Genomic DNA, 144,179 nt, shown 5'->3' with positions numbered 1-144,179 from the left:
GACTTGCTGTACCAGCTTTGCATGGAGACTGCGCACTGAAGTCAAGGATAGAGACCAAAACGGCTTCCTCCATCAGAGTGTAGGTGCCATTAAGTGCATGACTTTGAGTTGCTCTTGTGCAGCTGAAATGTAATTTTCCTGAAAGTGGGAGTGGGGGGCAGGAAAGAGTCCTAAGGACCCACCACTGAGAACAAACTACAGCTCTTATTACCTCTACCCACACAAAGCTGTCCAAGCTGAAGCAGCTCAGCTCTCTGCTGGCAATAGGAGGGAGCAGCAGCCCCTGGCCAGGGCTGGCAGAGGGAGGGCAGAGGGGCTTCTCCAGCAGGCAGGGAAATCCCCTTCTCTTCCTTCCCAGCAAGAGGGCAAGTCATAAATCCTGACTGTTGAAAATTAATAACAAAATTATCTAACCTGACTACTTACACTCTCCCCCTCACTGTCGGGCAAATCATTCTGTAGGACTGCTTGGTGTCAGATCCCCGACATCATGGAGCGATGGGCCCCAGACAATTCCCACAGCCCCAGTTTCAACTTTTCATCGGCCATTGCCCTGATGATAGCAGAGTCTGGCGAGATGAAGATGTACGTTATGTGCCCGACGCACACTAAGATCGTATAAGTCTCAGCTTCAGAATGGTCACAGTAGTTTGGTGCTATGCTTTATAAAAGCCTAATTTCTCAAGAATTTGACCATATCTCTGTAATTGAAAGGCTTTTGCTAATAACATTAAGTATGAAATAGTAGGAGCCAATTGAAGCTCATATCGCTTAACAAAGGTCAAAGAAGCAAATCATTTTAATTGAATACGCAAATTATATGAAGTGTCTAGATGTCAAGAAAGTTGAAAGCAAAGATGCAAGTTGGGTAAGTCATTCTAGAAATCAAATGAGATATGTCTAATTAATTAATTGTAGTTGGAGGGCTCTAAAGCAGCAGAGGGAGCATTCCCACCTGCACTGGGAATTGCAGCCTAACAAACAGGGATATGACATGAAACTATAAATGAACACTTGCAGACTGAGGATTATTTGAGCTCTGAAGGGGCACTGCTGTTTACTACAGATCCAGCCATTTTCAGATAGCTTCAGGCACTGCACTTCTACATTCCAGCTATTTATTTTCTGATTTCACAATCTTTACGGTTTCCTCCATTATCTTTCACAGCACATGCGTAAAAGCCCACAAAAACAAAATCTGACAGACTGTGCTAGGGAACAGTAAAGTTGACTCTACACAATACGTTGTAAAATGCAATGAACTAAACAAATAAAAAAGCAGGTGGTATCATTTCTTAATTTGTTTCATCTACCTTGAGTGTTACTTGGAGCAGCACTAGCTAGGCATTTGCTAGCAAACATGTGAGTTTGCAGCAGATGGTCCTCTATTAAAAGTGTGCTCCCAGACAGAGAGCTCTGGGAAGCCCTTGGAGAACTGAGGAAACTGGCAGGTTGGTATTTATGCCTCTCCCCAGAATTCAGGATATAAAGCCATCCCACGCAAACCATATACCCAAATGTGAAGGATAACCAGTTTTCTCCTATCTCTGCCTTGCCGAGGTACTGATTCTCTGCAGGGCAAGTGTGGTCTGCAGCACTGTTCCTTAAGCAATGATTGCAAAAAGATGGCGAGAAGCAGCAGCAGCAGTAAACCTCAGTGGTAGCTTCTGCATCAGCAAAAGAGTGACCACAAATAAATCAAGCTAATAGACAAATAGGATCTTGACAAAGAGCATAAAATAGCATGTTTCTATTACATTTCAGTGCCCAAAGAACGCTGGACTGTATGATTATGTCTCAGCTCCTAGATTTCCCTATGCCGCACATGGATGAATATTTAAAACCTAATTTTGATGCAGCATCTTTGAACCTCAAATCCACCAGACATGGCAGGGAGTTGGCGGACATCATGTAATTGCAGAAAAGGATATTTTATATTTTAGGACACAGACTACTCCTAACTTGTCTGGAAGAATGAGTGTAGAAAGTGCCTTGTGTAAATCACTAAGTGCAAAAACTAATTTGAAGGCAAGGAAGTGTTCTGCAGGGCCAGTGCTGCAGCGCAACCTCCAGCTCAGCCAGGCTTGCTGAGATGCCAGAGCAGCCTGGGGCTTTTCAGCCTGGGAGAGCCAGCCCTGAGCAGCCATCCCTACTCACACTACCAGCAGCACCTCAGCTCACAACACAGCCTGCCTGCCAGCACAACACATGGAAGCCCAAAAACTCCTCCAAGAGATTGGAATGGGGGGTTATGAATGTTTGTCTAGCTTTCAGCTAATGCACCACCTGTTTTAAGGGCCTGAGCAGGTTAACACACATGCCACACTACTGCACATCAGGAGATGAGGACTTGATACATTTTGGAAGATCTTCCAACCAAAATCAAGGGCAAACCTTCTCCAGGACATCTTCTCTGTCTCCCATCACTGAGGTGCTCAAGGCAAACACACTTATCCCACCTGAAGTGGTGTCACAGGTTGGGGTAGGAAGAGAGAGTCTCTGCTCCTCTGTGCGTGCACTTACGCTGTTTCCTCATATTTAAGATAGAAATAATTCTTTTTATGTCCTGCATGAATAATTTCAAGATCTACTGATAAAAATTCAAAAGCAGTTGACTTCATGAAATAGAGTTACCTCTATGCCATGCGACAGGGAAGACTTGTTCTACCCAGACAACGCAGCTCCCCTTAGAACACTGTGCTGCTGCTCCCGTACCAGCACTTTCTTGGGTTGAGAGGAGTGCTGGCCTCAGGTTTCCCTGATGGGAGCATTTCTACAAAACAAAAGGGGGAAAACTTTCACATACCATTCATCTCCAAACATGCTTTGTACACGATAGAGCCTTCTCCTAGCCAAGGGCGCGGAAATCACGCACCCTGTACTCCATCGATCAAATGTAGAGTCCTACTGGAAATCTGGTCACACACAAGATGTCTTCCTTAACAGCAAACAGAAATCACACAAGGGATGATCACAGCCATTGCCTGCAGGCATTTTCTTTCCTTCCTATCTTTGGCTTCCAAACTCCACCCTGAAGATATTATTTCTCTAATAAACACATGCAGCAACAAAACACACGACTGCTGAGAAAATATTTGGCACTCTAGTTGCTTGGTGGTAAGATCCAAATGGCTATAAACACTCATCCATATTTCTTGCTAAGCTATTTACAGTAATTCCTACTGCCAAAAAAATGCAGGTGCGCTTATTTACATGCATTCCTGTGGCTCGTTCCTGAGCTGACACTGACCTTCACAAGAGGATTCCTCAGCTGTGGCAGGCACACAACAAGGCCCACTGCTGCACAGTGAAGAGGGGTCCAGGGCCCCACACAGACCTTGTGCCAGCAGAGATGTGTAGGGATAGGTGGGGATAGGGAGCTGCACGGACTCGGTCACACTGGTGTGAAGGTAACTTCTCATGGTACGGCTCATTGCCCTGCCTGCACTGGTAGAAGTGCACACTTTTATAGCTGCTATCACGCTGGAATGGTTGAATCATTTTAAATATCCTCCCAAAAATAGTACAGCAATATCTTTAGAGAAATAAAGCTGATTCCAAAGTTACATTATGCACAGGAGGTCTGGAAAACTTGTGGCAGCTTAGTAGAAGGCACATCTGGTCTGTAAGTAGTGCAGCATACAGAAAGTTGTTATTGAATTACTGTAACACCCTAACATTCTGCAGCACATAAAATCATCCTTATAGCCTGCACCATGCCCCCTACCCTTATTCTTTTTCTTTTTTTAAAACTGCATATCACCGAGTCATCCAGTACTTTCTGGGCTTACAGCTTTAGGTAATCCAAAATGAATTATAATCAGGCTTCCTCTTACCAGAAGGGTCCATGATGTCCCAGATAACGTGTGCTTTAAGTCAAAATGATCTAATGGTTGAGAACTGACACTTAGAATGTTTGGGGCAAAGATCTTTGCAGCTTGGAAATATTCTCACACCTACCAAATCTTCCCCAGCTTATTCTACCCCATCTGCCCCATCATCACATTTCCCACCTGCAGGCCATCAGGCCCAGCATCACCATACACCTTCTGTCACTGTGTGGAAAAATACTTTTAATCTCAAAAAAACCAACAGCTTACAACAGCAGAACACTGAAAGCAACAGAAGGACCTGAGCACACATTGCTTTATGTTCCTGCCTCAAACCTAGGGTGAGAGCTCTCAGGTGCCCTCTGGTCTCCCAGCCTCAGGAGCTCATTTCAGAAATCCATGGAAACATTTATGTCCTCTCCCTGTTTCCCATACAGAGCTGTGGGGCATATGCAGTGGCTGGCAGCTGTGTGGGCATGCCCTGGCCCTTCTGCTGCTCCATGCCACAGAAACCTCCAAAAGCTAGGGCAGGGCACCCCGCTAGAAGCTCCCCAAACTCCTGCATGGCTCTGCAGAGCCTGGCTCCTTGCAGGGGAGCTGCGGCATCGCTGCTGAAGAGCAGGGCACATCTGAGTCATCGCCGCGCACCTCTTGCAGATAACACGCTTGATATGCTTCATTACTATCAAAGGCTCCAGTGCTGCTGTCTGGCTTCATTTCACAGCCCAAAAATGTAAATACAATTTCCCCATCTAGTGGTCCAGCAGAGTAAAAATGCCACTTTGCTGCTGCAGCTGCTGGAGGACTGCATCTGGCAGGGACACCCCCAGCTGCCTGCTCACACACCCAGGTCAGCAGGTAAGGAACAGGGGAGAGACAGAGACAAACCCCATGGCAGGCTGCACATCTGCTGAAAAGATCTTGAAAAGCTTAAAAACAAACAAACAAAAAAGCAAGCAAAGTTGTTTTGAGTGCTCCAAAGAAAATCATGTATAAAGAAGCATATTCCTTTGGCTGATGCAGGATCAAGCAAGCCCAGTGCATTCTGAAGCAATCAAACTGGTCCCCTGAAAAATCAGAATTACCTTGGAAACTCTGACGAGCTATGAGCTGTGACAGCAACAAAATGGCTTCCTAGAGCCCAAGCTCCCTGATCAAATCCTCCTTCACTGCTCTGGCAGCCAGTGGCAACACACAGAAATAACAAACCAAATCCCTTCAGTGTGGCAGCTTTCGGCTGCAGTAAATTACATTTCCATGGGCTTCATTGCTGTGATTCTCCCCTCTGTGACAAAATTAAAGCAGTGCAGGTGATGGGGCTGCAGCCCCCAGCCCCTCCCTCCTTGCAGCCAGCTAAGCTTCCCAGGGGGTTTCAAGGTGTGAATAGTAAGGCCAGAAGAAAAGCAGCCCCTGCTCCAGGCAGCAAGGGGCAACAGTGTCCAGGCACCTCTCCTTCCTCACCTGCCACAAAGTGGTAGTAATTCCCCTGCTGTGCATCCTCACATGCTTCTTTTGGAGCAGCAAAGGCCTGGAACCAACCTCTGGCACTACCAAAGCAGAAGAAATTCTCCCCTCACAGAGCTGCCTGAAGTCGCTCTCCAGGAACACCTGGAGCCTGGTCCTCATGGTGCTGAGACCAAACCACGCTCCCCAGCTGTGCCATCCCTTTCTAGTCCAACACCAAACCACACTCCACTCCCTTCGTTTTCCACTTAGGATAACCAATCCAAACACCATTTGAAATGGATACTCTGTGACATTCATGATTAAAGGGACTTAGGGCAAAGAGAATTTAATATCACAAGGAACACAATCCAACTGCCTCAATGCAAAACTGAACCAAATAGCCCAAACTCATCTTGACTTGTTCAATTTTCTTTTAGAAAGAGTACTGTCAACGGTTTACGGGCGTTCAGCCCAGTTCCGTGACGAATAGGACGGGGGACCCATGGGCCCACGCTCCGAGAAAAGGGAAAAGGGAAAAAGGGTAAGGAGATGGCCCTGAGAGCAAAGAACAGTGGCAACAATCTGAGGAGAAACAAACTAATTTACTAAATAAGATATCGGAATGCAAAACAACACGCTATAATACAATATATTACAATTTAAGCTGATAAATCCAATACAGAGAGAGAGAACGTCCCAAAATCAAGGTAGGCCTTACTCTACTACCAACGATAAGACGGCCGGAGAGCGAGGTGCTGCCAAGACGAGAGACGGCGGTAAAAAAAGGGACGAGGTCTCGTGATCTGCAAGCTTTTATCTTTTCCCTCTGTCTGGAAAATGGTAACAGAGGAGAAAAGTAGCCTGGGAAATGTGGTAGTCCTTCTCTTCTGAGAACCAGGTACATTCATTACATGATATTATGATGTGGAATACCAATAACCGAAAATCACAAAACCATGACAAGTACCCAGGGAGGTATCTTTGCTGGGCTCTTTGTAATTCAGAAAGTTTGTCCTCCGCTATTTTACATCAGCAAAAAACAGTTTCTTATTTCCCATTTTATTTTATGGATTTTCCGTAGGGAGCTTCCAGCATATGAAAGAATGAGGTACACCCACACTTGTAACATAAAAACATCCACTTCTTTTAAGCATATTGTGACTTATCTGTTCCATACAGTTTATATCTAGTTTGGTCTGTTCACACGCACACACAAAAATATCTTTATAGAGAATGAGGCATTCCCATAAATATCAGATTTCATTTTAAGAGAGAATGTCTTGTTAATCTCACAAGAGAAAAGAGAAAGAAATTGGCAGACCAGACTCTGCATTTCCAGGGCTGTTATTTGGGCCTTTTCTTGATCACTCACATTAATGTGACAGGCAGCATTTTTCCTAACAGCCTTCAGTTCACACTGGCTGGAGCTGGGAAATAGTTTGATATCTCAACTTAAGCCATGCAAAATATTTCACTGGCGACCTGCACAAGGGAAAACCCCCTTGGGGTGATCTGGGCCATGCAGCAGGGTTGAAAATCAGCTTCTGGCCTGTGACTGCAGATGACTTTGAGCTTGGAGAATGTGAAATGTGAATGAAGCACCAGAGGCGGGGAGCAATGGGCATCAAAGGGAAAAATCTCCCTGGCCAGCACATGCTCCCTGAGCCGAGTCTTTTCCCTGAGATCAGCTGTGCTCATTCCTCGCAGGAAGGACTTGGAGAGAAGGAAAGCAAGCCTGCCAGGTACCTAAGGGCAAAGCATAGCTAAATCTAAATCCACTTTTTTGTAGCTGTAACAAGGACAAAACAAGCTTTTTTGGGTTTTATTATTGTTACTGGAAAAAGCAGAGGCTGGGGACTTAGGGAGTGCAAGGATGTGGTGGTGAACTTCAAATACAGGAAACTAATGATGCTGGTTTTTAAAAAAAAAATGGAAAAAGAAGAGTAAATTTAATTGTATAAACACCACATAAGAAAAAAAAAAAAGGTCCATTCATATCCAAGGGGAACAGCCCAGCAGGGTGAGCTGTGAAGCCTGGGAGCAGCACCGAGCCAGGCAGGGACACCAGCCCAGAAGGTGCCTGGAGGGAAGGGAGCTTCCACTGCACCGCGCTCTCGTGGACTCCCAGACAGCGTCTGTACAGCTCCCAGCATGTTCTGTGCTCACTGTCCACCATACCAGAGGGAGGGGAGCCTACAGTGATGCCACCCTGGGTCACACCAGGCGGTCTGCACAGTTTAAGCACAAGGCAGCTGACTTTCTTCCAGCAATTCACTATTTTAGCGCTGACCACCAGATGAAGTTTTGTACAATGCTTTTCTGGAAAGTCAAAGCGCTGTCACAGGGCCATCAGCTTACAATTCTGAAACCACAAGGATCTCATGGCTCTCCCCTCAAAGAGTAGGCTTACTTTCCTCTTTTCCCTCTCCTTCCCCTAAACAGATCAATAATTCTCTCAAAACCATGCCATTGGATTCAAGAGACCCAAACCACTCTTTCCACAGAGCATAAACTACTTGGAGAGCAGCTCTGAAAACTTTCCCACACTGAGGCCATCACCTTCTCCCCTCCCTTTAGGAGGATCACTGAAACCAGGACAGTAATCCAGCTTTCTGGCCCTCTCTCCCCTTTCACTCCTTCATTCAGCGCTAACAACAACATGGCTGTGTGCCAAGGACAGCACAATGTCTGAGGAGAGGACATGCGCGCAAGATGGGTGGAAGCAGGAGATGCAGCCCATTTCCCACAGGCCTTCTCAGAGGACAGCAGTCCCCATGGCCACCGGGCCTGTGTTAAGCCACTGCCACAGAGCAGACAGCTCCCCACGGGGCGTCCCATAGGCTGTGCAGCCTGTGATCTACAGATCAGTGAGCAAAAAGGGAGAAGAGCCCACACAGCACAGACCAACGCGCAGTGTGATGGAGCATTGCCAGCGATGCTGTGCTGGGCTTGTGTGGGTTGACCACCAGGGACTGACCAATGGCACTGGGATCCAGCAGCACTGCCCACCCGAGGTCAGGCACCTGCCGCTCCTGGCTTCTGTCTTGCTTTCCTGCCTGTCCTCCAAGAAGCTGAGCACCCGCTCAGTGCTACGGATCGTGGAGATAACCTTCTCTTAACAATTGAATACTGAGATGTGAAAAAGCCTGGGCTGGAGCCTCTAGCAACAGGAAGGAGATTGTTACAGCAGTAATTTACTGTGGTAGGTTTTGCAGCGTGATTGCAACATATCATTACACCAGTTTTATCCCTTTCCATTTGGCAGACGCTGATTCCTCCCCCCTGTTTCTTACAGAGCACAAGCCAACATGGCAGCGTTTCAAATGGTTTTAAACTCTGCCAATGGCAATGAAAAAATAACTGAAAAGTTCTCACAATTGCATTAGCTTACCCAAAACCAATACATACGCACACACAAGTAAAAAAATACGCAGAGCTCAGCCAACACGCGAGGGTGGTGCCAGAGGAATGGCAGGTTGGGCTGCTCGAGGCAGGCGGAATGAGCAGCCAGTGGGCAAGTGGGAGGCTGGGAGAGGGGCCTGGAGCTCTCCACCAGGTACAGCTCCTCCTTCCCTGAAAGCCTGTCACCCCACACACATTAGGAGCTTCACAGGCCACTCTGCCAGACCCGTGTGCACTGCAAGACATAGATTCTGAATCTCACGGAAACCACAGCTTTCTCACTCCAATCAAGCATTCTCTTAATGAGCTGCAATTCAGGAGCTGGCAGCACACAGCACAGACTGAAGAAGGTGAGGAACACAACAATGTAGGGAAGCGAGTCTTCTCTTCCCCGGCTTTGGCCAACCAAGACTTCACAATGGGGTCAGAGACCGACCACCTACAACAGCTTCTGCTGCTTGTGCAGCATATATGTGGAGAAAGGCATTTTCTTTCCTTGCCACTTTTCATGAAGCCAGCAGGAAACTGAGGCAATACACACACACATCCCAGATGTAAGAAGGTGCCCTGTAAGGCAGGAAAATCTAAGTTCTCCTGCTTGTACCTATTTAAGATGCGATACTTTAATTCCTCCTTGAAAGCAAGGCATTATGCCCAAGAGATGAGGAAAGAGAGAGTGGATATCAGCTCTGAATAGATCTCACTTCTCTCACTCAGTGGAGGATGCTTAGGAGATAAAATAGGACAATATATTACCTGCTTATTTAAAGGAAAATAAATTGCTTTAAAGTATTGAGATTCTCTTTCAGAGGAACTGTTTATAATTCAACTGGACTAATGTGATTCTCAAAAGAATTTACACATTCTGGGAAGGAACTTAATTGTAAAATATACTAAAGCAAATATTTGTGAAAGCTGCAGCCATTTTTCAGCTTAGAACTAAGTAACTGGAGATTATGCATAGTGAGAATTCTATCTTCGTGTTACAGATTTGAAAAACTATTTGAGCTCCAGCCCCACCAAGAAAAACCTGCTTGTAAAATATCTGCCTTCTTATGTACAACTTGCACTCACAGCTCTACCAGTCTTGGTAGTCATGGCAGCAGGGAAGAGAGGAACAGAGAAGAAGCTGCTAAACTTTCTTCCGTTTAAATTCTCGTTTATGATTTCAGTGGTGCAGCATAAGTAACCATAAGCAATGAAATAATTTGTTTTCACGTAAAGAATGTGAAGCTTCAAAAAATATTTTCATTAAGAATGGACTTCAGTGACTTGTCAGAACAATAATACTGCTCTTTTAAAGGTCAGCTATTACACTTTTCACAGGGAAAAAAAAAAGAATAATCTTATTAATCCTAAGTGACTTCTACAAATGAAACAATAAATGACTTATTTCTTTCCATTTTCCCGTGTATATTATCAGCAAAGCATTAATGAAAGGAGACTCCAGTGAAAATCCCTCAGAGAGCTTTTTTTCCAACAAGGATCAGTTTAGTAAAGAATAGCAAACACACGTGGCCAGAGGGAACAGATTTGCAGGAAATAAATCTGCTGAACGAGTACCTCAGCAGTTAGAAGGAAAAGCTCGTACGTTGTACAGTGTTTCTATATGAAATACATTTGAATATGGATGCTTCTATTTGCAGACAGACCTTTCATCCAAGCATGAAGAACTGTTTTTAGAGTTCATTTTTCTGCTAAAGCTTCATAAAGCGAGCAGCCTGCTCCCTGAAGCGCTGTGGGCCCCCCTTCTCGCTCACCTGGCCAGCTGCTTCTGGGCACGAATTCCAAACGCGGTTCCTCAAGGAGATAAATTTCACTCGCCCAGCAGTTTGAGTTAGCAAAACTGAGCTTGAATGGAGGGGGAGTGAATTTCACTGTGTGTAACGAGCCAGAAAAGGAAGATGGAGATTTACCATGTTTTGGTTATTTTCCTACACAATTCCCAAGCCAGTGAATGTAAGAGATTCCTGCAGTAGCTTCTGCTCCCATCAGCAGTTCAAGCAGTTTACATATTCACATCTGTGTAATAGTGGTGCAAAAATTAAAATTTACTTTAAAAAAGAATTACACAGTGAAAGTCACAAGGGAGAGAGGCCTTGTTACCAGAAGGTTATTTCCTCATTATTTAACTGAATTTCATTTTAAACACCATGCAGTCCATCTCTGAATGAAGGCTCATAAAAGACATAATCCTTTAGAAATTAAAGTTTTATGAATTACACTTTACTTTTCTTAGTAAATAACTGTTGCCAGCATAATTCTCAAACCGCACCCAAGCCTACTGATGTCAGGTGAAAACAGAGCAAACAGAAGAAGCTGGGAATATTAACTATAGAGAAGCACTGCCTATAGAGCAGAAAGACAAGTTCTTACAAAAGCCCTCAAAATTACAAACTATCACCTCGACTGTATGAAATCATCACTGCTGCTAGATCTCCACTGCATTAATAAAATCCCTGATACAGAGGAAGGAAAGGGTTTTAAAATTAAAAAAACATCTATGCAAACTGAATAAGAAAATATCAACAAAAGCTTTGGAGAAAATGCAGAGCAAAAACTTTACACTAGACGCTAGGCTGGGGTAAAAACAAGGCTATTGTGTTTTAAAATGGAAATGTACACACACCCCACCCAAATGTCAGTAGGTTAAATTAAGACTGAGAGGGATGGATAATGCACTTTGTTTAACTAACATGATAGCACGAAGAGAATCCATTACTTGAAACAAGAAACCTAGAGAAAATCCTACCTGTTGGTCAGCAGGAAGGAAAATACTCCAAAGAGGGCTCTTCAGTGGCATTGAGCTGACATTTTCCAACAAGTTCTTTTAATGACCTTGGAAACTCCTTCCTAAAAAGCTGATCACTCATTCTGAGCTCTGAGTTTGCGCTGCTGGAGCTACATCCTGCCATTACTGAATGTAAAATTTTATTTCCATCAATACAAAGTCCTGACATTTTCTCATGTAGCTGCTCAGAATCATAAGAGCTGTATTTCTCCACCAAGAGCAATCCTGAATAACCGTCCCAAATGACTTTATATTTCCAACAATCTGTCACTCAGTAGTCACCCATTTCCTCAGAAACTTATGAGTTCATCGAAGAGTGGACAGCTCTGGCTTCTCAATGGAGAAACTTCCTCCAGTGTGAAGACAGGCCATTTGTTCCTCCCTTTTTAGCTTTTACTTACCGATGTCCATTAACCCACTGGAAAAAATATATATATATATTAAAAAAAAATCCTTCTTACTCCCCAGCAGTTCAATATCTATAGGAGCACGTGCTGAAGCACTTAGAGTAACTTTTCCATGCATTTTAGATGCCACAGTAAGTTGTTTTGTTGTTCTTGACACCTTAAAAAGCACAGATGTATAAGTACGACTTCCACTGGTGAGAGCTGTCATGTCTGTATGATTATTTCTTATTACAGTATTCCATTTCTACCAGGATTTTGACATGTTTTTAATACCTATATCTTTAAGTTAGACTTCTTTTCACACACCTTATGTTTAAGATTTGCAGCATTTGCATATAGAATTCATCTACATTTGCTAGTTGTCCTGCCTGTTTTTATGTACTGTAATTATCAGAGGCCATTTACTTGTCATATTGTTATTCCTTCACAAGTTTTATTATATCCTATCATACTCATTTCCAGATTACAGGATTTTTTTGTTCCTGGATTACAAGATTTTCATCATTCTATCTCTTTGTGATCAGTCAACCAGATCTGTGCAGCAAAACACAGCAAAGCATAAACCTTGGTGATGTATGAATGGGGACGGGCTGAGAGAGCTGGGGCTCTTCAGCCTGGAGAAGAGAAGGCTCCAGGGGGACCTTATAGCAGCCTTCCAGTACCTGAAGGGGGCCTGCAGGAAAGCTGGGGAGGGACTTTTTATTAGGGCATGTAGAGACAGGATGAGGGGAAATGACTTTAAACTGGAAGAGGGCAAATTTAGACTAGATATTAGGAAGAAATTCTTTACTGTGAGGATGGTGAGACACTGGAACAGGTTGCCCAGTGAGATTGTGGGTGTCCCTCCCTGGAGGGGTACAGGGCCAGACTGGATGGGGCTTTGAGCAACCTGGTCTACTGGGAGGTGTCCCTGTCTATAGGGGAGGCTGGAACTAGATGATCTTAAAAGTCCCTTCCAACCCAAACCATTCTATGATTCTGCGATAACGCAGCCAGGGCATGGTTGAAGCGAAGCCCATCTTTCTTGCATACACTTGCTCCAGAAGCAAAGAAAATCTTATCCCCACACCCAAGTGCTACCTTTTCGACTCAGCATCCACCTTTGCTGCTTAGCCCTGGCTCTGCAGTCGTCTGCGGGAGCACCCCTGCCACCGCAGTGCAACTGCAAAAACATCCCGGACAGCTGACTCCTTTCTGCCCCCTCCCCCGTGCTCCTGTGCACACCTCCCCTTTCACTTTAGCAGCACAGGTCTCTCAGAACAGCAAAAAGCACACGGACACACCCCTAGTTGGTTTCGTAAGTGTGTGGAGGAAAAAGGAATACATGAATCCTCCCTGAACTACGAAGCTGCTGGCATAGCAACCACAGAGAGGAAAATCAGAGCGGAATATTTTTCTGCTCTGCTAAATCATTATTCTTCAAGAGCCACAGTTAACCCTTCCCTGCTTAGCAGTCTCCTTATCAGAGTGTTGTCTGTGAGGAAGCAGGGAGGAAACTGTGGTTACGTCGCAATTTCAGATTAAACTTTCTGAAGTTGCACATCAAAAGTGAGTTCTCAGCAGATGATATAGCAAGAAAGCATATTCTTCGCTACCCAGTGTGAAATGTTGATTGAAGTGGAGGTCAAGGTGATTTGCATCTCAACGATCAAACAACATATGTCCATTGAAGGAAAATATTGCCAGATTAGCTTGATTGCATTTTTAAAAGAATCTAACAGAGTTAGACTAAGGAAATGAATTAGAGACAACTTTATGTTTATAGATTCTAGTAAAGAATCTGATGTATTACTGCTTGATGTCCTGAGGGAAGCCATTAATTAAATAGGTTTGCTCTGAAATGCAGTTAAATTGATACAAAGCAGGTCACAGAGCTTCAGAAAACATGCAACGCTAATCCAGAGTCCTCACAGTATCTACCAGAGCTGGCAGACTGAGGTTAAGTCCTTTGTGCAGCACCATAAAGGACCCAGATAGCCACGATGGGAAAGGGTTCTGTTTGTGAATGGAGATGGTGCCGCACACCCAGGGAGCCACAGGAATCCAGCCCCACACTGAGATGGCAGAGCTGTTTGTGGCACTACTGACACTGATGTATCAGGAGCAGGGAGCCTCACTGATGTGCTGTCAGTCTTTGGAAACAGCGGCAACAAAAAAATCTGTGAGAGCAGAGAGCAAGTTACAGCCCAGTGCACAGGGTGATGCGATAGCAAAGTAACTCAGGAGCTGGGCAGCTAATGTTGTCTTATCTTAATGATCTGTGCATCCAAGGTCTGCAGCTAATGGTGCTGTATTTTACCAGTTTGTATACGCGTGGTCTAACTCTTTCTCTAGTGCATCCATATCTCTGAAAAATGCATTTATGAGCTCAGCCTGGGTGGCTGCCATCAGCCTCACAGCACTCAGGTTGCCAACATCCAGCTCTCCGAGCACTCTGCAGACCAAAAGGCACATAATTTGAGAACAAATGGGTGAACTTAGTTATTAGTACCAGGCCCACACATCTGGAGACTGATTCTGGGCTGAAGCCAAGACAGTGCCTGAGCTGGATACAGATCAGCAAGTGCATGACAACAGTTTTCCCTAATAGAGTCAAAGAACGTCCTTTCTGGGTCACAGGGGAAGGAGAAGGCAGAAAAAGAGTCCTATGCAGCCCATCCAGTCCTGCATCCAGCGCAGCGCAGCCACCAATCACGGCCGCTGGCTGCCTCCACCTGGGGAACAGCACCTTGTAGACGATGATATTAATTACAAGGCAAATTACACCCACTTCTATGGCCATACTGTATTCAAAGCACAACAGTTTAAAATGTTGTAAACAGTTTTACCTGCCTCTAATGGGATTTCACCAGAATAGAGAAACAACTATTACTGAGACACCTGTAAGCATCTTATCCCTCATCCCATGGATATTGCTTCCTCCTTAGGGCTTGCGGGAATGTGGCATCAAGTCCATGAAAGCTTCCCAATATGTGGAGAAAACTGGATAAGAACCAAATGGACCTGGAATGTTGTTTTTTTTTTTTTCATATGGAAAAGTATGCATAAATAAAAACTAAATGAAAAAATGTGTCAGATTTGCTTAAACACAAAGGCTTGTGCAATTTCAATTATGCAGAATATATAAAAGGAAAGAAAATCCAGTCTAAAATGTTATCCCAACGTCCTGACAAGCACAGCGATACTAAGAATGAGAACAAATCAAAACTGTCCTGGCTGATAACATGGGAATTTGTTCCTTGACAAAGTTTCTGAAAGCACAGCAGGTTTTTGCACCAATACCGACATTTTTTACTGTTATGGTAAACAGAGATCGGTGCTTGGAGCATTACTGCAGCATGTCATTCACAAACAACTCAAGCAAGAAGACATATCAGCCTTCAGAGTTGCTCTGGCTTCCCAGTCACCATCATGTCATAGAATCATTAAGGTTGGAAAAGACTTCTAAGATCATCTACTCCAACCCCAGCCCATCACTGTTAATCATGTCCTGATCCTGCAGCTTCAAACCAACTCACTGGGTCTTCACCAGCCCTACTGCCTATAAAAAAGGTTGCGCAAGGAACAAGAAGCCCATGTTAACCAAGCTGCTATGTACCTAAGTGCCTCAGATCAAAAGGTGAATGCAAATATTTTGATGATATTACTCCTCAGGAAAAAATTGGCCTAGTAAGACCCCTTCCCAGCTTGTCTGTAGAGAGTGCCAGTGGTTTACTGGACTGGACTAGACTGTCCTACCACACTCATGGTACGGTCCGAATTTGATGTCCTCTGAATTCCATCTATTCGAGCCAATGGAAGATGTACTGCATGGGCACTGTTTTCCTACCAACAACGTCATCATAACGGCTGTGAAACAATGGGTCACCTCCACTGGCGCAGATTTTTATGAGTGCAGTATGCAAGCTCTTCTTCCTTGCTGGCAAAAATGCATAGCTACTGGTAGTGACTGTGTTGTGTTCTGTAGCTGAGAATTTGCCCTCCGAAACAGTGTTATTGTACTCTTTGTAGCTGTTGTAGTTTCCATGGAAATAAATAGAAGGCATTACTTTCATGGTGACCTACATACATTTAATTTAATTCTGTTGACCTTTTAAGTCACTTTACAGGGTGATAATGCCATAGAAATGCTCACTAGCATAAGTAAAACCTTTGTCTTATAGCATCTACGTCTGAAAAAGCTAGTTCTTTACTGCATAGACTACATTTTTTTCCTCAGAACTAAGCATCTACAGTGTACAAAAGCTGTCTGGCAAGATTCACACCTACATAGAGAAACTGAGAATACTTTTTTTTTTTTGTCTTTTCTGCTTTATGGGGAGAAAAATCACCCTGCACCTTCATAGCCAAGTAGTCACAGAGTTTGTCTCAGTTATCTCCAGCCAAACCGGCCTTGTAAGAATGCAACCAGGAAGGTGGGGATCACGGTGGGATAAGCTGCATATGAAATATAACTAACCAATCTTCTTTGCTACGGATGTTCTCTGGGACTTGGCGAACAGATTTGCCATTTACTGTATGGGGAACCCAAGTTGTTGTAATAGGAATGCAAGAATGAAGGATGCACACATTTGAAGTTTGTTGGAAGAACATGAATTAATGCTACAATAAATTCTGTTTTTTATCCTCTCTTTAAGGCACAAATACTTGAAGGGGACATCCATGGGATTTAGAGAGCACTGGAGGATATGCCCTGATCTTAGTAGAATTGCAGCCCCAAGCCCTAAGGTGACACCAGGGTACTGAAGCAAAAACTCTGATTTATGCTTTTGCAAAATGCCAGCTACAATGGCACATGGGAAGGGCACAGGGTAAAAGGGAGCAGAGGAGAGCAGAGCATCAAGGAAAGTCTTTTCTTATCCCATTGAGACCTTTATCCTAATGTTATTCACACAAGAACTGTTTGCTAAGGCACAAAAGCTACTGGCAAACTCCTGCATGCGCCTCTGTTACTTACGGTAAGGCAAAGACATCTGGGGGTTCTGGCCCTCTCTACTGCAACGTCCATGAGTCACAGCTTCCATTTACAGCCCCAGGATGCAAGGACACAGCCAGAGCTGAAAATATTCCAGAGAGTTCACAGGACTCCTGGATTTTCTTAATTCCAAGTTAAAATCCTGCATCAATGTAAGCCTTACACGTCCTGATAGGCTGCAAAAATACCCTACAAAACAAAAACACCACCAGAAAAAAACACTAAAACAATCAGCTTCAGATCCGGACCTAGATCAAACTCTTTGCAAGTTGTCTCTGATGCAGATGTGGACAGCTGGAGCACACAGCACTGCAGTCAGAGCATCAGCCCCAATCTGGGCCCATTAGGAATTATTTAAGTGAACAAATACTGTGTGATTACAGCGCAGTAGATCAATATTGTTGGAGTGAATTGAGAAATGGCATAGATTTTCTCAGGTGCTAAGAACTCCAAGTTTTTGCTGCCAGAGCCCAACGCAGCCTCACAGACAAACCCAAGCACACGTCTCCATCAGCCACACAGTGGGGGCTGCCCGTCCCTTCTCATGACAGCCCTTCCCCCCACTTTCCTTGGGGGCTGTGGGTACATGTGCACAGCTCTGCAGCAAAGGACTCAGCTCCCCCCCGCAGATGTGCTGGCCTTACAAACACAGCCCCTCCTACATCCTCGCAATGCCGTCACAAATCAATACCAAGCAATGCTGCACGCGCAACCCTGTGATGGAGAAAAAATAATAGCTAAAAAAAACAACAACAAAAATCAATACTTTAACAGATCCTGGCCATTGCTGGTCTGCTGGAGAACAGGGCAGCGTTTGAGCATAGGAGAGCCGCAAGGCAAAATTACCATTTGTGCAGTGAGCAGCAGGCCGGCTCAGCGAGGGGCCTGGCTTTGAGAAAGGCCAAAACAACAAATCTCAGCATCTACCACCCGGGGAGCTGCCATGGCTCAGCACCACAAAGGAGCAGCACGAGGGAGCATTTTCCCAAAGCAGGAGCAGTCCTGCTGAGCTTGTGGGAACAGAGTCGAGAGCCTGCGCATCTCAGCTGGCTGCAATGATGCCTGCTTTACCAACAAGACTTTAAAGAGGCACCTAAGAGAAATATTAAGACATAAAAATACCTAATAAAATGTTGGCCTAAATTGAATTCGGACTATATTTTGGCTCCTTAACAAAAGCTGAGGCGCGTCGGTACTAGCTTCATTGGTGAGAGGTTAACACCCTAACAATTAAAATTCTTTGCATGCTGATGTTTTCCATTTGTTCCTTAACAGTGGAAATAACCATAGAGATTTCACAGTGATTTTTTCTAGTGTGTAAGAGCAAGAGCTCATGCAACGTCCTTCCTCAGGGGTGTTTCTGCCTGGCAAGGCAGGCAGCCCCAGGGCCTAGCAGAGCAGGACAGCAAGGCCCAGGGGCTCCTCTCCCACCTGGCTGGGAAGCCAAAGCCAGAAAACAGTTTCTCCTCACCTAAAGGTGAGGCAGAGACCTGCTCATCCTGCAGCGAGCATGCACAGTTCTGCTGACAGCAGCAGGTGATGTCTTCCTGAGGAGCTGCTGTATTTTCTCCCACATCCATAGTCATCTGTTTGCTTTGAAATGGTGACAAAGCCTCTACTGCTCTCCAGACAACGCCATTGCCATGTCAGTACAAAACAACCCCCTCCTCTGTCTCTGTCTGGCTGCCACTCCCTGCCTGCGTGCAAAAGGTGGGAGGAGAGCAACATCTTTTTGCTAAATTGTCCCCCTCTGACCTCACCTCATTTGTTTCTGGACAAGCTTCAGATCACATACCTCTCCCAGCCACGTGCTCTGCTGCTTCCCATGCTGCAGCTTCCTATTTTGGTCTGTGAGAGGAACCTCAGGGTACGATGTGCTGCCCCAGGTGCTCAACATCAGCCGTGTTTGGGGGTCAGCAGGAGCCCCGCTGCCACCCCCCCAGCGCGCACAAGAAGGGCCATTCAGAAGGTGAAGGTCAATGAAGTGATGCGCTACATGTTCTTTTTTGTTCCTAACAGCATTCCACAAACTAGGAAACGAAGGTTCACAAGAACAACTTCAGCCCCTAATACTTGCAATGCTGAACTTGGGCATGTTTTACCAAGAGATATCAGTGCCTGAGAAGAACCTGGAAGAAACTGCAAATGAGCAAGCAAAACTACTGCTTAGGGTGTATGGCTTGCTGTTTCTTCTGAATATTTTATCATAGGATAAGCATTGGTCCATTCTCTAAATAAAAGTATGGTATGTGATACATGTAAGAGTGACCAAACCAGAAAAGAAGACCAACAGCTGCAGTGCACGCTTGTTGGCTTGTGGGGTAAGGCAAGCCGAGCCTTTCCAGAGCAAAGCATGAGCTGTCCCAGAGCACAGAGCAGCGCATCAGGCAACAGCACATCCCACAGGCACAGAACACTGTCTGGGATATGCATACTTTTGTTAGGGATGAGAAGTCTTGCACGTGCCAGAGTCCTGAACACTGAGGGGCTGACAGACAGAGGTCCTGGATCTGCATGCAGAGCTCCTCTCGTTTGCACAGTAATCACCAAAGGAACTCACACAATCCTTAACAGAAGATCTTTCACGCTCCTCTCCCCACAGCCGCCCATCTCCTGTTGAAAACACGATTGCCATGCTGCAGGCGTTCCTCCCAGCAGCACCCAGTGAGTTGCAGCCCACAGACAGTAGGGGCAGCCGGGGCTGGGCCTCAGCTGTCTTCCCCAGTGCTGCGCTTGCACCCATCCTCCCCCCCATGATGGCAACAGAAGAGAGGAATTCAACACTAAGAAATGCTACAACTCATCCAAAAACACAAGCCAACAGAGCAGGCGGCCAGCAGAGCTGTGTAAGTATGCGATACGTGACAGTGTGCTGAGTTTCATTAAGCAGAGAGCACCTCGCCACAGAAGAGCCGTCTCCAGAAGGTTCATTTCCCTGCAGTTGATGGGCGGCCCAGCATCCAGGCTCACAGTGCTCCGACCCAGCGTGCGTGGGAGGGCTGCTGGCAGCAGCAGCAGTGATGGGCGCCAGAGCATGATGGTGAAGTGCTCTCTCAGTGCGGTGGAATCAGCGTATTCCTCAGACAAATGCCAGATACTGCCCCCAGTCCCTCGCTCCGGTTCTGGTGCATGGGGCTGGGATGTGGGGAAGTCACCGCCTGTGTGCAGGGCTCTCAGCAGCCCCCTATCTGCACCCATGCCTTCTTCAAAGCCTTCAACATCTGCATTTTTTTAAACACAGAAAGGCTCCTTTCAGATGACAGCATTTTTATTTTGTGATTGTTTTGTGTGTGACTCCACAATCAGGAAGGGGACCGTGCTGTCCCCGTCCCCCGGTGCTGGCCACACAAACGTCTGCTTGCAGGAAGGCCGCACGCAGAGCCATCGCCTTCCCGTAAATCAACAAACAATGTTTAGAAAGGTCTGTGGTGTGGGAGGATTTCTTAACGCAACACAAGGCAGACTTGAAACACATGCCTGCTCTGGTAAAATTAATAAAGCAACAAGGCCGTGCTGTAAAACAGATAGAGGAAAACAAGAACTTTCTCCTGATGACTTCATCCCACAGGGGTCAGCTGCAGATCAAGGCAGCTTTGGTTGGGAACAAGAAGCTCTGGAGAATTCATGGAGAACTTGAGAGGAAACTTGTAGAGTTGAATAACAAAAACAACATTTTTCTTATAGGAAAAGGAAAGATTTCCCAGCACTGTACCACGAGAGCATCACTCGTGGGGCATGTGTTGCAACCTGTCTCCTCAATCAGCGAGCCTGGCATGAGCACCACTGTTTTTTCACTCCTCTCTTAAGATGTGGACAGCACAACAACAGGATCACGTGGCCTCTCCCACGTGCCAAGTTCACCCTTTTACTCACACAGCATTAGGGTAGATTAACACTTCAACATGAGAGGAACACAAACCCTACAACATGCAAGCAGCCAGGCATTTGGCTGAAGCAGCCGTGGCACCACGGAGAACCACCCCTGCCCACAGAGCAGGCAGGAGGGATGTGTACCAGGAACAGCCAGGCTTCGAAAAAAGACAGTTACAGAATTAAATTGTGGACCTTTTCTCCATGCTCTCAATGTAACTATCACATAAAAGCTGAGCCAGTTGTCTGGAAGTCAGTAAGTAATCTTCTAGAGCTCAAGTTCTACTCACAGCTCTCAGCTGGGCAGCGCTGGCCAGGCAGACCTTGCATGGCCCCATGGTGGCTGTTCCCATGTACACCATCTGCTCCCTCCAAAGAAGGCTTCACAAAACAGCCTTCTTTATTTATTTTAAGGTACTTGGCATGCAAACAAAGTGCTTGTGCGGCACACGGCACACTGCAGTTGTAAGAGTTGTACTCCTTTTTCCATTGCTTGGAGCACAATAGACGGTTCTCATGTATCACCAGAAAGGTCGCTGTCTCTGCAACTTCACGCCATCTACAGGCATGCCATCAGCTCATCTGCCAATTTTTAACAAACAAGTAGTTTGTTGTAGAAACGTACATTAAAATCCCACTGTCACATGTACCTGAAAAAAATACTCTTCTGTGGTTTAAGATAAAAAAAAAAAAGGGGGGGGGTTAACTCCTGCAATGAGCTTTAACCAAAACACTTAATCTACCTTAAGCTTTAGTGCAAACAACATGAGATCCACTAAATCTCTTATTTCCAGTCCCATATTCGATTCAATATTAACCACTGAAAACAATAACAATACTCACAAGAACAACATTGCTGCCATCTCACTACGGCTTCTCAAGAAAGAACTTCCCAAAACTATTCAGAATACAGTATGACAATGGTAGACATAAATCAATCATGGGCTCCCTAATCTCAGCTCAAGTTTTTCACCTTCTTTCCTAGAAGCACACAAACCATACAATCAAAGAAAAACATTGAAATAGAAGTTACTGCAATTCCACAGACCGTATAAAATACGGAGTTTTTTGGCACTGAAGTGTCTAACCTACCAAAACGTTTAACTTATTTTCATCAAGTCAATTAAAAAGTAAGAGAGTAATAGACAAAGTACTTCAGCATTGTTGACTATAGAATTCTGAGACAGAAAGAAATTTTAATAAGCAATAGGTCATTTTCTCCAACTTCACTAGCTGTAAGTCCTCTAAGCACGTAACATTTTTATGTAACCCTATAGAACTCTATTTTAAATTCTTTACTCCATGTAGCTTGCTGATCTAACCAAGCCCACCATTTCAGCCAGAACAATGCTGCTCCCCACCGGCTCCCAGGCCCCTACAGACCATGGCTGCTTCACAACTGCTGGCAAGTTCCAACTGTGCCTCCGGAACCTCAGAACTCAGGGGCAGATTTTAAACAACAATTCACTAGTCACTGTCTTCAGACAAAGCTTCAGTGAGATGTAAGCACATTGTGCTAGCAACTCCCCCAGCACAACTTTGATCAACTACAGATTTATGCACAGCAGAGAAAAAATTGTTCACTTAAGATTAATCAATGGCACTCCATGGAATCTTCCTTTCCTTCACAACCTAAACCTGAGCTACAGCTGCCCCTGGTGTTTCTTCAGCACCAGAAGCTCCTTATCCTCCCACATACAGCTCTCACAGCACAACAGATGCACAGTGCTTCTCAGTGCACTGAACACATCAGTTGCGAAGTCCAGCACACAGCTACAATAGGAGATTTAGCCCCACAGCTACCTAAAAGAATGCTTATTTCCACAACTGACAATAAACCCGAGAAGCAAAGAAGAAATTTTTGTTTCAATTTAAACATACTATTCAGCAATGCAATCAAACCCTCACTCATCTTTCAAAACTAATTTATTCAGGAATCTTTTAATTTGTGCTCCTCAGTCATTCACGATATCACAGTAAAGCCCTTGCTAACAAACAGCTGGTAGCCACAAGGCCAAGAAAGTGACATTTCCACACTGACTGAAATGCCTCCATCACAGTTCCAAATATCAGATCTACAGAGATTGCTCAGGAAGTTATGAGAAGATAGTAATTTTCATTATTTTGGACTGCTTAAGTGAATAAATTGCAAAAAAGCAGAAGGACATGGATGACGCACGAGGTAAAGTACAGGCTAACCTAGAAGCTTCTTATCTACCATTTTTTCTCTAAAGGTCATAGCAGAAGAAAAGAGGGCTCTTTTTCCAGCACAATTAGCCATTATTTTAACACTTATGATAGCAAGTGCAGGTGACAGCAATTAGCCAAATGACATGCTCAGATACTTTAGTGTGACTTGTCCCAGAAACATCAGAGCACAGAAAGGTGCTGGAGCTTCTGGATGTTATACAGAGGCTTATGGAACACTGAAATACCTTAGTATATGCACGTGTGGGTTGATGGAAATCCTCAATTCTGATATTTCACTTTGGAAAAAAGAATCATAAAAGGCCAGAAGCCTATCCTGCAAAGAAAACCTCACAACGTCATAGGAGCTCGCTACATTTCTGTGGTGCCTTGGGCATCCCCTTCTCAGCGTTTGCTGCTCTCCCCCAGCCCTGGTGGCTCTGCCCTGCCCAGCACTGCCTCCCGGCCCTGCGGGCAGCAGCCTGCTGCCTGCCAGCTCTCCATCTGCTACCACAGCAGGGCACTGAAAGAGCTCTGCTTACACGTCACGCTGCCTAGCGCTGGAAATTTCTGCCATCTGCTCCTGCTTTTACTCCCATGCTCCACAAAAATATTAGACTCTAAAGGAATTGCTTTTCACTTATCAGATGCTTAAATATATTGTTAATTTGAATTACAGCTACTCACAATTGCTCTTGTATTCAAGCAGACATAACAAACAGGCATAGACTAAGAAATTATGATAGAACATCAAGTTGCATAGATATTCAATATCCAAAAATATGCAAATGCCTACCCTAAATCTACTTTTTACAACAAACCTATTTTATTTGGATGACTCTTAACCAGTGCAAATAAAACCTTTCTCTCCCAAAGCCAAAGCCTCAGGGCATCACACAGCTTATGGCACTGAAGGCAGCATCAAACAACACGGTATCACACACGGTGGCTGCCACCACAAAACTTCAGGGAACCGCTTGCACCCACACCAGGCCTCAATGAGGCTGAAATAGCTCTGGCTATAATACAGCATTTTAAAACAAGTTAAAAGCCAGCTTTACAAGATGTTTGGAAGGACTTACGTTTGCTGCTGCTGCCTCTGCTCCACAAGGCGGGCACACACTGCTCCCCAACACAGCCCACAGCCCCACATCACAGTGCCTGGGGAAGGGCGGGCCCTGGGGCAGCTATCACTCACAATGGGCCCCACCTGGGGCTTGTTCCTCAGCAGTCCCTCCAAGTGCACCTCATCAGCACAAAACCTTTACTCCCACATGGCTCCCCACAGCTGCCAGATCCTTACCTTTCTATGTTACCAAGCACGGCCTCAGCTCCACAGGCTGCAGGGCCTGAGGGCAGGGGTAGCAGCAGGCACCATCTCTGTTTCTTTGAAGAGTACAAAGCAACAGTGTGGCTGGTGCTGGGGGTCCCCTCAGGGTGCCTTCCAGCTGTGCTACAGCTGCTCCCAAACACAGCCTGCAAGAAGCAGGGGGCAGCAGGGCCAAGGAAGGGTTTAGGGCCTGTACAGGATGCCCAGTAAGCGAGCTCTATAAGGGGAGACCAGGGTCTCTGGAAGGTTCCGGAAGGCTCCAGGTGTGCCCCACCCACAGAGTACAGCTGAGCCCCTCAGCAGAATCTGATTGAACAGAAGGCAAAGCCCTCACAGGGCACAGCTAAGCCCCTCAACAGAACCTGATTGAAGAGGGGGCAAAGGCCCCACAGGGCAGCAAAGAAGAGCGGGGAAAGTGTGAAAGATCACATCTTACAATGTAGCATTGGCTTTAGGTCTTCCAAAAGATGCTGCATGCAAGATTGCAGCATGCATAGAGAAAAGGAAGGAGTGCTATAGTGTATTTTGTTTCTGCGCTTAAACACAAAGTGACACTTGCTAGCTTCCAGCGAAGGGAAAAGCTGACCTGGTGAAGAGTTAGAGGTCAAGCAAAAGAGCTTTCAACATCTTTTTGATCTTTCTACAAACCTCTCATGTTGAGGGGCATGAAAACACGCCAGAAGAGTTATGAGAAATTGATTTTCCTTCAGGAGCCATAAAGCAGTTCATGTGCCTCCCAGCGGATTCTGTGAGCTTGGAAAATCTCAATTAGATAAAAAGTGCTTTAAGATGAGGCACTGAACTGTTAGCAGGTGTGGGAAGGGAGGCGGAAGGAACCCAGGTTCTGTAACTCATTGTCACAGCAGGCTGAGTTTTGATGTGTACAGTGTATGTACATAAAGTTATGCTCAAACCCAGGGCACAGTACCTCTCCAGTACTCAATTCCTAGTACAGCCTCAAAAAAAAAAAAAAAAAAAAAAAAAAAAAGAAAGTATTTTCATTAAGTGTATGATTTAATGCCCATTTTATCCTAGATAACGTAATGGTAAAACAAACAAACAAAAAAAACTTGAAAATGATTTGACAAACAGAAGCAGATGTAAAATGTCTTGAAGTTTAGAAAATCATCACAAAATGATCGAGCAGAGAGGAGAGCTGGAAAGGTTGGGGTTCACAGTTTTCAGCAGACCAGCACAGGTGTTTGGTCCAGAGACTGATCTCCAACCTGATTACACAGCAAGAAGAGGCACAGGCACTAGGCACTAGATCATAAGCAGTCCTGGCTCTGGGGTCTTATTTTGTCTGTAGCAGCTCCAGAAAGGGATGACCACATATTAACATGTGAAAAGAAAAGGGACGCGTTGGTCAAAGTAGTAATAGTACAGACAGAAGGGAAGCAAGGAAGAACAGTGCTGTTGTACACTAATAATTAATGGTAACAAAGAAAGGAGTAAAGGTTAAAGTGTCTATGATAAATTATGTATTTGTTATTGGTAACAGGAGTCACTTCACCTAATTTTTTAAACTGTACTAAGAACACCATGCAACAGAACAGATGCTCCTCTTTATTAAGGTATGTAAAAAAGAACCAGACAAGTAAACAAATGTTTCCTTTACTTATTCTTCATTCACAAGCACCTATTTGAAGCAATGCCCTCATCTTTACTGGCCTTGTAATCACAATCTATCATTTTATCATTTATGGTGTGCTTACAGTTTTTGTTTTACTTTGCCTAGTGATGACCACCAGCATCCGTACCTTCACTGCCACAGTTTGTAGACTGCTGAAGTCCATGCAAAGAGCAAAGGAAATACATGTCTGCCTGAAAATTTGAAATGCCTCAGAACTTCCCAAGAGTAGTCCTCTGAAACTTGACTGCTCACCAAAAGAGAGTAGAAACTAGGGCCAAGTGTGGGAGAGCCAAGATCTAGAAGAGGTGAGCAGACAACAGCAGCAGCCAAGAAAGCCATCAGCGCCAGGAGTCTTATTTCCAGTCTAGTCATGACTTTTAAATCCCTTCAAAAAAAATCCTTCTCATTCACACTAGTGGTTCTGGATAGTCTCTATATTAATCACTTGCAGGAAAACAAGTCAACGCTGTGCTTGAGCAGGCAAAAAGCTCATGAAACTGCATGTAAAATTTAAAAGTTGCTCTTCGTAGCATTTGGAGTCCAAATATGATGGAAAGAAAGCACTGGTTCAACAATGGAGCATCTGCAACCACTTTCAGTGAAGATGGAAGATAAGCTGGCGCTAGAGGCATGCTCAGGAGGAGCCTTTGTACATGATAGATGCCTTCATTCCAGCTTCCTGGCTACTGTCATCATTTGGTAGAAGGAGAAACACTGCTGGGACTAAGATATTTTTAATATACTTGCCCAAAAATATTTATTGGCCCACAGAATAGTTAGCTAATTGTCTCCCATCCAGTTTCCAAGCAAGATTCAGATTTTTCAACAGTTTAGGATCACTTACTGTGTTATCTTGGTTTGCACTGAATTCTAGATGCTGGACTACACAAGCATTTTTCAGAATCAGAAGAATCAACATTTTAAATAGTGGTTAGTGGAAAAAAGAAGAGTCCTACTAGATGAAAAGATTGTGACTATTTTGCTGAATCTGAACTTTAAATGTCATTTACTTTGAAATGGATTCATTCTCAGATTCCATCTTCTCTCATAATGTGAATGCACTATGTACAGCACGTTTTAGTGTAATTCATGCTGGTTAACACAGAAGGTTTCTTCTATCATCCATCTAAAATAACTTAAATCTTTTCCACTGCTTTTCTATATGGTCTGTATACAGCTTGAGACTGTATTTTCCTTGGAGAGATATATATATATATTTTTAGGAACCTTATCTTAGTACCATGTCCATTTCAGGCCTCTTCAAATCTTCTGTCCTTACATGAAGAACCGATCTTCTTGTCATAGCAAAATACTGTAACAACATCCATATCAGTTGATGGTCCTTGGGTTTTTATAATAATGGTAACATTCCTTAAAAAATTCATCACACATTGTTAGAAATGACAAATTTTTACTTCATTATATAATTGGTTCTTTTTTTGTGTGTGTGTGTGTATTATGTTTTGCTTTTCCCATCTGTTAAGTTTCCATGAAGTTGCAACATAGTTTTGGCACAAACTAGGTAATTTCCATCACATTGTATTCATCTTATGTTTTGGTCAAACATCTGGAATCGTTCTGCATCTCTCCGTAGACCAAATATTGCCCAAATCTTAATCCATAGAAGAGCAGAGAAACTTGACACTAGGTGACGCTTTGACTCATGTGCTAGGTTCTGCAACTTCATAATCAAGTATGTTAATTTCCCAGCATAATTCAAATCTACTCCAATTAAGTACAGCGTCAAATTAAATGTACAGAACAATTCTAATAATTATAGCCTAAGGTACTCTAGAAAGTAGGAGAATAATGAAACAATACACTGTAAACATATTTATGTGCAATTCCAAGAATTTCAGAGCATTTTTTGGACTTCTTTAAGAAACTGTACACAGCTCAGAGAATCCACCTCTACTCTTGTGTGTATTGCCAAGATTTCTTAGTACGACATCATCTTCAGACAGAAGACCACCAGCTTTGCTTATCTGACTGGTTGAAGAGAGAGGCAAGGAGTATCTCTACAGTGAAGCCTCTGTGCTCAAGGAGCAATACTATTCATTCCCTCTCATGACAGCTACCAGAAACATTGCTCGCACTGCAAGGAAAGCGGCTGTTGAGCTCTCATGCTCCATCACTGCTCCTCCTCTTTCCCATACTATCTTAACCACTCTGCCAAATGAAGCCATATAGTAGTCCCATTACAAGCAATATTTCCAAGTACACAGTCTGCAAAGGAAACTCATTTCAGATCCCTGTAGTTAACTATTGCTCAGGCATCAAAAGTGCAGTGCCATTTGCAGGTCCACCTGCCTGTGCAATTTTCACTTAGTTTATGCCAATGCCTGTTAAATTGTTGATCTCTCCCTGTTCCCACATCATTTCCCTGAATAATTACTAGGAGTAGCAAGATAACAGGTTTCTAAAAGGTCAGTGATCCAGGAAAACTGTAATCTGATTAAGTGGAAAGATGTCTGCACAAAATCCATGAAGAAAACAAACACATACTGGAATAATGAAATGCCTAGATGTACAGTGTCAGTTAAGTAAAACTAAATGCATCTCCCTACATTGCAAGTGAACGGACAAGATTGACTCAAAATAACATAAATATTACCTGAGTGCAAAAGCTATGTCTCTTGCTAGATTTCAGCTGGTTCCATTGACAGCATCCTAAATAAAAGATTCCTTTTGTTTCTCAAAAATTGAGCTCTCTTTTACACTGAATGTGAAACTATAATGGCCTCCACAAGAGAATACATACAACCAAAGTAAAAACTTCTATACAGTACATAAAGTGGGAAGACCAAAAGAAAGAACGAAACCTGTGTAAGCCAAACTGCTAACAGCTGCTCTGAACTGAACCTGAAATAACTTAATTCCTTTTGCATTTTTTTTTTAAACAAGGTATAGCAAAATAGGTATTCTCATTTAAAAGCTAACTGTATATCATGTGATATGGGAAGAACACTCAAATGAAATACTAGCGTGTGAAAGAAACGTTGCAATTATATGAAATACTGCTTTTGATAGTTTATTAACAAGCAAGAACCTCTGGAACTGAGTCTAAATAAAAAATACTTCATCAACCAATCAGAATACAAGGCAGTTATATAAATTTATTTTATGTAACATCGATTAGTTTTGAAAATTCCCATTTTTAATGTTTTAATTTCATCTTTACTTTTTAAAAAATCACTAAAAGGACACAACCCACAAAAATACAATCTGTATCTGCTCTATATTTACAGATAACTGGTCACTATTAAGGCACAGATTTAAAACTAACATTTTAATGTAGCAAGTCAAATATTGTGCATAATATAACACTAACAATACGGTATGCTGTACTGTCATATTCCCTTTGTGGAATTAAAATAAGTGAGAAATTTTCTTTTTCCAGTGTGTTCTTTTTTGTGTGAAGCCCTATTGAAAATAATGTTGTTAATGGGAAATTCTTCACTTTGGTGTAGATGATATAAGCACTGCTCAGGAAAAGACCACATCAACTTAATACTGTAATGAGTTCAGTTTCCAAATATATAGTACTGTCTAGATACATAGCATGTACTTATGAAAGATTAAATTTTAAGAGTGTAAAGGTATTTTTGATGCTTTTAAGTTTAGACAAAGTAAGCAAGAAGGGGTTGCAGAAAATACTGTACAAAGTGTTGCTGAATATGTCATTAAAATATTTCAGAAAAAAAAACCTAACTGAAAACAACTTGATTTTCCAATACTAGTCTTAAAAATGAAAATATTTAAATGAAAGCTCATTGGTAAGCACATAAGTTAGTCCATGTCAGTGGAGCTACCTACATGCTTACAAGCAAGCACAAGTGTAAATACTTCTTAAATTAGGAATTGTGGCTTCCACAAGGGTTTGCATGAAGTTGCTCTCGCCTGTGCAACACACACACATATACCTCAGAGATAAGTGGATATTTACCTACAACATTTGAGCACAGTAATTTCGCTGTGAACAGCTGTGTGCATACAAGATGCAGCTCTATCCATTCCAATCTGAAAAACAATTTTAAACCCAGAGTAAGCTACTGCTACTTGATCTACAGTGGAAGTCACCCAGCTATACACCATTAAGTAGATATGGCTGAAATGAGTACTGAGCAGTTATTTTTTGCTAACCACAAGACTTTGTATTATTGCTTGATCATCTATGCCCTCAAGTAATAATTTCTTTAAGTTCCCTTTGTGTGTGCAAATTTATCTATACATCGCTGTTTTCTCACCTTGAAAGAATTATCCATGGAAAGTGTCAAAACTATTTCTCACCCATTTTTGCATAAAACCAACTACTGTAAATGTTACTCTAATGCCTTCTGTTTAAGAGCACTTGACAGTGGTTTATGTCCATTCTCAAAAGGCTTGTACACTGAACATAAATAATACATTACAGTAGAGGTAATTCACAATATTTCTCATGGGAATGCTTTTCAAAAACATAATGCTTGGAAATGTCATATTGCATTGCAGAAAGAGGCACTTTAGGAAGTCCTTCATCATATGAGAACCCTTCATAAATGTATAACAAGACACTTGTAAAGACAGAGGAATAATATTGCCAAATTATTTGGACTTTCACAGTATATGAATGCAATAGTTAGCTCTAGCCACTTATAACATGGACTCTGTTGAACATAACTTGTTTCAGAAATAGTTCATCTCCAGATTTTTAAACACTTCTGCAGCTGACCATTACAAATCTAAATTGAACAAAACATGCTATTACATCCATTTCAAGTTGGTCACTTAATTGCTGCATGCATATTCACGTAAGTAATATTCGTCATTTATTAAATGGCAACAGTGCTGTCTTGTCAAATTAGATTAGTTCTGTTTAATCAAACTGACAGCCCAGAGCTCTAGTTTGATGAATGCCTTTCATTCTCTACCATAAGTCTGCAGTAGATCAGTACAATCTGTTACATACTGTAGGTGTATAGGATCTAAAAATAAAAGTCTGATATAAATAAGTGTCCTTTAGTGGCAGGATACTAAAAATAGCCCTTTGCTTTGAGACAACCATTAAAAACAGTTTTAGCATAACAGGCAGCAGTTAAATATGACGACTGCAAAGGGTTAATATTGCAAGGTCCATTTCGGTCTTTCATTGCATCTGTTAGTGAGTTTCATTGCAAGCAGCACTACGCTGCTTCACGATAGCATAATAGGACTGGTCCACTAGCACGCGGCTTGATTTTAGAACAATTTCTTCAGGTAGCTACTGGGAGGCAGAGAGAGGGGAAATACGCCTAAGAACCAGCTCCAAGTACCATTATAGTGAGATGTGACTTAATGCAGGAACATCTGAAAAAAATTTGATTAGTGCCAATATAAAAATTGATATGGAAATGAGAGGAATAAATTTCCACAGGACAAGAAATCAGAACATGTAAAGTGCAGAAAGACCTCAATAATTATTTTAAGCAGTACCAGAAAAATCCATCTTGATAAAAAGCAAAATCTATGCTCTGGCATCCCAGCCCTTCATTCTTCCTTCATTCAACAAAGTAAAAATTCAGTGCATACATTATAGTTATAGGTAATAAAATACTAAACAAAGAACCCTATATTATTATTATTGCAAAATCTGTCCAATCTACTTGAGTAAAACGTAACCCACATTTGGTGTTTTGAAAGACAACAGACAAAATGTGTTTTCTCTTATTTTTGGCACAGTATTGTGCAGACAAAATGCTTTGGTCCTTGATACCCAGACTCCCAAAGTGCAGAGGGTGGTGTGCAGTGAAGGCTGTCCACAGGATTGCCATGTCCGTCTTTTACAGTTGACTTTTTGAGCCACAACTTAATGCTACCAGCGACCGCTGACACTAGCAATGTCCGAATGATACTGACGTGGCAGTCTTCCACTTGCTCCACCTTCCAGAAATGAGGCACGTATGTTTGATGGATCAAAGAGTTTTCTTCGGTTTTTATTCAGTTCTACGAAGTTAAGAAAAACAACTCTCATCAGAAATAAAATGTATAATATTTTGACTAAAAACCAAACCAATACTTCTATCTAAATAAAAATATTTCAGACAAAATATTATCAACTAAAAATGTCAGTTTAATAGATCTTCAGGATAGTATGAGAGAGACAAGTACATCTATGTATAATTGTAGCATAATCATGCTATGTAAAATAATGACAGAAAATCTTATTAGCCTCTCAATCACTTTCTGATAAACCAGTTCTTTATGTTATAGATAACATCGAAGTGATTTTTCCTAATAAAAATTCATTTTAAAACAACAGGCGTTCACCTCACATTCAAGTAGGCACACTAAGTTTGTATTAGTAAATACTCAAAGTGTTTTTCCTTTCCCCGCCTTTCTGTTCTTGTGAGCAAACTCTGTAATAGATACAAAACCCTGAAGGATTACATAGATCTTTGTGACTGCTACTGAACTAATAAATACATCGTATTTTCACCTTCTTTATCCCATCACTTCAAATGCATAAAGCGCATTAGAAGAGCCTTATTAGAAGAGATGCAACTGGGAGGAAAATGGGCAATCTGAGAAGTTTCCCATTACAGATTTGCTGCTGCCAAGATAGCGAAGACAGAATTCCCATGTAACAGAACTCCATGTAGCAGCATGTTATTTATTGCAATTAGGAAAAATACCCAGCTAGGCATAACACACTAACTAAAATACATTGTAAGAAGCAATATTTTGTCTTCTTTCTGCACATAGGGTACAAGACATCCTCGTAACTGAAGAGAGCTGAAAAAATTCCAAGTAAGGTGTTTCATTCAGACCTACAAATTCTGTAGAAACAATTGACTTAGAACAAAAAAATAAGCAAAAATACACCAAAGCACTATTTCCAGCTAGGATGAGAGTGAAAGCTCCATTAAAATCTGGTTTTAAGTGCCTCCTGATTAGAGGCGAGTCACTATGACCTCTGTGGACTACATCCTTACTTTTCAATCTTATCAAGATCCTCTGCTTACTATAAACACACAACTCAAATGAGGAGAAAACAAAATAATAAAAATCAACAAATGAAAACCTGTGTGAAGTCATTTCTTTACCTGAGATTGCAAGCAGCATTTTTCTTCTGGCACCAAAAGTGGTAATGCCTAGTTCTTTCAAATCTTGATCAGTAAGAGTAAGGAATGTTTGCAGATCAATCTAGAGTACAAAGAAATAGGAAAATTAGGCAAAATATGTATTTCTCCAAAACTACTAGGCTGTAAGTGAGGTTCAGAATGGTCTCACATTTCCCCCCCCCACCACCACACTTGACAGTTCTTTTAGCAATCTATTCTCTGCATGCAAACAGCAATTGGTGTGTTCTGCATACCTTCTTCAAAGTTTCTCAGCTGGCTATCTTTGACAGAAAGCAGTTTTAGAAAAGTACAGAAGATGCAGTTATCACATTTAACTTTGACTACTGAAATTGAGTATTTGGCAGAATTTCTGCAGTGTAATAGGAAACAGCCAGGTAGGTATGCCTGTAGATACAGTAGGTGTTTCAGACTTCACAAAGTTAGAGGATGATTGCCCAACTACTAGTGATGTAATTGAGTTAATTAAAGCATTGAGCATTTCACAACATAGAAAGTGTGTGCAACCATGGACATTTGTGGTTTGTTGCTCCTCATACAACTCACGGAAATATAGTGGAAAATCGTTCAGTTAGAAATTGCTCTGGCCAAACTGCTTGGCTCATCACACTTAATCAGCAACTTTTGAGATTAAAAAATAAAAATGAAAAACCCATCAGACAAAAGCCATTTTTAGTGTTAAAAACCAACACAGCCTTTTCTCTTTTTCAGGCACAGAGAGTAGCCTCACAATAATAGGAAAGGATTAATGACTGGCTAACATGGGCATTATTAAAACATGCAGGGGAGTACAAAGGAGATAAACCTGCCAAACTGCACACAGAATTAACTGAGGCACAGCTGGATTTGAATTCACTCAGACTGAATACTGACCCTGCCACACAGAGTGGCTACACAAATAAAATCCCCCCACAGCAAAAAGCAGTATGATTAGAGATGAGAAGCACTGGCAGGAAATGCACTAGATCTAGCTGCCCTGGGCTAGAAAGCCAACACATTTCAGTGGACTCATGATGATTCTACCAGTGTATACACACGAGTAACTTAGAGTGCAGGAGAAGGTACAAATTTGATTCATGCCTACCCTTGGAATCTTGCTATATAAACTCAAATGCACCTGCAAAGCAGTTTTCCTCTCACAGAAGGAAACCTGAGCACTGGTATGCCACTTGAGCAACTCAAGTGAATGGAAGGTCCTCCCAGTTTGTTCTTTTGAACACATGTACAGTTCTATTAACAAGGCAATCTGTGCAAATACCCTCTTTGCAAGGTCTATTAAGATAAAAGATGCAGATGCAAACTTGAGACCAGCAACTGGTGCAGACTAGATCACTGCTGATAAAGATGCAAAGCAGACATATGAGTCCAGAGCACAGGAAAAACACTAAATCCACCTGCAGTCCTTCTCCTCTATCATGGGTCAGCAGCACGGACACAACTCACAAAGACATACCCATGCTTTGCTCCCTAGTACATCCAATGCCAGCAGTGCGATATGACATACACAGCTGCCCACATAAGACGACAGTGCTTTCAGGACAAGATCAGGTACTCTGTGTGTAAGCCAGCAGGTCTTGCAGTTAGGCTCACTGTGCTTTTGTGACACAGATAGTCTGTCACCAGATTAAGTAATCTACAGATAACCAAATTGACTCTACCTATATAGCATTCTGTGGCCATGAAATATTAGCACCTGACCTAAGCTGAGATATTGTCTTAGTGGGTGCAGAGGTGGAAGACAGTAGGTCCCATACGTGACTGAGCCAATCTTCCCATTGGGAATGGATCAGAGGAAGTCCATTCAACTGGCACACGCAGGATGAAGCAACAAATGAATGTTCGCACACCCCGGCACTGGCTGAAACAATGTCACTGCTGAATGTAGACTAGATTTCCATAACCTATACAGGAAGTTGACTGGCAACTATTAAATTCTGGTTACCATCCTAGTTTACAAGTAAGAGCCAATGTTTAAACTTCCTTGAATGAAAAAAGATATCAGTTTAGTTTTTAGTATAAATCAAAAGGTGCATGACAAAATAGTACCCATGCTAAGCTGACTGGAAATTCACGAAACATACGGTATCTTTGGTCAAGAAACAGAGCAACTACTGTTATAAAACACAATACCAACACAAAGATGCCTTGCAAAAGAATATTGACCTCTTGCTGCTGAAATACGTCTGTATATTTGCCCAAACCAAGTTTGCTGAACAGCTCAGGCAGATCAGATCCCTTGAAGAGGCTGTTAAGGTTACAGCCATTGCTTCCAGTCAGCGAGGAAATGCAGTCCATGTAATTACTGCTACTGAGATAGTGTTCAGCTGAAAGAAAGAGCAATTTTCAGTCACGCCACAGAAGCGCACAGTTCTCAGTCACAATAACATTGCATTCAATTACACCTTCAATTGCCAACTTTAATTTATTTAATTTAATAACAGAAAGGAAAGGAAAAAGCAAAATACAACTTTAAGTGGTGTGAGAGAACAAACAGATTAAGGTGATTTTTCTTGTTAAGTTCCATATTTATTTTCTATTCAAAGATGTTTGAGTGAATCTTCGAAGCAATAAAATCACATTAAGTAAACAGTCACCTGGATACAACTCAGGACCTCATATAGGGGAAAGAACTGCAACACTCCGTTGCTTTTCCCCCTCCTTCAGCTTTTCTCTGCTTTTCTCCAGTAAGTATTTTGGAAAACATCACTGCTCACAAACACAACCAGCTCTTTTTGATTTGGATGGGGATATCATGCTGGAGCATTCTTGGTAGAGGGACCAGAGTAACTGCATGATTTTGTTATTACTTCAGTACGTCACCGACAATAATAAATGATATAGCTTTATAAAGACTACATCTGGAAACATGCTTCTATATAATTTTAAATTACATTCCCCAAAAGGTATAGTAAAAAAAGAATTCTGAAGTTTTTAAAGAAAACAGATTTTGCTGAGCAATCCCTTCCCTCAGCATTTACATACTAGTAATACACAGTGATACTACACAACCAGACAGTTAATTATTCTTCCTCCTGTTGCACAACAACAAAAAAGATGCTGCCCAAGACTGCACCAGGAATCTGTAAATGCGGCCACTTGTTACAGACACCAGAGTATAGACTGAAAGGATACTTTTCCAGGTGAGTAAAATTCAGATTGTCACAGAGCCTTCCGCTATAGCTTCCACTACTGACTGCCAACAGGAGGCTGTAAAAACACCACTTCTCACAAGTGCTATGCTAGGTTTCTTACTTTCCAGGAACAAACTACTTAGAAAGTCTCCAGACTGTTAATTTGATCCCAAGTGCCTCCACCAACCTTGACTTCATTTTGAAAGAGAATTTTATAAGACAGCGAACTATTCAATGTTCATATGGACATTAGGTTTGACAAATGAAGCAGTTACAACATTGGCATTTTAGACTTTAAAAGGTGATGCCTCAATTTCTTCTGCATCAGAGGAAAATAATACTAAAAATAGCCAAAGAAAAATTAATGATCCTACACTCAGGGCAGATTACACAAGACAGTGTACTAAAAGCAATGAAATATTATGAGTTATTTATTACTGAGGCTATCAGGAAGAATTATCATAAAAACAAAGTAGAAGTTCAACAGCACTACGTGACCATAAAATCTTGCATTGTAGTACTCCCATACACTCTCACAATAAAGTAAACACAAACATTAGTCCCTCCAATTCATAGCCGTTTCTTACATCTCCTCCCCACAAACTCCCTTCTCTGGAAAAGCTTTGACTGCATTCTGAGGATTCCCACACTGCCAATACATTCAAGTTTCTAATTTTCTTCTTATGCATAAGTTAATACATTTTTAATCCTTATTTGATTAACCCAAACTTCCATTTTATTCAATTAACTTGTAAATATTGGCATGATTTCAAATAAATTTTTCATCTCTTCTATACTATGAGTACTTAAAATACTGCATGTAGCCATTCAAACTAATACACTTTTTAGAAATATGAATATATCATATATACACGCATATGAATAATTACAAGTGTACCAACCATGAATATTTACTTTAATTGAAACTATCCATTCTTATGATGTCCAACTTTATTTTTATTATCTGTGTTCTTCACAGTTAGTCTGGGATTTAGGTTTTATTCACCTTTGTAAGAAGAACACAACAAAGAAGTAAAAACAGCCATAATGCAGTCAGACAGTATGCTCCCAGATTCTCGATTCCCTTTTTTTGCTGTCTTTCAGAAAGGCATATATTAAGTTACTGATAAATGAAATGAAGTTTCAAAGCATATGTATAAAGTAAAATTGTGATCTGAAAGTTTTAAACTTTTTTTTTTCTTAACAGAAAGAATGCAAACACTTACAACCTGCATTCAAAGAAATGGGTCTTTAAAACCATGTGCTAGGCCAAGCCAAACACATAACCTTATTTTTATCACGATAAAGAGAATGCTTTAAAATTTACCATCAGCACAGTTTATGGCTGCTTCACCAGCTAGCAGATAGCCCAATAAAAGCCTGGCTATTGCTGCACTGATAACAGCAGAAGAATGGTAGTCTAGAAATAAGCTTTATTAAGGTTGTACACCTTGAAAAAGCCTTCCAAGACAGCAAAGAGCTTTCAGCAAGAATGTCTTGAATTTAAAAAATTTCCTCAAAGGTTTTCCTTTTTGGATCATTACTTGTATATTATGTTACATGTTCTTACATATGCTTTTGCTTTCCAATTTGTAAAACAAAAACAGAAGAAAACCCTGAAGCTTATTAATTTATTTTACAAGCAACAATAATTTGAATCCCTATCGATCTTGTCAGGAAATAGAAATACTAGAATAAATATTTACTGGTATCAGTTGGATTTTAAAATCATAATAATCAGATCTTAGGAAATTATTAACCTGATTTATTTTGTTTCCGCTTGGGGCTAGCAATTGAGGAGACAAATTCATGAGCTGTGGGTCCAAGCCCATTACGATCTCTCCAGTTATCAGATTCACTGCCAGTTCCCAGGTGCTCCCGACTGTTGGATCGTGAGAGAGACATTGATGAACCCTATAAGTCACAGAAAGAAAATTTGGGCAGAAAACAGAAGTTTAATTGTGATTCAAATGTTTTCTTTGAAGCAGTTCAGTTAAAAAAACAGCCTTAATACTTTTAAGCATCTTCTTGGCAGTTGATCAATTGGAAAATAATTGCAAACCAGACGCAAAAACAGCAGGTGTTTAAAACATATGCAGTTTAAGGATTTCAAACAGAAGTTTAGAGACCACACTTCAAAACCAATTTCCCAGTATTTCTAAGTTTGTTTCCAAAGGTTCCATGGTATCACATTCCCACACAAGTTGTAGACGAAGCAGTCTGTCTACTGTGTCCCTTCATGGCGAAGAGGTCACTACAGAACATCTAGTTGGAGAGAAGTGGATCCATTATACACTACTTGACAACTACGTTGTATACAACACAATAGCAGCAATTCCGCAATGGTTAGAGATTTTTTTTTTAAAATAGATTTTCACGTTTCTATGAAGACCTTATTATCAACTCTCATCACCACTGCTAGTCAGTGTTCCCAGTTAAGGTAACATCCCCCGAAAATCTGCAGTTAACTATGGAATTAGAGTGGACATACCCCCAAAACTGGGGTGATACCACACACTTGGATGAACTGAAGAAGAGAGAATTCAATGAACAACTTCATATATTTACATGAAATTCTAACTGAAAAGCACAACTTGAGAGTTAAGCAACTTCAGTACTGCTGAAAAAAACTGCTTACTGTTGAAAAAAGCAAAAGCTCCTTGTCATTGTCAAAATCAGGAAGGTGTGAACTAAGGTTAGTATAACTTGACAAATGGAGAATGGAATGGATTTACTCCAAGTCTTCTAAACGAGCAAGAAGGGACTGGGCCTCTACCACAAATTTGATTACCATGAGGGTTAAAAGTTGTAAAGCAAAAAAAGATGTCAGCCAGTGTTTCTGGAAAATTGAATGTCCATTAAAATATCACAGTGAGTTTTAAATATTCAGTGAGCTTATTTTACAAATTAACTTTCCAGACAGTAGACTATAGTACCAATACTATGTCTGTTCAAAGACTAGGCCGTCAGTATATCCCACACAGTTCACATCAAAAACACACTTGTAGGGGAGGAAGGGTGGCAGTACAGCCTCTGATACTAATGACATGGAAGACTGCTAAGTGGAAGCAAGAAGCAAAGAATCCAAGATTTTTATTTTTCCCAGATGTTTCCACAATAGCTCATAGCAAACAAGGAAAACAGGAATCATAACTTTTCACTGGAATGAGCTACGTCTGTGGTTTGTACATAGGCAGACTCCAAGTGACTAAAACACAGAATGTTCTTAGTTAGTATACCTCTGCTTAGAGACCTTTAGTAGTGCATCATAGCTGGAGGAAAACTGCCAGCCCATCTCCATTAGTATAGAAAATAACTTTAAATGAAATTACAGAGTTTGACTGCAACTTTTTCTCTCATCCAAAGTTACTACTTCAAACTCAATACAAACCTCCAAATCTATTACGTATAGTTGAAAGTCACACAAAGTTCATATCAAGTGGGGAACACGACAGTACCCCTCATACTATGGTGAAATATTTCATTTGAATTAAAAGATAGGTACATCCTACAGAAAAGTTGTCCGAAGTCCCAGGCTGGAAGAAACATGTTGCTTACATTTCATAAAGGCAAGTTAGAAATAAAGAAAAAGTTGTCTGCATGGAAGCTGGGAAATGGGTACAGCAAGGAAATGCACTTAAAAGCTAAAAATTATAACTTTTCTTTTTTAAAGTTACAGACTTTTCCCAAAAGTAGCATCTATCACCATCATTCACTAGAAATACTTTTCCAGTACACAGTGGTTTTTATGTACCTCGTATGTAGTTGTCATAGATGGCTTATATGATACATGATTAGCTCTTCTTAGTTCTTTGATTGTTTCTGCAGGCATAGATTTAGAGAAGCCCAACCCACTCCAGGTATTTGTTGGAGTTCTCACTTCTGTTACAACTGGCTTCTTTAACATAGCTGAAAAACGCAGAGACAAATTAGTAAATCTCAACCTTAATAAAGGTGCTGAGATGATGATCCTGAAGTCATGTATGCTGAGACGTCAACACACCAAACATTACATTTTAACACTTCCATTTGCTACATAGATCGAATTCTACCCTTCCTGAGGGCAATTTACTCTGTTGGAAGTTAAGTAAAAGTGACAGGATTGCAAGGAAGTAAAAAATATATGAAGTATCAAAACAAAGGGATTCCATTTCTCTTCTGGTGCAAGCATATTGGGTTTATTTTTTAAGCAAGGTCAAAAGATTCATATATTTTTATGTCCCTCATGAATTCCATAACTTCATCTATTCCTGAAATAATGGTCAAGCTAGCCAATATGACAACCTTCCTAATATTTAAATTTCATTTAAATGAAGTCAATTGCAGCAATTACAGCTGAGAGGTTTTTGAAAAAACATGGTTAAATTGTATATGATGTACTCACACAGTATCCTACGTGCAAATTCTTTAACACCATGATTATTTCATACTACTTTGGTGTTAAAAAACTTCAGAACATGAAAAATATACACATTTCACTATCAGTTTTAAATCTGATTACAAATGGAGCTAAGTAACCGAACCTTTAGAAAATTATTTCAGCAATGTACTCACAAACTTCTCAGAAGTCACTGTTTATCCACATACCTTTGGTTGCTAGTAGCTTCTTCTGTTCATAGTCAAATGCCTAAAAATTGAACATGCAGAAGAAAGTTTACCTATCATTCTAAAATAGATCTTTTTTAAAAAACAGGTTTCTTTTATTTCACAAAGTACCAGTAACTGAAAGTTTCCCCTATATGTAAAACACTCATCCAAATGTAGGTAAATTTTAAATAATTCTCTCTATTTATGTGAGGCTGTAGCACTATTTAGAAACCGAAGGCAGATTTTTTGTAGAAGTAGTGTTTAACATACATCCATAAGACAGAACTAGTGTAGTTACTTCAGTAAACGTCCCTGCAGATGAACCTGAAGTTATAGAAAATGTTGCATTGACATTGTTTATGAGAACTTGTAAAATGTTTTTTCATATAAATAATCATAAAGTAATAAGATTTTGCACACAAATATTTAAGTGTAGATTAATATAGCCATGCAATTTATTTTGTACTGAAATTATTTTATTTATTCAAGTTCAACAGAAGCATTGTTTTTTCCCTCCCTCTTTGTCTTCCTTGACTTAGAGTTGAAGACCAAACCTTTTTTCTTCTTGTTTCTTTACATTCCAAAGAAAGCGAGAAGATGGATGCATGTTTTACTAAATTAAGTTTTTATAAAACATATGATGGTATTTTACTATTTATTCAAAGGTCTTACTGTACTATGCGAAAAATAACTAGTAATTGGATAGCAGTTTCAGCACAAAAATGACCTTGTTTTCACCCTTCTGTGACATACCATCTCGCTGGAAGTCATTCGGAACTAAGGGAAATATAAAGCTTGCAAGGGAAGCAGTAGATTAAAAGAAACCTCCTATAAATCACACTCATATTCCTGTTATAAGTGATCATATTTCACGTAACCTCACAAGACCAGGTACCTCAGCGTTACTTCAGTATCTGAAATCCAACCAGCCAACACAGATACAACCACATCCACGTACCTTGAAAGAATGAATAATTTCTCTGGGAAATGCTTCTAATGAAGCAGTAATGGCACAACAGCATGCTAGCCAAAAATCTCCTTTGTATTGTGTGGTACATACACTTTGCAATTTACCAAATTTTGCACTAGATTTGGGCTTATCCAGGGAAGCATACCTGAATATTTACATATGATGGCTGAGCTAGACGTGCTCTTTCAGAGTTCTGCTGGGCAGCTGCTGCTCGCTCTGCTGCCCGCTCACTTCCAGGAGCCTTTTTGTCAGCCATAGGACTTTCGGAAGCACTTAACTCTGCATCTGAGAGCAACCTGTCGGTGGTACTGAGGAAAAAAAGCCAGTATTAATTCCAGCCTTCCAACCTTAACAGTGAATACTCAATGCAATTTTCATAACCGTGTTTTACCTTGAGAAGTAGAGCAGCAAAATTCAACAAAAGCCAATGTGCAAACATTTCAACATCTTTTACAATACTTCTGAGTCTCAGCTTTCCTTTACCGTACATACCTGTTATCTCTGTCAGTGAAATAAAACAAATTGTTGCTTTGTATGCTACCAAGTATGAGATTATGAAGTTAAATTTGAGTTTTCAGGGGTCAGAAATCATCACATGCAATCCCTACGTAGTGCAACCTCATGCTATTTATCCTTGCTCAGGCTAGCATCTCAGCAGTTCTGTTTGATTGAAGGCAAGTAGGATAGAGAGACGAGTTATGAAAATTGAGAAAGTTAACATAAGCCCTACGCTTCAATAATTGCAATCCTTTGTGCTAATGAACCTCCTATTGAAATCCTTTATTTGTAAAAAATAAAATACTTAAAAATCAGCTCTACTCTGTGCCTGCTCTATAGTAAATGTAAACTCTTCTTTCCTTACTTCAAAACATGGTGATGTAATCATGTTTTAAATGATTATCCCAGAATAAAACCCTGAACAAATTTTGAGTGCTATAACCACAACAAAAAGAACAAAACATACAAACAACTGAGTTCAAAATTCTTGGATTTCTGAGCTATGAGAGTAGAACTCATGACAAAAATATTATAGCTTTAACAGTGTCAATAAATGAGGTAAGAAAATATGCATCTCAAAAGAGTCATGATAAGCAGTTCCCAAAAGCTACTTAACATTACTTAAAAACATCTCATTAAGAACAGAACCTGTATTGCCAAGACACATGACTCAAAAGGGCCCTTCCCACTGCTAGGTCATTAAAAAAAAACAAACAAGAAGTCACTGAGAACAGTGTTTGAGAACATACTGTTATGCCCTGAATGTAATTTTTCTACCAAGGAAACAGCTTCAGATACAAACAAAAGCAAAACACTTGCAGTTGGGAAATGTTCTCAAAGTAATCAATAAGAAGTACAAAAAAGTATCCTTTAGAAATATCTAATGAAAGATTCTCCAAAAAAAAAAGTGCCCTTTCTTGTGGGATAGAAAAGGCATTTGTCTTTTCTTGCTTTTCTCCTCTCCTCTGTCATGGGTACAAACTAAAGAAAAAAATTCCTAGGATGTACCAAAATTATTCAAAATTTGCGATCAAAAGGCAAACTGGAGGGTATATTACAAAAATCAAGCTCAGTTTAAATCGTCTTTTGGAATATCTGACAACTAAAACACCCATTTTACCTACAAACACTACACATACTACGTATTTTTGCATGGCGAAAATTCCATTTATCTGCATTTGCACTTTTAGCTTACTGTAAATGAGAGTTTTTGGTGCCTTGCAGTAATTCAACTGTTTGCCTCTTTGCACAGGCCTGTTTGGAAGAGCTAATCATCTGCTTCAGATCACTGGTATTTGCTGAATGGGACGGACTTCTTGGCATGCCCACTTCTACAAAAGCATCATTGCAACCTACAAGATCAATAAAGAAAATGATTTAAAAAAACCACAAAACTCTTGTAGTGATCATTGCTTTAGTAAGCACACTAGAATACAAAGCAAAATCTGCTTTCCTTCTTACAGAACTAGCCTAGTCTTTATGATTAACAACTTGGTTTGAGCTAAGTCAGAAATTTAAGTTCAGATGCACCAAAAAAGCCAACAAACCCGTGCAGTGTCAAAAGAGTGTATTTATTATGTCCTGTAATTATTTTTTTTATTTATTCAAGTAAAATCCAAGTAATGTTAATTAATATCAAATTTAAAGACATTAGAAGAGACTAATTATTTCAAACAAATTTGATTTGTTATCCAGTTCTATTAAATCTTGTCAAGTGCTCAGAGAATCCTTGCTGGAATAAAAGCATTCCACTTAACGTTCAAATATCTTGAGAATGTATTTTTGCAAATATTTTTCACCTTGATTGGTTGATGCATCTTTCATTCAGATCAGCATTTCAGATGACTACAAGCATTAAGAGTATCTCCTTTACTGATCAGTATTTGCAAGGGAAGCAGAGACTTCACAGAAATCTACACAAGTTCAAAATGGAATTGACCTTCCCTCCCTCCAAGAACAAGGGAACAGCTCTTTATGCTGCACTTTAGGAGCTGAACTAAGCAACTGAAATGTTATTATAAAACATGCAAATAAATTCTGCTTGCCAGTGTCATCTAGGTATGATCTACACAATTTTGTAGAAGAATAACTGTCAAACGCATGATGCCTTTCCTTCCACTGAAGGGCAAAAATAAAACATAGCTTAAACCAGCAAAGAATCTTTAGCAAAGAAGTTAAGCTGCTATGAGAGAAAACAAAACCCTAAAATTGTTATTTCCCTAAATGCTGGAGAATAAATAAAATGATACAAGTACGTGTATGTTAACTTCAGGTTTTTCCATCATCAGTACAGCTTAGGTAGTCCAACATATTTTCCTTCATCGTGTCTGCACAACCAAAGCACAAGCACTGTACGTTTGCATCACAACCTGCATATGTTGTACATTTTTGTTTCATGAACACACATAGGCTGCACAAACACTAAAAACAATAAAGTGCCAAAATCTTACCTTCTGTACCATTTGACTTGGCAGCTACTTGTTCTGAGGCACCATGAGTGCTTGTTTGTCTTGCTGAATCACTGTGGTTTGCGCTTAACACGTTTTCTCCCAGTGAAGTGGCAGACAGTGCAGCATACTTGATATTTGAAGTCTGAAATAATCGTGAAATCGAAGCAATTGTTACATTTAAAATATTGCAAATTTTGCCTATCTGCACGAGAAAGCAAAAGATTCATCTGTGACTTAGGAGAACAATATGCTTGAATGTCTCATTTGTCAAGAAGGAAGTGGCATATAACACAACATTTTTAAAACACTACTGTTCAATCTGAAAACCTAGTAGCCTTCAGAATCTACTAATGTCACAGCTTTTTCCTTTCAGACTTCCTTAGACAAGGTTAGTTACAAATAGATCTGGTTCTCTAGAGATCATGTTACTTACCTTCACATGACCATTTAAAGAAGCTGACCCTTTTTTACTCTCTGATTGCATGCCATTGACATGGACTTCAACAGGAGTCAAGCCCGGTGGTGGAGATGGAGTGTTCTGACTATAATTCGGTACTCCAGATAGCAAGATACTAGTTAAAGTTGCTTGAGCAGTTGATGGTATCATTAGGTGTGGAATTGCAGAGAAACCTGTGAAAGAAATTTTGGCCATGCTCTAGTTAACGTTTCTCACATAACACAGTGAGTCAAATAAATGCGTATCATTACATAGCTTTGACACACTAAGAAGTTTCCTTTAGAATCACATGCCAAAAACATCATATTTTAACCATCACTTTGTAGGTTAACAATGTTTTCTATTTAAGCCAGATCAAAACATTGTATGTGACAGCATGTTATAAATATACATGAAGTTAAAACCTCAAATTTGGACATTTATTCATCTGTGTGAACATAAAGACCTAGGAATTAAAGCTTTAAAAATGAATGATTCTGGACTTTGCTGCTATTCCTACACTTTACAGTTGAACAGTCAACACAATCATTAATCTGCATTTAACTTCTACCAACCTGTGGCACTCGTGTTAGCAAGAGATGTTGTCCATAATGCAGGGCTAGGTGTGCCTGAACTCGGACTCTGTAGGGGACTCACCGAGCTATTAAGAGCATTCAACAGAGAATTTGGAGTAGTTGAGGTGTTGACGGACAGTGCTGTTGGACCTAAAAGGCCTGCCAAAAAATTACACATGTGAATATTTAGCTAACACTTGATGAAATACATTCTTGCAAGTTTTTAAGTAGCAATTAAAATGAAAACAAGTAACAACTTAAGTAGCTCCAGTATATATCTTATAGAGAGATCTTAACATTAAGCCTGATGTTAATTTGGTGCAAACAGCACATTTAAGCACAAGTATCCTTAAACTGGGAAACATGAGAACTGTAGCATTTTTTTTGTATCCATCCACTGGACTAACTGTTGTAATACCAGTCTGAAATAGCTGCTTTTCAGCCTTGCCATCCTTTGTATCACCTCCATTGCTGCTGTCAGTTTGTTTCACATAAGCATCACTTACAGAATAAGAAAGCAACTGCACTTTGCAACCTTGCTTTCATTTCAAACAACAGCTTTTTTTTCTCAAAACTTCATGAACTGAACCACTACTTCCACAGTAAGAACTTTTTAGGTTTTCTCTGCACTTTCAATACTGATAGCAAATCATCCTCCAAATGCATTTCCTCAAACTAGTTCTCAATCTATGAACATTCATAAGTCAGTTCAGCATTATCAGTAGAGATAAAAGCCAACCCCAAGGGGCAGGCATGACAAGAATAATATGGTAGAAGCCATGTTAAAAACCACAGTCAAATAGCACAAGAATATGCATCTGTGTGATCTCGACAAAAGCATCTGACAGAGTTGCACAGTACTCCTGGATGGCAGGCTGCAGGGTAATTACATGATAACACTGACTTTCAGGGACCAGTGTCATTTAATTTGTCACTAAATTCTTGAAGCGCTGTTCAGTTTTGTACATGTTTGTTAATTGGGTCTTCGCAGAGCTTGAAAAAGAAAAGGTAATTCCAGCCTGGACTAACCATTCCTTCCTTAAAACTATATCAGATAGGAAACTTGGATATTTCAGTCCTATACTTCATATTGGTAAGTAAGGTCAAAATTAATAGCATGTGCTTCCATTATCTAAAGCAAGATACAGTCAGAACCAACATGTGGTGTTAGGTACGTTATCTTTAATGTTACAGTTAGGCATAAATACCTACTCAAATTCAGGGGAACCTGAGACATCACTGTGTAGCCAATAAAAAAATTCATTTGAAAATGATACCTCTGACATTCATAATCACACTGCCCTACTTCACCTGCATTTCCCCTTCTTTCATTTCCAGCTGAGTGTTTTGCAAGCTTCTGGGTGATTTTCAAAAGAGATGAGTTAAACTGCTGATTACAAAAACCTTGGAGGAAGTTTCACACAAATAAGTCCTTGCAAGGCCAGATGCTTTTGGAATTCTCTCACGCTTTCACACAAGAATTTATGTAAAAAACACATCTGCACTTTGCAATTTTTTATATAACTATAGGTGAATTAAGCTTCAAATAAATAACTGTGTGCCTCTATATGTGTATGTGTATATATTTACCTTAAATAGATACATTAATAAAATAAAATACATACCAAGTCCAGTGAGTCCTAGTCCTGCTGAAGACAAGATATCCAAACCAGGACAAGACAGACCAACGGGACATGAGACAGTAGAGGGATTTGATGCTACCGTGACTCCACTGCTTTCAAGTCCCAAAAGACATTTCCGTGCCTCATACATATTTAAGGCATTTCGTTCAACACTTTTTACAATCACAGACTGGAGGACAAGAAAAACACAAAAGCAAAACAAAAGGGAAAAAGAAAAACCAGTAACTAACAGCTGTATAATATGCATCTGCAACACACACAGCTCTTAAATCTCCCCTAACAGTAACAGCAGTATAAGACAGTGTGAAAAAACATCCGCTAGCAATTAAATTCAGTGACCTTAATGGTTAGGTTAAGAATTTTGTGTGCATTTTACAAAGAAAAGTGACTAAAGTATTTCCTATCATTTGTTATCACTGGTTATTTATTATAAAAATGAGTTATTATTGCACCTTGATGGTATTTGGCACACCAAATCTGAAGTGCCCAAAGAACTAGAGAAGCAATCCAATAATTTAAATCTTACATTCTTTTACCAGAGCTCTATATATCAAAGTAGACAAAAGTTTATACAAAAGCTATCAATTTAATAGCTATCCGAAAAAAGTGTAGGTAACACCTGAAAAATTAAGTGACAGAATAATTATTTGTTCTCTGTACATTCTCCTCACTCATACTGTTTCTTTTTTATGGATTTTACATATCCCTACACAGAGATGAAGAGCTAACAAAATAGCTAACACTTAATACTTTGAGTCTTTTGTCTGTTATAACAATATGATCAATGGTATAGATAACCAAGTACCTCCTATTCACATTTGCCTGAGTATTTTAACAACAAATACCAATTCTCAGAAATACTTTGTAATGCTATTCCATGTGTTGCTTTTTTCCTGCCTTCAACTTCCCATGCAGACAGTTAAACTTCCTCAGGACAGATTTTTTTTTTTTTTAATTCTGATTGCTAAAGAACACTGCAATTATGATTTAAGGATCTTCTTTAAAACCAAGAATGGGTCTAATCAGATCTAATATTTGCCTCCTATTTTTTTTTCCAATATTTCTATATAAAACCTAATCTCTGTATCAGCAAATATTTAATGAATAAGTAGAATTGCCATAAAGGAGAACTATTACAACATTTAAATTGATATTTAAAGCAGAAAATATATATACATTTTACAAGTTTATGATCCATTAAGTCAGGAAGGAAGGGCATATGTGCCAACTCATCAGCTCTGAAAAGCTAGCGTGAATGCCTAAAACAAATATATGAGCTTTTCACCAACCTTGCTTGGTTGCTTTGGCTTCGGCTTAATGCTTATGAAGACATCTAACTGCTCCATTAACTGGGTTATAAATTGTGGTTCTACTTCAATTTCTTCCTTCATATCAAACATGAGCACAAGAGGAAGGCAACCCTGAAAAGATAGATGCAAAAAATTAAACAGCTAATGCTTTCCCCACATTTGTTAGCAGTAAACTGAAATACATATTGACTGCACACATACGCATAAGGATGTATTAAGTTCAGAAAAAATAACAAGGATGAAGTAAAGCCACTTTATTGCCAGCAAGAATACAACCATATATTTTTACTCTTGGATTCTGAATTAACAGTTTGGTTGTATAAGGTGGTGAAATAAGGTAAGGAAATTATTTGCTAAGTATTTTGACTTCAAAGTCAGTGCATATATGTCCCATGTTAGCTACCTAGCAAAATTAAGAGTGTCGAGATTATACAAATTCAGAAGCAATTACTACATATCAAATCAGAACAAGGCACTGTCAGAAGCAGCCCACATTAAACTGAGCTTGGGATAAGGGAAAACAATTCTGAAAAATTGTCTCTGCAAGTCACTGTTATCTGATGCTCAATTGCTACTTTTCCTTTTCCCATACTCAGTAGTTACATCAGGATTTTCCAGTGAAAGAAGTGAGAGAAAGAAAACAGACATTTAAGAAAGTGGTCGTATTTAGTTCCCCGCTTCTGCAAGTTACAAATCGGTATATTCTTCACATGACCAGCTCAGTATTTAATTTTTATGTAGGCCTTCTCAACAGTACCACATCTAGCCATAAAGTACTTTCCAAACCTAAATTTATTTTAAATTAAAGCCAGTTAGCGTAACTATTTTGACTTCAGAAAAACTGGTATAACTTCACTAAGTGAACTTGGCTAAAAAGAACAATCATGAATAAAAAAAAAAGACTCAAACCAATAATCCATGTTCCCATTAAAAAGTTACAGAAAGTAATATCACGAGGTTATATCAAATGCCTGCTGAATAAAAATACAACTAGAAGGATAAAAAACAAAAAGGAAAAATGGAAACTGGAATGTCAGGTCTTATAAATGTAAATGGCTGGACTTTTGCACTCAAGTTTTTCTCTCGTGTGTTTAGAGAACCTACATGATAGTATTGAGAGGAATACAACAAAGTAATGTTCTTTAATACAACATGAACAAAAATGATTTGTCAATATCTTCCATAATTACAGTACAGTCCACAATACTATGTGCATAACCAACAAAGTAAGTCTACTTTTTTAGTGATCAGCAAAATACAAATAAAACCAAGGGGTTAGGGATGAGTGGAAGGCATAGAACAAGAATATTTTATCAAGACCGAAACCCCTCTCACCCAGTCTACTAGTTCAATGTCACTACATCTTTTTTCCTTTTACAGTTGGCCTTCATCACTGCTACAAACATTGCCTTAATCATCACATTGAATATCGCTCTGCAAGCAATATGCTGATGATTAGAAACTGAGATTAGCAACACCTATCAGAGATTATCTGATATATGAATTTCAAACATACATAGCCTTATCAATGATATTAGTTACTAGCTAATATTGAAGTTTCCATTCAGACATAACATTAAGCAACTTCTAAAGTAGCACTGCTACACTACATATGTTATAAGCAAATGTATACATTGGAGGCATATTGTCAACTCTGCAAACATTAATGGCATTTCTTTTCTTAGTATAAATGCCTAGATGCTTCTAGTTATAAGATCCCTGCAAAATTAAGACAAAATTACTTGATCTTTAGTTTTATATCACACCCTCCGTTCTATAGGACACTTCTACTGCCTGATGGTTAAAGAGCATCAACTGTTATCCTGGCTGAACCAGAGCAGCTGGAAGGAGCCAGGAACAAACATTACCATGGGAAGAAGGCTAGCATGCAGTTGCATCTTGCAGGAAACTGCTCCAAAACAATGAAATTTGATTCCACTGGACTATGTCAGAGAAGAAACAACCAAGAAAGCTGTACTTTGAATGAAGCTCAGAATGATTGCAGCTATTTATCTTTAGTTATCAGCACAATTGACAAATTTAAATGTTTATGCCCGAGTAAAAGCAGTGTTTTTCAGCTTAAGTTAGGAATTGGGGTTAAGATTTTATCTGGTTAGTTGCTTCTTCCTTCAGCTTTTCAACTGACTAAATAAGACAATTAGAAGAAGACAACGCAGCACACAATAACAACTCCTCTCTATCCTCCTCCCACACCCCCCAAGTCTGCCTTCTACTCAGGAGCACACTGTTACCATAAATACAAATTGCTTATGCTGCATTAATATTGCCACAGCCTTTTTTCAAATCATGCTACCACAGATCACAAGTACTCTGAGCAACTACAAACACTCACAAAACACTGACAAAATTAGAACACTCAGCTGATCTAGCATTTTGCAATATAATAAACCTTCTTCTCTAAAACTGACTTACATTGGACCAATGTGGAAAGGCTACATTTTCCATCATTTAGCATTTTTACAAGCAAGTTTAACTGAAAGTATTTACCATGAGATATTGTCTGGCAAGACAGACAGACTCAATCGTGCCCTGGAGGTAGACAGTGGATTTCTTCTGTGGGTTACTAGGGTCAGGGAAATGGATCTGAGCACCAGTCCTCTGCATGATATGTTTGATGTTGCTGCCATTTCGACCCATCATAAAGAGATGATGCTGTGCTGCAATGTCTAGTTGCGTGCTCACAGGGATTGCAGAAGCCAAGCTCCCAGCTAGGTGTTCTAGAAGCATGGCTGTTCCTTCCTGCAGGAGCAAACACAAGAAGCTGATGATACAGTGCTCAGAGGCAAATGGAACTAAGTTGCATCAGATTGCACTTGGCATTCAAGATAAAGAAAATTCTGTTTTGCTTAAAAACCCAATTGATTCGTAACAAACTTTACTATTTCCATTTTATGACAAAATGGAGAGTTTAATTGTCATCACTGAAGACAAACATTAAGATATCAAACTGCCCAGTCCCAGCAGAACTCCTAGGCCACGTACAGCAGTAAGAAAGTCAATAGAGACTTCATTGGGTAGGTACACTTGCAAAATTTGTCTTTCAGTTTTGGCCTCAGTTATTCTCATGGGCTTGAGATACACCCATATGAGACAACATTAATCTGCCACACTGCCAGTGATTAACAAAAGCTTCTTAACTTTATTAAGAAAAATAGGCTCATCGTAGTTCCTTTACTTGTCTGTTAATTTCACAACTCCCAATCCCAGCTTGGCAAGATAACTTAGACAAATGGCTAAGGCAAATTTCAAAGTTAAATATTTGACTGTATATTGAGAAACTGAAGTATGAAAGACTGTATACTATTGCTTTTAAGATGTGGGTAGGATTAGGACACATTCCAGAAATGCTGCAAACCTAAAGAGGTATACAACAGAAAACAAATTAAAAGCTAAGCACAACAACAAGTTCTAAACTTAAAACTATCCTGTCCACATTTTCACACTTTATCTACACCACTTCAAAAAGAATCAGTACTAAGATTTTAGAAGGGATTTTGCCATCACATGTATGGATGAAGGATAACACGCTAATATAGTACCTAGGTATTTAAGCTACAAATATATGTACAACATGCAGAAACCTCAAGATGACATTACCTTCACAGCACTAGTATTATTTTGTGACCCTCTGACAATGACTGTAGCACCATACATTCGAGAGCGTTGTTTAAAGGACACTGAAATGTTGTACGTCTGAGATATATGCTGAATTGTGTGAGAATTAGGATCTGGGATTGGTTGCAGAATTCCAGCAATAGGCAGTTCAAACATGAGTACCAACGGAAGCAGCTCCTAGAACATTGAACAGAGAATACTGAGAATCTAAGTCATGCTCAGTAAAATTACCACAATTTTATTACTGAATTAAAATGTATTGATCAGTTTCAATTAATGTAAGACATTCACTTGTGAAGATATTATCTTGAGTTAAAAAGGTGTTGCTTTTCCAGGGAAACAAGTTTTGTGTTGTTTTTTGGTTTTAGATGGATTTTTTGTGTGTGTTTGTTCAAAAATAACAGGATCTTATGCAATTATGTAGCAACCATAAAGCCATGTTCATTACCTATATTTATCTATGCTGCTAACTGAAATTATTATCTGTAAACATTCATAGAGAAGCTTCTGTTCTGTCATGGATAATTAGAGCTCTTAAATCAGGTACAAAGCTACATAGCATTGCCTTCATATCTTTGAAGACCTACACTTGTATAAGCGACATACCTGACTACAATTATTGTGGGGGAAAAAAATCAGAATTTATTAGATATGTTATCTATGCTATGATGCACACAAATCAAAACAAGAAAGGGAAGATAGAAGTGCTATGAGTGGAGAATAGAGCCAAATTCCACCATAATTTTAATAATTTTCAAACATATAATAAGAACAACGGCTGGCTTTTATTTAGATTCACACAGGATGCCCGAGCTTCTACAGGTCAACTTTGGAGCATAAATGAAGATGCAATTTTAAGCACAGTATGGGATACTTTACTTCCTGCTTATACTGCAGACTGTGTTCAGTGTTCTCTTAAAGCTAGTTAGTGAAAGTGATTCACATCCTAGCAAAATCTATATAATACCCTCAGTATATTACTCATGGATTCACTTGTTTGTTCTGTATTTCTGCTGTCAGAGAACAGAACCAGAAACCCTAAGGATCTTATATCTACACTGCAGTATTTTCCTTTAAGGTGTTTTCAGAGGGTGTTACACTGAAATAGGCTATTACCCGAATTCTAACTCTTGCAGACTCCACTCCAGCTGGCTGTCCTGCTATTGACACCTGGAAGAGTAAAAACATAGAAAACACTGCATTACATTTTCAAGTGAGGCACTTGAAAATTTATTAAAATATCTGTGATTTCTTTAAGAATCAACATTGAAAGGACATCCAGTAACATTCCAACTGATATCTAAACAGTAGCTGAAACGTAATCTCATTTAAAAAACAGATCTAGCTATGAATATTGCAGCTTCTTAGGTTATGTAGGCTTCAGCAACTAGAAGAAATTTATCAAATGATCAACATAGTTGTTTGGATCAAATAATGGAAAAACTACTTTATGTGCTCCAATGTATGTTTTCCTGAATGTTTCGAAACTACTGTGTTTTGCTGAGAAGCCACCGGGATGTCCAAGAGAGATTCTAAGCACCAAGATGCAAGATTAGAAGGTAAGCATTTCACTAACGGTTGGCATTACAGGAGATGTCCGAAACAGACCCAATGATTTATTCTACTGAAGTTAAACTCTTATAATAGAATGTTTGTGTTTGTTAGCTCTGCATCAACTCTGGTTTTCAAAAACATAATGTAAGTCCGAATTAATAAATTAACCATGATTCAATGAGGAGTTTAAAGAAAAGAAAGGCTTTGCTTTTCACACTGCTACTTTAGCAGAATGCTCACACTAAGTTGTTAACTTCTGTATGCTCAAAGTAATGATCGCTTAAAAAATTGAAGTGATTCATGAAGCATCACAAATTGTTCTGTTTATAAAGCTTTCTTCTTTTAGAAACTCCCGCGCTTTCCACAGTGTAAATAACAAATATCTAATTCTCAGAACTTGAATTCCGCTCCTCCCCAATAAAAAAGTAAATTGAAGTCTAGAACTGTTTCATATTGAGATAAACATTTGTCCAGAGAAGCTGTGGATCTCCCATACACTCCATCCTTGGAAATATTCAAGGCCAGGCTGGATGAGGCTTTGGGCAACCAGATCTAGTGGAAGGTGTCTCCACCGCGACAGGGAAGTTGGAACTGGATGGGCTTTAAGATCTCTTCCAACACAAACCATTCTATGGTTCTATCATATTCTCATGAACGATATTATAAATTAAAATATAATTATACTTACTTGGTTGCTTTTTTCTGCTTGATTATTCCTATTTGAGTCCGGAAAATGGATATGGCATCCTGTTTCCTCCATCACCTTTTTAATATTATTGCCACCTTTACCTATCACATGAGAATGTTCTGTATGCGAAACATCCATCTTTAAGGTTACCCGATTGCTCTGGAAATGAAGCACCCATAAGTAGATACGTTAAGAGCAGAACCTGAGTATTTTGTAGTATTGGAACTACAAGGATGACATTGAAAATGGTTTTTCAAAGTGTTTTTGTAGTGGCTGAGCTTCTACTTAAGTAAGACACTTTAATATGGATCACATTCAGATGTGAAATCATTAACATTTTCTAATACAGAAATAACATGGAAATGAAGTCAGACCTTCAAAAATATCAAAAGCTTTTAAAACTCTCCAGATTTTGTACGAACTGAATTTTGCAATCCACTCTCATTTTTAAATCTGTGGTATTTCAATTGCAGTAATGCATCTGTCTGATCTGAAAGGCTCATATGACAACAACTTTGGCACACCAAAGATCCAAAGGACGTAAGACTTCTTTCCTCTTCAGAAACCATAACAAGATTTTCTGGTATGTCATTTTTTAAAATGCACAAACATTATCTACACTTTTCTTAATAGTTAATTGTTACTGATAATGTTTACAGTTGTTAAAAAACCACTGCTTATCACTGGAGAGAGAGAGAATCAAAAGCTGGCATACAACTAAGCAGAAGCTCCATACATTTACAAGAAAAATTTGCTACTGGATGAGGTGAAAATCTGATAAAAGTATAAAAACTCTTTGCCAAAATCTAGAAATGTTAGAAATTCTGGTGCAAAGGTTTCAGAGTACAAGAACATAGTAATAGCTAAAAGCAGAACTACATAAATGCTCTTAAAATTAACAGATGCACAACTTCAGCTTCAGACAAATCTGTACAGATGCGTTTGAGAGTATGAACTAGTACATCTACCAGCACTACCTTTGAATCTTCAGTACAATAATGCAATTATTATGCCTTTTTGGCACATGACACCCATGGATAAATAGTCGTGTTTTCAGAAGTCAAATAACCATAAAAAGAGAGGAACAGGATATTAAATATTAAAAACTGCATACGTACAGATATTTTATTTCCCAAATGCCAAAGATGTACATAAATAGTTACAATGAAGATTTTCACAGAACTTTATGTTTGCTGAAGTGGCCACAATCTACTGTTTGCAATGAAGTAGTATTTCAGATCTTCAAGGAAAAAAAAAAAACAAACCAACAAAGAAACTAGGCATGGTCATATGGCTGGGAATAATATTTCTAGAGAGTTCAGATACAGAAAAATGCTTTAAGTAAGTATTTTCCTGTTGCATGTATTCATTTTTGTATATACTATATATCTACATCTAGAAGAGCTGTTTTGCTTTTTTTCCAGAGCATCCATACTTTGTTTAAATGAACACATTTAAGAAGATCAATTTCACAACAGGATTAGGGGATTAAGATCTCAAAGTAAATTTATTCTTACTTTTGTGTCCAGGACTGACATGATTTTCTCTTTAGCTTCTTTAACATTTTCCTTTTTTCCAGAGACTTTAATATGAGGATCTATAAAATAAATAAATACCTTTAAGAAAAAATACGATATGTATCAAACTTGTGTCACCGTTTAAATGAAAATAGTCTGAAAACAAAGTATTTTCAAAACATCCAAGATTATTTTTACCCATTTTCTATAGTTCATTGATCATATGATTTAGGATTACAAGATGAATTTATTAAACACTGTAACCCACTTAAAATAAACAGAAGTCACATGCCAGATGTGATTTCTCAGTATTAAAAATAATGTCTGTGATTCAGTTATGCAGCTAAGCAATCACATCTAAAAAAAAAAACATTAAGAGAAGGCAAACAAAAAGCTCTTAGCCAGCCTCAGTCAAGCTTATAACACAGAACTAAGTAGGGAACTGATGACTCCAACCAACCCTCAGCATCACTTCATTATTTCATTTCCGCAAATATCCTCTGCTGTCTTAAACCTAAACAATAAAAATGAAGGTGCCTCCGCCAGAAGCAGCTTTCTAATTAAATGTACCAAATCAAATTTAAATAGTACAATTAAATAATAAATAAATCAAACCTCTGAAGTGTTCAGTACATTCATTCATTATTGAACTAGATACTCAAAACTAACATCATCTGATTGAAGCTTTTGCCCAGTGAGATATAAAATGGTGGTTCTACATACGAATTAACTTGAGTTATATTTTTCAGACCTTTGTCCTTAACAAGTCGACTTTGCATTGTTAAGCTAACAGGTAGAGTATCACTTAAGTATCACACATGCTGAAGTGTGAAAATCACACATTAGATGGTTTAGCAGCACCATCTGGTGTCCAGAAGCATAAAGTACCATAATATACCACAATGTAAAATTACTGCCAAAATTTTAGGCAACCACCACCGCCGTAATTTTTAAGCCCCAGAAACACAGATTTACAGATTTGATCCTGCAGGTGATGCTAGGCACGTTTCTCTATCCCTAATACTGGAATAAAGTTGCACGAAAAAAGCAGCGCTTTTACTCCTGGTATGGGATGAACTGTTCTCCTCAAAAAACCCTACATCATCTTCTGGCTAACTAATGCTAAATTTGTCTAATCCATTATGCTAAACTGATGTGTAAACATAGTTGTTCACAAAGGTAAATGTGTTTTCAGTGGCAGGAGAAAATAGTGTGACACAACACATCTGCCTTTGTCATCATCTCAGCAACTGAAATATTTCACTAGTACACAAATGCCAAATAATACAACTTAAAATTGTCAACCTGTTGTATTCAGTTGAGAAGTGAATATGTTTAAGTCATGCTTGGATACTCTTTTACCAACAATAAAAAACACTAGTGTTTTGCCACTGGGAAGTTTGAACGCATTCAGTTGGGAACACAGAAATGCTGAAGGAACAGATGATTGACTGCCAACTTTCATGAAAGTCAAGAACAATGCTGCATTTTGAGTTCTAAGGAACAGATATATTCTTTTTTTAAAAAAAATGAAAAACTGAAGATGCTAGGACATGGTATGCGCACAGAGCCTAAGAGAGGCTCTGAAAATATGCTGCTTCAGCCCTTTCACAACGAAGCAAAGTAAAAAAAACAAAATAGTCTTAAGGGCATTTTTTCTTTTCTGTTTCAAGTTGACAGTAAGCCATGTGGTTCTAATGTGTTTAAGCTGGGAGTGATATTTGAAGTGGATGTCGCAGGCTGAAATTCCCAGAAGCAGATTCTAGCACACCATGTATACTCCAAGTGTTCATTAGAGGCAACCAGGAAAAAAACACAAAACCAAAGGAAGAACAATTCAGGGTCGATTTTCACATATTTGTAAACATAGTGTTTCAATACACATTTGGTCACAAGTATGAAAAGTATCTGGAATCACAGCTGGCATCCCGTAGCTCTTAGTACCAGTGAGAAGAAGTACTGCTACTCTGTGATGTTTGTTCATGCAGGGGTGAAGATACATTTCAGGACATTTATTTTCTCCTTTTTTCATCTCACTTGGACCCCTTTTTTGATGATACTTGCAGCTTCAGGAAGAAGTAATTCTGTATCACTGCACTTCACTTTGCTTTCAGAGGAAAAAAACTCAATGCCACAGTTTAAGAAACAAAAAGAACCCAGTGTTGTCAGTGACAAATCTAGAATACGCTATGAAATCTTTCAAAATTGGTCTTAAGTACGCTCTCCTTGTTTGACTCCTTCTCAGTGGCACAGTGGTTGGTAATGGATATGAAGCAACTTGTTTTTAAGTTACCAGAATTCCTCCTTTGAGGTTTGCTCACTCCTTCAAGGAAATGCAGTTTAGATATGACATCTCAGACCAAAAAAATTGCATTAAAAAACACACAAACACCACAAAAAAACACACACAAAAACAAAATCAACGAAACAGCTTACGTTCAACCAACAGATACTTAATTCTTTCAATGGGCTTTGCAGGAGCTGAGAGTGCATTGGAAGGATGTACGACTGTCAGGTAAACCAGCAGATATCCACGCAATGCCAAAGCAATGTGCAAAATCAGGTCACCACTTCAGGAATTGATTAAAATTCAGAGAAGTAATTGAATTAGATAGTCTGTTTAAACTTCTTAAATATACCTCTCTAGAGAATCAAATAGTTGCTCTGCAATTCCTTTGTAAAATGTGGCAAAGTGGTAAATTTTCAAGTCTAATGATTCTTCAGATTACACTTCCCAAATCTGTACCTGCCTTGTCATGTTTTTCACTTATATTCAGTGGTTCTTGTACTTTTTTTTTCCTGTCCTGATATTAAAGAACAGTAATTTCTTCCAAGGTTGGTACATTTTTGCAATCAAGCCACTATCATTATATTTTTTTTTTGAGCCAAATCCTAAATCCTGCTCACCTGTCAAATAAGAAAGGAAAACAAGAAGTTGCCTTTTTTTCCCCCTGGCTAAACAGTATATTATCAAAGCAAAGGACTTCCTATTTCAGTTATTAAACACTATAACAGGCTTACCAGAGGCTAACCAAAAGGCAAGTTTCTCCCAAGCTTCTTGCAAGCCTCCTTCTGCAGACCCAGCTGCATTTGTCCTTAAATGATTGTACGCCAACAGAAACAATCTGCCACTAAAGGAATCAGCATTCACCTGCAGTTTCAGTCTGGATTAACCAAAAAGGTATTTCCTGCAAAATCTGACACCAAATCGTAACCAAGAATTGTTTTCAGGGTTTATATCACTGAACAGGATTAAGAGAGCATGTTCTGTTCTTCATGCATCAATACAGGAGAGTAATTAAAACTGTTCATTTGGGTTCCCTAAGTATTTGCTGTATCTGTTCCAACAATAAGGAACAAAGTACCTTAAAAATCCTTGTTCCAAACAAATGATTACTTTTTAGCAGCATAAATTTAAGAGTTGGTCAGCAATTGACTGTGGCAAGCGATGCCCATTGGCTGCTGCACTTACATTAGATAAGGCTGAACAAAGCTTTTCCATGCTACTTATTTTCTGAAGTGCAACTGTTTATCCCATGGTACTTACAGTTACACAGCAATTTTTAAAAATAAATATTACAATCTCACCTCTAATGAAACAGAAGAAATATTTCTTGGGTAAAGCTCTATATTTACTATTTGAGATGCACAGCAATGCATTCTCATCAAAGCGCCAAATAAGATGTATAATACTGTTTCAAATGAGAAGGGAATTGTCTGGCAGAAAGGTCTGGCAGGTGTAATGCACCCATAACACTGACAAGACACACTCCTATCAGTATCTAGACTAACCTCACCTGTCACAGCACCTGCACATGGCCTCAACCTGAAAGATCCCACTTCCTGAGTAAGCTTCCAGCAGAACTGGTTCTGGGCGACTGGGACACAGCAAGGCCATTCTCCTCCAGATGACAATTAGGTCAGATTATTTCCAACCTTGGTGATTCTATGATTTTATGATTAAGATAGCATAAACTATGTTATCCTGAAGAACATTGGTTTTGTACTTATTTTTGCAAAAACAGTCCTCCTACACTTTTTCTTCCCCCCATGGAGGCTTCTGAACACAATCAAGACTTAATTCCATACTTACCAGTTCCCTTGACTGGAAGTGTATTTTAAATGTGTAGTTACAGCAAAAACACAGATGCTTATTATGAAAGAAGAAATAAGACACCAAATCTTCTTGAACTACTCGCTACAAAAAATAAAGGCTTCAGGAAAATCTGCATGCTGAAAGCACATATGGCTGTACACCATCAGAAGCTGGAAAAGACTGTGACTTAACATTTGACATCTTGCAAAAAGTGAAAATTTCTGCTGTACCACCATTTATCTATTTTGAGGTGTAGTATCTTCCCTTAGAATGGGAAAGATGCAGCTTTAACAGTTTGGTTTCCTTTGAGTATAGGGGAATGTTGACATAAAATAGAAAGCTGAAGTTGCACAACAGAAAACGCTGGATGTTTTTCTCAACAGTCCTCATTTTGCCAGACTCCTGCCTTGAAGTGGCCTTTTATTGCTCCTCTCCTCAAATTCCTCACTCCACACTTTGGCAGTGTTTCCACCTCCTCCGTTTTTGTCCACAGCTCTACCAGCAAGCTTCCAGCTTTTTTGCTACTATTGTGTGCAGCATTTCTGTAAACAAAATAAAATTCCTCCAAGCAAAACCACATTTGTGCCACTGCAAATGAATCTACATTAACTTCTGCCAGGCAAGAAGTATTTCAAATAATTAGACCTTTAACTTGCAGGCATCCACTGTAAATCAGATACTACATTTAATGGGCAAGCTCTTCAAACCACAGTTACGCATCTAGCTTGTTTACCCGATGAATAGGCTCGACTTACATTACAGAAACACCACCACTCTAAAATTAGCTAGACAACTGGGCAACACAAGGGCAGATGACAGTCATTCACAATAAGAAGCTGATTAGGATCTGGATAGCCCATGTGTATAACTGAATTTGAGCTACTCAAAGAAAAAGACAAAAGAGACCGAGCATTTTTAAGGGTGAGTTACAAAAGGACAAGTTACGTAACTATCAGCTGAAAAGGTATAGTAAAGACTCAACAAGTTATACGAAAAAGAAAGCAAGTCAAATGAACACACATTCTCAACAGAAAGAACACTATTCACTCTACAGCAACAAGATAAATATGTCTATAAAGCACTGAATTAATCAGAAAAAGTCAATATTAATATTAATGCAGAAAAGAGATAATTACAATGAAAAAATAAATGTTTTTAGATAATCAAAGAAATAGTGTGTACACAGTTGTTAGAGTGGATATATTCAGTGAACAGCCAAGACAGTGGTTTGATGTCAATGCCAAATATAGACTTGAAACAGGCTCAATCTAGTTCCATGGAGAAAAAACATTAAGGCAAGAAGTATGCAGCAAATGCACGTAATTAAGGGCATATGCAAATTAACTCATTGAATTGAGAAAAGAAATTTGTCATTTGGGCACTTCTTGCTGTTGGCTCATCAGTTTAGAAGAATTCTCACCCTTCTCTCCAAAACACCTCAGTGCATTCACTTATCTCCCTGGTATCTAAACTGCAGAAGAAAGAAGCTACTTGTATTGAGGCAGAATGCGATGGGTCGTTTCCTAGTTTAGCCTTCCCCCAGAACCTTCAGAGATATCACTGAATGCCATGGGATTGGGTTTCCTTTTGTTTATTTTTATTTCCATCACATAGTTTAAATTAGACTGCAGCATTGTCATATCAAAAAAACATTTCAGCTGGCTAAGTAGGGATCATCAAAAGCCCAGCCAAAGCACCACAAAACTCAAAATGAGCTGCAAGCAATTAACAGTGTCTTCAGAGTAGATGCATCCTAAGGCTCTGGGCATTCTGGAGGATCTATTTGTTGTGGATGAACAGATGATTATGAAATACCCTTGTGAAAAGCTGGAATCACTGCCTATATGCATGCATGTACTGAGAAGCTCTGCTTCTGATTTTTTTTTTTTTTTGACTCATCTTTCCCTCTTACTAGCATTTAACTCCAAATCTTCCTTAGAAGAACTTCTGTTCTACTTGGAATGACACAGGAGGTGGAAAGCTTCTGCCACAGCTTCAGGGAAAGCAGTTTACATGCAACCTTTGACTCGTTTTGCTTTTTGGTTACTCTCATTTAGACACCTGAGGAGCATTAGATACCAGAGCATTACCTTTTAGTCCCGCACTGTAACAACGTATATTGGTGAAGCCTATCATCTCCTCCTTACTTCTCTCCAGCATTTAAAAAAGTACACATACATATACAGACACATGTGTACATGGATGGGTCCACATAACTACAGACTTTTGAAGCAGGGACTGGGTAAAGCAACACTGACACAATCTTCCTCCACAAAAACAAAGAAGAAACACTGTGCAACATCTGGTAGAATTGAGAAGTGAAATCTTGTTCCTCAAATTTCATGTATTATATAGGGTAGTTTAAAAGATGACCTTAGAAATGTTAATGGGATACTTCAAGTAAAAGCTGCTTGATGTAACCTCATAAATGGAAAGAAACAAAACCAGCTGCCTGTGTACATCAAATCATGGCCGAATCCTGTATTCAGATTTTCTCACAGTCTTGAAGATGTCAGTGCAGAACACCAGAAATTTAATTCTAGTCCTTCTAAACTTTAGTGACAATCAGAAATATCAGATAAGCTTAAAAATAGATTACCTGTACAGTTTATTATTTTTGGAGTAAAACTATTGATGACTGGATTTTGGATCCAGTGACAGAGGAAAAGACTTCTCTTAAAGCACAAGCAAGGAGGCAAGACAAGGGAGGGGTAACAGAAGGCACAGCAAATTAAACAGAATAGTGATTGGATTTGAAGGGAGAAGGGGAAGGCCAAGGTGGAGAAGAAAACCTGAAAAGGAGAAATGAGAATGAATTAATTGTAGTAACATGAAGAGTTCCATTTCAGATACACAGTTTTCATCAGAGCACTTTTCCTATTATTACCTTAGATTCTTTATTTTTACTTTTTCTAAATATCATTAGAGACATTTTGTAAACGCATTCAGACACTAGAAGGCACATGTCATCAATACTGCTGCTCCCTGCATAGTTTTTCTTCAGCCTCATCCCTAAGCAGACACCCCAAGCAGAGCAGTCCTTAATGTGACAAAGTCTGTTATATCTTAATTTTTGAGTATGGAACCAATGACTTTCATTAATAGTCTATCGCCATTGTAACTGAAAGCTCAAATGCAGAACCACAATGCTTGGAAAAGAAAATGAAAAATAATGGGAGGAAAAACAGTAGTATTGTAAGAATAATGTAATAGATGACTTAAAAAATACCAGTGAGAACTAGCACCACTATCTTCGCTGCACACGTGGTCAAATTCGAGACTACAACTTTGGTGTTTAAGCCTGGAAATAATTTTAGATGATATGCACACACTCCCAAGAAAGGTCATCGTGGCTGTTCTTTGCTAAATAAAAGGGAAAAAGCCATCATAATATCTGACTCTGCTACCTAAATGTATGCCTCAGGCACAATCTTCTTCGCAAATTGTCCTGCATCCAAATCCAACTACGTTTACTTCGCATCTTCATGTCTCCTGATTACTGCTGCTCCTTTTAATGCCTGATTGCTCTAGCTAGCTGCATCCCACTTTGTGAGTTGTACACTATGCAACTATGGGAATAACTTATTAGCACCAACTATGTGGCTGGAAAAAGGTGGATGCAACCAGTCTTCCAGTAAAGAATACTGCACTGAGTACACCTGTGCTAACAGACCAAACAGAACAGTCCTTCTGAGAACTGATAGGAAATAAACATCAATCAGAAAGACAAGAACAGCTCATTCTTGACACTGCATTAGGCACTTGATGACTAAAGACAAAGGTAATTAAGGGTACCATTTCTGGTTACAATTACAAATACACTATGACTTTTTCTGCTTTAGTATGGTAATTCCACAACATGAAAAGGGAAAAAAAATCCCTTTTCTGGATTATGAAGTTTTTAAAGTTTCTATTATCATTTGTGTTTCTAATGAACGATGCAAAGGCAGTTTGGTTTTGTTTTCTTAAGAGAACAGTGCCAAGTGCAATACAGAAACATTTGAACAATCTTCTGACAGCTTAACTATATAGCAACAGCTACTTGGAAATGGTTCAGATGAATCTGCTCTGCATCAATTCCGTACATCTATCTCCAGCATAAGACCAATTGCAAAACTCACATCTGAAAAATTCATCTCCTATTCAGCACCCACTCGATGTGAATTTAAATAGAATTTGTGCCCCAAATCTGAGTTCAAATAGAACGATGGGGATGACACAGAAGACCAGTCACTCCCTGAGAATACTGCCAGCTACTGCTAATGGCAAGAAAAGCCTAGAAATCTAAGAACAATGCATCAGTTAATGCCAGTGTTAGCAGAATAGATAGCAACAAATGTGTATTCAAGTAATTTAATTACAATGATATGAATTTGCATTGCTGCATTCCAGGGCCTGAAGTTTTAGTTTTACGGCCATTACTGCCAAGCACTCTCACTGGATGAGCCCCTCGATAATTCCTGTCATAACTGTGCTTGTGTTTTGGCTCTGCCTTATCTGCTTGAGTACAAGCAAACTGCTGTTCTTTACAGAACACGCAGCAAGCCCTGATCAAAAGGAGGAAAGCTTGTAAACTTTGTTCCTACTTTTCTTACAGGAATGACAAGAGTTCAAGTCATTTTTTTCATGAATTTCCTTGAGGTTCTTGGTCTTCCCTTTCTACCATTCCCACCTGCTACCTCGCTCACTACTTTGAGTGTTCCCTAAAATCATTCACAAGCACGACCAGAAAGTACCATGTCTTTCTCTGAGCTAATACTAATTCATGATTTCCTAGTTTGGCGTAGAAGCAGCACCAAGCACAGAAGACTCAACAATTCCACCACAAACAAGTCTCCAGCAAATGTGACTTGCTTTTAAAGGTTTCTCATTTCTCACATACACTGCATGCAAAGCAGGGAGAATTAGTTGCTCTGTCTGCCTTCTGAAATGGTAGCATGCTGAAGGCTCATATAAATAACTCAAGCAAATGAGCCCTGTGCTGCCAGCTGCTGGCATGGGGCATGTTGTGAATTTGGGCATGTTGTGAATTTGTGCTTGTCAAACGGCTCTGATCGAAGAGAATCAACTCCAATGGCCAAGTTTTGCATGGCCTGGGACAGTCATCTCATTTATTTCAAAACAGGGAGGAGACATCCATGCCTGGGTCAGCTCCTCCAGAAACAAAAGGAATGAACTAACTTGCGATCTAAACACAACTGCTCTTTAATTTTTAAACTACACAATTACAGAGTTAGGGGATTTTTCTTCAAAATATGAGAAGCAGTTTGCACTGACAATTTCTCATTTATGGAGAAAGTTAACAAAAAGCAGATGCAGCTCATAACACAGAGCCTGCAGTACATGTTGTAATTAATCTGGCATTCCAAACAATAAACACAGTGTCAGCAAGAGACTTGCTTTAAATCTTTAAGTCAATTATGTATTGATAGCCTTAACAACACATTCAGGAAAATATTTACCCACTTACAAAGCCTTGTGAAGATGATCCCTAGTTAAATTATTGTCCAACAGGTAGCCTGATGGTTAATTAGGAAACTTCACAGGGAGCAAATACATAGAGACTACAAGACTACAAAGATCCTTTCCTTCGATTTGCTCACACGCCAAACACTAAAGACAAAACAGCAGAACAACTCCAGCTTTTCAGCTTTTTCTCTCATCCATCCTGATGAAAGCAACCACTCATGGAAGAGTGTGCCCACATGCAAGTGTCTTTCAGATGACAAAATACAAATATTGTCATTCTTGGCACATTACAAATAGAAAATAGTGTGGTATGGAAAATTTGGGCCTTCAGGTAGAGAACACACTCACTTAGGAAGAGGGTAGCAGTGGTTGCTGTGTTCCATTTGAGATGCTGAGAAACAAAGACAAGGAGTCTTATGTTTTGAGTTCTATATTCACCATTTCAAGTAGAGAAACCTCCAGTGCTAGTTTTCCACTAATTGCCTACAGCAAAAAAAAAAAGCCCCTTTCTAGCAACTAATCTGTTCAATCATTTTAAGGTATAAAAGGCACTGAAGCAGCTGTGGACAAACAACATTAAGACAGCTGAGAATTGTCCCCACAGTTCAGCTGTCTAAATATTTGTGGGAGAAGACAAGTTTTCTGTTCAAGGCAGACAAGTCAAAATTCTAGCTTTCAAGTAGAGTCAAGAAATGTAAAAAATAAACATAGATAATTCAACCAATAAATGCCATATTCAAAAGCTCCTTTCAACTTATTTTAGTCTAACAAAAATCAGCTAAAATTGTTTTTGTTTGCTGCTATGACCAGGCATAAGAGTCACTCCAAAAGCTATCTGCAAACACAAGACTTACAAATCAAAAAGGTTGCTTGAGAGAAACTCAAAAGCATGACCAACACCAGTACGCTATCATGGCTAGGCTGCAATCCCTGAAGGTCAAAGCTGAGCACAAGGTTATGTCAGTATTTTAATTAGCACCTTTGTTCTTATGTACCTCAGTCCCTAGGTGACCTACAGCCTTTCCATTTTTTAAAAAAAGCTGTATCATTAAAGTTATTAAGCCAGTACCAATTGAAGAAGGTCAGGGAAAAAAGGAAAAAAGCCCAATGCAACAGGAGGAAGTAGAAATTTGAAACATTTTCAGAATGAAACTCTTCAGTGACAAACAAAGAAATCCTGCATCTCCCACAAGTCCTGACCAACTCATTCAGCCCTCTGCAGCCTCACCTTTCCTAGGTGAGGCACAGATACCCCCGAACCTCTACACCTGACCTTCTCTGCACTTGAAAAGGCCAGGACAGGCTAGGGAACACACCCTCAAACTGCTGCATGAAGTGCTTTTGCTTCAAAAACCAACACATCTGGGTACCCTGTCACCCACTAGCAAAAACAGCTGGCACAGCAGAATATTCACTGCTCCGTTATAAACATTTAGGCAGTGCTGTTGGCAGCATACTAGCTGTGACAATGAGACAACGCAGCCATATGTTGATGGGGGTTAGAAATGAGAAACAGTGGAAACTAAAAAGTGACAAAGTGTTGTGAAGAGTCCACCCCTGTGAGGAACACCCCCTGCAGCACCTCGCTCTCGCCCCAGCTCTCTGCTCACTCCTTTTCACTGCCAGCAGATGAGAAGAGAGCAGCAAAGGATACCACCTTCAGATACAGATTTAGGAACCTAAATGTAGTTACTCAAACACAAGTTACAAGGCATTCATTTTCAGCTGACTGTGGTACAAGTTTTACTAAAATTGCAAGAGAAGAAGCAAAAATTATGCAAAAAGAAAAACAAACCACCAACCAAACCACCACAAACAACCCTGCAGTGTTTTCTATCCTTGTTCTCTGTAATATATAATAAATCTCTTCTAAACAGAAGCGTTTGCTTATAATCCTGTACTAAGACACTGATAACAACCACTTTTGACTAATACTACATCAACTTTATTACTATTTTAATACACAAAACACTAAGAAAAACTTTTCCTACTTTGTTTTCAAAGGGTCTCCTCTGCTTTCCTCAGGAATTTCTCCAAGTTGTCCAAATCCTGAAGATCAGCACTGATAACTGGGCATAATAGTACTCCTGAGGCTTTGCTAGTGAGAAGTTACGTAAAACAATTCTTCCCTTTATTTACAAGCAAAGAATCTGAAAGTATGTCCCTGTTTGATTTATTATGGGATACAGCATCACACAGCAGTATCTGTTTAACCTGTGGTATGTAATAACAGATAAACCCCTCTCTTCAACACTGTATTCCCCACCTTTCTTCTCAAAACAGCCTATGTTGAATTACTATTACTGGGATTTTAGCAATCTTGTATCATTTCTTCAGTGCGTTCTTAATAAAAGTTGCATTGCTACCTTGATGCTATTTGCATAATTTTAAAAATACATACCATTCTATCAACTAATAATCAGTGAAAACAATGACCAGTACTAGAACATAGTCAGAAAACGTAGCGGAAGTGCTATATAGCAGTCACTTTAAGGGTGGGCAGCCACCCAGTCTCCCTGCTTCCTGGAAGCAGAGAAGAGAACAAAAAACACTGCACCCAAACATTCATGACTGATTTTTTCTTTCTAGGAAGTGCACAGTTTGAAAACTTAGATTTCTTTGAAGTGACCTAAAGTATATGTACACACATGCCAATTCACATTTATAATTCTGCAAGGGAGAGGCAGTACCCATAGGCAGAAAAGCTAACACTAACAGCACTGCTACAATTCACTCTATACTGCTATAGTAGAAAAGGGGGAAGAGCAATATACACATAAGCATACTTTGCACATATAGAATTTGGTATAATTGTACCAATTTATTGCCAAAATTCTTGATGGGAACAGTTTGGCACCACAATATTTCAAAAGGAAGTTCCACAAAATGGATTGCATTTTCTTGAAGCCCAATATTTTCTCCGCCTATTTTATCAGGTCTTATTCTCCTCCAGTGTTACAAAACTAAGCAGTTTACATTATCTGACACTGCACTGGACACTAATCTAATAAACTAGATGCTAGTTGCACTCATATTGAATCCTTTTTGTTGTCTTATTTTACTTGCACACATTCTGACCTTGTTGGTTTTTTTTTTTAATCTTTAGCAGGAAGTACAATTATCCTTCATTCCCAGACAAGAAACTAATGCTTCGCATTCCTTGTATTTTAAATCATATGTATGTTTTGATTTAAGACATGGCACCTGTTAAAAATTTAACTGAGATTGGAGTCATCTAAGCTAAATCTTCTTGGAAGTTGCTTTAAGATATTAGATTTAAGAATGGTAGCATGGCAGGTATTAACTTACCAGTTTAAAACAGCAATCAAAAACTGTATCAACATAATGGTATTTACCAGCTTTTCCCCATGACACTCTCCCAGTACAAACTTTGGAATTGTGCCTGACCTCACACCCAAGATGAGGATATGTATCCGAAGTCCCATGGCAAAGAGCCACAAACGCTGGGTAGTAACCCTCCTCCCCACATAGAATATTTCTTGACACCATTTTCTTCTCCCCAACACCTTCCTCTTTCCACTACCCACCTGTTTTCCTGTTCTCTTATGCCACTTTCATTATTAACTATTATTCTCCATTTTCAAAAGCCTCATTTCTTTGAGATTTTCACCCTATCCTCATGCTTCCTGCAACCCATTTGCTGAACCACATCTACATCTTTCCAGATTGCTTCGGTCTCTCCATTAGTCTCATTTCCTTTTGGTGTTTCTCCCTTCTCATTCCACTTCATCCCCAACTTGTTCCTTCCCCACAGCTTTCCTCCCATTAACAAGATACCATTTGCCTTTCCCTTCCACGTGAGTTAACACAGGGGGCAAACACTGCCAGCAGCTTTCAGTGACTAGCCTTGGCTGATAAACATCACTGGACAGTACCAGTCTCAATAGACAAACAACACTAATTCAGCAGCTGCAGCCACAGCAGATCTACAAGCTAACAGAGCTCAAGAGAAACATTTTCAAAAAGTTATTATTTCTTAACAGCTTAACATCTAGGGAAGAAAAAAAAAATACGTATCCCAAGAACACTATTTATGCCCTGGATTTTGCTTTATGGATCTGACTTGCTTTACAGGAAATATTAGTCTTACCCAATAACCAAGACATAAAATTACTTGCACAGTTTATACAAAGTTAAGTTTGTTCAGATCAAAAGCTTAGAGTTCAGAAAGCCATTCCATACTACAGCTATTTTTCAGATATTTTCTCCTACTGCTTACTCCAGAAAGATCATATGATTCTAATTACAGTTTCCAGAGGAAGTCATTAAAAAGTTTTTATCAATGATAGTTTTGTGTGTTTGCATTCGGTCTCTGGCACAGCCTTGGGCTATATTTAGAATCCACAATATGAAGAATGTTTGAAATGAAAGAAATTTTAACAAAAATATATCAGAAATATATCGTTTGTTATGCTGTATCTTCAAGAAATGCATTCTAAAGCCTAACAGCGTATGCTCGATTGATAAGAATTATCTGACCATCACCTTGTATCCCGATGATTGTCACTGACGATGAAGACAAAGTATTTCTGTAATCTTTTTTCTGTTCAAGACACTTCAATTCCATCACAGCAAGATCTTGAAGCATTTCAGACAATCTGAACTACAATTCAACGAAGCTATGGAAAGCCACACAATATCAAGCAAATACTTCTCTATACTATACTGAACTTCCAAAATCCAAAATGAAGGTATTCTGCATTTCAGATTATAAGATTATTTGGTTTTATTTCACCTCAAATGTACTGCTGATTAAGTTTATTAATTACCTACATGGAAATGCAAAATAGCATTAGTTCTGCTGTAGAAACGTCAAGCACAAAAATAATTATGCCATTTTGATGAACAGAAAAAGCTCATGATTTCCCAAATTACATAACACATTGGAATAAAACTAGATTTTTATGAAACAGTTGCAGATAGAAGAAATGATCATTCCTTCCTCAAGAAGTCTTACTAGAATTCTAAACAAACATTCTATGGCATCATTCATCTGCTGACATGACTGTCTGCAATACACAGAATCATTCCATTGACTCTCATCTACAAGAAGGGTCATAAGGAGGATCCGGAGAACTACAGGCCTGTCAGCCTGACCTCGGTGCCAGGGAAGGTTATGGAGTAGATTGTCCTGAGGGAGATCACGCAGCATTAGCAGGACAACCAGGGATCAGGCCCAGCCAGCATGGGTTTGTGAAGGGCAGGTCCTGCTTGACCAAACTGATCTCCTTCTATGATCGAGTGACCTGTCTGGTGGATGAGGGAAAGGCTGTTGATGTGTTCTACCTAGACTTCAGCAAAGCCTTCGACACTGTCTCCCACAGTATTCTCCTGGAGAAACTGGCAGCCCCTGGCTTGGACAGGTACGCTCTTTGCATAAGGAGCTGGCTGGAGGGCTGGGCCCAGAGAGTGGTGATGAATGGAGTTAAATCCAGCTGGCAACCGGTCACGAGTGGTGTTCCCCAGGGGTCTGTGCTGAGGCCTGTCCTCTTCAATACCTTTATTGATGACCTGGATGAGGGCATTGAGAGCACCCTCAGTAAGACTGCAAATGACACCAAGCTGGCAGGAAATGTCCATCTGCCTGGGTGTAGCAAGACTCTACAGAGAGATCTGGACAGGCTGGATCTCTGGGCTGAAGCCAATGGGCTGAGGTTCAACAAGACCAAGTGCTGGGTCCTGCACTTGGGCCACAACAACCTCAACAGGCTTGGGGCAGAGGGGCTGGAAGGTTGTGCGGAGGAAACGGACCTGGGGGTGTTGGTCGATGCTCGGCTGAGCATGAGCCAGCAGTGTGCTCAGGTGGCCAAGAAGGCCAATGGCATCCTGGCTTGTCTCAGAAATAGTGTTGCCAGTAGGAGTAGGGAAGTCATTCTCCCTCTGTACTCAGCCCTGGTGAGGCCACATCTCAAGTACTGTGTTCAGTGTTGGGCTCCTCACCACAAGAAAGACATTGAGGCCCTGGAGCATGTTCAGAGGAGGGCAACTAAGCTGGTGAGGGATCTGGAGCACAGGCCTTATGAGGAGTGGCTGAGGGAGCTGGGATTGTTCAGTCTGGAGAAGAGGAGGCTTAGGGGAGACCTTATCGCTCTCTATAACTACCTGAAGGGAGGTTGTAGTGAGCTGGGGGTCGGCCTCTTCTCTCTTGTAGCTAGTGGCAGGATGAGGGGGAATGGCCTCAAGTTGTGCCAGGGGAGATTTAGGCTGGACATTAGGAAATACTACTTTCCCCAAAAGAGTGGCCAGGCACTGGAATGGGCTGCCCAGGGAGGTGGTTGAGTCACCATCCCTGGAGGTGTTCAAGAAACATTTAGATGTTGTGTTGAGAGACATGGTTTAGTGGGGTTATCGGTGGTAGGTGGATGGTTGGACTGGATGATCTTGTAGGTCTTTTCCAACCTAGCTAATTCTATGATTCTATGATTCTAATTCTATTGCTAAATTCACGTGCTGCTCAGACATAAGTAGATTTAAAAGAAGAATTTATGAAGTTAATATATTTTTTAAATTCTACTTATATACAAAGTTATCAGCTACATATCAGAATCAATCTTAGTTGTTTTTTTTTCTCCAGTGAGGTCAAGAAAGCCGCACAGGAATTCTGCTGCACACACAGCCCACAACAGAGTTGACAGAACAGCCAACCCAACAGTTCTGTTGTCATGGGGCCTGGCGAGTAGAAAGCATGTAGATGCCAAGATTTTTAAGAAAACATTTACTGACCTGGTATAAAAGTCAGACCTACACTTTTTACCTTGGGAACCAAAAGCAAAGAGCTTTAAGAAGATTCTGCTGACGAAAGAGCACAGGCCCAACAAAGCACTGGTGCTGGACTGCCTCTGCAGCAGCAGGTTTGGACACCAGGGCATGCCAGGCTGGAGTGCTGAGCTGCCTGGCAGGTGGCTATGGAGACAGAGAGACACACAGCAGGCATGCAGAGAAGCAAGAGATAAGACCACAAGTGTGCTGGTAAGCAGCTGCGAAAACAGCTCTGTCTCCCTTGACTTTGTTTCTAGCAAAAGTGGTTACTGTTGGAGCACTTGGAAGAGGCGTAATCGAGCACAGCTTTATCATTAATCAAAACATAGGGAATAGGGTTGCTCTGGTGGTATGGTGACCAAAAAACCACCCTGCCTATTGCTACTGTCTGAAGGTGTCTTGAGTTAATGCACCAGGATCCTGTTGCCACTTACAGATGAGGAGCAACACGTCGAAGAGCTTCCAAAGCTTCTACTGTAACAGCTCTAGGTTGATCCATGGGCAGCCAGAGGGAGAACTCCCCTCCTCAGACAGCAGGTGCCCACAGCTCAGAACCACAGGCCTGATGCACAGGCCTCAGCATCTCCCTGCTCCTACTGGCCAGGAACATCCCCCTTCCAGGCAAAGGGGATCCCCACACACAGCCCTGTGACTACCAACAGCCAGTCTGGATGGGTAGCAGTATCTGCTGGCAGAATTGACACTAGGACGTGGTAAATCATTTACAGGCTTTAGACAACAAGCAGTATAGCATTTTACCATTTGAACTCATGTTTCCACTCATCTACACTGAAATCAATGTTGAGACAACAAATCATTTAAGTCTGAATATGAACTGATAAGAGTTACCTTACTCTTTAAACACTTAAGCATCTACACACCTCACAGAGGTTTATCTGCTTTCTCTTCACACAAAATTTGCACTATTTCACTTCCCTAGTTAAAGCCAACATAATAGTTCATCAAAAGCTCAATGCAATGTTGCAGGACTCCAAAGGCCTGATCAAAATATAAGGGTGTAAAACAAGGCTCTAAATAAGTTAAGCAGCTTTTCATAACAGGGAATTTAAGGTAGGAAAGTTACCTGCTCAAGTCCCATGTTTAACCTCTTATGCTGTCCATTTTTCTTGCTTTGTCTTTTTTTGAGAACAGCAGAAACTACAATAGCTTTAACTAGAAGCAGCACACATTGAGATGAAAGTAGGTCAGGAGCAAAAATTGACCAGAACTATGAAAGATTACTGCTATACTTGCTGCAATAATACATCCGAAGTATTTGGCAGTTCTGTGACACAGTAACACCTTCTCAGGTGGGGCAGGCTCAGCATTTATCGCTGACGTGAAGTAAGTCACAAAATGCATGACTGCATTTACAGAAACACAAGCTATGGACCATTTCTATAGTAAGTTACAGTCTTTACTATGGTCTTTAAACTTAAGAAAAATCTTTGCTATATGATAAATCAGCTACTGGCAAGCATACAAGCAATTCCAGCACATTAAGCTTTGCTTCCCGTGTCATTTCTCACACCTTTTTAAAGGTTCCGTACAGTTACAAGCAAGAAGAGTCATTTTAGAAGTGGATGACACTACAGGACTTCTGTGATGAGTCTTCAGGGGCTTCTGCGAGACTAAGTGCTTGAAGACCATCAACACAGTTTACATGCTCAAATTCCCAACAAAAGCAGCAGGATTCACTTTAATCTTCAAAGAACTAAGATGGTATCAAGTGTCAGTAGGAAGTTTACCCTTTTTAAGAACATATTTTTTACACAACTTGAACCACTTTGGAAGTAAATAACCTATAATTTTTAGTAAAAGTATGCCCTGATGTTGTAGCTCAGGTTCTTATACAGCTGAAAACTCCCCATCCCAACCTGAGATTTAAATAGCAATTCACCAAGTACATACAAAACAGATGAATTTGAAATACTTTATCACCTCAATCTGAAAATATAAATATCTAAGTCTACGTAAAGAAGTCTGTGAACACTCAAACTCACTGTCTGTATTCATAGAAGACAGTTGCTTATTTTCCTCTACTTGCATATACACTTGCACATATGGTTTTGTTCTGGGCTAGATTCATATTCTCCATGAAGGATCCAGTAACTCCCTACATTATACTAACAGCTATGAGGTTCACGCACAACAAGGCTAGCCTGGCACTCACTCTTAAGTTCAGGAAAGTAACAAAATAGGCTAAAGATTTTTTTCTCTGGTTATTTTGTATGATGCCAGTATTATATATCTAGATTTTAAAAAAATAAAAGTAAAATTAAGTAATGTTTCCTCAACATTCATTTCTAGTAATGCTTTTAGAAATGCTCTTATAACATTGTACAGAGCATAAAAGTTATTGAAGCAGAAGCACACATATTTTAATATATAATTCTTACTGTTAAAATCTAATCTGTTTTCATGAGCACATATTGGGTTTTGGGTTGTGAGGTGGGTTTTTTTACCAGTTGTTTTATCCTTGTTTCTGAGAGTAGTCAAATAAACAAGAAACCACCACCACATCTGCAATCAAAACAAAAAGGTAAAAATATCTTTGAGATCAGTGGGTCTAATTAACAGATGTCACGTTGCCAACACTAGCAGTTTTTCCACAACACAGCTACTTACAAATTGAATTTTGTTCTAATTCAGGTTAAAAAGTAAAGCTGACGGAGTATATATACACTGCGAAAAAGAGAAACTAATCTCTCTGCAGCCCATCAGTCATTTAAGTAAAATACAGAATAACAAAGCCCCATTATAGCTGTAAATACACTAAGTAGGAATAACATATACAAATAACGCTTGAGCAAAGGAAAACACTAGACTTTAATTTCTTTTTCTTCAACAGGTGTAGTTTTTCCTCTTCATGCACATAGATGCACACATATAGCACTATATTATATATTTAAACTGCAGGGCCATCAGCCTTGTAGCTGCCAAACCGCTGGAAACAGTCTACAGTTTTCAACATAAGCTGTTATATAAGACAGAAGTAAATAGTCTATTAGGTAATCTTTAGTTACTTTTATGCTTGTTTGACTAAACTCAGACTTGGCCAAATTCTTGGGTAAAACTGCAGTTTATATAACTGCTCTTTGCAAACATGCCAGCTTCTGAAGTACACCAAGCCTCCTGGTATTTGGAAAGATGGTTACTTAACTTACAATTTAGAAGCATGTTCTGGAACCCTTTTAGTATTGCCGCATTCTCAGCTATCACTGGAAGTAGAGAAAACTACTAATTTATCCCAACTTTGCATTTATTACAAAATAACAGCAACGCAGTGAGAAACTCCTGCTTTGAGAGTGCCGAACCATTCTTTATGCCACATACTTCTCACAATACTCAAAGTTCCCCAGTGGCTGCTCCTTTAGTCTCAGTTTTAAGTATTTTTGAGGACTAGGGCCATTTCTCTGCTATGAGATCTTGGTACAGAGTACTGTAATTTGTAAAGGAAGGAGACAGATAGCCAGTCTGCTAAGTGGCTCTCCTCCTGTGCCTCAGGTAATGCTTCATGGTCACCACAGGCCATGTGCCAATGGAGCATCGAGAGGGAGCACTGCAGTCATCTACGGTGTGGCAGACATAGTGCGCAATTTCAGAACACATACAGAATGTTCTTTCCTTACCTGCACCCTATTTACTTGCAAGGGAATCAACCCACTGACTCGAATGAGAATATTCTGTTCAAACACAGCCATTGACAACATTTCATCTGGATCCACAATCCACCACAATAAACAATTCTGAGGCATTATCCAGCTTTTATGCTGTGTGTTTCACTGAACAGCAATCACACCTTTGTGTGAATATGGGATTCAGCTCAGTTCCAATAGCTGCAATGGTCAGGGATGCATTTGTGTGTTATGAAATGAGGTAATCTCTCCAAGGAACATGTGTAAATTATGAAGTGTCTGCACATGTGACACTAAAAACTGGCAAACAAAATGCTGAAATGCTCATATGCAAGCCAATCTTCCATGTACAGCATTTTATTACCAGAGATTCAGAGACACTGGGTTTTCCCTATTCTCTCAGTTTACTTCACATTTCCCTTTATCACCTTCTCTAATCTCCCCAAGTGTTTCCTGCTCCAGCTCTCTGAACTCACTCCTGCCAAGTGTCACTAATTTTCCAGATGAACTTATTTGCGGGCCGGTTGTTGGCCAAAAGTTAGTGCAGGGCTGCCTGTGTTCTCAGCACACACACATCCTCCTATCTTCTTGAAATACAAAGGCACAGAGAGAGAGAGAGAGGGAGTAAAAACCTTAAAAGGAGAAATCAAAGAGGTGAATGTGCATGAAATCTAAGATCTTGTACACTCATTTCCCAAAGTTCCTAGAGAGCACTTTAAACCGCTAGCGTGTGAATCATAGAATGGCCTGGGTTGAAAAGGACCTCAAAGATCATTTAGTTTCAACCTCCCCTGCAGAGTGCAGGGCTGCCAACCACTAGGCCACGTGCTGCTGCTATGACAGTTTTCACCTGCTTGCACAGTTTCCACGTATTAGACATTACATTACAACCATGTAATGAAGAAGACTGAGGATAGCGTGTGGGTTCAAGCAGCTAGCAAATGCACAAAAAGGCATACCCAACAGTAAAAATTACCTATAGTTAGTCTTAATGCATCCTGGTCCCCTCGTATGAGGATATGAACAGTAGTGACAGCATAGCATGAAGGGCTGAACAAAACAAAAGGACCAAGAATGAGGCAGAAGTATTTGGAAAGGAAGAAGGCAAAAAATTAGCTCTGACATCTAGAGTTTAATGCCCTGCTGTGGACTTGAGTATTACTGAATAAATCTTTTCGAGACAATTAACAGCATTCCTAAGCAACATTGACCATACTAGAGTGAAGATGTACATTAACTGCAAGAGAGCAAATATAAAAATCCCCCTGTCCCAATTAGATCTGTAATTCACTGACCTTGGGAAGATCTGAAACCTCCAGAAGATTAGTCATTGGTCCACCCTGAAATCCAGCCCTTGCATCCCAGAGGAACATGGCTCAGAACTGGTAGTTTCAGTCACTGGCAGAGAGGAACTGAGCATCACAGAGCTATTTCCCAATGTTTCGCTTCCCTCTCTAAAGCCTTAATGATATGGAATCTCTTTGCAAACCTGAACAAATAGCTTTCTTAAAGATGCTACTAGAAGACATATCTGTTTGTGTATTTTCTAAATATGCATTTGAGAATACTTTACCCTCATCACTTGAGCAAGACTGCAGCATCCGGTATTCATTAAAGCCAGGAAATTCCTATTTCGGTCTCTACGTATTGAGATCTGATAATTGATTTGTGAATTGTAGTCTTTGTAAAGAGCTGTTCTGTTTCATACTGAAATAGAATTTTTAATTAGCAAGTCATTTAAATTCTATATATGATAAGTTCAGACACAGGTATTTTGCAATTCTAAAATTTTAGAAAACATTATCAAGTCTGAGTGAATGAACCCCTATTACAATACAAAATATATAGTATTTCACAATCATCACTGTAAAAGTTGTAGTGAGTATAACACGAAATAAAATTTAGCAACTTAGAAGTCTTTACCCTGAATGTTTCATCTTTGTAATCACAAATTTTTCCTCACATGATCAGCAAAAGATGCAAGGGCTTGTACAGAACTTCATCTTCAGATCCGTTCTGAACCTTATTATGGACAGATTGTCTATATATTTCAACTAATGTGCTGTCCTTCCTGGAATAGCATCAAAAACCTCAAACAAAAAAAATAAAAACAGCAACAAGAGCAAATAATTCATAGTAGACTTGACATGACAAAAGCAGCACAGATAGAAGTCTACCTAATGATTTTTCTTTATCTTCTGGGATGAAAGCTGTGAATGACCTAAGGCCACAGCATACACGGAGAAAGTATGATGCTACTGAAACCACAGGCAAGCTATAGCGGAAAGTTATATGAAAAAGTGGGGTTAGCTTTGATTACGCTAGGATACAAGATACAGCTGGGCTACAACACTGTGCATTGGTAATTGCTTCTCCCTCACTGAATGACTGCTAATCAGGCACTCAGTTTCCAGCCAAGGAGATGGCAAAAGATAGCATGTTCTCAGAGTTCAAGTCCGCTGAGAGCTGGCCAGCTATTTGTTTCAGACTCCCCACTCAATCACAGCGTCATTAAGCAATGCTAGAGTATGCTAAACACTTAGAGTATTTTCCCCATATAAACAGCTGCTGTAGCCACAGATGGAAAGTTACAGAATTGCAAACAATTGACACCAAATGTAAACAGAATATATAAACTACTCTTTATTTCACAAGAAATGGGAGCCTCTGGGTTAAGGGGTTCCTTGTACATATGCTGTAATTTACTATCTTAGGTGAATATATATACACCTTTCCAGAATAAAGCTAGCTAGAGAATAAAAGTCTTAACTCAAGAGCCATCCTTCAGTTCATAGGTATTTGAAACATACTTAATAGTTCAGCATCTTGCTCAAATGCCTCATTTGCAGCCCTTTGCTATCTAAAATTTATTTTGGCATGATGGCCTTCCAAGATAACCACTCTCACTGAAGAAGCACTCAGTATGCCCAGCTGTATGATGCACTTATTTTCTCCTACCATCGATTTTTGATTGTTACCAGCTCATAACTTCTAGCTATTTTATTTCCCCAGTATTCAATTCCATTCTATGTATTTACAGAACCTCATCTACAATCTAACATTATTTTGTCTTGGAGATGACTAAAAAGAGTTTAAATTTACTTGATCTGCATTTTTAAGTACCAATCCAGAATTCAAGCCAGCCAACTCTCTCAGCCCTCTTCATGGCCTTTCACCCATGCTTTTCAGCTTCAGAACTAGGCTCATTTAACTTGGCAAGAAAACCAGTGAAGCACTGCTTTATTTCTTTCCTTCCCTTGAAAAAAAAAAAACCAAAACAACTACCATCATCCTACCATCACCCTCCTTCTCTGCCTTAGTTTCCTGAAGAACTTTTGCTATGCTTGGATTTGCAGCAACTTAGTCCCACATATGAATACACACACACAATAACAGCATTTTTTCCAGTCTGAGTTCTTGCTCCCTGTTTTCACTTCTCCAGTTCAATTTTTTCCTCTATACAGGTAGAAAATTCATACTTCAAAAGTATGTGGGACAGCACCTCAGAAACTGAATCTTACTTTACACCATGTTATTAAACCTGTATGTTTCTGAAGAGATTATTTTTCTTCTCATAAGACCTTCTTCACTTACAAAGTTTGGCTACAACTCCACCAATACTTTCTAAACAAAACAGAAATTATTTGAACTCTACTTTCATGGGTTTAAATATGTATCAGCCTGGACAAAAATACAAGCAACGCTGAAAAACATTCCTAGTTGCTTTTTTTTCCTGCAGAGAAGGAAGTATTATTTCCATTCAGCTGCATTTCCTTAAGAACAGAACCACAAGGCAAATTTCAGGAAGACCTTCTCAACGGTATTCTTCATACATTTTAGTAGTCTGAACATCTAAAAGAGGCACAATTTCGAAGAGAAAATACCAGCCATTAGCAAGGAACAGCCCTAATTCAGTTCTTTAAGAAACCAAAGAAGCATACAGACCTTCACTGCCAAGAATACTAAGAATATATGTTATCTTAACTGGGTTTAACCAACACACATCTTCACAATCTATAAGGACAAAGAAAACAAAACTAAGCAGAAAATGAAGACCCACTAATGTATGTTACCAAAAAAATGAACTATATTTGGCTATGATAAAGAACTCATTCAGATTAGATGTAGAATTACACAGAAGCAAGTATGGACACTGAAGACAGAAGTAAATCAGTATTGTTAAAGTACCTGCAGAAGCGCAAGCTACTTTATGTTGACTTATACGTCAGATATCCATATCAAGTTGAAAATTTCAACAAGAAACTCTCATGTAAAGAAAAAGATTGAAATGAAAATAATTCAGATATCCGCTATTTATAAGGTTATTCTACAGATAGAATTTCTTTGTTCCATGGCTTTACTCTAAGAATTCATCCCAAACAATATGAATAAAAAAAAAACAGTACCTTTTTTTGATTTTGCTCCAATCTTCAACTTCGATGGCCAAGCAATCTGTGTGTTTGTTTCTTCCATAATCTGAGGAAAAGAAAGGATTTAAGAACAATTAAGTTCTCCTATAAATGATAGGAATACACTCCGACAACACTGATTACTATATACAGTCATCCACTTGTTGCTATTACTCATAGCTAGCACAAGTAATTGACTTGTACTAGTGCTGGTTTTCTTTAGAAGGCTCTTTGGTGACAGGTGAAGCTGAACTCTGCTGTTACCAGACTAATCTTAAAAGCAAACCATAGAAGCATAGGATTGTTTGGGTTGGAAGAAACCTTTAAGATCATCTAGTTCCACCCCCCCGCTATAGGCAGGGGCACCTCCCTCTAGACCAAGTTGCTAGTCAATAGCCACCTGAAGCATAATGCTGCTCTGTTGTTTCCAAGAAGCTCAGGAGAGCATTACTGGTCCCAGCATGCTCCAAATCCACCTCGGAGCAAATTTCAAAAGATTTACAAAATGAATAAAAATACTTTAAGTTACCTTAAAATATTTTCTAAGTAAAGACCATTAAATTTAAAACAAGTCCTTTGAGATGTCTAAAGATGTAACTGTTTGCCTTCAAAGGTTTTTTGCTGTTGGGTTTTTTTTGCCCCACCTTTACCTGAATGCAGTTTTTTTTTAATATGAGCCTATTCAGAAAACAGAAATTTTGCTTATTGGATTAGCAACTCAGATAATAAATTTGACAGATTTAATACAACAGAGTGTGCAGCCTAGCTGTAAATCCTAAGCTAGTTCACAGAAGAAAAACTCTGTGAGCATACACGCGAACCTCAAAAGCTATGTGCTCATTTGGCTCAATGGAGGCTTCTGTTGCCTTCTTTGCTATAGAGAAGAAATCCACCAGGCAGATGAATATTTTGCTAGAATTTAATAATGTATTCGTAATGGGTTGTAACTGCCATTTAGTATTAATATGGGAGAAAAAACCAAATAACACATCAAAGACTTCACAGACCAACTGAAATTCAGTGCTAAAATACATTGGTCATGTTCCTACTGAGACTAAAGAACTCTTCTGTATTGAGATCTCACCAAGCAGTATGATGCAATACCTTTCATTGCACCAGAGATAGGAGTATCTGATCTACATGAGTACCAAGACAGTATTTTATCTGAAAAAAAAAAGAAGAGAAAGATCTGCCCATATTAGTCCATGACAAGATGGTTATATAAAATGTCAAGAAAACACACGTAGTAAAAACAAACAAACACCATCCCAGGCTGGATCAAAGAAGGTGTTTTTAATGAGTTTGTTAATTCTAGAAGACCCTGATAAAGTTTTATCTAGAGTAAGTTGTCCAGATCTGTTGGTACACAGACAGGATTTCATCCAGCAATAAGAGGGTCCTTGCTCCTTCGAAAATTTCAGTAATCAGTTTTCTCAGCTTCGCTAATATCACTTAGTAACAAGTACACAAGTACTCATCATAAATTTATGCAATAAACTGGGAAAAAAACATACAGCTCTTTTAATTTACACTTGTTTGACATCAGTAGGAAAGAGGTAGGAAAGAACAAAGAGCATTTCAGATGGCAGCTCTCATGGTTTCTCCTCCATAAAGGACATGTTTAATTTCCACAAAAGCAGAAAAAATATAAGAATATGTTCTTTAGATTGCTTATTCAAATGACAATTACAATACACCAAAAAAATGGATATTATCCAAAAAAAGTCAACTCACTCATGATGGGGGTGAGGGAATTAAGCGAAGCAATATATTTCAGCATTTTTAGTCACTGGCAACAAACACAAGCAGTAACAAAAAAATTAAGTCCAAAATAATTAAAGTCACTTCCAAGAAGAAAGTGAATGTATTAAGAAATCAGCTACATTACCAACAATTTTTCAACAGCAATATAGCTCAGAATTGAGGCAGACTTTGATAAGAATTCTTAATTCTCATCTTCTCCATCCAAATCCCTAGTACACTACAACAACTTCCAGATTAGCAGACGATATGGAAAAACTGGAAGTGTTAGCAAGATCTCATTATTCTATATTTTTAGTTTCAGCAACTATTGAATAATAAGTTACAGCTGAAATAAGACATTTCCTGGAGGATGAAATTCTATCAGCAACATATACCTACTTCTCACAATTTTCCAGTGCAGATGTGAAAACACCATTTCAAAGAATCCATTTGTTTAACAGAGGGCTTTAGGCCAGATTATTCTTAATTGTACAACAGGAGAAGAAATACACAGAAAATAGCAAGGAAGAACTGAAAGGAGAAGGGAGATGCTAAAACAAATAAGAAAGCAGGACTGAGTGAAAAAAGATCCAACGTAAAGGGGACTACAATGGAGGAGAAAAAGAGGATTGGATAACATTTGTCTTGAATGATGCTCATGTCCCATCAGTACTTTAACCTCTCAAAGCTGGGAAATTTGTATGTAAAAAATTAAATCCTTCGTACTTCTCACAATAAACCAAAAGAAAATCAAAGTCAGCAACTTCAGAGATGCACACATTCTGAGGACATACAAAGATGCACATGATCTTCAAAGGAAAAGGAGTTAACTACCAATCTCTGAGATTTGGCCACCCAATATCTTCAGGCTCTTTTCAGAATGCAAGCCTAAGTACCACCACATTAGATGAAAAAGGAGGTTCACAATTTGATCACTACAAAGATAAGTTTATCTCCTGTACCAGGCAGTTACACAGAAAAATGTCTGGATGCATTTAAATTTAATGCATTTAATGAAGTTTAACCACACTCAGCATACTGCCAGGTTTGAACTCTAAGCAGTAAACTTCTTAATAAATTCCAATTTGAGCATAATAATCTTTTCCATGTTTTTGAAAATTACATATTATATAAAATAAAAGTTCCTGCTGCAACACTTATTTTTTCACCCATGAAAATAACCTCTCGTCTATCAAGCAATTTGAGAATCATAACTACCTAAAATGGTTTGCCACAGAAAGTGACTTGTTGCATTTGAGAAATCCAGCTTTTCATAGGAACCCTTAAGAAGAATTTGAGCTCTATGTCAAAAATGAGACTCATACGTTAAACAAACTGATAGTTAAAGAACGCTTATGAAGTGAATCAAAACAGCAAAGAGTTGTATGTTATTTATTTATTTATTTTTTTAAGTACTTACTGTAACAGCAGGAATGTCACGGAGTTCTATAGAAAGAAATCAGCTTCTTGATTTCCAGCTGTTAAACTTGAAGGAAACTCTATATAGTACAGATGACTGTTATATCAGCTTCAAATTCTACTTTAACATTCTAACCTACATAGTTTTAGGTGTCGAAATCAGTAAAATAATATTACCCAGATTTTGTTGTTGTTTTTTCCCTAAAACAAACTTGGAATCACTCCACAAAAACCTCACTTGCATGTTGCAATGGAATACTTTGTTAGTGAAAACTTCGCATTACATAACATACCCTGAGAACAGCAGTGCAGCTCTTACATGAACAGAACACAGAACTTGCTCTGCAAGCAATACACATATATAAACATTTTATTGGTACAAGTACATCAGTTATAAAACAGAGAATTCAGTCAAGGGATGAGTAAATTTGAGTTCCTGACCATGTAGACTGTTGAAGATCACCTCTGCTCAGGTTTTCCTTTTCACATTAAGTAAGTAGCAGGGGTTTGCGCTAATCTATACTACATCAACCTTGAAGGTTCAACTGACCAAAAGGAGTAGGCACATTTATCAGCAAGATTTAATCATATAGTAAATAATCAAGGTGGTTCTTGTCAAAAGGCAAACACTTAAGAAGCTATTTATCTTCAGTCTTATCCCCTTCCCCAGAAGAAATTGTGGCATTTATGTAGCCAAAACATACAAGTTATTCTCAGGGGAGAACATACAGAAGATAATGCAAGATACTGGAAGACACAATCAAAACAAACCGGGCTGTGTCCTGACCCTGAAAAACTGGCTCTAGTCACACATCACTGGGTCTTTAAGAATAAAAAAAAAATAGAGACTTCCAGCTCAGACAGCTGGAGGAAAAGATTTCAGTTTCCAAGAAGTGCAGCTACTCTGGACTTATTCAAGAAATTTACAATTTAAACACTTGCAGAGTTTTTACATTAAAACAGCTGATTTTGGATGGAAGCTGGAATGCTCTCAATGCAAAGGAACAATGAACAAAAATTACCTTAAAAGCTCAAGCATTTTAGAATTCAAAGTAGATGAAGAAAAGGCTTTTCCTTACTTAGAAGCAGTATGGTCAATGACAGCAGTTTAATTATAATTTGTGTTAAGAAGTTAACTTTTTTTTTTTAATTTTCCTGCTCCTCCATCTCACCTATTTCTGTATTAGTCTTTACTCATGGTGCAAAGAAAAATGGGTAAAAAAATGAATCTGCCACTTTCTGCATCTGCCAGGGCACTTTTGAAATTGGTTTTCTCAACTTCAACGTGAAAACCAGCTCACTCAAACTGAAATGACAAAAGGAACTTAAAATTACAGATGTAGCTATCAACAAAAAAATGAAATAAAAAGCCATAATTTAATCCATGAGAAACCTCTCCCTAGGAAATCAGCTTCCTTGGATTAACCTTGTTAACTACAACAGAAAATATGAGGGCTGCTCTGAAAGTAATGCCTCCTATTTTATTATGATATTCCATTATGCCAGAGGCAGATGCTGGTCAGATGGCAGTAGAAGTTGACCCCTCTCACCAATATTACATTACATTTTATTGCTGTACGACAGATGGCAGCACAGGGGCCAACTGACAGAATGGTGTCCGAAATGGAAGTGAGAATGAAGCAAGTGTGTGTCATTGAATTACTCCACATGGAAAAAATCGCATCCACTGACTGATGCTTTCTAAGCATTTATGGAGAACAAACAGTGGGTGTGAGCACAGTGAGGTGGCAGGTGGCACATTTCAGCAGTGGCAACAACCAGTTGAAAGACAAGCCACATTCCAGACGATCATGCACAGCTGTCACACCACAAAATGAAGAGCATCCAGTCAGTCAGCTTACCTGCACAAGTCAGTGGATTACGGTCAGGGAATTGTGTACAGAGCTCAATATCAGCTTCAATGCATTGGAAACAATGGTGGCAATGTTGCAATATCACAAAGCTTGCACCAGGCAAGTCCCACAAATGCTCACACAGGAAGAGAAAGAACAGCATATGCAAGTTTGTCAGGTTCTATTGAACCAATACATGGCTGAAGGTGACAGTTGCCTGGATCACATCATTATCGGTGACAAGACATGGTGTCACCACTACAAGCCAGCATCAAAACAGCAGTCCATGGAGCAGTGACATGGATTCTCCATCAAAGGAAAAAGTTCAAGATGCAGCCCTCAGCAGGTATAGGGATATGTATTGTCTTTTGGGATAGGAAAAAGGTGATCCATCTGGATTTCCTGGAACCTGGACAAACCATCAACTCTGATCACTACACCATGACACTAACTTAAGGTTTGAACTTCCAGAGTCAGGCCAGAGAAGAACACAACCTTTTTCCTGCAACATGATAACATCAAGTCCCATATCACTTTGAATACTGTGGAGGATATTGCCAATCTTGGCTGGACTGTCCTACTATATCCACCACATAGTCTGTATTTGGTGCCTTCTGACTTTCATCTGTTCGGGATGATAAAAGATGGACTGCATAGGCAACATTTTCCTACCAATGATGCTGTCATAACAGCCGTGAAACAGTGGGTCATCTCCACTGATGCAGATGCAGCATGCTTGCTCTTCTTCATTGCTGGCGAATATGTATAGCTAGTGGTGGTGACTTTTTCAATAAAGTGTTTTGTTGCTGAGAACTTGCTCCCTCAAATAGTGTTATTGTGCTCTTTGTATCTGTTGTAGTTTCCAGGGAAACAAAGTGGGGCCATTACTTTCAGAGTAACCTAAGTACATGCCTTTTTAAGGCACAGAGTACTTAAGCAATGAAGAGTTATGGTTTCAAAAATAACTAACACATTAAATTCCAACTTTAGAAAATAGCATGTATCACAATCTATATTTAATAACTTTTTAAAAATATACTGGAATAGGTTTTGCAGATACTTTGTTTTTTTCATGCTATTAAAGAACCTAGAAAGCAATTAAATTGTATGCCCACTGGTAGTTCTTATTTGTTTGTCCAGGCAGTGTTTTGAACAGCTGAGTTCTTGTCTTAAGTCTTCTCCTTCCACTTTTTTCTTTTCTACTTCAGACATTAAGAAAAAAAAACACACACACATCTCCCTAAGGCCTAGATCACCAACAAAATCCCAGATGAGTTAAGATGTTACTTCAGCTTTCACTGCCTTAGTGCAAAGGAGCTGAAATGGTAACCTATTGCACAATTCTGATTGGCCCCTAAAATTTCACATGCTTAGTCTTGTGCATCAGTAAGAAAATCATTCTGCTGAGAATGATTTTCACAACCAAGATCACTTTTGAACAAAGGACTTGAAAGAAGTCAGGTGTTCAAAGGTAAGTCTCTTGCTCAGTGGCAGCCATGGCAACCTCCTGTGGCAAGCCCACTGATCACAGGTCCCAAGGGAGGCCTACACCGCAAGGGCAGCTTCTACGTCTCCGTCATCTGAAATGGCACTGAGAATTTGTGTGAACATATGAACTACTGCAACATACCTTGCTTTCAGCTATCAAACAAGCTGAGTTGACATAAAACACTTCATTTTTCTACTTGGACTATTCCAGAGACCAACACGCACCATTTCTGATAACAAGACTGCAAAGCCTGTCAAAGGGCCTGGTGACAAACTCAACATTCTGCATAAAATAGTTTTAGTTAAAAAAATACAAGAACCACCAGCATTCCAATACAATTGAAGTTATCTGTAAGTATTAATACAACATTTCAGTAAGCAGAGATAATATAGGCAACAAACTCCCGTTTTGGTTTGTCACCAATAAATAGAAAACCCTTCTCCAACATGATCTACATCCAGCATTCTCAAGGCTAGAGATAAAGTTACTCCTTGCCAACCTGCTGGAGCAGGCAGGTTGGGTAAATTATAAAAAAGTTAAACTGAATAACAACAGGTAATCACATCCATGAATATGAAAATCATTCTCGTCTCCGAGGCAGTACAAAACAGACAGATGTTAAATAAGGGAAGAAACTTCAGAAATATGCAACTGGATAATGCATAAGCAGGACAAGATTCAGTCCAATTTGTGAAAGTTTCTGCAAAGAGCAATTTGAAAAGGAGCCTTCCAGGTACAAGGAGATGAATTCGTGCATCTCTTGGAGGGTGGGGTAGAGCTATCAGGTTTTCTTGTACTATTTTCCAACTGCTAAAAACCCCAAATGCCTTCCCCCCCCCCCCCCCCCAAACTATCTGTATGCAACTACTTGGCTAGTCTCTCTCCTGTAACTTTTTCTGTCTTTGAAAAGGGTAATATTGAAATGATTTTACAGACTATCATCTGGGATACTCTACATGGATAAGATTAAACATTGGCAAAGAGAAATATTTTTTCATGATTCCACTGTGAGTTATTTATTCCAGGATCAGAGGAATTTGATCTTCACATATGAATTAGTCCATTTTCTTTCAATTGATTTAAATTTAAAATTACCTTCATTAAATGCCAAAACAACCTCATCTAAAAAAGTGAAAGTGTTTCAGAATTTTCCAACTAATCTAGATTCAGGTACAAAAATGCAACAGAAAAATATCTTTCCAAATCATATTTCTACAGTTTCCAGCCAAAAACTAAGCAAAAATATGAACATGCTTTCCTTTAACTTCTCATGACCCATAATTTCGTGGTTGGCATGCAGAAACTTTGAGACTTTCACAAATGAGCAAGAAGGATGTTTTAAAGGACTATACCCTAGCCCAGATTAACTCTAACAAAATCATCATCCTTAGTACATTGTCATAACCTACTCTTAACATAGTTAAGAAGGTAATCACATGGAGGATGATGAAATAGGGAATCTAAAATTAGAGAACAAGATTAACAACATAGGCAGTGTATTAATTTAGTCATAGCGCTGATAATGCATATCAGTTTATAGTACTTCAAGACGCTATTTAACATAGAGTAAGTAACGGCAATTAAGGTAAAACCTGCAAACAAGATCAGCTTTAGAATTCAAACTTTCAGGTTATAAATGAAGACTCTCAAAGAGAAAGCTGGGAAGTTGTCTGGAAGGATATGGTTGTGGAAATTAATATAATTTCCTTTTGCAACAGGAATTGTCAGATTAGTAATGGAGAGGGTGCAAGACAACAAGCACGCACATGCAGCATCTTTTTTTTTTTTTTAACTTTCACTTTACTTAAGATGAACTGGGAAAGTGATTTTTAAAACAAGAGTCCACTAAGTATTGTTGCTGCATCTAAAAACAGCACTAAGCAAACTTTCTCCACCAGCAACATTCACCAAACTCTGTACGTACTTAATTTATAAATGCAGTAGAGAAGAAAGTTATCAGTCAAATGCCATTACCTACAGAGAAACATTTAAACCTTTCCTTCACTTGACTTTCATGTTTTGCTTACCTTCAATAGAAATATTAATCAAAGGTCATGTTTTTCTTTTGAATAAATGGCTAAAACAATATATTATCTTTTTACACCTTTTATCAAGAAGGCAAAAAAGACATTATAAATGTATTTGTGTTACAATATTAATTCTAAACAAGTAATAGAAGAAAAATGCAAAAATTTATCTGAGAATATTACTTAGCAGTGACATCTCACAGCACGCTGCTGGAAGAGTGATTGGCAGCCAGCTCTTTCCCCCCCAAGCAGAATAGGCAGTTCCCTTCCTACAAATCCAGAACCCAGTGTATGTTATTAACGCGCATCATTCTCATTCACCTCCTCTTTCAGGAGTTTCAGAGGAAGAATAAAAGCATTTGAGGATCAAAAATCCTTCTTCTGGACTTTCCAAATGAAAAGAATTAAGCATCTCAGTGGGGACTGCAGTGACAAACCTTCCCTTCTCTGTTGCTTTACACTGCAAGAGATCTTGCACAAAAGCTGAAGTATAGCAGTAAAAGTACATAACATAAGACTTCAACAACTAAACTGATTCACTTGGACCTCAGGCCGAGCTCCACATGGTGAAGCAGTCACTCACTCCATTGAAAGAATCAAAATGCCCATTCTCTGACTGAAGGAATTAACCACAACAGGCTGAGCAGGGACAGACAGTGCTCTGAAGCACCCATTGCATGTCAAAGCCTTAAGAATTAGACCCAGACAGCATTTTCATATTGCAGGCTAACTCTAAAGATCACTCCCATTATATCAGAAGCAACAAAGAATAAGCTAAAGATCATGATTTCTCTATCTGTATTTTAAAGGCCCTTTGAGTACTCCATTCTCTTAGCAGAATGAATGCTACAGGAGGAACTTGATGAACAGTTTTCTGCATGAACATAATCTTCCCATCACTTCGGTTTGCCTGAACTAAGTAAAATGTTCAAGTAAACATATTTGGTATACCTTTTTAGAAAAACTGATCCAACCTAAATAATTTTTCCTTCTTTCCATTGTCTGTGGTTTTGCCAAAACGAGGACAAAACTCTTAAGCTCAAGATTTCTTGCAAATGTTGACTATTACCAACATTCTTTCAACTCTCTCATCCATACCAAGATCGTGGAGCAGTCTTCCTCTCTTCCTGGTAAGCTAAATAAGAGGAAGTTAAACAAATTAGAAGCTGATGGCACTACAGACTAACACAGCCGGCTGTCTGAAACAAGTACTGGAACTGTATGGCCTTTGCAAACCCTTATCACATGTTATGAGCCAAAAACCTACATATTTTAATGCTAATGGAGATACATGAATTGATTTCTACTGAAATGAAAAGGTGTGGAACCAGTTTCTGCAGATCACAGCTGCTCCTGCAGTTGAAAGAGAAAAACCAATGATAATGTATAAGTAAGCATGAATTCAATATGTTTCATGAATGAAATACATCGCGCTAGAAGAAACCAATAAGCCAAGAGAGCACTATTGCCATCAGAAATGAGAGTATAGCCCTAGGGAAACGTTAATTACAAATACAGAGTTTCAGAGAAGTCATGGTTGAAGACACATGCTAATCCCTTCAAAAGTTACTGCTGAACAAAGATTATAATCAGTCTGGGACATCTTAGTTTCAGGTCAATGATTAATACTTATGTCTGAAAGTGCCCTAAAACCATCCACATTTAGAGCTTTACCTACGCACTTCATGTTCAAAGATTAAGAAGTAATAATGATCAATTTCCAGCATGAGCTACAGCAGACAGAAAGATACCTTGGATTATATTTATTTGGGTAAATATGTACTTACAAAAGCATTCACATATACAATAACTTTGTCAATATATTTACATGCTTTGCAAAAGTTACAATGTCTGCCTAACATCAATCCAAAAAATGCTTTTCAAAGAAAAAAGCGAAAATTCAGTATTTTTGCAAAATAAACTAGTATTATCTTAAATGAATAGAAGTTGAAGCTGTTTCCTTACTGCTTCTGCTACCACAGCATCCTAAACAAAGAGGTAGAGTACATCCATTATTAACTAATGCAAATGAAAATTGGAATTTGGCCAACAAGTGATGAAGATGCTATTAGGTATATCTATTTTTCACATGCTCATGTAATCATCTTTGTGGGTTTTTTTTTTCCCTTTAATCTTTTATTGTACTGTGCTTCCAATCTTTATCTTGGGAAATAACCTATCTTTGAAGGATAGTTTTGTTGACTAATGCTTCTAAAACAGCTGCAGTATGCTTAAATGTCCTACATATTTAATGAAGAAAGTGAGCAAAGAAAACCCTACTCTTCCTTTCGGCACCGAACCATGTTGCAGTGAGGAGCTTACATCGGACCTACAGTTAAGCACTTGGGCTGAACCCCATGTGGACATTTCCAGAGCCCCTTCGTCTGAACACAATGCCCAATATTAGCCTAAGAACGACAACCAACTAAATCCCAGCATTCTCCCATCAGTCCTGTGATTCAAGCTCTGTGTATACTGTTGCATTGAGGAATTTCAGAGTGAGAGGTTATCATTTAGCACTAGGATTTCTAAATATTAGAATAAAAGAAAGGCAAGACAATAAGGCTAAAACAAAAAGCAAGCAGAAATGATGTATTAAATTCCCCTCTGTCCATATAGCCAACCCTCATCTGTTTTGGATTACAAAATCCTTAAGGCAGAGACCCATCACCTTCTTACATTTTACATGAAAGTGCCATGCATATCTATAATGCTACATAAATTATACGTTCCCTGGAACAATGTCCTGATTTTTGTCTGGGAAGGGCCTTGCTAGCCTATGAGGCATGAACCAGATGTTATTGAACTCAATGGAAAAATTCTGCCATCAACTGCAAATGGGCTTTGGATCAAGAGTAAGTAATAATTTTATATTAAATATTACTCATAGAAAAAATAGAACAATAGAATGAGCAAGGCCCACAATGATCTTTTACATTAGCTGTTGTATGTAACAACAGCCAACCAATCCACACTTAATTAAGATTACCTATCACTGAACCACAGACCATAGTGCTCTGGAGATAAAACTATTATTTATTTTTTTCTTGTTAAATAATTAGCAGCTGCCAGAGGTTTTGAAAAATCTCCATTAGACTATGTTAGGTCTTCCCCCAGCTCCGAAGCAGTACTAAAGCTTGAAAATATCAGAAGCATGCTGAAGTCCTCAGATTATTATTATTAAGTAACACTGCATAAGAACATTTATCTATTTTCCCCTTCTCATACTTAATTCCAGAGAAGAGGAAGTTGTACTTCATCACCATCTTCCCCACCACAATACAGCAGAAATGACAGCCATACTTATCCTGTGTAGCCAATAACCGACAAGAACAAGGGCTTATTCTGCAACTGCAACAGCAGAACACATACTCAGTTCTGCTAAAATGCTCAGTGAAATATTGCACCTTGATATTTGAACTGTTATTAAGCTTTCAGCTTTAGAAGTTGATAAAAGCAGTTCACATCCACTGAAGCCTACCTTATTACAAAAATTAATGGCAGCAATACTGCTCACTCATGTTGGAAGACCAGTAAAAGACTTAGCACTGCAAAACTTGTGGTAATAATCCTGGATGAGTTCTGACTTCAAGCCCAGCTCAGGGAGATGGAGTAAATTCTGCTCCTCCTGATGTCTAGCTTACACAAGCTAAGCACTGTCTCCCACAGCCCAGCCACCAAGCTAGGCCATCTGCGAGCAATCAGTGCTGCCTTGCTGCCTCCAGAACTGGCCTCCTCTCTTCCCTTCTCATCTGCCTCTCTCAGACTGAATCACCTTCTGAGCCTTTGCCCTGTTGCTTCTGTCATTGAAGCACTCACATGAAAACTTCTCACACCCAGCCCACTCCTTTCAACCCACAGTAAGTGCAACACATTTGTTTGTCAGAAAACATTTCTGTCTGAAGATGTTATCCATGGCAGTATTTATGCAAATCGCACTCTCAGATCTTGATGTCACTCTTAACCGGCACCCTTCTCACCAAATTGACTCGAGTCTGATAATACAGCCCTGAGGAAAGGTTATTTTAAACACCATTTAAAATGTATTCACTACACGTTCGAATTCATACTAAGTTTCTGAAAGTATTTTGCTCCCTTAGCTTGCAATGTTTCCAATGTTTCACATCACTCTTCCTCACTACACAGCTTGAAACACATCAGAAGTCTTCATTTTACCTCCAGAAACTGCCTTATTCATTTCACATGAGAGAAAGGAAAAAGCGTAACCCTGATTAAAGGAAATTGCACAGACAGAGGGTGAGTAAGCTATGAGACACTGTCCAAAGATTCTTGTGTTGTTTTTTTTTTTTAAGAAAAAGAAAACTTGTGAAGATAGCTTCCATCTGTTTTTATTAGCTGTAGTATCACATGTATGTACCTAGAAGATTTACTAATGTAAGTTAAACTAAGGAGTTGCTCAGACACTAAGAACCTTAGTTAAAGTACAGCATTTAAAACCCGTTGCTACATCCACACTGTGCCAAGTAATAACTACACAGGCTTATGACAATACATTATGCCAAAATAGACAACACAATATCAATATTGTTAAGTAATAGACTCTTATTCACAAAGGACATTTCATTTTCCTATTAAATTCAGAACAGTATTTTTTGCTATACTAACAACTGTGTAATTCTAAGGTAGATTATACCTACAGTAAATAATCAAGTATCCAAACTCATTAAACATGTAAGTCACTCAATTCCACAGAGGAAGTATTCAGCTGTAAGAATTAAGTAATTTTACATAAGGGTAAGAAAATGCTGTACTGTAAAATCATGTGTAGAACAAAGTACCTGCTACTAAGGCTCAGCTTTGTTGCATCAAGTTAAAAAAATCCACACGTTTTAATAAAGGATTTTAATAAAGGATAATTCATCTAAGGATGAATTATTGACACGTTCCTCATCTGCGCATACTAACGCTGGAAAATTAAGCAATACATTCAGAAAAGTAACTCATTTGTCAGTCCCAGTGTAATCTAACGTAACCTAGTGTAAGAACGTAATCTAAGAATCCCATATAATACTTAACAAAATAGATATTTTGCCATTATCCACATTCCTCCCCCTCCAGCCTTTATCAAGGCACATACTGATGTCATACAGGATAAAGTGTTCTTTCACATCTAAAAACATATCTTTTAAAGTATCATCTCTAAGTATGAACAAAATATGGAAAATAAGGGCAGTTACTTGTTTAACAGACAGCTAGTCAAAAAAGTTTCAAGGCATTTCAGGATACAACCCGAAGGTTTGCATTGTCTTCTCTGGAGTACAAAAAGACAAAACAGCTCATTTTTACTTGCACACTTTATGTAGTATCTTCATCGACTCAAATATTTTACACATTATTCATTAAAAAACCTGTGTTGCTTTGTAAAAAAGCAATTTCAAAGCCATTACTCTTGTTCATGTTTCTCTTTGTAGTTGAGTTGCTGTGGGACTATTTTTTCCAGTCCTTCCGTGCCTCTGTCTAACCACAGACTTTATTGAAACACTGTGTGGATTTTGCATTTCTTTCTTAAAAGGACTTTGCATTTCTCAACCAAATATTTATGCTTTCAATGATAGCACAGTAAGTTTCATGTCAGTTCTTCAATAACAGGATGTAGTGTTTATCCACAGACAGAAACATTAAGACCACCACAAACCATCTTCTTGATGAATCCTCTGCTATTAGGGGAAATGCTTTCAAAATGCATCGTTTGAAACTTTCAGTTAAAGAATAATTAAGCTTTTAAGTGAATTACAGCAGAATACACCGAAGAACATATTTATCAATACAGTCTATGCACAGCTGATGGCTAGTAGGCATTAAACAGCAAATACTGAAAAACAGATTTCATCATACCATGGAAACGACGCAGTAAGTTTCACTAGTAGAAATAATGAATGAACAGGGAGCACCGTTTTTTGTCTAGTCAATTGCTGTTACAGAATTGAAGTAAAATTCTCACCTTCTGAAAAAAGTCTTCCCCACTTTTCCCTTTGCCCTCAGCAGCAGCTGTAAAACAAAAATGACATCTGGTTACAAAATACCTGGGCGAAAATTTCTAACTCTACATATTAAAAAAAAACTCATCAATGAGCCCATGCTACTGTGAAATTATAATTCCGGGTAAGTTTTTTCTTATGCAATAGACATTTATCAACAACTGACTAATACTTGGAACAACATCTTGTGAGTCACTTGCTAAGGATCAGTTCCAAGCACATGTTTATTTGCATAATAGAGCTACTATATGTATATACTTTGTATAAAATTTAGATACATGATCACCTATGTCTAATGATTTATTCACATTGCATGCTTTGCCATATAATTCTATTAAGATGTAAAAAGAAAGCTGGAAGAGCACAGTATTTACTAAATCAAGATTAAGAATCAGAACCAAAACAAGACTAAGCAGTGTATTGAGCCTGAATCACATGAATAAGTACCTCTATTCTACTATTTACTTTTTTTTAATATTGAAGGGAAGTAGAACAACTTGATACCATACTTGCTGCTCTTTGGTTTACTGAGGCTGACAAAGCACCGCAGAAATCCAAGCACACATTACTGCTGTTGCATTTGCTTGTTAGGCAGTGAATTTTTGCAGTACTACTTTAGACCAACAGCACTTCTGATCTGCTACAATCAACACAGCTGAAAAGTTGAAAGCAGCCCTAGAAACTAGGAACAGTCCTGCTGTACAAACCAGAAGCATTAGCACTTCTGAATACAAGAACAGTGCTCAAGAAGGGTGACTTGAAGCTAGAAGTTGCACTGAACGGGGCTGGTGGTATCACTCAGCAATTGGCAAATATGAACTTGTCACGAAGGGAAAACATTTTGAGCTGTTTAGTCTAGGAAGTTTCAGAGGCTGAAAGGTGAAAGTATCAAGGGCATCCAAAGAAACTCCTGAGAGGAAAAATAGCAAACAACAAAAACTGAAAAACCATTAACTTCATACTAGTACAGGTTTTTAGGTAAAAAGCACAAAAGGGAGAAGGTCACCCTCCTCCTCATGCCCAGCACACTTCTTGCTGAGTCAAATTGTGCAATGCAAGAAGACAGATCTGCGGGTTCTGGGTCTTGAGCTTCTGTGAGGAAGAGCAGGTAAAAGGAGCATTAGCAGATGCGTGCGCAAGCACACCATGCCCTCCCATCTTCGAGGCCACACTGGGACATTCGTATTAACAAAAAGGCAACAGTGACTTTAGGAAGAGCAAGCAACCGCTAACCTGAATATCCATTGGCAGTAAACAAAGTATACAGCCTTAGGAGTACCTTTCAAAAAGCCTGCATGAAAAAATAGTAACAGTAACATCATTTCAGAGAAGGACTTGCAAGCATACAAGAAACAAGATGCAACTTTGTGGTTTCAAGAACAAAACAGGGATTAGGGCTTGGATTCTCTGCCACATTAATTTGAACCTCTCACTGTACTCTTGGGTGATGTAAGGGGATTGCTCTTAAAAGGCTACAACTGTTTGCACATAACATATGCTGTAGCTTATCTGTGTTGCAACTCGAGACTCAGCAACCAAAACACAGTAGGTCTTCCAGAAGCGAGATAACGAGAAGGATAATTGTCTCTTCCCCCCCAAAAAAGAATGCCTCCAAATGCAATTCCAGGCAAAGGAACCAAAAGGGGGAAAAAAATAAAACAAGTTTCCTGATTGGAAACTTGGATTGCTGAAGACACTCATTGTCTTTGTGATTCTTCTGTATTTTTCATACACAGAACAGACATCCGGTTAGCCACATCACCTACCTTCACAGCTGTTCCAGCTACTTAGTTCTCCCTGCTCTTTTGATGACATCAGCAATTCCAGACAGAGCAAAAGCCGCCGAGACGATACAAGGTAACCACACCAGACCGCTGTTCCTTCCCCAGGGGAAGTAATGCCACTGCATTGGAGGGCTTTGCAGGAAATATCACTAACACCTAAATACTGTGGTGAAATCCTAGACCATGAAGTTCTATACAGTTCAATTCAGAAGTTCCCGTTCTTTCATTCAGAGTCAAAGCAGAGGAATCAAGTGAAGCAGTCACTCTGCTGCAGAGTAAATCCCAGCTTCACGAACTGTGAAAAGAACAGCACTCCCCTCACCCTCCAAACCCACAACTGCCTGTGACAGAAGAGTACACTGCTGAAAGCTTCACCAGAGCAGGGTTTCTGGAAACAAAATTCAACTTGTACATTGCAAGCCAAAGGTACTAGCAAGAAAATCACAAACAAAAGTTAACTTCTGACAGCAGCCACTTCACAGATGCATGTTGTTTTTACATGTCTTTCAGTAACTCAGAAACAGCTTTGAATCATTTTAAGGAGGCGAGTACCAAAATGCTATTTCAAATGATACACGGGCTCAATGTGCTTTTAATCAGAGGGTCCAGAAGACAAATTGTAGAAGAGATGACAGATGGAAAGCTGAAGTTGTCGCTTTGAGAATAGACAGATTTTGTTCCAGCTGCTGAATACAAGAGATGGCTTAGATAATGGCAGTGATGCTCTGCAAGGCATTTAAGCAGAATGCTGACAATGCAAATTCCAAACTTTGTATTGTAGGTTTGTTTTTAATCTGAATCATTCTGGTGACCTGATTTACAGCTTGACCTCACCAGCAACTATATGACAGAACACATAGACCCCAAGAAGCACAAAGGAAGGGAAAAGAGGGAATGGGAGTGTCCTAATGAAGTTGGTGCAAATTGCATTTACAATTTTAGTCATTATTCGGTGTTTTCAATTGCTTTACTGAAGAATAAAGATATGGTCTTTCATTATAACTTTTAACGCCTTGTAATATCTAACAAAAGACAGGGAAGGCTGTACTGTGGGTTTTTATTTATTTTTGAAAAAACACACTGAACTTTCAGACTGCTGTACTCAAAGCAGTTCTTCCGATGATTTCAGTATTTCCTGCGTGTCCATCATGCATTTAGTCTATTGAGTTACATCTGTGCTCACTTTTTTGCATAAAATAGTTGTTCAATATTAAGGTGGCCTAACGACTGCTATCTGTTAAATGCTGAATGAAAAATACTCAATTGTAGCTTAAAATATCAAGTTAGGCTTGAAATGGTATTTTCTTCTTTTCTAGTTAAAGCTAAGAAAATAAGTCAGATAATCTACATGAAGTAACACATCATGTTTATTGCAAGGTTAGTTATTTTTCACTTATGTTCTTTTTCTGCCATTCTCATTAAACTCTTTGTACCGATAATATTGCTTTACTGTATTGTTATTCCATTTCCTTAGGAGGAGAAATTACACCTAAAAACCCATAAATTTCAATTGTTTATACACTGCATAAATTTAATGTATGTTTACTTCCAAATGAAGTGTGTGTGTACGTATATACACACAGAAGAAATTTTAACGTTCGTAGTTTCTAACATGGTTAAGATTTTACCACTTCAAAGCCTTACTTTCTCTCTAAAAGAGGCAGAGATCTGTTGCTACTGAACACAGCAACAGTTGCCAAACACAAGGAAAGTCACTCATTTCTTTCTTAGAACAAAGTCCGTTTAGCTTTTTAATTAACACCACAAGCCCAGTATCTTGGGCAGGGAAACAAGCTCCAGAATTATTCCCCGAAATTTTAAAATTTATGCACAAGTCATTGAAAATGGTTTCCAAACTGTGCAGCGCTTGCTACAATGAGCCACAACTCAGCAAGTTGTTGAAGCTGACCTCAATCAGACAAACTGAGAGAAAAGCAAGCGTTAATTTGTGTTTAGGAAAAAAGGCCTGATAGGTCACTGCATCCTAAGCTCAACTTTTTTTTCTAAACAAATCTTGAGAGTATTAACCCTGACTTTCAAAACAAATCTTGTCTTTGAAATACTATATTGAGAACCTCTCAGAATTCATAGCTGACGTTCATACCCTGGCAGATTATTTTAGTTATTTTACTAATTTTAACTGAAATATTAACATGAAGCCAACACTTCTTCAAAAATGAGTGTTCAGTTATTTCAGACACTGAGGCAGAGGAGCTGGCAGTGCCACACAGAAGGCACAATGTAATCCATCTGATAAGAACACTCAAAATAAGCTTTCTGATTTTAATAAACAAAGTTGTATGCTTTCTGACTTTGTAAAAAAAAAGCATCTTAGAAACACTAAGTCAGTAACAACCTCAAAGTCTAAATGCTCGTGCTTTGCTCCATGATTAAGATGAATGACATTACCTTAAGAAATCCAGCTAAAGGCATTTGGGCAACCACTGCCCCAAGCAGAAGCAGAAGACCAAATTATCTTTCCTGCATCTTAAGTAGGAAACCATGGGTTTCTCCATCAGTGGGACCAGGCATCACAAATACAGCACAAATAGTAAAAGAGCAGTTCTTTAAATTTTTAAACAGGACATTTTACAGCAGAAGCACTACCAAGTCAATGACAGCATTCCTTGAACTCAACTAAATGTCTACCACAACAAACAATTATCAGCATCTCTACTGAGAAACTAAAAAGGATCTGTGCTTTGACAGTATATCCAGGAGAGTTCTGGAATTCCACGTGGTCACCAGCCTCAGACTACCACACCCTTCTGTCAGTGGCCCCATCCCCAAACTGGGCTTGACCACATCATTTACCATTCTGCCACATCAAGCAAAATGGTAAATTAACACCATGCACTGCCTCCTGACTGACAAAGTTTTTCATCTGCACCAACCTCTGCTACTCAGCAAGTACTGGTTTCTTGGAAACAGTATTTACTTCTTTGTGTTCGATAATTACTTAACTGACCTTCACAAAAACTAGGATTATTTTTACACAAAATGATAACATTGGCTTCAGAAACACAAGGAAAGACTAAATAAATGTGCATAACAGGCATTTTATACTTTAAGCTATACTTTGTTTATTATAATTTCTTCCATACCATGAAATATTTTATATCAGGTTTTCACTTTTCAAGATATATTGGATTGCCAAGGTCCCATCCAACACAAATATGAAACAGTTGAAACAGGTGTTAACTATTATTGTACCCATTAGGTACACTGCTTGTCTACTTAATCATCAAATCAGAAAAAAGCCAGATTGTAATTTCTTTTAAGTTCATATGGAACAGTGAATTTTAACATTTAAGTGTTCTTTTAATCATGAAAAGAATCATTACAAAGTAGACCGCATTTTACAGGAACTGAAACAAAGGTACTCAGATTCAGTCAAGTTTGGTTTAATGGAGCCGTTATTGCAAATTGATCTCACAAATCAGCTTTGTGCCTCATTCCCTAAGCTCTTGAAATTGATATAAAAAACTACGAAAAATATTTGTAGATTTGCCTTCAGGTTGGTTAGTATCACAACTTCTTCCTTTCTCTTCACTGAAAAACCTACATTTATCAGAATCTAATTGCATGTTCTTGTCTCAGGGTTTCAGCTATGACACAAAATTATTCCTTGCATCAAGAAAACTCATTTGAAGAGGAGCTAAAATACTTGAGTTTTAACAAGACAAACCAAATTAATGTGATTTCACCTAACTGTAGATTAATATACCTTAAGTAGCAAGCTTTAAAAAAAAAAACTTTTCTATCCAGTGAATCACAAAGAACTTGTAAAACTTGATGTTTTCCTCATATTAATTAGTTCTTATCTTTCCTCAAAGTTATAAAAAGGTGTTGACCCAATAGTGACTTCTTTGTTGTTTTTGTTTTCAGGAAATGATTGTTCATTATAAGAAATGGACGAAAGCCAAAGTCAGAGCTTTTTCCTGAGAAGGCACCAAGCTAGTTATCATACAAAAAATACACCATTTTTCATTGAACAGCTAGGCTTGAATCAGAAACCAACATAAGAAGATCGTGGTTTTTTTGTGCAGAGACTATAACCCATACACACTCTGAAAGCTCACCCGCATCAAGCCAAGATAAAGAATTCCACCCCCATAGGCCACTGAGCTGAACCAAATTGCTTCAAACAAGCCATCAGTAACAAAAAGGAAGAGCATACATTGTTTAAAGAATCTGACCTTAAGTTGAATTTGTCGATATCCAAACAAAGTAAGTTCCCATTTTTCTTCCAATTATAAAGCTAGTCTCACTTCCAGTTTTCAGCTCACAAACTAAGAAGTTAGAGTAAGAGCTGATGAGCCGAAATGAAAGCGTCTGGCAAAAGAATGAAGAAAAGCTTAAATAAGCAACAATTTGCATAACAACAAGCTTGAATTCTATTATTGTATTGGCCTTTCAATCGTATTTCAGCTACATATTCATCTCACTGTGAGGTAGCTTAAGTTTTCTGACTAGTTTTGAATTTGCTGCAAGTTAGAGATATTCTCTCCGTAACACAATTAACTTCACTTTCATGTGAAGTGAGAACTTTCCACAGTGTAGAAGAAAAACTGAAAAGTCACCATCTTCCCTTTCCCTGTGCAATAGTCTTCCCAAGCAACAAAGGGGAAAAAAATCACTAGTTTTATAGTAAGTATCAAGTATTCTGTAACTCATACATCCTGGTATTTTAAGATTTCTATTAGCTTTTAAGTATTCCAGAGTCAAGAAGCAGAAAAAGAGCAAACGAACAACAGAACGAACAGACAAGACAGATGCTTCTACTTTTAGGTTCACTAGTAAGGCAACCTGTAGTTTTTGAGGATGCTCACCATAGAGCAGTCAGAGTACACTACAAAGTCAACTGGAAATATCAGAAAGAAGGGTAGTGGAAGGAACACAACGCAAAGTACTCAAGAAGTTACTGGCACAGTCAGAACTGAAAAAGCTGGCAAGGAATGCACCTATCCATATATCATGCTGACAAATTTGTGAAGTAAGGAAATACACAGTACCTGTAATATTACATAATTATCCAATGTTTACATACTATGTGATGAAAGGACTCCAGAACTGCAGGTAAAAGTACAAGTATCATCTTTGATTAATATGTAAATTAAGAGGAAAACAATTGAAAACAATTAAAGCAAAAAGATATCCGGGACACAAATGCAAGTTTTATACAGGAAGTTTCTGTTTCTAGTTGAGCAGCCTAAGGAGAACTGGATCAATTTCAGCATTCTCAGTAAAGGACAAAAAACAGTCTGTTAAATAACTAGATGTTTTTGGGTAGGTTCCACTGTATCTCCTTCTCTTGGAACAAGCTTAACACACAAGCTATGAAGCTATTAGTGGAAAAGCCAGATGTGCTAGAACTTCTGACAGACATAACTAATGTGAAAAAAAAGCAGCCTCTGAACATAGACTGCTTCTACACTGCTGTTGAAATACAGCATTTTCTGAGCACTGTGGAAGTATAGGATCTATGGCCTCTATCCGAACTACTAGCTAGCTGCTTGAGATTTCTTGAACTGAGGCCTCTCCTGAATGCATACAGAAGTTTGTATTTTTCATTCATTCCTCAAGTCCACATTTAGTTCCGCATATAAAATTATGAAGTCTCTCTCATGCAAACTACATAAACTTAGTTAATACAATAATTTTTCAGTAATCTTTTTCCGCATACTGTAATAAGACTTTTGGCAATTAAGTAAAACCATCCTACAACCAGAATGCAAAGTTCCCTCCATTATTTACAATGAATAAGGAACAAAAAATGCCAAGAGAAAACAGAAAGGCTTAAAACAATTTATGCTTACTGCCACTGCATACATTGCCAAGAAAGAATGCTATATACACTCCAAAGACCAAAATGGTTTTGAACTAATATTCCAGTGATTTACTTCTGGTTTCTTTAAGGACTTCATGGATTTGATGGCAAGTAGCATCAAGAAAAATAAATAGAGTTAATGCTACAAGCTACTGCCTTGTCAATTTTCTCTCCCTGGAATCAATATTTTTAGAATTGCATTGGTTCATCCAGAAACAGTGTTTAAAAATATAACAATTTTAAATTCTAGATACATACCAACAGATCTTTCTCATTTTGTGTAACAAATTTATCTCTAGGGAAAATGATTTCTGCCAAGTCTCTGCATAGAGAAAGTATGCAGATCTATACATTTCTATAATCAAATCACAGACTGAAAGCCAGCTGTGAAGCTTGGGTTGCCCTGGGACCCCTTTTCCATGTTGGGATCTCTCCTTCAAAAGGCACATGGGTCTGGCTCACCCACCCAACCACAGGATGCTTATGTGACAAGGAGCACTGAAGACTGTATGGCCCAAGATTTCAGACTTCAAAGATAGTGAAAGCTTTACTTCCTGCCAGCTACTCCTAAGAATTCAGCCAGTAAAACCAAGTAGCTGTCATCAATGTATTATATCCCGATTAAAACTGCTCTATTAGCTTTCTCAGCGAGGATTCTTCAGTATTTAAACTCAAGAAACCCGTACCTCTATTACTTTGCTTCTCTTCCCTTGCATGCAGAAATTCACACATACAAAAAACTTTGCCAAGCAGCTTAATTATTATAGCCACGCTAGAATTACAATCATAGATCAGGAAGAGGAGAAGGGAGAGAAAGTGATTAGTAGTGAACTAGTGCTGTGCAAAACAGTTCGTCTACTCTCTGCTTCAGCATACCATGTGAACCATTGCTGAAAGCCTGCTACAAGCTTATAGCAGACATGCCAGCTCATGTTCCAACATCAAGTTTTCAGCTTCCCCTTCACATACAAACTTTTATCAGCTTTAGTTTGATGCTAGCTTTTTCAGAGCCCATTCTCACCTTCCTGTTTTCTCTGTCAAAAACTAGGTTGAAACCAAAGGCTCTTCCCTCTATTTATACTCAGTTGGTTAAACCATAAGCTGAAAACCAAGGAGAGTCACTATGCATTCTACACTTAAAATATTTGAATTATTTGATGGTCAAATTATGGTATTTATCATGATGAGTCATTCTTCTATCTGCATGGTGGTTTGTAAGAGTTAACATACTACATCAGGGAGACTGACAGCTGCATTGTATCTAAATGATGTAGAAGAGTATTAAGAATCTTTCATTTACTCCAATTTCAATAACAGATTAAGTCACCTGGCCTGCTTCTGGGAAGAATTGAGGGCTCATCTGAAATTTCTTAGCTAATTAAAGTTCAACAATTCTATGTAAAAATAGTACTTCCTTAAAGCATAAGAAATCTCAAGCTAATAAAGACTGCTTTTCAAGTCCTGCATACACGGAAAGCATAGCTTGCTGCCAGGCTGTAGGTAAGGAGACGAGAGCTCAAAGAACAAATTCAAAACAGAACATCTCAGCTAAAGAATTGGCGGCTGTAATACAAACTAGATATTTTATGAAAGAAAAGGAATAGTTGTCCTACTATTTTAAGTACTCACAAATTAAATGTAAAAACTGGACTGTTTTGATTATTTCTGGTCTTATTGCAGGGACTTAATAAGCAATATTAAAGTACTGGCCACAAAGTCAAAGAACAAGTTTAGTGTAGGCAAACAAGTTTTCTTTGCTTTGTCAAGATGTTTCTTTTAAAGAGCAACTTAATTTTTGATAATAACCCAGAGATTCCCAGATTACTATCACATTTTTGTTTATTATAAATTACTTCTTTTCCATTTTGATCAAAGCAGAAGAAGAGTTTTCAGCATCTAAATTTTGTAATAGCGTGGTTTTATTTCTGATTTCTCTTAAAATAGAAAAAATTAAACTTGCAGTGCTTTTTAAAGAAAAAACACTTATCACATACCACAATTTACAGTAAGACACATAGGCTAACATACATCTATTAGCATGAATGAAATCTGATAAAAACACTGTATTAAGTCCCTTTGAGCACCCTCCCTCACTCCAGTATTACCCTCCTCCCCAATTTGAGAAAAATATTTTATTATAATTATAAAATATTATATTGGATGTGGGACTAAAAAGCAAAGACCATGACTGATTCTTATGTTTCTAAAATGTTTTTGCTAACTGAACATAACAACAAAGAATCTGTGAACTCAGACTTCCTCCACTTCTTACCCAAACTGCACTCAAGGAAGAAAAGAAGCTGAACCCCATGCCAGGAAGTGTTACCTGCACTGAGATGCAGCAAGGAAACATGAGGTGGTTTAGCTTTGGCCATTTTACTCAAGAAATTGAGTAATTAGACATCTTACTGAGCTGCAAGATGAGCTAGCGGGGAAGGAGTGCGGCGTGGATGAGCAGGGAGCTTTTCTTGAGGCTCCAGGAGAAAAAGAATCTACCTCCTGTGGAAGAAGGGATGGGCAACTCAGGGAGAGTACAAAGAGGTTGTTAGGATGTGCAGGGAGAAAATTAGAAAGGCAAAAGCCTGGCTTGAACTCAGCTTGGCCGCCGGGGTAAAAGGGAACAGTCCTTAGCTTGGACAGGTACACTCTTTGCTGGGTAAAGAACTGGCTAGAGGGCCGGGCCCAGAGAGTGGTGGTGAATGGAGTTAAATCCAGCTGGCGACTGGTCACGAGTGGTATTCCCCAGGGGTCGGTGCTGGGGCCTGTCCTCTTCAATACCTTTATTGATGACCTGGATGAGGGCATTGAGAGCACCCTCAGTAAGACTGCAAATGACACCAAGCTGGTAGGAAGTGTCGATCTGCCTGGGTGTAGAGAGGCTGGAAAACCTCACCAAGATCCCATAGAACCCACAGGTACTATAGAATACTTCTAATCACAGAAATGAAAAGCTATTTACCCAGGCAACTCATTCTTCCATTACTATAGGCCTACTCCTGACACAAGGGAAGAGATGAAAACAGTGTAGTTGAGCTAAGCCATTCCAGCCCCACTTCCAAGTTGCCTGCCTCAGCTGACCTACGCTGACATCATCCTTGACTCCATTTTCAGCCTATGAGCCAACACGCACCTAGCCTACGCTGAATTTGGAAGTTGTTTCTTCACCTAGATAGATGGTGAAAGGAAAGATGGAAGACAAAGGAACTGTCTTACAGGCTCCAGCATTTTTCCTCTTGCCTGAAACCTAGCCACCAAACACTTCGCAGAAGGAACAGAACAGCTGACAGAGCAACCTAGAAATGAAACACCATTGGTGAATCAAAGCATTCCTGCAAGAACAAGAGAAGTAGAAGATGCAAAGCTTGCCATTTTTCTAAAAGGCTCTGTGGCAGGGCTGCTTTTCTGAATCACTGGGTGCTGTGGAGACAAAAAAATTCTTGAGAGCCTCAGGAGGCAGAAACTTTCTTGCTGCCAGTGACTGACAGAACTGAATCTGCCCCCAAGCCACAGCCTCCATTTAACAGAACTTGCTGTTTACAGGAGGGGTAAAAAATACATATATCATTTCAGAAGTGCCCCAGGGGCTGACAGAGGATAAGTGCCAAATACAAAAGCTCTGCTCTCAACAGATGGATGACTAGGGATACTCTATTTGTTTAGTGTTCCATTTTCTCTCTATGCGCAACCACTTTTCTTGTCAGGTATGCACACAGATACTGTATGATTCATTACATACGAGAGAAGAATGCGGTAAGGCTGTAAAAAAAATAGAAACAAAAACCCTACAGATTTGGATAAAAATGTACACAATATTTTTCTGATGGCTTTGCTCGTTATGAGTCACTCACAGATGTGGAGCTAAAGGATGGAAGCCAAGATTAAGTCAAAGACAAAGCTTTATACAGGAAACCAGTTTAAGACTGTTGCAATGCAGGTTACATACTAAGCTACAAGAAACAAGCCTTCCCCATCAGTAATGAGACACCATGCCTATCTGGAACCACTATGCTGAAAGACATTCTGCAAGTACATAGAAACAAGGACAAAAAACATTGTTGGGAATTAACAGATCTCCCTTTCTCAAAACCAAACAGCCACACTCTCCAGCTTTGTGGAGTTAACTGGAATACTTGGAGAACAAAACAAACAGGTCCTTTCTGTTAAAAAATACCACTTTTCATCTCTTTAAAAAGAATACAAAGCCCCTTCTTTTTAGAGAAAGCACATTATGATTCTTTACTAAACCTACGATCTCCTGTTTCTGCAGAAATACACAGCTTGTAACACCTCATATGGAAGAAACCCACAAAACTCAACATGGCAAATCCAAGCATTCAGGCTCTCAAGAGCTGAGCATTCTCAGTGTCTGAATTTTTCTTGTTTGCATTAGACAGTTTGAAAAATTATGGATCACCTCAGATGTAGCTCTTTCGCTAATACCATCCACAGATTATTTGTTTGCTACTCAGGTCGAGTGTTCAGTATCTATTGTGCTATGTACAACTAGCATCACGTAAAAAAGTTCCACTAACTATCAAATATATTACAAGTCTATAAAATTCCACTCAAAGAGCTATTAAATGATGTATTTCAAATACCAATCAAACCCAATTCACTCCTATAGTTAGAGAAAACAAAAAAATAGGAAGTAAGGCATACGACTATTGAGTAATTCTAGACAAGTATTATTAAATTTAGTATAACTTGATTTCCAGTTCAATACGAGATCAGGACACTGTTCTAGATTAGACTTAATATATTACACTACTGACACTACAACTGAAGCAGGGACCACTTGTTACTGTTACTCTGAGTATCCAGTAAATCACATCCTCCTATAGCTGTTACTCTTACATAAAGAAACTGAAGTCGAAGCTTACATTCAGAAGAACGTAAATCCACTTCAATGCACTTTATAAAAAGCATAACTATGCTATAACTGGTATAAAGTAGCAAAGGACAAAAGTTTGAGAAAACAAGCCAAGAAGAGAAATGTCTAAGGTCTTGCAATACTGAAGTGTTCAGGTTTAAGTAAGTACAGGCATAAGCACTGGGGTAATGCAGTACAGTTATTTAGTTAATTCAAAAATGCAGAAAATACAAAATCTCAGGCTTCAACAGAGAAGCTAAAAATGGCATTTAGTCACGTAAGTCAACTTAAAGCAATGCACTGCATGTCTCAATACGTACTATACAGCTTAGAAGTAATTATTCTTTGGTTCCAGACTGGTTTATTCTTATATACCACCATAAACCAGGTTACATTTGAATAAATTAAGTTTACCTGTTTCATTCAAGAATAAATACAATTATAAGTCTGCTCTGCAAAATATAGAACACACAATGGAAGTGGCAGAGTAGCTGTTTATGGAACAAGGAGTGAGATGGTTTACCCTGAATAATAATACATTGATGAAAGAGGGCATAGCACAAGAGAAACTTATCCATACCTCAAGTCCAGAGTAATGGAGCATCATAACAAAGCATGCACCGATTTGTCACCCACTTTCTCATATATTACATCAGCACAAAAACCTGCAATGTATGTTAAGCCCACAAAATAAAGTTGGCTCACAGCATCAAGGTCCTTCTTTTAAGAAGCTAAGGAAATGAAGTAATTGTTTCAGTAAGAAGATCAAAGCACAACAGAGGTCTAGATCTTCTGGTAAAGGTGAAAAAGTTTTATTTTCACAGCTGTTTTGTTGTCCACATTTTTGACAACTACACGATTTTTTTCCTATGACCAGTTCCCATATTAAAAAGCACAAGCGCTACATACAGCTGCAGAAAACTTTATCTATTTATATACAAATAAAAGATAAAACACTAACTCAGAGCAAAGAAAGAGCACCACATTGTACAACTCCAATTCCTAGATGCAGTTTACGGTAATCTCAAAGCCCGCAGTGCTTTGCATTGCAGTGGTCAAATTCAGCAGGGAGCTTAGCATCCATACAGGCCCAAATCATGCCATGGTGGAAGATGTGGATTGCATTAGCTACTAAGCTAATTCATCAACTTGTATTTTAGTGTGATTGACTGTTCAGCAGGAGGACAAGCAAAATCATGAACAAAAAACTATGTTCAAAACTGAACAACAATCAAGTAAAACAATTACATTCACTATACCTCCCAACTTCAATTATTCTGTTTCAGAAAGCCTATATGCTTGTTCACTGAAGTAATGCTATGCATATAAATAGCACTGGACCGAGACATATATACATATATTTATATATCCAGGAAGAAAACTGCTCTAAACCAACAGCAGGAGAAAGCCTTCTTAAGGACAACAAGACGCAGCTCTACAATAAATTCTGCCCCTACAATGGTAAACTGACTTTTTCTTACCAGTGTGTTTTTCAAAGCAAATCTCCCAGATGTTTCCAGAGTAGAAGCAAGTGCTTGAGAATTTCAGGTTAGCAGTAGTTCTACCTTTCCAACAACTATTTTACTAGTTCTTTTCATCAGTAACTACTGCAAAACCATAATACATTATTCTGTCCACAGAGAGAACTGAAAGACAACCAGATAAATCTTTAAATCTTACCCACTTGGGGAAAAAAAACAGTTCTGAACTGGCTCCATTTTACTAAATACTTTTTCAAAAATCTACAAAAGTGACAGTAAGAGTAGAACATAGGAGCAGAATTTCCGGTGATAAAAAGAAGCAAAGTAAAATGTGCCATTGCCATTTCATCAGGAGCTGCTTAGTTTAATGCTTTTGTGTCTTAGGTGCTCTAACATCCACAATCTTCTTCAGACTGCCTTGGGACCAAGTAACTCCCAAGAATGCTCAAGTGTTATGAAATTGGGCTCGCTTCATATGTTACAGAGCCTAACTTAGTCATCTACCAAATGTTTAAAAAGCAAACTAAAAGCCATACCAAGTAGAATATTCTTCACATACAAATGCAAAGAACAGCTGATAAACCTGAGGTCTGATGAGGCACCACTTACCTCATTCTGCACTCTCTCCCACTAGTTCAGGGTATCTCCCTTAAGGGATGCAAAGGACAAGAGGCAGTAAAAATATGGGCCTCCTATAGAGACTTAAGTCAGTCTTTTCCAGCCAAAGGAACTGTCTTCTGCACACAAAACAGTAATTGACGGCAAGAGAACCTCAACTGAGCAAGACAGATTTCTTAGAGCTGTTTTCAAATCAAAGAAAGTTATATCATATCATTAATAACAGGTTGATATATAACCTGCTGGCACACAAGGAAAAAAGCTTCAGTCATTGTGTTATTCCATGAGCTTGGTATGAGATTTACTATTGAGACTTATTACAAGAATCTCTTTTTGAACACTGAATACAGACATGCTGGAAGCAGTCATCATAGACCATGTACATACGATAGTAAACAGATGTCTTCCATTTTTAAGTAGTTTTACCTGCTCCATTCACCCTGCACTTTCATATGGTGACTCCTCTCACACTCAGGCTGATCAAGACAACAAAAACTCAAGTCAATGATGCAACTCCCGCAATACTGGAACAATAATGTATGAGCACACTGTAGCAATAATTACCACCAACTCCACAGCTCCTCCAAACCTCACACATTTTTGGGCCACACTTTGAAATGCATAAACGCACTTCTGTCTATTTTCAGTCTTACATTGTTTTTCTCAGTTTCCAGATCTTGAATTTTGGCTACACAAGAGACATACATCAACAGAAAGCTTTCCCCGCTTGCCCAACCCACACAGCAGCTATGTCCTTGCAGTATCAGATCACTGATGAGACTTTTCCTGAATTCCCTCTCCACACACATGCATGCTAGGATGTGCCATGAGAGCTGGCCCAATCCAGAGGGACTGCAGAGTCCTGGCCTCCCCAGTGCAATTGCCACACTTGCAAAACTCAGAATTCTGCATTTGTGCTACTCAGTTTTCAGGAAACAATCTTAAACCTCTCATTCCACTTGTACAAGTTCAAGTAGTCAAAGGGGATATAGCAGAATAGCAGTAGGTAGCCAGCTAGGTTTTTAAGTAAATATCACCTATGAATATGTGTTACAGGATTTGAAAACCAGTCTCTGAACTGGTGAATCTTCAATTCCAAGTAGATTCAACTGAGTGAGGTGCTGAAGAAACAGTCAGGACAGAGTCATTCTGACAGGACGTTGCCTACACAAACAGGCAGCAAATCCATTACTACAAGTCAACCTGTGCGCATCATCAAGGAGATGGTGTACTCAGCCCTCCACTAGCTAATTTGTATTTTATGGATACAAAACTACTTCTGAAATTGTTGTTTACAGGAAATAAATAGAAGCCAGAGAAATTCTACAAAACTATTTACACGAACCCGTGATACGGAGCAGGAAATGCTTAAGTTAAATTAATGACTTTGAGTAAACAAGAAAGCATTGTGGTTACACAACTCATTCTGAATTACATTAACTCATTAACTCACTTATTTAGTTACCTTGAGCATTTCTGAAATTCAAAGTTCTCCATTTCCATTCTTAAGTCTTAACAACTATCAATTCTAAGCAGAAATAATACCAGAAACTTCATTTCGTGCAAAATAAACTGAAAATAAACTTATAAACTTAAAGGCTATAGAGTATCATGTGTGGTTAAGTGAAAAATTAAAACGAAGAATGTGTGATTTCTGCCAAAATCTAGAAAAACAAACGATAAAGAGCATGGAACTAATATTTGGCCTTCTTCTGCCTCCAGTTCCTGTGTGGGAGCTTTAGCTGAAGAAATACAGTATTCTTGCAAACACAAACAATATTAAGCAGCAAGATGTTAGTGCAGCTGACAATGTAACATTGTTTTCAGGAATAATTTTTCCCATTTGTACTCTGTATTATTACACTCAAATCCTTTTAGAAAAACTTCGTGCAAATATTTTTTTCCTTCTATTTTATAGGAAGTATGTGCTCTTTTTTTGGTGTTTATGCAGTAATCAAGTAACACACAAGGAAGAAAATAAGTTAATCAGAATCTAATCTGTATGAAAAAGTTTTCATATCATAATACATGTTTATAAGTGACCTTGAACATGACATAGTATTAAAAATTGACATTTTAACGTTTCTAGTGATCACTGCAAGGTACACATCACTCAATTAACAACAAAATGATAAGCATCTGCAACTTGCTATCTACACAGGCATTTGGTAATACTAGTAAATGCCACATTAGCATATAGCAGTGTCCCCAAAGTCTCTATCAACTTTTTCTGTACATTTATTCAGTGCTAAAACAACAACCTTAGTGAGCCTCAAGTATAACGGTAAGAGTCTCTTTATCCAGGTGATGTACCAGTCTACTTCTCCAAAAACAAACAAACAAAAACCTCCGCTTGCAAAACTCTGAGGAATAACTGATAAAGCTGACAGCTCTTTCAAACTGGAGCAGATTAAGTAACAGAGTGACAAAAACAAAAATCTAGTTTGTTAACACAAAACACAGAATGACATTACCAGCTATCCATGTAAAGCAGTATGTACAAAACATCGTGTAACACTTCAGGTCACATCTCTTCACATGATGTACCACTTGCAAAATGCACCAGTTTTTATAAATATTCTCCATCTGTTTCATGCTTGCATAAAGCATTTGCCAAAAACACTCACTTTCTGACATGGAAAATGCACTCATTTTGAAAGAATGTCAGTGAACCAACAAGAAAAAAAAAAATCATGACTAGTTTTAAAACCCTGTCATTTGCCCTCTGTTACCTGCCAATTTGCATCCTTTGGAGGAGTCACAATTAACTGAAATAACTTTATAGCGGCGGAGCAAACAATTAACTGTTATCCAAGAACTTGTAAAGATTAGATGGCCATGACACAAACTTAACTGCAGGAAATCATGCTTTTAACAGGTGCATAAGTATTGATAAAGTTATTTTAAAATAGACCAAGAAATAAGTAGCCTAAAACATCAACTTAAAGAACATAAGCCTGGCAAAAAACAACATATCATCCACAAGTCTTGATAAAAACAACACAGCCAACAACTGCAGTTGAACACTAGAATAGACTGTTCTTGAAAGTAATTTTACCTAGGAATCATAAGGACCTGTAATGAGACAAAGTACTCCTTTCTTAGGGAGCCATGTTTGCCCCTGAAAAGTACCTAACAATGTTCAATTTCTATGGTGTAAAGCAAATGAGTGTATTCATGCTAATTATTATTTATACAAATAAAATATTCAATTTTGAATAATCAGACCTATGGTTGGTATTAGAAAACAAGAACATTATATAAGCATTATTTTGAACCCAAGAACACTTGGGTTAAATGGACAAAAGCTGTTGAATTGCAGAGCTTGAAGAAGCAGAGGAAAACACCTCAAACTCAGCACTGGATTAAGCTTCTGTGAAGGAGATCAGTTTCTCATCAATAGAAAAGTGACTGTTAACAACAACTGTCAGTAGTTTCTTCACCCAAAAGCAAAAGACATCAGCATTGTACATTCAACTGAAATAAAGGTAAGGCAAAACTAGAGTACTCAGATTTGTTGAGGAATAAGAATGCAATGGACCCTTTGTCACCTGTGAGCCAAGTAGACCTGTTTCATACCTCAACAAAAAAAATCTGTATTGCAGATTGGACAATATCCTGCATTTGCTGGTATTTTCCTCCACTAAATAGTAGCTGACCAAAATAAAAGTTAAAAAATACAACAATGCCTTGCTCAACTGATTTGTTGATTATCAATAAATACTGAAGAGAAATTGATGTACACTTGCATTCACCAAACCCTTCTTTAATAATAACTATGTTCTTCTCAATATACTAAGCCCTTCCCCTGTTTTTCACCTTGCTTATCCAGACTGACTTAGGTCAGAGAAAGCTGTATCAGTATTCTCACAGGTTTGTAAGAATTCAGCAAAGCCTAGAGCGAGGCTAAATAATGCCACTAAGTCATCCAGAAACAGAAACTAAAAGGCATGAAGGGGCCCATCAGTTGAAGAAGTTGTCCCCAACAGGACAGAGATAGAACGTGGAGCCTTCTCAGAGAATATCTTCTACTAAGGCACAGAAAAGCTAAACAAGTGATTACAGCCTTTGCTCAGCTATCCAAAGCAAGGATACACAAAGTTCTGCGGCAAAAATATAAACTGTCCACAAAAGATTCCTAACATTCCTTTTCCATTACAATAATTTGGTCTTCAAGATGTTCCACAACATGAGCCATAGCTTTTCTGCAGTGCAAACTAACACAAAAAGTGTGTTCTTACAGATAAAATGAATTAGCTTTACAACTAAGCAGAAAGGGAAGACTGAACAAAGAATGCTAGGTCTTGCTGTTCCATTTCCTCTGTTGAATGTTTTGTAAAGTTCATGTTTCAGGAGTTTTTAAGCAAAGTAAACAGTAACTTAAGGTTGCAGAAGACTGCATTTGAAGAGGAAAAAAAGATTAGTAGAACTGTAAGTTATGAGCAGAGTTTTCTTGCAAATGCATTATACAAAAAACTTTCACTTCCAGACATGAGGTATTTGTATAACAAGTACTCCTTGAAGCCTTAAAGGAGCCTTTATTCAGTAATCTTAAATCATCCAGGCATTGTGGAAGGATGAGCGCAAGGCAAAGCAGAGCAGATGTCCAGCTCTGCTGTTACTGTGCAGATGCAGTGGACACAAAAGAAAACAAGTGTTCAAGTTCAGAGAAGTCCCTCTAAAAATGGATGTGCCATCTTAGCATAAGGAATGTACAATTTCCTAATGACAACTCCAGAAATACAGCAAACACAGCCCTACTCATGGTCTTAAGTATCAAGCCAAGTCTTCCAATATTAACTTAACTAGGTCTTCATAGAATCATAGAATAGCCTGGGCTGAAAAGAACCTCAAAGAACCTCAACTAGTTTCAACCTCCCTGCTGTGTTCAGTGTTGCCAACCACTAGACCAGGCTGCCTGGAGCCACATCCAGCCCAGCCTTGAATGCCTTCAGGGATGGGGCATCCACAACCTCCTTGGGCAACCTGTTCCAGTGTGTCCTCCTACAGCTACAATTAATCCACAGCAATTTTCCCAGTTTCTCAGTTAACAGAGAATTCAAGTGATTTTATATTCCAGTTTATTTTTACAGTTGCAAATAATTCATGTCCACATACAGAAATGTGGAACTAAAATTCACACTACTATCTCCTAATACTGAAATACAGATATTCTATATAGTTATATTCTAATTACATAATACACAGAACATACAAAAATACATGCACACACTACATTTGGTCACATTCGAATGACAGCGCTTATCGGTACTTGTTACTCTTGAGCACACCAGCTATTACATAAGTCTTACCACCACCTGCACGCAATAGCACATACGCAATGCACCAGAGGCACTTCTGCTCTTCATGCTTCAGAGCTCCATTAGACAAGACAAGCCATTTCTCCTACCACCAGTTATTGAGATAGACCTGACTGAGCTGAGTTTTTTGATGTCTGAACAGCTATTTCATCATTGACTTAATTTATTGGTAGTTAGGCTTTTTCTTTCATGCCTTTATTTTTTTTTTAATACTAGTATTACTTCAACTTTTTCAGCTGTGCTGTTAAGACTTGCTTTCCCTGCATGTTCCTAAAAAAAAGCAAAAAATGAGGCGTTGCATACAATTAGAAATAATTAAGTTGTACAGAGACCAATAGATTGTTCTGTAAAGACAGCTAAGGAAGTTTATAAATTACTTGTTTCCCACTGACACAGCGAAGTTCCCTGAACTGTCTCGACACAGAGTAACACTGCAACGATCAGACTGAAAGACAAAAGAGCTCAGGAGATACAGATATCTGCAAATCTTAATTGTGAATAACAAAAATAAAATCAAGAAAGAGTAAAGTTTGCATAGTCCACCGCATTCTAGAATTCACAAGCTATTAAGACCGCCAAAAAAGCAACATTTCCTGTTTGCTTTTTTTATTATTTTGATTTTTGTCAGATGTAGGTTTTCTGTTTCAATTCAACTGGTTCTAATCATAAAATACTTGTCAGCTCTCTAAGTTCCTACCCTAAAATCGTGAGACAGATTGGCTACTACGAAGCCACAGTCTTGGCAAAACCCATTTGCAGAGACTGAGACAATCTCTAAGTCTTGCTGAAAAGTAACCATCAAATTTAAGGTGTATCAGAAGAAAAAATTTGTTTCAGAAAAAGTCTATTTGTATCTGCTGCCTAAGCTGCTACAGTGAAACATTAACAACCTCTAGTGCCAGCATCCATCTACTTAAAAGGCCCACTTAGAGAAGTTTCTCCAATAAAGAAAAGAAAGCTATACTGAAGAAATAGCACTGGGTGCTAGCTCAAGCATAATCCCTCATGTAGTCACTGGATGATCAGTTAGCTGCCAAGCTCTACTTTGCACCAAGTAACTAGCTCCTTCCAGAAAGTCAAAGAACATTCTGTGTTTAAGCAAAACAACCTGGTAACATAGAATAGACCTGTGGGCCGGCTGGAGAAGTAAGCTAGCATTTATACCAAAAAAAGTACTAGAGTCTATAAATGAAAAACAAAGAAAAATGAACTGAAGTTACAGAATAATTTGTCTAAAGAGACACTGTCCTCTTAAACAACCCTGTACAACTCCTCTGTCGCCCAGAAAAGAGGTACTGCTGTCCGTAAAGTTCATCTCAAGACCTGTTACAAAGGTAAACTGCCTCTGCATTTCTGAAGCAGAAGTAAACAGAGAGAGCCTAAAAGCAGTCTACAACATTTGGGAATCACAAGAGGCCACAATGAAGGACATAGGTATTTTTTTTTTTATAATCAGGAATGACTATTATGTCTTAATTTTTACTGATGCTGAACTCTGATGCATGATGAAAAATTAGGCATCATTAAGAACTCATTCTGTTGATTATTAAAAGAATGTAAGACAAGTTACGAGATAACACTACATACTAAGGACTGAGCATTTCATAGTAAGAAGCTCCATCCAGAAGTTTACCACTGTGTTACCAGACAGAATCAATCTACCTTAAAATTAAACAAGCCTTCCTAATTATTTTTAATTAATTTGCCATTTGTGGCAGCAATTGGTAAAACAAAATATCAATATTTTGTAAGGTGAATACTTAGCTGTACTCACAACTTAGAATCTCAGTTACCTTCTCCTAGCCACTGCCACCACCAACATGCTGCTGGGAGGAGGCAGAGCACAATTGACCAGGGCTTCCTCTCTCTCACTTCCCACAGAACACCAAGCAGAAGGAAGGAGGAAGGGAATGTGAAAGGAACCACACCTGACAGCTTTGCTCAGGAGTGCCGTGTCTGGTGTTTGTTTGTACATGCAGGAAGATCTTTTCTGTGCATTTTCAAGGCTATACAACTTTTTTTTTTTTAAGCTATCTTGGTCATGTATCCACTTCCTTGCTCCCAGGGTTTCTCACAAAATCTTTCCTATGCACCAAAACTGCTTGGCCTTTATACTCCTCTGTCTAAATCACCGGAGCAGTCATGCTGTTCTTCCCCAGCCACAAACCTCGCACACCTGCCCAGTCCTGCAGGATGCTCCTGCAAGCCTCTGCTCCATGGGGAGGACAAACAGCATTTCAGCTTGGGAAACGTACACAGAAGGGACTCACTAAAAGCATCCCGACCCTGCAGCATGCACTGAAGCTGGTCTCTAACTCCCTGCTGGCTCCTCCAGCTGAGCAGGAGAAGGCCCCAGTACCAGTTCTACAGCAGTACTGGAGACTGACCCAGTTCCAGGGCCCTCATCAACATGCAACTGGTATTCCGTAAGCAAAGCAGCAGCTTGCATATTTTTAGTTGGAATAATATTCTCAACTCACCACCACCAAACTCAGCTTCACTTATAAAAGCAGGAAATATATTTTCAACTAAACATATACTGATCAAAAATGTTTAATTCAGCTTTAAACATTCTGTAATCCAAGCTCTGCCTTTCAGGTGATGAACCACTTAAAAGCATATTGAAAGCCCAATAGGATTCTCTTCGACTCAACGCTCCCAAACCTATAATACAGAATATCAAGTTCTGTAAATGAACACAAACAAAACTTTACAACAATCCAACCCCACTTTTTCATGGCTTAAACAATTCCTCATGTTTCAAGCACCAGCATGACTTCTATTTCTGCCAAATCTCTGACAAAAGAAATCTAAAAATGTCACTGAAGGCCATTTAAAATAAAGAACCTGACTGTTACTAAGCAACCCAGAAAACATCCTTACATGTTCAATTGTTTAGTGCATTAAAACAATCTCACACATATGGGGAATCCATGAATTCTGGGCTCCAGCAATGGTAATGTCTTCCACATCGAGAGAGAAAAGAAAATTCTGCAGGATTTGTTCATATTTCAGAAAGGAATTGCTTTTCAGGCATTAAGATTTGATCAAATTTATTCACTGTTTCTGCACATGGAATAGGTCAAAACCAGACTTTCTTATCCGCTATTTGACACACACTCCACAAGTAAGTTTACTAAGGGAAAAACAGCACTTCTATTTGTTCCACCAAAAAAGTACTGAGATTCCTTTCTACCATATAAAACAATGTTTCAATATTGTACTCCATAACCAGATTTTAAAAACAACACTATTTTGACCGCTCTAACTGCAAATGAACAAGGGGCCATTGGTGTAATTTAATGTGGCGCCATTTCATGGTACTTTGCACCCATGGATGCGCTACACATCCAGAAGAAAGGAGCCCCATCTTTTGGCCAGGCCCTAGAGCAGCAGAGCAGGAGACACAGCAGCTCAGGTCAGAACACTCTGACTGTATCATTAAGTGATTAAACTTGCAATCATCACACTGTTTGTAATACAGGAACCACCTTACAACAGCTTTTGATTTAATTACACAGCAAACAGCACACATAATTACGGTTCGTATTCCCTCAGGCAATTCAATTGTCTTACCATAAAGGTCACAGGGAATACCTTCAAAAGAAGCAATCTGCTAAAGCTTTCTGTAACACAAAAATGCTTCAATGCACCACTTAATCGACCTAATATTTATTTTGGAATTAAGGATTTCATTTTTTACATTTCTCAAGATGCTTAGTCTTAAGTTACCAGCCTCGTATATTCAGCTGCTGTAAATTTATCACAGACGCACTCCGAACAGCACAGAGCCAATGAAAATAGATAAAAATCAAAGCCCTCCATTCAGACCAAGTTATTGGCAGTAGGGAAAAGGCAGACTTAAAGGTCAGCTTTAACCACTACTCCAGAATGGCAATGCAGATTCCTAAAAGCAGACCTTGCTTATAACGGACAAAGTGGCATCACTCATAAGCAGAATAATACATATGTACTACAAATAAAAAAAAGTGGTGATAATATATTTAAACTTTGGAATAGCTGGTAACCCCACCATGAAACTTCAGAATATCAATAAAAATTCTAATCGTAAAACTTGATACAGCAAAATACTAATAAGACAGCTAGATGATAGAACAGAGGGTTTGCATGAGCCTGTGCATATTAGACTTAAAAACAAGTCACGTCTGTACTCACAATGCTGTTTGGAAGGGCCAAAATGGTAGAGCTGGGGTTTTTCTTCTGGTGTTTTTTTCTTCTTTTGAATTCTAATAAATCATTAGCATCACCAATTTGTAACTCCAATTATCTATTACCATTGTCTCTTTCAGGCCAAATGTACTTGGCTTGCTGCTCATTTTCAGACGTGCTGTACTATAAATTGTTGAACTTCTTTATAAAAATGCTGCAAGTTTTTCTCACAAGGAAGTACAGCATAATTCCTTTCCAGGAATGAAGTTTACCAGATGAAGCCTATGATCTGACTTCCCCCACAAGTAACAAGAGGACCTATTAGTTTTTTTCTGCTAGTTGCCTCATTGCCAGGAAGAAGAGTAAATAGATACTTTACACCAACTCACTGAGAAATGCTAATACTGACTTTTTAATACCATTTTTTACATTACCTACTTATTCTCTTGAAAGACCTTGAATGAGAACGTTTACTTTTTTCCTCCCTTGGCACGCCTTTTCATTTACAGTTTTTGCTTCCAGATGCTCCATAGTGTTCCACTATCTACAGCAAAACATCCTGTGGCATTACATTCTTATAAATAGAAGTCACCTTCAAAAGCTATAAGACTTCAGTGAAGGACTAGAAGATCTAACTCAATGACAACCCCACATATTCCTAAATAAAAAGTTAAGTGGGAGGGAGCAGACAAAACCAAACAAAACCAAAGAGTTTTTTTGCAACACGGGAAAAAAACATACTTGTAAAAGCTACAGTGTTAAAAAGAAATTCCTGAATATCTATATACTGCAAGTCTTGTAGTAAGTCTATAAGCAGAAAGACAACCACTTATTTTTTCTTCGAAAACTGTTCCTACAGACCTTACTCATATCACTTTGCTTAAGTGGAAAATTGAAAGGAGACTCTGCAAAGCCTGCCGGGCCTGGCCCGGACATGAGTTTAGCAAATGGAAAATGGAAAGCTCAGGCTTCGCTTGCGTCTACACAAGTTCCTAACAGGCAAAAAGCCAGAAGAAGAATGGGAGTTGCTGTTTTCTCAAATTAATATTAGAAAGAAAGCTTCTCCATATAAGTTTATCAGGTTTTCTGCAGAAGCAGCATTTTTCACAAGGCTTATAGCAGCCCATGCACATCAGGTGAGCACTGGAATTGCACGCAGCCGGAGCTTGGGGCCACACCACAGCTGGCACCGTTCTGACCAGCCCTTCTCTCCTGGGAAAGGCGCAAGGCCCAAACAAACCTGGGCAGCAAGTGATTTGAGCTCGCAAGGCAGATCAGTGCTCATATTGCTCTCAGTCCAGCAGGTTGCATTTGTACCTCCCCTAGAGACACAGCAACAGCTTACAGCACTGAACTACACACACCACCAAGCACGTGCTCAGGAAGATCTCCAGCTGATCAGACTGCTTGTGTCCTGGCACACAGCCTCCCACAGTGACCGCAGGATGCTCCTATGCTCCTTAGCCTCTAAAACAAAGGTCTGACTTTAACCCATTTCCAGGCAATATCAGCCTGAGCAACTTTGAAAAATAATAATTCAAGGAGTAGTTTTACTTCACAATACTTATGGAACTGCTGATCTCAAGATGCCAAACTCTAAAGCAGCAGCTGCTGATCATTGGCTTTCTGGGAGGGAGTCAGCTCTTAAATTATAAAACAGTATCTAAAGAACAGCAATAGTCGCGCTAAAAAGAAAAAAATCAAAAAGAGCAAGAATACAAGTGAGAAAGCATTAGCAATTTCCTACTTTTTCAAGAGGATCACAGCTTAAAAATGCAAAGGCAGCCTACATAATTTTTGCCTGTTCCATCACTATTTGAAGTTTCTTTAAAATAACACAATAAAGCATTAATAATTGGTCGTAGGAAATCTTAAGGTAAATATCCAAATGCTACCAGGACTTTGACAGGTGCAGACCAGATTTTTCCAACGAGATGCTTCTCACGCTCCTGAGGAAGGCAAATCCTCTACAATATTCAGTCACAGTTTCATCAATCCTGGAGTAGTTTGTGTTCCAAAGGGCTATTTTTTTTCAACGTTGGTAACTGATCAAGCATTTACCTAGAAATTAGCATAATTAATCTTAGCTCATAAATGAGCACTACAAAATTGACAAGTGAATATTTCTATGGATTTTTTCTAGAATAGATCCAATTTTATCAGGTTGAATTGTATGTCAACATGCAATAACTTCTTGGAAAAATAAATCAGGTAGATTTTCTTGTTTTTGATCACAAGTCTTGCAACCTTGAGTTTTTGTGCAAAGGCACATTCACTTGCTTTTAGGCTTTTTTTTTTTTAAACCTCCAGACTACTGTACAGCATTCCAGTTACCATGATTCCCTACCTACATCCTTCAGCTGAAATGAAGGAATGAAGCATGACCTCCACGTACCACCCAACCCATTTAATGTGTCCCATGCATTCCTACCTGCAAAATCCAAGCGTTACAGACATTTATACAAATCCATTTTTCCTGTTTTTGTAGTGTGAACTCAACCAAATTTGCAAACCCAAAAATGAAGTGCAGGGATGAAATACATTGTCAGTTATCTTACACAAAACAGCATCAGCTACAGCTATTTGCTTTGGGCCATGCCCAGTCAGACTTACAACAGCTTCAAGGATGGAAACCTCTAAAGCCTCTCTGGGCAATTTCTTCAAGTTTTCAACTATGTTTAAAATGAAAAAGTAAATGAAAGTTCATTTTCAGAGAAAAAGGCACAAAAAGTGTCTCTGCCTTGTACACTGTCAGTAGGCACCAATTTGAGAAAGTCTGTTTTCTCTACACCCCAATACATACAATGAACAAGACCCCCTTGTGCCTTCTCTGACTTCAAGCTGAGCAGTCCCAGGTACCTGTCTCTCCTCCCATATCAGAGGCTTTAGTCCTTCTACCTCTTTGTGAGCCTTGGCTGAGCTCACTCCACTACATCTACGACACCTGCTGGGAGCCCAGGTCCAGACAGCACACACAGACTTACCAGAAGAGGAAGAGGAGCTTCCCCCACAGACACTTTGCAGGCACAGTGCTGGTGGGTGCCCTTCCATACTGCACACCCTGCTTCCCACTGCACCAGAGCTACACAGCCATGACAATGGCCAGGACCGACCGCTATGGATACATGCATTGTACGTACCCACATGAAGTCAAGTTTTCAGCAGAAAATTAAGGGTAGTTACACTACTGGACAAGGGATTTATCCATTCAGGTATCCAGCTTTTCTATTTTGCATTCCCCCTAGCTGCCACTCCCCAACTTTTCCCACAAGCATCAAGTTTATCCCTCCCCAAACTACAGTGTCATGTATAATCATGGAGGAAACTTGCTGAACACCCCAATTCCTCAGACTCCTATTAGTCATGGAGATAACAGCAGAAAGGGCACAGCTCCTTTCCATGAAGACTGCAGTTATTCCAGCAGCTCTATGGAGTGAGCTGGCAGAGGGCTACTAGCACTCACCAACCAAAGCCTTCACTCCTTACAGATTTTGCTTTGCTCATGTCTGTTACAAGACAGATCCTATCTGTGACTGATACTACAGACACACCTCCTAACCTTTACAGTTCAAATATGCATTTATCTTGCCTCAGCCTTCTCAGAAAACATTTCCTCAAAATATCAACAGAACTGGAACAGGAAACTTGAAAAAAAATATTCCTATTCCAGTGAAGAGAATATCATTACAGAAGTCTTAACATAAATCAGCTGTTAAAGCCACTGAAAAAAGAAGAGTTACATTACCCCATGCAAGGCAGTCATCCTGATCTGAACTGGATACATGAAAGCACAGTCACAAAGATACTGAACAAAACCCCATGGTTGCTTAACTCAAAATCATTACAAAACTACCACTGATTAACAGGTAGAATCTTCAAGAAGAAACCCTTAAATAAAGTTCTCACTCCTTGAGCTACAAGAATCACACACAATTCATGAGCTATCCAAAGGCCAACTCGTGCGTATTAAGTTTGAAGTATGTTCGAAGTACAAGAATATCACTCAGCCTTCTCAGTATGGGATAGTGGTGTTAAAAAATTAATTTAAAAAAATGCTATTAGTTCTTCAACACAGTGTTCCGAAATTAAATAAAAACTAACATGTTTAATTGTTTGACAGGCTCTAAGCCAAAAGCTCGAAATAAGCACTCAAAATAGGACATATTTTCCAATGGAGGTAAAGATTACAATATAACCAACAGGAATGTGCAAGCCAGCAATACTTAACTCAACAGCTCGTGCCAAACCATGATAGTCCGTTGTACTACTTAAAAAACACTGAAACTTGAGAAAGTGGTATTATTACAATTGTTAACAATGGAATGCAAGAACATTTTTAAACTACAAGTCACACAAATTCATTTCATATATTTATTTTTTGTAGAAAATAGACTACTCAGCACTTCAGGGATTTGAAAACCTGACCAAAAAACTGAACTGTTTTTCTCCTGCTACATATAAGTTAAACACCAAATGTAAATGCTATTAGAAAGGTTCCCATTACCCCACAACTATGTTCCCTGTCCAAGCTATGCTAATACATTGTAAGGTACAAAAAAACAAAGACATGAACAGAAATCTCACACTTGGGTGCAAAAAACCATTTTCTTTCTCTAGGAAAATAAAGTGTTTACAGTCTAAGAAAATAAGAGTTTCAGGAGTTATTTCAGTAAGAATCTGGTCAAAGAAAAGATGTATTTCATGCTTCTTATAGCTCCAACAGGGACCCTTTAAGCAGGAATACAAATCAAGAGCATTATGCATCTGTAAATTAAACTGCAAGCAAAGCATGCTAATTATTTAAATGAACACTGTACACATAGTTTTGTCATTTAGATTTCTGCCATCATCCCACATGAAAAATCTAGAAGGGAAGGATTAATTCCTGTCCAGCCACTCAAACATCAGTACCAGCATATTTAACACACAGGTCATCATCCCCACACAGAAACCAGACAGGACCACCCTATTTAAATTAAGATTGCCTATCAATAAACTAGCTTGCTCAAAATCTGTCAACTCACATCTTCAGGGCCCAGCTTCTTATAAAAGTATTGTTTGTGGCAACGTCTCCAGCTTTTCTGGAACATCTCCAGCTCCCTCCATATGTTCAAGTGGTTCCCCCCCCCCCCCGGCCACACAAGCCTGGCCAGTCAGACATAAATTTATCATTCTCTGTAGCTGATACCAACTAGTCTGAGTATTAAAAACACACTTGACAGTTATTGGTTAAGTAGAAAAAAAACATACTTGCTTAAATGCAGTAAGTTCCATCTGATAGATCAGCAAACACAAAATAAATCGGTTATCACCCAGGCACCAGAGCGAGGAATTGCGTAAGTGCAGTCTTAGCACCAGGCAGTGGCCCCAAGGGTGAGCTTTGGGCAAAGGAATTTACAATTGATTTTCAATAGACTTACAGGAAATAGGCACCACTCACCTAGACTAAATGAACCAAAAAAAATAAAGTTACTTCAGTATTTCCATCACTTGTATCAAAGAGCAGAAGGACTTGTTTGGGTCAAAAATAACCAGTTGAGTATTTCTCCATCTCCTAACCACAGGCAAGGAACACCAAATCTATGGGAGAAGGATGAGTCTACCTTATGTACATGAAGATTGACATGATTTCTACAGATGTTAACTTCCTTCAGATAACACATGAAAGAACTCATCACAGTCAGTACTAGATGAACCCAGGATGAGATTCCCACTTGATATCAACCCTCACTGGAGCACATTCCCAGCAGCAGAAAGGTGCTTCAATAACTGAGAAAAAAACAACAAATTACCTCATGGAAGGAAAAAAAAAGTTCCAGATAACAAAATTAAAGTTATCCAAGTGTCCCCAAACTGAAAGATGTGTTTTAAAAAGCAAATTCTGACAGGCACAGATTGTCAATGTTGGTTATTTTTCCTGTTGTATTCTTCTTTCTGTAAGGAACAATATGTAATACGGCATCCACATCACTGTTACAGTCAAGCTCCTCTTAACACAGAAAACGTGGTTTTGTGGTGTTACTTTTCTTGGCTAAAGTATTGCTGTATGAGAGTGCATTATAAAATCCAAGTATTTAAGCATGCGCTCTACATACATCTCATCAAAACTCCCTTATGTCCATTAAAGAATATGACATAGAAGAAAGGATTTTTTTAAAATAAAACTTAAATGATACTTCACAGCTAAGTCACAAAGCAGTGGAAAGGTGCTGGAGTGTTCTTCCTTTTCTTTTTTAAGCGCATGGGTAACTTCTGAATCTTTCAATGGCTGCTGCATTTCTCGTTAGATTGTACCTTCTCAGACAGCTTTTTCAAGTTTAATATTTTTCATTTTTGTAATCATACTCAGGTACTATGGTAAGAGGCACTCAAATAATCAAAGTGAATTATTCCACAGCATTAATTCACCTGAGTGTTCCCCAGCACACAATAGCTACAATTAACAGGTGTAATACGAAATACCATCTGATAAGCTGTTGATGCTGAAAAAATAAAGCAACAGATGATCTGCTTTATTCAAGTTTGTTCCTTGGAAAAATGTTTCTCTAGTCTAAGAGATTTCTCAACCAACAAAATGATAAAGAAATGCACTGTAAGACAACGTATATCCCACAGTAAGTGCTCGGATTAATGGAACATTATTCTACTCATCTTTAAATAATAAAACAGTAATACAGGATGGCTTGACATGAGAATAATTCTTACAATCAAAATGTTCACCACAGTTTTCACATTTGCTGATACTAGTAAAAGGAAAGCTATTTGATGGTCTCTGACTACTTTTCATTTGAATATTTATCTTAAGGCTATTAAGAATCCACCTGCAAAACACCAAAAACACTAAAACAACTACCTTAAAGTGAGGGAAAAAAAGAACATGCAGCACCCCTACATCTGTCAGTGCTTTCTGCCATCTCAGTTCAGATTTGGTTTCTGCTTCAGAAGCAATTGGTAGCCAACAGGCCACATCAACAGCTTTTCGGAAGAGTTACCTTGTGTGTCTTGCCACATCACTTCCTCCCTCTATGGATTCTGCAGGTGACATCAATGCACTTAAGTTCCCTATCCCATAAGTGAACTAAACAACACATTTGCAGTGCCAGGGGAATCTCGCTGAAGTCAGTGCTCCTTGAGAAACTATGCACAACACATCAGTTGCAGAAAATGAGAAATAATCATGGCAGAAATGAGGATTTAGTAATGCAATCCTAGAACGCAGAACGTGCAGCAGAAGCACCAAGCCTAATACTCAGCTTCAAATTTTTTCTACTACGGATTGCTTCTTACATTTCTTCATTAAGTAAACAGCAGATGTTGACTATTAAAAAATAGAAAAAGTTCCCTGAGCAAAAAAGAGAACATTTCAACATTTCCTGATAGGTTTCTTCACTAGATACTGTTTACAATTTCTCTTTAATGACAACTGAACTAAAGGTGCTATATCCTCACATTCATGTAACATAAAAAAGCTACCATGAACACTTCAACAAGCCGTAAGTCTTGCTAGTAAAAACCAAAGAAGAGTCTTAATCCATCTAATATGAGAAAGAAACTGTATTTATCCCAGCTCAGGTATATAAAAAAAAAAGTTGGGTAGATCTTGGAAGTCAGAATCTGATGACCACTTCTCTAAGGGAAGATGACAAAGACTCTTCCCTTCCACAATGTCATTTTTGCATGTTTTAAAAACTTCCAGTGAAGAATGCTAGTATTAGAAACAATAGGAAATATGACCTTATGAGTCATGTTTTTAGAGTCAGAAATTCACTGTAAGAGAAGCTGTAGTGAATCTCTGAAGATGCATTCTTCCATCATTCCTTTCATCTCAGGGTGAGGGAAACTTTACACTTCCAAACAATGGCCACACTCATCAACTAAAATCAACTTCATTTTGCAGTTAGCAACATAACTGACTCGAAACTTCTGGGTACCATCTATGACTCTGGCTTTGCAGTGCTCTGTGTGACACCCTGGTAAACTTGCTCAAGTACCTGATGTATTCTCCTACAAAATAGGAGAAGTTAGATCTACCTTGTAGGGAAGTCAAGACACAAGAGTAGAACTTGTACAAAAGCACTGACATTTAATAAACAGTTCATTGTTTTCCCACTTGCCTCTGCTACATTTCCTAGGAAGTCTGTTTCTTGTATAGCCAATAAGCCAAAAAGTTTAGACTTTCACAATAAACAAAAACCTCCCCAAGCCACTACCTGAAGCACTTACCTACTAGAAGGGACACAGAACAAAATGGAAACACACAGCATTCTGTCTGCACTACTTATCAGACCTCCTAACAAACACTTACAAGGATAAGAAGAAACAGAAAACAGAGGAGCAAGCAAGCAGGCCCACACTTCACGTTATCATAGAATGTCCCAAGTTGGAAGGGACTCATATGGATCATGGAGTCCAGCTCCTTTGACACTGGCTACTACTGGATGACAGACTATACAGGACTTGGATCCCGCTCAGGAGCTCTGTTTACCCTCACACGCTCACTACCTCAGGCAGTAGAAAGAGAGACTGTGTGGGATGAGATAATGGAAATTTATTTCATTAGCACAGAAAAAGGTTAAGGTAGCTGTCAATCTTTTCACAGCACTTGGTGCCTATGAAAAGGCAGGGAAAAGTAACCAATACTTTCTTTTCCATGTGCATAGATTTTAGTTCTAAGGCACCACGATGAGCACACCTTCAGATGCAGTTGTTTCTGCTTATGATAGCTGTTCCTCAGAATTCCTTACTCTTTACCGCATGACATATTTTTCTACTGGTACTGAAGTATTAACTGATTAAAGATTAACCCACCCCCAGGAGACAGAATCTCATTTTAAAAAATTCCAATCACTGCAGTCATCGAGTCAGACCACAGCTCTGCAGGGGCCAATTCACCCACGCTTCTCTGCTGGCTTTCACCTGAGGAGCAGGCAGGTGCTGGGACAGGACAGCCAGCTACCTACCTGCTGGCTGCAGCTCTCAGCATGCAATATCCATGTCACACACCTCATGAACAATCACAACATTATTGGGTAGGGTTTTATTTTGAAAATTTACTTAAAGAGATTAAGGTGTGAACGTAGCACTGTTTTGTGACTGAACAGCAACCTCAAAGAGAAAAGTGGACTTCTCCAAAGCACCCTGACCCTTCTGGGTTGCTCCCAACAAATCCTGCTGTCTCAGGGCAGCGCAAGCCCTGAACTCACCTCTTCTTTTCGGGCTCTGGGGTGAACAGCAGGAACACCCCGTCATCGTCATCAGCTGCTCACTGAACGTCAACCTCAGTGGTTTTAAAACCATCCATCTGCATTTTAGAAACAGAGCCAGACTTGTGACGCTATTTGTCCAAAGCCATCCACGCAGATCCCTCTGAGAGTCAAATAATTCAAGGCTCAATGGGACAAAGCACGGAGTCCCGAGGGAAAAGAGCCGAACGCACACGCAGCCAGCTGTCAGCTGCACAGCCCCGCTGTCCCCTCGCGACTCATCGGAACCGCTTTGCTCTCAAGTTTCGAAAGACCCGCAGACGGCGCTCCGGGCTCAGTTCCCCCGGCGCTCGTCCCCCGGGCTCGGGGCGCAGCGACAGGGCCGGGCCGTGCGGCTCCTCCCGGGCACTACGCCGGCTGGGGGGATGCTACCGCTCCAGGGCTCCTTCCCGCTACGCCGCGGCCTTCGGGGCTGTTCCTAGAAAGCGGCGAGCGCGGAGCACGCTTCCAGGGCCAACGTTCGGTTGGAAGCGGTTCTCGAGAGCCCGAACCCTTCGCAGCGGCGACCCCGCTCCGCGCTCGCCCCGGTGCGGGAGGCGGCGCCGCACAGCTCCCGCGGTGCTCGGGAGCGGCTCTGCCCGCGATGCCACGGCCGGCCCGGAGCAGCACCTGAGCGCCTCGGGGCGTCCCCAGGGCCGCCGCAGCACAGCCGGGCCGGGACAGGGGCGGCCCCGAGGACTCGGCTCCATTTCCATGCGAGACCGCGAGTCGCCGCCGCCCCCGCGCAGCCCCGGACGGAACGCCACGCTGCCGCCCCGGCTCCCGCCACCCAGAGGCACTGACAGGAGGAGCGCCGGGAGCCGGGACCAGAAAGGCCAGGAGGGCCCGGACGCGGCCCCCTCTCCTCCCTCTGTCCCGGCCGGGGCCGCCACTGCCGCCCCGCGCCCACGCAGGCACCCCCGGCGCCTCTCTCCGCCCTTACCTTGGAGCATGGCCTCCAGTTTCTTCCTGTCCACCCGGAATCGCTCCTCGCCCCACTCGGGGCTGTGCAGGGTCCGCGGCGGGCCGGCCGAGTCCTCCTCGGAACCGGGCACGGGAGAGTCGGTACTGCGCTCGCTGTTGGAGCCCGGGTCGGAGAGCGGCTGCTGCAGGTACCCGCTCAGCGGGTCGCACTGAGCCGCCATGGCGCTGCCGGGCGGCCCCCGCCGCTGCTCCGAGTCCCACTCGGCCACCTCCCCGCGGGACGCTATCTGCCCCCACAGCCGCCCCCCCGCCTCATCCCAGCCGCCGCCTGCCAGAGTCCCAGCCCCGGCGCCGCCGCCCGCCTCTGCCTCCGACTCCCCGCCGAGTGCGCGCGGCCCCGGGCCGGCGTCCGCGGCTCGGCGGCGCCCCCAGCCCGCCCGCAGCCCGCACAGCATCTCCACCTCCATTGGGCCGCCGCCGGGCCGCCGGGGAGGGGCCGGGGATATCCCCGGCCGCGGCCCGGGAAGAGGGGGCGGCTGGAGGCGGGAGCCGAGGGGGAGGGGAGAGGCCGCCCCCGGAGGCAGCGGGGGCGGGCGGCTGTCAGGGCGGGGTACGGCCCCGACCCGCGGCCCGGGTCCCTGTCTGCGGGGCTCCGGGAACGTCGCCGCCGCCCCGCCCGCCCCCGAGGCCACCCCCGCTGGGGCAGGGCCCTCTGGGGGGTGAGCAGCCCCCGGGACAGCCCCGCAGCCGCCCGCCGCCGCGATCTGAGGGAGGTCCGCCGGCGGCTGTGCGGCCCTGGCTGAGGTGCTGAGGGCGGTGGACTCGAAGGGGTCTTGGTACTGGAAAATAAGCGCTAAATAACTCCCCCGCAAAAAAAGAAAATCGACCCACGATTCCCCTCAACGTGGTCAAATATGCAGCAAAAAGAAACACAATTTTGTTTTGTTCAAAACATTTGTTTGTCAGCATGCGTTGGAAGCAGCATCTGTACTGTGTGGCTGACAGATCTCCGCAGCGCAGTAACTTCCACCCTCATGGTTTTCTGGTAATGAGGCTTGGAATTAGAAAGTGCTTCACGTGAGGATATGTTACAAAGCCCTGAGCTCGGAGGTATAACCACGTTAATCTATGCACGGCAGTCCCAGGGTGCCCTACCAGCAGAATTCATTCTGAGTTAAACACTGGGTTTTACCACAGTGTAGTTTGTATCGCGTTATAATCGGTCTAGGCCCAAAACCGTGCGCTGGTGTAACGGGAGTGTCCTCAGACAGTGTGGCACTTGCTGTGGGGCCAGATAGGACTGGGTGATCTCAGAGATCTCTTCCAACTGTAATGAATCTGTGATTCTACGGTACGGTTTCTGGTGGCCAAAGCGCTCTGCTGTTCACTGCCAGAAAGCAGTAGGACAGCAGCTGCTGACTCTGGTGATGGTTACCCAGCTCGGAGCTAACACCAGGTTGGCGGGCTGTGTTAGAAGTCTTTGGGAGCTGGGCCATTGCTCAGGTGGATGGATCTTGTTGCAAGATGCAATCACTTGTACAGAGGTTGACATTTTGGCTCACTGCATCATTAACAATTTCCCCCATAGTGCTGGGAGTGTGATTTCCACACCACCTCTGGTTGCACTTCTACCAACTGATAGGTGCACACCGGGAGGCATGTACTGAAGCTCCCTGTGCTCAGCTGCAGCAGTTACTCCTCTCAGTGCTGTCAGCCTCCATGGACCCCAGCCAGGGGCCTGCAGGCAACGTGCTGCTCACAGCATCCCCTGGTACTTCTCATGGTGATGGGAAATAGAGCAGCTGGATCCAACAGCAACAGAATACAACGTGAATATTGATCTTCAAAACAGTGTGATCTCCATTTCTCTTCATAATTGCTTGTAGCACGATGGCTGGGCAATCTGAGGGAAGGCTGAAAGCAGACTGCTGCTTTTCTTCCTAGTTCAGAAATTTAGTCATCAAAACCCTATTTTTATTGCAGATGGAAAGTGAAGATGGTCTGTATCAAACCAGCTGGGAGTCCAGAGAAAGCCACTTGCTTCCCCCCAGTCGGCGCCAGCTGGACTTGTCTGTCTTCTGGGTGCCAGGACCTGTGAGTTACACAATCCAAATGTTCCCAAGTTATGAGTGTCGACAGGGCCAATTACAACCCACAGCTGTTACAGGTGCTTAGCACCTCTGAGCAGAACAATTACTTGGGTATTTTCCACTCATAAAGCAGTGAGATTTACAGTCAGGGATTCTCAGTGTGGGAGGTCCCTTTCTTTGCATTTTATCAGTTCCTGCATCACAGCCACAGAATCCTTTCTCATAAATTAGCTATGGTCAAACTCAGCAGTATTTTTTCAGCAGCCATGTAAACAATATAATAAATCAAAGATCTCTTTAAAAATAATGATGTACACGGTTTAGTTTTCATTAATTGGAAATAACCTTTCCATGGTGTGGTTTTAGACCAAAAATGAAAAGTAAACCTATAAAAATCTATATAAATGGTCAAAAAAAAAGCAGTGTTAGTGATAGAAGTTTTTTATCAGTAGTGTGTATTCAGGAGAGTATCATTTGTGCTACGTAAGTGGTGTTTTATTTCTCTAGTATATTGCAGTGGAAGAATAAAATATTTGTTACAGAAAAGTAGAAAACCACATTTTAATGGCTAAAACAATATTAAATGTCAATACAGTTGGGGAAAATAGGAGGAAGTTGGCAGATAAAAGATCAAATGGATAGAAAGAACATTAGCTGAAGTTGACTTTGGCATGTATAACTTATGTTGGGCATTTTTCTGTGGCCAGTAGCTTGATCAAAGAAAAGAATAAAAGGACTTTTCTCATTTTGGCATAGCATGCCTGTTTTGCTATGTTCTCTCTCTCTTTTTCTCACCCTGGTCTCTTTTCCTCACCTCACATACAAACGATATCTGCAAATCTCTGAAAAAGCCTAACTGAATAGAAAAGTGGTTTTTACTCACACACTGACAGTAAGACTATAGTATAATATCCATTAGGGTGGAATAGCTTCTATGAATTTAAAGGAGTTTGATGAATTGGGTTGTATTCGCTAGTAAATCACTTCACTTTGGGACTGCGTAGAACCATAGAATCATAGAATCATAGAATCATAGAATGGCTTGGGTTGGAAGGGACTTCAAGGATCATCAAGCTCCAAACCCTCTGCTGCAGGCAGGGCCGCCAACCTCCATACCTAATACTAGACCACCTAAATATCTAATACTAGAACCCCTAAATTTAGAGCTGTATGGGCTCTCTCACGTGGCAAAGGAAGAAAAGTAGCAGTCACCAAGAAAAGAGCACCAATCAAGGCTACAGTTCTGCCTTAGGGCTGCTACCAAAGCATGAAGCTGAAGGCTGGGTATCTCTGAGCTCCACAAGCCTGTGGTGCAGAGGTTATCTACAAATGGAGGAGTGACACAATGTAACCTATCAATACAGCACAGTATTCCAGATTTTGCTACCTTTGATTTATTTAATGTATTAATTAATTTAATTTATTAATAGCAAAGTGCCATTATCCGTATTTTTCCAAGATGGGAGCCATCTCCAAAAAAGAAAAGAAAAAACAAACAAACAAACAAACAAACAAACAAACAGCTCATGAAGCTATGGACTGAGAGTGGGAAAAGAGAAGGAGACATACAGAATCTTCATAAGTGATCTGTGGTTTCTAGAAATACTTCTCTTGAGAGAATGCTAATTTCGGTTTCAGTTATTTAGGAGAGGTTTATTACTGATGAAAATTAATGTTAGCGGCATTTCGAAATGCTTTATTTATGGCAATTTTCTTCTTCACAGAAGTAACAGCCTGTAAGATTTTGACTCTCATTATGTTGTACTATATTCCCCAAGCAGGCCCCATTAACTTTAATTTCTCAGAATAATGCCATGTGGCCTACTCTGTACTTAAGGCACACCAGCAAATAAATAAGAGGTCCTCCACAACTATTATAAAAAATTTTCCACCCATAGACATTCCCAAGATAAATTCTTTTTCTAACCATAAGAGCAGAGAGGTTCTGAAACATCTTTATAATTACATTTAATCACGGAGCCATAAAAAAGAAATCGAAAGAGATCTCAAAAAGATTATCTAGTCCATCTCTTAACTATGCTGAGTTCGTTTCTGAAAATATATTTGTTTGTCTTCTCCTTAACAATTTGTAATGATGAGGTCTCCATGACCTCTCTAGGAAATTTCTGTGCTTCTCTTACCACCAGGAAGTACTTTTTCTCCATAATAAGTGACCTGAATACTACTTGCTACAATTCAAAGCAGTTAGTTCTTGTCCTATCATGGATATGGTTAATGGATTATTTATTATTTGTATCAGTCTATGATCGTTTGGAGACTTTTATCAAGCTCTGATCATGCCTTCAGTCTTCTTTTCTTTTAGCTAGTTAATCCCAAGTCTTTCAGTGCATTCTCAGAGGTATTACTTCTTGTTGCTCTACAACAAACTCTTTCCACAGTAGCCTACAGCCTTCTTGAAATGCAAAGCGCAAAACTGGAGAGAGAATACCAGCTGAGGCATTACCAGAGGTGAATATAACTGCACGATCATATCATACGTCTCACACCTGCTTATTCATCTCTGCATCATGTTTGTTCTGTCTGCAGTGTGAAATTGTTGGTTTATGCTGCTCCACTGTAATCCCTAGGTCTTTTTCTGAAAATCTACTTTCTAGCTTGCTGTTCCTCACTGTGGATTTGTGACATTGTTTACTCTTCATCAGTGTGGTCTCCTGGGGTTGTTCCTTCTGAATTTCGTCACTTTTTTTTTTTTTTAAGACTGTTCTCCCATTTTTTTTAACATCTATTTGTGCTAATGGTATACTTCTGCATTTACATTTTTTTATGCCTCTAAGAAGCATACTCTCAGTTTCTTCACCAATATCATCGCTGAAACACTGAACAGACACAGTCCCAGAACAGATTATTGCAGTCCTATCTTGTACACCATTCCATTTTTACATTGAAACAATTATAACAATCCTGCAAGGAGAGGTTTATTCACCCGTTTGTATGCCTTTTTTTTTTTTTTTTTTTTTGGTCAATTTTAGCTATTTTGTATTGGAATGTTACAGGAAATACAAACCCTGAAGTATGGCCTCTGCCATTACTCTCCCATCTGCAGACTTTCCTTCTCTGTCACAGTAACACAACAGTCTGGCAGGTTTTATTCCTATTAAATCTTTATCAGCGATGCATAGTTCCTGTTATTATGTTACAAATTCCAGTTTATGGGGCTTTTTTTTGTTTGGTTGGTTGGTTGGTGGGTTTTTTTTTCAGAATATTCTTTGGAGCTGCAGTTAAGCTGACTAGAGTGAAATGTTTTGATTTCTTTCCTCCCCTTTTAAAGCAAAGATAGTCTAGTTTTCTGATATCTCAAACATTACCAAAGAATTTAAAGAAATGCCAAAGAAATTAAAGAAAATTTCACATTAGTTACATTAGAGAAATGAGCAGAGGAATAAGTCCAGCCTTGGTGAACCTGAGTGGAAAAAAAGAGGTTCTAAAAAAGGCTAGGCTTAAAGTCCTGTCTGATTGCACACAAGGTGCTAACAACTTCTGATAACACTCCGTGTGCTGTATAACCTTCTACACACGTGGTAATATTTATCATACACACACAGTCTTAAATATCTTAATCTGTCTGGAACTCTTTTCAGCAAGAGGACTTTGTGAACTTTGTCTTTGCTGAAATATTATGAGAATGGGGAACAAATACATGAGCCTCAGCTATCCAGGAATTTTCACTCTTTGGAATTGTGCTGACCCTCCCAAGAGGTGACCTGTCTATTTTTGCTCCCAGAATCTACGTAATAATTTCAGATTTTAAGTCTAATCAGAAATGATTTCTAATGAGAGATCTAAATGTTACCAATTAGAAAAAAAATTGACATTGCCTACTTTTTAAGGAGAATAATTAATAAATAATATTATGAATTATGGTTGCCCTGTTTGGAGATGGCACTATATGGAACTAAAATGACTGAGAATGTGAATAATGCACTAGGAATCTCCTTGTCACATCAGATAATATGCTGCATTGCCATCAAATTAACTACATTATTAATCTGCAAATTACTAAAAGTTACTTTGTAGTGTTTTCAGTAAATTAGAATCTAAATGCTAAAACCTAGATCTGATAACCATATTTTTTCTTTTACTGAAGAGGCAGAGACACTGTCTCTCTCCTTTACAAGCCACTGGAAAATAGTACTTCTGAATTCAGAAAACATTATTCCTATTCTGAAACTCCTTCTTGCCATCGCCACCTTCACAGGTGACTTTTAGGTATTTTGCACTCTTTCTCTTTTAGTCAATTAAGTTTAAAGTGACAGGCAAGATTTTTATTAAAGCGTCTGCTTTGCCACCTTGACCTTTTCAAAGTCAGTTTTTAAACTGAAAATGTGGACACCATTGTACTGGGGCCTTGTAGGATGTTTTTCATTGTTTCAACACTGATACATAGGCTATCATTATTTTAATTTTTTGTGGATGATCTGAATTTCCAAGTATTTTTAAGAAGTGATGGAGCTGACTGTTTATGTATGCATGGAAGCTTGATAGGTGACCATCAGTTTATCAATTGGGTGTTAGAACTTGCAGCTCTTCTTTTACTATGTTCCTTGTGATGTACAGTGTCTTTCCTATCCAGTCCAGATTGGGATGGGAAATACAGGTTACTTAACTGATCAGTTGTGAATGGAGAAATATGTGCAGTCAACTTCTTTTGATATTTTGAATTTAGATTTACTATCTTGCTTTTTCCTCTGAGAATCTCACTCTAAAGAAGCAAAAAGACAGAGAGATATTTGAAACATTGCTGGAGAAAGCCTTGGGCAATCTAACCTGGGTTGGCCCAGTTTTGAATCAGATATAGAGGAGGTCCTTTCCAGCCTGTTTTTTTTTTTTCTGATTCCTGCAGAATCAGGCTTATGATTTAGCAAACTAGGTGTGAAGAAGAGGCTGCTGAGCATGTTACATTCATTCTTAATTTAACTCTACTGACTTCACTGGAATCAAACTATGAGAATTGCTCTGAAAGTAATGCCTCCTATTTTATTATGTTGGACCATGACATCAGAGGCAAATGTTGGTGGTATGGCAGTGGAGGTTGAACTTTCTCACTGATATTTTGTTACACTTTTCTGCTGTGTGACAGATGGCAGCAGAGGGGCAGTCTGACAAAATGGTGTCTGACATGGAAGTGTGTATGATGAGAAGGTGTGGAACTGAGTTCCTCCATGCAGAAAAAGTGGCATCCATTAATGTTCATCAATGTTTGCTGAACTTTTATGGACACCAACTAGTGAATGTGAGCACAGTGAAGTGGTGGGTGCTGTGTTTCAGCAGTGGAGGCAGGGGCAGTGAGTCACCTCCACTGGTGCAGGTTTCTTATGAGTGCAGCATGCAGGCTCTTGCTCACTGCTGGTGAAAATGAATAGCTAATAATGGTGACAATGTTGAAAAATCATGTTTTGTAGCAGAGAATTTGCTCTATTGAATAGTGTTGTTGTGCTCTTTGTATCTGTTGTAGTTTCCATGGAAATAAATATGGGCTTTGTTTTTGAATCAACCTACATGATTATGAAGTAGCTTGTGGATCGTGGATTTTAGAGTTATCTGCGGTGATTATTATGACGATTCAAATTCATCCAGTGTGTCCATGTTTTCCTAATGATATCTTCAGGAAGTCATCATCTGATCATGAAGAAGTACTGACATTTTGTAGTGACTGCTTATGACACTGATTGTTACAATCATTAATTAAAAAAAAAATCATCTATGAATTTTTCAAGGTTTCGTTTTCTCAGAAATGAACAAATATGTATCTTTACTATACAATTTTTCTTCCTTGTTATAAAAAGACTTAGAACAAAAGCAACTGTACTTTTTTTAAAGTGGGAAGATTTAAGACACAAATTAAGGGGCAGTTCTGGAGAGGGTATCTAAAATCATTTTTTATATCACTTTACCACTGAGGAGAGTTAATCTTCACTTGATGTCAAGTATATATTTAAACATTTTTCCTGAATATTCCTACATCAATATAAATAAAATTACACTGGTTTCTGGACTTAGGCTACAAATGATTCAATCTTATTTATTTATATTATTCTGGCCATTTTTCTTTTTTGCTTATGTTTGTATGTGTAGCGTACACTTTTATCATCCCGCATAGCTAAAATGCTGCAGTTATCAGAGATGTATTGATAACATCTGTTTTACCATTTACCACATCATTATAATGTTCCATCAATTAAGAGAGGGTCTCCTTTACATTACACTGCTCTGGCACCCCTAGTCATTCAAGGCTTTCATGTTGTGTAAAATGGCTGCTGTAATTCCTATGTTTCTATCAGTAGTAAAGGTAAATAGCTGCTGAGATCAGCCTTTTGTTATCTACCAGAAATCAAACAGAAAAATGTGATTTGATGATTTTTTTGCTTGTTAGTCTTCTTATTCAGGTTAAATACTGCCATGGTTCGGCCTGGTTTGCTAGCGCTTTGTGAGTGACTATTTAAAAAATCTAGAAGGAATGATTGAAATATGCTTCTATTACTCCACACAACTATTCATCTCTCAGTTCCCAGTAGTCATGCTCTGACATATGTTGTCAGAACAGGCAGTTAGCGCACCTGAGAGCACTAATGCGCTCTAACTGCCCCAACCTGCCTCACCTGGGGCCCCACCTACAGACTCCACCCATGGATTCAGGAGCTCTATTTAAGCTCAGTCCCAAGCCTTTGCCTTAGGTTTGGGCTGTACTAGAGCATAGTCTTTTTTTCTTGTTTTTGTCTCTTGGCTGGATTTTGGCTTCTGTTGTAGGTGTGTGGTTGTACTTTCTGGTTTTTGGTGTTGCTTTCAAGACTCCCTAGATGTGACATAGTGGGTTGGTCACTGACCCATATCTGATCATGTTGATAGGACCTTGCTTTTCCTGTTCCACTTAAGTAACATGGAATTGCACTTGAGTTAGTAAAGATTTGTCAACTGATATTCCTGTCTTGTCCTACCCTATGGAGTAGTCCTGCTCTTGTGGCTCTTGGACAGCAACTTTTATATTTTAAAATGCATGTTATCAGCTGGCTCTCCTTCCTTTTTGAAAATGAGCCTACCTCTCAGGTGATTATTCTGCATGCTTAAATTGATTCATTATGACTGAAATGTTTGAATTGGAGCATTAGTAATCTTTAGATTGGACTTTACAGTATTGTAGTGTGATGCAGGCATGGTATTCTAGTTATTAGGTAAAGAAAACAGGCAATTTTCATAAGCTTCTGTAGCAGAAATGCTAAGTTATGGCCTGAAACATTGGCTGAGCACCTGGTGGGAAGGCAGGGCCAATCCAGGGGAGCTCAGGTGCATGCAATGCACCTGAGTGAACGGAAGGGGTGGAGCCAGGAGGGGGAGGGTATCTTGCTGGAGATCCCTGCCTACTGGAGGCCTTCCAAAAGTAAGCAGTTCTCCTTCCTTTGATTCTATGTCCTCAGCTGCTGCATTTGGGCTTGTTCTCATTGGTACTGCCTAGGATAGTGCCACTCTGCTATTATTGCTGTACTTTCTATCACATTATAGCATTACAGCTTCATTCTCAAGTCCTGGCATCTGTTTCTCCATTCCCCTTTACTCTGGATGGTCACTTATTCCCACAGAGTAAAATGCTACTACTTCAGAATTTCCAGTATTTTGTTGTCAAAGTAATGCGTATGTCTACTTTATATAGGTACGTAACTGAATAAAACAAAGGGAAGGAATTCTTGTTTGAAAATAAAAATGTGAGTTCTTACTACCTTTTTCATTCAGACATTGAAGAATTTCTTTAATTTGTTTTATTTAAAGTAAGTTATTGATTTAGGCAGATCTGTTATACCATTAAGTGACTGAACTGCATGGGAAAAGTTAGGCTTGAAAATATCTTCTAGTCTTTATTCAATTCTGTTATCTTTCTAACACTTCCAGTTGCTTTGTCTTTAGTTTTTGATGACGTGATTCCTGGAGAACTTACTGCAATTTCTGTTCAAATACAAAATAAGCTTACAGCCACTGGTAAAGGAAGAGAAATGAAAGGTCCTTGAACTTCAACAACTGACTGTGAGCAAAAAAAAAAAAAAAAAAAAAAAAAAAAAAAAAAAAAAAAACAAAAAAACCACCTTCTTGTTCTAATGAGAAGACGTGCAAGTACTCAGAGGCAGAGAGACTGTCTCAAAATGAGCATTGAAAGACTGGTAGTTAGAAGTCTTTATCTTGCAAGTTATCATCTTTGCACAGTTTAGATTTGTTATACCAATTCAGAACAGGCAAAGATTTTAGAAGACAGTGTTCTACAATACTTTGCTTCCCACTTCTAAAGCTGTTGCTTTAAATTCAACATAATAACTCTGAATGCTGCATTTGCCTTTGTGGAAAGCAGTATCTGAACTGTATGCATATTTTGTTAGTATCTATGTGAACAGTCTTGTTTTCTTCTTTTTAAGATCACATACTTTATTATATGCTGTGTAACTTGATTATTTTATTATCTAATATAGTAGTGGGAGAGGGGAAGTTTTTTCCCCTTGTGGGTGTTTGGCCTACCAAAGGCAAGGAGTATTTTGTACTACTTTTTCCAAAAATTTATTCACAACTGATGTTTTAAACATGCGCTATGGCTGGAAAGAGAGCAGTGTTAGCTTTTCAGTGGATTTGTCTGAAGCAAACAGGCCTGATCTAAATGAGTTGGAGTGTTGGCTTCAAAGGGGGTAACTTGAATTTGTGGATGGTTGCTGTGGTATTTGAAATGTGCACCATTCCTGTTGGTGCTAGTGGTAAGATGGCTAGAAGCCAGAGTACCTTCTCAATCAGTATATTGGCCTTACACAGAGTTATATTCCTTATCTACTCAGCAGTGACCTTTTTTCTTTCCCTTGCCTGTGTAATGCTTTGCATGTGGTGCTTACTGTGGAAGGCCTTACACAGGTGCCTGTGGTACCTTACACTTTGCCAGAGTATTTTCAAGTCCAGAATCAACTACAGTCATTTCAGCACTGTAAGCAGCCTGGCACTCAGATGTTCAAAGATGTCTGAAACCAGCTTTTCTTGATCTCTTTTTGACCTGTTATCTTGAGCAATATCTTACAGGAGAACTATATTCCACATCTGGATTTATTTATTAACAATTTCTGTGAGTTCTACCTGTGATCCAGTCAGGAAAGAAATGAATAAAAAACTTATATCCAGAAACCAGCAACATACACTGACATACTTGTTTTTGTTTTGCCTCCCCATGTCAAGCCTTGGGAGTATGTAGAGGAACTGACATAGCTGTGAAGAATTTCTTTCCACTTATTCCCCCAGTTCAGTAGTATAACTATGTTTTCAAGCATGGGAAACTGCTAGTCATGTATAAGGGCTTTATCAGAATTGATAACAGAACATAAGGCTCATACTCTCTGTAAGAACAAACTTCTTTGGCTTCAAAGAAGCTGTACTGACAGCTGTGTTTGGATGACTTCAACATTAGGTCAAATTGTAGTTATTTCAGCAAAAATACCTTAGATAAAACCTGTGAAACAGAGGACCAGTTCTAGCTCACAGTGGAATTAAAACCAAAACTGGAAGAGGAGCATTGGCAGTTCCTAGCATCCTAAAGACTGCAGCCAAACCAGCAAAGACTTAAGGAAATGACTCATAGTACTCAGAAGAAAGAAAAACATCATAGTAATGGCAAGAAAAGCTAGGTTAATGTAACCATACTGTTGAAGCTGAGTTTACTAGCCCACGGAGGCAGAGACAGGAAACAGTGAAATGACTGAATTACATTCCTAAAACAAGTCTGTAATAGTGTTTTATCAGGTTAGTGACTGTAAATGGCCAAGAACTTCAGTGGATGTGGAGGAATACATCTTGTGCGTGGGAATGCTCAAGTAGATGAATTTGCATATGCAACAGATAAAGATTTGATCCAGACATGTCAGTGTAACAAATGCCCTTTGGTAATACCAAAAAGCATGGTTTTCTTACATTGCCTAATAAATATCTGACTCTTGATCCTCAAATGTTTTAGATGCTACTTTCAAAAAATTGTTTTGATGCTTTCTGGACTAATTTTTCTCTTATACTTCTCTCAGAAGGCAGGGGAAAAAAACTCAAAGCAAAACTTAGTGTGACAGTAGAAATGCTTTCTTACTGTGTAAGTAGTGAAGTGAAACCTGCGCTGATATTGTAATCACAAGGATCACACATTGACAGGGTTCATCTTAATTATAGCTCAAACTATACCGTTAACTTTCTTTTCCTAATAATTCCTTGTATTTTTTTCTGCGAACCACAGGTGTTGCCCTTAGATCAATCTCCAAAAGCACTGTGGGTGCATATAGCAAAGTTGTCTGATTGAGAGCCATTCTTTTACTTTTAAAGAAGCACTCAACTGATGAACAGACAGGAAGTTGTGGATAAGGACTGATGCTTGGAGTTGTAAACAGATTTGATTTAGGACATGACCAGGAGTGGCCCAATGTAAGTGGCCCTCTTCTGACCATGGGAGTTGACCTGACCTTTGGAAATCTCTTCTTACTTAATTCAGTCTGATTCTGGTTTTGCCTTTATACAGGAATTATGTACAGTTTTTATCTGAATTTGCTTTTCAAACTGTTACATGATCTTATTCCAAATGCATGTTCTATGTGCAGTTGTCTAGTTTGGTTACAAGAATGTTACATGGAACTTCACTAATGGTTTATCTTATTATTTCAAGATAAATTACATCTGCTAGTTCTCTTCATGGAAAGCTATAACATGTTCTTTACAAATCTGGCATTTTTTAAGCCATACACATTCAAAAATCACTTACTGATTTGTTCCAGGATGATCTTTGATTATCTTTCCAATCTCCCATTTTCTGATTTTGAGTTTGATGCTGTGCTCTTGCATTTTTTTTTGAGCTTCACCTTTTCTATTAGGACTGTTTCACACAATTTTGGGGTGTTCCCTCCACTTTCATCCCCTATATTTTTTTCTGAGTTGGTCACAGATGTATTGCTCGCATGGAGTAGTAGTCAGAGTCTTTGGGAAATACAGCACCTCTGCTGTGGTAACTGGAGCTGCTCATTTTTCTCTTGTTTTGCGTAATGCTCTCAGTTCCTACTGATGAGGTCATGGGGGCAGAGTTAGATTTGGCATGGAAGAACTGTTTGCTAACAGAGGCAGTAACTAGTCTCTCTCCTAAAGCTTCAAATCACCAAGTGAATAGTCATCGTTTGTAAGGCTGACCGCACTAACGTGATGCTTTTGTTCTGAGCATTTTTCTGGCAGCAGTAGGGACAGTTGTACTTCCCAAAGTGCTAAACTGTAGCCTGCTGGAATTGTCTTTCTGAATTTAGCCTGTGTAGGGGAGTATACTTAAAATTAGATTGAAATTTAAAGGTGGAAGTAGACATTCATTTTCTATTCATTTAAAATAAAAATCAAACACCTAGTTTCTACTAGTGCCAATGGCAGTAGTTTTTGCACACCGTCTTCTCCCATGGGTTAGTCTTTCTGCAGAGCTGTGAACAACACTGGGGTTAAAACACTGGCTAGGGCTGCCAGCCACAATTTGCTGTAATGGAGACTCAATGTAAAAGGAACTTTACAAATGTATATTTATGTGTACCAGTCTGCCCGCTTTCTGAGTGAGAGCTGTAGTGTTGGAAGAACTGGTGCAGACACTGAGATAGCTCTAGAAGATGTACCTGCATATCAAACTAACAGAGGCTTGCTGAGAAGCTTGGATGGCTTTAAACTATGTGCCTTGCTGTACATTGTGTTGTAACTAGCAAAGTGTTCAGCAATATTTTGCTTCTGTATGTAGCTATAGTACAGAGCAATATGTGGATGAAAGACAAAATGATTAGTCTTCATTCCTTTTTTTACCCTAGTATATGTGAGCTTTTAAATGAGTTGAATTACTAACTTGGTTAACCTTAGGGGAAGGCCTTTTAATTATTAACTTAAATAGTTGTGGGAGTTTTGTACGTTTTGCTCTAAGAATGTTATGCATTCTTTAGTAAAATAGTCTGTGTCTTATCTGAATCTTTCTGGATATTTGAAATAAACAGGTATTTTAATATCCAGTACACAACCACTGCTGACACCATTGAACTACATTTCTCTTCAGAGGTGTGGCAGTGATTCCAGCTAACAAAGAGCAGTGTCCTTCCACAGCCATCCTGCAAGGGATAGAGACTATTAGAGCTGGTGGAGTTGAAGAGCTGCATGATTTCAGAGAGCGATATAAGAAGGCACTGAGTTGGGGGCCCTTATTTACAGGGGTAAATGTACTCTCCAGTACATTAACACAAGTTTAGCTGATACTGTGAAAATTCTGGACGCAACTGCTCTGAAATAGCTAAAGCTGATCACTGATGCATATTTCTTGATATTAAGATACCTAGAAGGTGATAATAAAGTATAGGATTGAATAGACCATCATTCGCAACTGTGCTTAAGCCTGGCTTTAAGTACGTAGATAAGTTCATCAATATCAACAGGCTCACTAATGTGATTAATTTATGCATTTACTTAAATGTGCTGTTGGAACAGTCATACTACAAACTGCAGCATGTGAAACCGTGTGTTTCAGAGAGAAAGTGCAATCCACAGCACAAATAACAGCAAGAACTCAAAGAGTATTTGCCTGTTAGAAGGTGCAGGTCTGAGAGCCCAAGATTGACAACTGGGACTAGTTTTTTTACCAAGTAGATTGTTGCTGACTTACAAGTAGGTATTTTGATTCATGACAGTCTTCTGGATACTTGTTCCATATTTTAATAGGGAAAATTTATGTAAGGACACTTTGGAACACCTGTAGACTACTGGTATTCTGGTGGTGAGGAAGCATTGCTGGTTAATTACTGCTAACGTTTTTGTGAAAACTTTTTTGTGTTATGGAGTTGATAAAACAATGGCTAATCATTAAATCTCCATGTGCTCATACCAGATTGAGTTTCAAAAGCAACATTCCTATGTCTTACAAACGAGCTACTGATTCCTGAGCTATGAGAAAATG

At 39.4% G+C, this 144,179-nt stretch overlaps 2 protein-coding genes across 5 annotated transcripts in view; both read right to left on the bottom strand.

Annotated features, from left to right (window-relative positions):
* The window catches only part of PHYHIPL (phytanoyl-CoA 2-hydroxylase interacting protein like), a 120,722-nt gene extending 96,234 nt beyond the window's left edge, over positions 1–24,488 (bottom strand). The window contains exon 1 of one of the 3 annotated variants that reach the window (XM_021398579.1): positions 24,212–24,488. The gene's annotated coding sequence lies outside the window, so the exon portion shown is untranslated. Of the gene's footprint in view, positions 1–2,634; positions 2,657–23,990; positions 24,074–24,211 lie in introns of those variants that run through there. The other 2 variants (XM_021398577.1, XM_021398582.1) reach the window with 2 other exon arrangements.
* BICC1 (BicC family RNA binding protein 1) lies at positions 28,968–129,502 on the bottom strand. 2 transcript variants are annotated; one of them, XM_021398993.1, is made up of 21 exons: positions 129,145–129,502; positions 94,849–94,895; positions 80,353–80,422; positions 55,964–56,043; positions 54,447–54,605; positions 53,321–53,374; positions 52,187–52,381; positions 51,077–51,328; positions 48,548–48,679; positions 47,241–47,427; positions 45,616–45,774; positions 45,038–45,234; positions 44,605–44,746; positions 43,350–43,506; positions 41,802–41,964; positions 40,687–40,726; positions 39,854–40,008; positions 37,860–38,013; positions 35,132–35,292; positions 32,933–33,032; positions 28,968–31,832 (listed from the first exon to the last, which is right to left on the bottom strand). In XM_021398993.1, exons 1-21 carry the CDS (start codon positions 129,344–129,346, stop codon positions 31,702–31,704), a joined length of 2,937 nt encoding a protein of 978 aa, XP_021254668.1. In that variant the 5' UTR covers positions 129,347–129,502; the 3' UTR covers positions 28,968–31,701. The 2 variants fall into 2 exon arrangements, with proteins under 2 accessions (XP_021254668.1, XP_021254669.1); XM_021398994.1 differs by lacking the exons at positions 94,849–94,895; positions 129,145–129,502 and adding an exon at positions 81,460–81,478.

This window comes from Numida meleagris, chromosome 5, assembly GCF_002078875.1.
Source record: "Numida meleagris isolate 19003 breed g44 Domestic line chromosome 5, NumMel1.0, whole genome shotgun sequence".
NCBI classification, from domain to species: Eukaryota; Metazoa; Chordata; class Aves; order Galliformes; family Numididae; genus Numida; species Numida meleagris.
This window is presented reverse-complemented; position numbering and strand designations above follow the sequence as displayed.

Bases quoted from the DNA above. Each gene is read 5' to 3' on its own strand.
- BICC1 (XM_021398993.1), bottom strand. From the start codon at position 129,346: ATGGCGGCTCAGTGCGACCCGCTGAGCGGGTACCTGCAGCAGCCGCTC. The intron at 53,375-54,446 runs GTAAGTATAATT...TTACTCTTCCAG, and splicing joins AAGCAGAAAAAAGCAACCAA to GTGTCAATAGCAGGACAGCC. The intron at 38,014-39,853 runs GTACATAAAAAC...TGTGACTTATAG, and splicing joins CTATGACAACTACATACGAG to GGTTCATCAATGTCTCTCTC.